Source organism: Schistocerca cancellata, chromosome 9, assembly GCF_023864275.1.
Source record: "Schistocerca cancellata isolate TAMUIC-IGC-003103 chromosome 9, iqSchCanc2.1, whole genome shotgun sequence".
Classification (NCBI taxonomy): Eukaryota; Metazoa; Arthropoda; class Insecta; order Orthoptera; family Acrididae; genus Schistocerca; species Schistocerca cancellata.
The window spans coordinates 10,338,315-10,458,992 of record NC_064634.1 but is presented as its reverse complement, the minus strand read 5'-3'; the positions used below and the strand labels follow the sequence as shown (position 1 = coordinate 10,458,992).

Genomic DNA, 120,678 nt, shown 5'->3' with positions numbered 1-120,678 from the left:
TGCCCCCCCCCCCCCCCCCCCCCCCCGCCCCCCTCCTTTTTTTCACTCGGTATGGCAAAATCTAGTTAAATTGTTCTACTGAATGTGTGACTGTAGAGCTTGGAGAACCAGTTCAGAAAGTGGTGCAATCATTTCTGTGTAAAGTATGAAACACCCTCTCATTGGTCTACATCCAAATGCTTTGTGTAGTAAGTTATTTCCACAACAATTTCCTAAAAAGCAAACACATTATAACCAGAACAGCACCGTCCTTTCACACCTATTAATTCTCCATGTTTCTTCTATGCTTTTTCCTTTTTTAAGGTAGATTCTTATGAAAGAGAGGTACCAAATAATTATGAATGCCATTGAGACAAAAGCTATCATGGAAAAATATTGTGACATATAATTCAACTGAACTGTAAATGAATAATCAAAATATCCACGGGTATGCTGCCGGTCTATAGTGTGCCCGTTGGACACTATAGACCGGCAGCATACCCGTGGATATTTTGATTATCAAATACGCTGGGAGAAACTCAAGAATCACTGTAAATGAATACTTTTTTAATTACTTTCAATCAAAATATAAGATGCCTCATGGTGAATAATAGTATAAAAAAGTAAAAAGAAAACTTATCTTTAGATGTTTCATGCTTACTATGTCATCCCTTAGAAAGTCACGGGAATGGGGTGAATATGCCTTGAGTGTTACAAACTGATGTCTTGTTGTTGTGTACCTAGTGAAAGGGAAGAATAAGTGCTTATATACACATAAAGAATGTAATTCTTAATGAGTAATATAATATATCTTTTGCACTGAAACATCAGTGGCTTTGAGAAAACAGTATTCCTAACTGCCACCAGAAAAAGTGTTTACAAGCTACTTTAATATGATGGTGAACATAATTAAATGCTACAGCCTACATTAGATTTCATATGGGTAGTAAGAAAATCAGAATTGAAAGAACACATGGCAAGGCAGTTCTATATCAGTAGAGCTATTCTCAGCAATCTTATAGGAAGTTTTCTGGTAAAACGAAGAAGGAATAAGCGTTAATCAAATATACCTAAACCGCCTTTTATATGCTGGGGATGTACTGCTTGTCTCTAGTGCTGATAAACATCATCAACAAATGGAGGAGACTCGAGTTTGAAAGTAGGACTGAAAATCAATTACAAAAGACTAAAATAATGTACAATGAAAATATGGAAAAACAAACTGTACAATAAATCAGGCAGACATAGAACCAGAGGATGTGCTTTTATGTTTTGTGGTAGCCAGAGACCATTGTGGAAAGAAAAGAAATAAACAGAAGAGTAAAAATGGTGTTGAGTGCTTTTGATAAACTGAGTAGTTTTTCAAAACCAAACTTCTGACATGCCTGAAAAGGAGTCTTCAGAACAGAGGTGTTCAGCCCAAAGCAAGTATTAATGCAAAAAAATTCCTTTTATGTAGAGTTATGAAAACTGAATATTTTCAGTTTGAAACTCTGCCAAATGATGCTATTTTCTCATTGGTTCAAGCTGTTCCCCTCCCTCAGCAGCAGTTAGTGCTAAGCATATTCTATGGGTTAGTTATGAAAGCCACTGACTTCACATAAATGATTACAAGCTACTTTAAGTAAGTAAATGCTACAACCTTCATTAGATTTCATAAGGGTAGCAAGAAAACACGCTTTCGTTGGTCTACATCCTAACATGAATGTACAAGTATGGAAACTGTAGTGGTGATAAGTGTGTATATTCTAATTTCCATGGCCCCCATGGTGATCGAATCTCATTAATTTGCAGTGCGGTTTTGTGTTCAGCCACATCATATTTTTTTTCAGATTTGGTGTATTATCTGCTGCTAGAATTTGGTGTTACACTGAATGATTAAAATTTACTTTCCCATAGAATTACTTCACAATATACAAACAATATGAACCAAGGAACCTTGCCGAAGTAGGGTGGCTTACTTGCTTCGATGATACATATAGATGTACCATAGGTGCAAGCAGTACAGAGAGGTGTCTGTAGTTAGGCCATATTAATCCGTGGTTCCTCAAGAGAGGCAGCAGCCTTTCCAGTAGTTGCAGGGGAACAGTCTGGATGATGGCTGGTCTGTCCTTGTAACATTAGTCAACATGGCCTTGCTTGTGCTGGTACTGTGAATAGATGAAGGCAAGGGGAAACAGCCATTATTTATTCCCCCAAGGGCATGCAGCTCTAAGTATGGTTTAATGATGATGGCATCCTCTTGAGTAAAATATTCCGGAAGTAAAATAATCCCCTATTTGGATCTCTGGACGGAGACTGCTCACAAAGATGATAAGACTGGTGTTCTACAAATCTGATCATGGTATTTTATATCCCTTAATCGAGTAGCTACATTAGATAATTTAAAAATTGAAGTGGATACGTTGAAGCTAGACATAGTGGGAATTAATTATGTGCGGTGGCAGGAAGAATAGGACTTTTGGTCAGTTGAGCACAGGATTATCAACACAAAATCAAACAGGAGCAGTGCAAGAGTTTGCCTAATAATGAATAAGAGAATAGGGATGACGGTAAGCTATTATGAGCAACAAATTGAGTGCATGATCATTGACAAGGTAGACATAAAGCCAACACTGACCAAAGCATCAAAAATTTCTGTGCCTACTAGTTCCACAGATGGTGAAGAGATTCAAAGAATGCATGATGAGATAAAGGAAATTATTCAGACAGTTAAGGAAAAAGAAAATTTAATTGTGGCGCATGACGAGAGTTCAATACGTGGACTGGGGGGAAAGGAATGAAAGATGAAGCTGTGTGGTAGAATTTTGGAAACAGCATTTAATTTAATGATCACTAATATTTGGTTTAAGAATCCTGTAAGAAGGCTGTGTACATGGAACAGATCTGGGGACACTGGAAGCATCCAGATTTATTATGTAATGGCAAGACAGATTTCAGAACCAAGTTTTAAACTATAAGACATTTCCAGGAGCAGATCTGGAACCTGACCATAATTTATTAATTGTGAACTGCTGATTAAAACTGAAAAGTAGGAAATTAAGGAGACAGGGCCTGAATAAGTTGAAAGAACGAGAGGTTGATGAGAGTTTCAGAGGATGCATTAGGAAACGTTGGACTGAAGCAGTGAAAGGAACAGAATAGAAGATGAAAGGGTAGCTTGAGACAAATAGTGAAGGTAGTAGTGGGTAACATAGGAAAAAAGCGAAGGACAAGTAGAAATCTTTGGATAAAGCAGAAGGTACTGAATCTAATTGAGGAAAAGATAAAATATAAAAATGAAGCAAGTGCAAGGGAATACAGATACAGACATCTTAAAAATGAGATTGACAGAAAATCCAAAATGGCTAAGTGACAAATGCTTGTGACTAGGGGAAAAACAGATGCCACACATAGAAAAATTAGAGAGACCACTACAGAAAAAAGAAGTAGTTGTATGGCTATCAAAGCTCAGAAGGCAAGCAGAGAAGAGAAAGCTGAAATGTGGAAGGAATATATACAGTTCAATATAAGGGAAGCAAACTAGAGGCCAATATTATATAAAATGAAGAGCAAGTAGATGACAATTACATGGGAGATATGATACTGCAAGAAGAATCTGATGGAGCATTGAAAGGCTTAAGCGGAAATTTCTTCAGAATTATTGATATTCTTTGGAGAGACACAGCCATGACAAAACTATTTCACTTGGTGTGCAAGACATATGAGGCAGATGAAATACTCTCAGACTTAAAGAAGAATGTCATAATTCCAATTAGCAAGAATGTAGGTACCAATGTGTGAGAGTACTACCGAATAAACAGTTTAATAAGTCATGGTTGCAAAATCTTTGATTGAACCAATTACAGAAGAATGGAAAAAAAGTCATAGGTGACCTCGAGAAACATCTGTTTGAGCTCTGGAGAAATGTAGGAAAATGTGAGGAGGCAATATGGACTCTTATGTTTTATCTTAGAAATTAAGTTAAAGAAAGGCAAACCTACAATTATAGTGTCTGTAGATACAGAGAAAGCTTTTGAAAATGTTGACTGGCCTACAATTTTTGAAATTTTGAAGGTAGCGTGGACAGAACACAGGGAGCAAAAGGTTATTTATAGCTTGTACAGAAACAAGACTACAATTAAATGTCGAAGGACGTGAAAAGGAAACAGTAGTTCAGAAGGCAGTGAGAAAGGTTTGAAGTGTATCCACTACATAATTCTGTTTTCACTCTGAGCAAGCAGTACAGGAAACCATGGAGGAATTTGAAAACAGAATTAAAGTTCAGGTACAAGAAATTAAAAACACCTTTTAGATCAAAGACAGCAAAAGACTTGGAAGAGCAATTGAACAGAATGGATAGACACTTGAAATTATTTGCAGTAAAAACTTTTCAATATAACATGTTTTTGGAATGGGCTAAAAAACATAAAATAATTTCTCCAAGCCCCATGTTGTTGTTGTGGTCTTCAGTCCAGAGACTGGTTTAATGCAGCTCTCCATGCTACTCTATCCTCCACGCTGCCCCCCAATACTAAATTGGTGGTCCCTTGATACCTCAGAATATGCCCTACCAACCGATCCCTTCTTCTAGTCAAGTTGTGCCTCGTATTTCTCTTCTCTCCAATTCTATTCAATACCTCCTCATTAGTTATGTGATCTACCCATCTAATCCTCAGCATTCTTCTGCTACATTTCGAAAGCTTCTATCCTCTTCTTGTCTAAACTATTTATCGTCCATGTTTCACTTCCATACATGGCTACACTCCATACAAATACTTTCAGAAACAACTTCCTGACACTTAAATCTATACTCGATGTTAACAAATTTCTCTTCTTCAGAAACGTTTTCCTTGCCATTGCCAGTCTGCATTACATATCCTCTCTACTTCGACCATCATCAGTTATTTTGCTCCCCAAATAGCAAAACTCCTTTACTACTTTAAGTGTCTCATTTCCTAATCTAATTCCCTCGGCATCACCCGACTTAATTCGACTACATTCCATTATCCTCGTTTTGCTTTTGTTGATGTTCATCTTATATCCTCGTTTCAAGACACTGTCCATTCCGTTCAACTGTTCTTCCAAGTCCTTTGCCGTCTCTGACAGAATTACAATGTCATTGGTGAACCCCAAAGTTTTTATTTCTTCTCCGTAGATTTTAATTCCTACTCTGAATTTTTCTTTTGTTTCCTTTACTGCTTGCTCAATATACAGATTGAATAACATCGGGGAGAGGCTACAACCCTGTCTCTCTCACTTCCCCACCACTGCTTCCCTTTCATACCCCTCGACTCTTATGACTGCCATCTGGTTTCTGTACATATTGTAAATAGCCTTTCACGCCCTGTATTTTACACCTGCCACCTTCAGAATTTGAAAGACAGTATTCCAGTCGACATTGTCAAAAGCTTTCTCTAAGTCTACAAATGCTAGAAACGTAGGTTTGCCTTTCCTTAATCTATTTTCTAAGATAAGTCGTAGGGTCAGTATTGCCTCATGTGTTCCAACATTTCTATGGAATCCAAACTGATCTTCCCTGAGGTCGGCTTCTACCAGTTTTTCCATTCACCTGTAAAGAATTCGTGTTAGTATTTTGCAGCCGTGGCTTATTAAACGGAAAGTTCGGTAAGTTTCACATCTGTCAACACCTGCTTTCTTTGGGATTGGAATTATTATATTCTTATTGAAGTCTGAGGTTATTTTGCCTGTCTCATACATCTTACTAGATGGTAGAGTTTTGTTAGGCGTCGCTCTCCCAAGGCTGTCAGTAGTTCTAATGGAATGTTGTCTACTCCTGGGGCCTTGTTTTGACTCAGATCTTTCAGTGCTCTGTCAAACTCTTCACACAGTATCATATCTCCTATTTTATCTTTATCTACATTCTATTCTATTTCTATAATATTATCCTCAACAACATCGCCCTTGCATAGACCCTCTATATACTCCTTCCACATTTCTGCTTTCTCTTCTTTGCTTAGAACTGGGTTTCCATCTGAGCTCTTGATATTCATGCAAGTGGTTCTCTTTTCTCCAAAGGTCTCTTTAAGTTTCCTGTAGGCAGTATCTATCTTACCCCTAGTGATATGCGCCTCTACATCCTTACATTTGTCCTCTAGGCATCCCTGCTTAGCCATTTTGCACTTCCTGTCGATCTAATTTTTGAGACATTTGTATTCCTTTTTGCCTGCTTCATTTACTGCATTTTTATATTTTCTCCTTTCATCAATTAAATTCAATAGCTCTCTTGTTACCCAAGGATTTCTACTAGCCCTCGTCTTTTTACCTACTTGATCCTCTGCTGGCTTCACTACTTCATCCCTCAGAACTACCCATTCTTCTTCTACTGTATTTCTTTTCCCTATTCTTGTTAATCGTGCCCTAATGCTCTCCCTGAAGCTCTGTACAAACTCTGGTTCTTTCAGTTTATCCAGGTCCTATCTTCTCAAATTCCCACCTTTTTGCAGTTTCTTCAGTTTTAATCTACAGTTCATAACCAATAGATTGTGGTCAGAGTCCACATCTGCCCCTGGAAATGTCTTACAATTTAAAACCTGGTTCCTGAATCTGTGTCTTACCATTATATAATCTATCTGATACCTTTGAGTATCTCCAGGCTTCTTCCATGTGTACAACCTTCTTTCATGACTCTTGAACCAAGTGTTAGCTATGATTAAGTTATGCTCTGTGCAAAATTCTACCAGGCGGCTTCGTCTTTCATTCCTTACTCCCATTCCATATTCAACTACTATGTTTCCTTCTCTTTCTTTTACTACTATCAAGTTCCAGTCACTCATGATTATTAAATTTTAATCTCCCTTCTCTATCTGAATAATTTCTTTTATCTCATCATACATTTTATCAATCTCTTCATCATCTGTGTAGTTAGTTGGCATATAAACTTGTACTACTGTGGTAGGCGTGGGCTTCGTATCTATCTTGGCCACAATAATGCATTCACTATGCTGTTTGTAGTAGCTTACCCGCATTCCTATTTTCCTATTCATTATTAAACCTACTCCTGCATTACCCCTATTTGATTTTGTATTTATAACCCTGACCAGAAGTCTTGTTCCTCCTGCCACCGAACTTCACTAATTCTCACTATATCTAACTTTAACCTAATCATTTCCCTTTTGAAATTTTCTAATCTACCAGCCCAATTAAGGGATCTGACATTCTACCCTCCAATCTGTAGAACGCCAATTTTCTTTCTCCTGATGACAAGCCCCATACAGATTCCTAATCCCATATAGATAGATCGGAAAATTTGTGCTGGTGAATTTTTAATAGCTATGAAAATATTTGTAGATTTTACAATAAAAAATGTGGGGCATGTAATAGATAATAGTACACAGGTGAACTATTCCTGTATCAATATTGGATGTGCCCCATGTTTTTCATTTTAAATACTACATGTATTTTCATGGCTATTAAAAATCCGCGAACACAAAGTTTCAGGACTATCTAGAAGGGGATAGGAATCGATGTGAGACTAGAAGAAATTATTTCATAATTTTTAGTCCATTTTAAGACATGTTGTATTAAAAAAAACATTTAAATTGTTATTTTCTGCTTTTTAGTCTAGTGTGTATCAAATTCTTCAACTGATTTCAAACATTTTGATGGATTACATTAGACACACGCAGTAAATTTCAGGATTATTTCAGTTCTTCATTGCCCGAGTCAATACATCGCTTCCTCCTAAGGTTATCTCACAAAAATAACTAAAAAATAAAAATTAGAGAGAATATAGCTCACACTGGGACTTACCAGCAGCCATTCTTACCATAAAATATTCACAAGTGGAACAGGAAAAGGGGGAAATAGTAATTGTACATGAAGTACACCCCCAACACGTACACATACACATGAAAGCGGTTTAATATTGCATTATCATCGAGTTCTGAGTTATGTTGAAAGTTTCAAGTCTCTAGCTCAGCTACCTTTGACACAAGAGAGCAACCTAATAAAAACATATTAATAATGAGTTTAAGATGAACAACAAACATAAAACAAGGGTATTGTAATGGAGGAAGTCAAATTAAATCAGGTGATGCTGAAGGCATTAGATTAGGAAATGAGACACTAAAAGTAGTGGATGACTAACTATTTGGGCAGCAAAATAAATGATGATGGCCAAAGTAAAGATGGTTTAAAAAATGCAGAAGAGAAATTTTGTAATATCGAATATTGATTTCAGTGTTAGGAATTCTTTTCTGAAGATATTTGTCTGCAGCATAGCCTTGTATAGAAGTAACATGGATGATAAGCAGCAAGAAGGTAATAGAAACTTTTAAAATGGGGCACTGTGGAAGAATGATGAAGATTAGACAGGTAGATCGATTTAAACGTACTAAATCGAATTGAGGAGAAAAGAAATTTATGGCACACCTGGACTAAAAGAAGGGATCAGTTGATAGCACTTGTCCTGGGGCATCAAGGAATTGTCAGTTTGGTAAAGGACAGAAGTGTTGGGAGTAAATGTGGAGTGAGACATAGCCATGAGCACAATAAGTAGGTTGAAGTGGATATAGGTTGCAACTGTTATTCAGATACGGAGAGGCTTCCACACTATACTAGTATGGAGAGCTGCTTTGAACCAGTCTTCTGGCTGAAGACAACAACAACAACAGCATAAATCTATGGAACTCTTTAAGGCCATGATTACTGCCCACAGTGTGCATAACAATTGCAAAATTTGAGGTAATTCATTAAAGTTACAGGTGCCCCAAATACAGATCATTCCAAATAGCAAGACTCTCTGGGATGTCTACCATCCCTGGCTGGTTACAAGTTTGGCACATTGGTGCTCCTGAACTCCTGAGCTGGGGACTGGTCAACACTGCGAGTCCTCTAGTACCATAACTTCCGGGTATGCTTCAGTGACCACTGTTTGACACAATGGTGGAGCATATCAGTTTGCCACTTGGCACACCTACATACTCCCTGTCCTCTCGTATTTATCTCAAGATACACTGTGAGTGGTTGGTTGCTAAGGCATTATTTGGAATCTGCTTGATCATCTGCCACCCCCCCCCCCCTCCCAATCCTTACATCTAAGTTTACATCTATACTCTGCAAACTACTCTGAGGTGGATGGCAGAATGTACATCCCATAGTACCAGTTAATAGGGTTTCTTCTTGTTCCATTCATGTATGAAGCACGGGAAGAATGATTGTTTGAATGCCTCCATGGGTGCAGTAATTACTCTAATTTTATCCTCATGATCCCTGTGTGAGTGATATGTAGGGGGTTGTAGTATATCCCTAGAGTAGTCATTTAAAGCTGGTTCTTGAAACTTTGGTAACAGACTTTCTCGGGATAGTTTACGTCTGTCTTCAAGAGTGCTGTTTCAGTTCCTTCAGTATCTCTGTGACATTTCAGTTCCTTCAATATCTCTGTGACATTCTCCCCTGGATTAAACAAACCTGTGACCATTTGTGCTGCCATTCTCTACATACGTTGAATGTCCCCTGTTAGTCCTGTCTGTTGTGGGTCCTACACCCTTGAGCAATATTCAAGGGTGGGTGGCATGAGTGATTTGTAAGCAATCTGATTTCAGTTCCCAAGTGTTCTACCAATAAACCGAAATGTACCACCTGCTTTACTCCCGACTGAACCTATGTGATTATTGCATTTCATATACCTATAAAGTGTTACACCCAGGTATTTGTCTGAGTTGGCCGATTCCAACAGTGACTTGTTGATAGTATAGTCATAGGATACTATGTTTTTTGTTTTGTTTTGTGAAGTGCACAATTTTACATTTCTGAACAAGTTCCCAATCTCTGCACCATATTGAAATTTTATCAACATCTGACTGAATCTTTATGCAGCTTCTTTCAGGTAGTACTTCATTATAGACAACTGTATCCTCTGCAAAAAGCCTGATTTTACTGTTAATATTGTCTGCAAGGCCATTAACATGCAACATAAACAGCAAGGGTCCTAACATGCTTCCCTGGGGCACACCCAAAGTTATTACTACATATGATGATGACTCTCCATCCAAGATAATATGCTGTGTCCTCCCAACCAAAAAGTCCTCAATCCAGTCACAAATTTCACTTGATACCCCATATGATTGTACCTTTGACAGTAAGTGTAGGTGTGGTACTGAGTCAGATGCTTTTTGGAAACACAAGATACACTGCATCTATCTGGTTGCCTTGATCCAAAGCTTTCAGTATGTCATTTGAGAAAAGTGCGAGTTGGGTTTCACATGATTGATGTTTTCCAAATCCGTGCTGGTTTGCATTGAGGAGATCATTCTGTCCAAGATACCTGATTATGTTTGAGCTCAGAATATGCTATATGATTCTACAACAAATTGATGTCAAGGATACTGGATGATAGTTTGGTGAATCACTTGTACTACTCTTCTTGTAGACATGTGTGACTTATGTCTTTTTCAAGAACTGGCCATGTTTATTTGTTCGAGGCATCCATGATAGATTATAGTGAGAAGAGGGGCTAACTCAGCTGCAGATTCAGTATAGACTCTGACAGGGATAACATTGGGCTCTGGAGCTTTGTTCAATTTTAAAGATTTCAGATGTCTCTCAGTGCCACTGACACTAATATTTAATTTGGTCCTGTTCTCAGTGGTACAAGGACTAAATTGGGGCAATTCTCCTACGTTTTCCTTTGTAAAGGAACATTTGAAAACAGATTTAAGACTTTTCAGATTTTGCTTAGCTACCCTCAATTTCAGTTCCTGTCTCATTCGCTAGACACTGAACACTAACTTTGGAGCCACAAACAGCCCTTACATATGATCAGAATTTCTTTGGATTTTGTGAAAGATCATTTGACAATATTCTGCTATGGTAGTCAATGAAGGCACCACACATTGCTCTCTTGACAGCCAAACATGTTTCATTCAGCATCTCTCTATCTATAGTCCTACGCTTTGTTTTATAACTATTACGCAGCAATCTCTGTTTCTTCAGAAATTTTGTTACAGTGACTGTACACCATGGAGGTTCCATCCGACTTTGAACTGTTCTACTGGGTACCTATATATCCAGTGCATGATCGACTATTCTTTTAAACTTGAGCCAGAGTTCTTTAGTTGTATTAGTTGCTTGGTTAGTTTGTTACATACGCTATTGATCATTTGAGCAATTATTTATCAAAATGGGATGAAACAATGTTGAGAGTTATCGCCAAGTATTAACTCCCACCCAGTTGTCTTGATCAATATTGATTGAAAAAAATCTTCGTTACTGAGCTATATGAACCAACAATTTCTTATTGATGATAAACACAAACCCACACATCACAATGAACTGCCTGAATCAGCTCATGTACTGTGCTGCCTAGACAGCACCAATGCAAGTCCAAAATAAAAAATATCAGGAATGAGTTGTTTGAAAGTGCATAGAATAAGAATGCAAATAAGGTCTATAAGTGCAGTCCACATAAAGTTGACATACTCATCACTATCACCCGATTTAGGTTTTTAATACTACACAAACTGGTCAGGAGCGCAAGTTGTCCTGGAGCGCAAGTTGTCCTCATGGTATACTGCCGTTTTAAGCAAGTGACTCCACACATTGTGTACATGCCTTTTCAAGGGTCGATCCTAATGTAGTAGATAACAATGGAGGCCAAATGAAGATAGTGGTACAAGAGTTTCTGTATTAAATTAAACATACCCTCAGTTTCATTGAAGTATAGCACATCTTTCGGAGGATTTCCAGTACCTTAGGAGGGTCACAAGAAACTACTATGATCACTGACTCCTGACACTTTCTGAAGACCGTACTGAGGTAGTAGTAAAGCATTAAACTAAATACTGTTACTGCCACAAGAAGCTAGGGCACAACTTTTTGTTATCACACAGGAGGCTTTTCATTTCCAAAAATGAAGAATATCAGTCTCTTCTCCTTGTGGAAGTGGGAGTCAGCCTTATTAGTAACTGTACACACGTCCTCTGCCGACAACCAAGCTATGCATCTTATTTAATAAAATATGTCAGATGGAAGAATATCCAGATTTGTGGAGGGAGGAAACTTTAATTTTAGTCCTTATATTATTGAAAGACTATACTTCTCCCAGTACCTATACATTGCTTAGTTACCATCTTCCATGCCACTGCTCATCCTAAACGGGAATGACTTTTTGAGTTCTCTGTGATCGTTGAGGATATTTAGGTAGCAATAAAACCCATGAATTAGTGGCACTGGGTGTGGATAAAATGCCTGCTCTAGAGTTGAACCATACATCAACTTGGTTGTTGAGGAGACCCGGACTTGGGGAGATTTACGAGAGCATGGAAACAAATAAACACCAGAATATGCTTTCCAATCTCTCTCTACCCAGTTTTAAATGAGAACTGTAATATGTTGCTATATACACTGATGACTCTAAAGAAGGGATTCCATTGCCTGTTCTACAATATTTCCAGAATGTGGACTTAAAATTCTATTATTATTATTATTAGTGGAACTACTTATTCCAGAATAAGACATCTCTTATAGCTGAATCAACTCTGTTCTTTACACCATAATCATTTTTGTTTTGATTTTGCAGTTTTTTGGCTCAACCAAAGTTATTATGTTAATCACCTTAAAATATGATCACATTACAAATGGCATGTTTGGCAAGAGGAAGCACACATCATCGCTACAATTTGAATGTTTAATTAAATAAAAAGCTACAAATCATGTCTTAAATTAAAAATATTTTTTTTTCAAACTAAGTTGTCTCATTTACTTCAGTTAGCAGTGCTCTTGCTGGCCTCCATTTCCATCATGACCAACCAGTCAGTATGTTGATATATGAAGTGGCTCATTGAACTGCAGCTGCATGTAATGTGTACGTTGGTCCTGGGGTCTCTGTCTATTGGATGTGCAATAAAACAAGTTGCTGAAGCCACGACAAGAAGTAGAATGATACATACCACTGATCTGCTGCACAGTTAGTCACAATGGCAGTTTATTCCTGTAATTAGAGGTACAGTAAGACCTCTCTACCATCTCTGGAGTAATGGCCTTAGTTGTCGTCACTTAAACGTACAATACTACAAAAACTTAAGTGTCCACATAATTAAAATGGAAGAAACAGGAAATAATGATGAACCATAGACAATGGGAATAATTATGGAAACCACTGACATTTGAGTGGAATAAATCTAAGTCTGGCAGAGTAGAATCTGATGTTGGAAAACTTTTTGCACCACAAAATGTGTATAGCATTCAAACTGTAATTATTATTATTATTCTGGATTTACAATGTGAGTACATTTTTCCAGCACCTATTCTAGATTACAGTAAGTCACTAATTATTGTTCTCCACTCTTCTCTATTTGTCCATAAATCTTCAGGAATGTTGTTCTTCCTCATTGCTGACTGAACTCCCTGTTTCCATGTATCAGGTGGTCGTCCCCTTTTTCTTCTTCCAATTGATACCCAGTCGATTATGCATTTTGGTAGCCTTTCCTGTTCCATTCGTCTGATGTGTCCATACCATTTAAGTTGTTTGTGCTCGATGAAATCAATAATTGAATTTTTACATTTCATCTTGTCTCTGATTACTTCATTTCTTATTCTTTCTCGTCTTGATATTCTTGCTGAACGTCTCCAGAAATCCATTTCTGTGGCTAATAATTTTGATTTCAGTTGCCATTTTGTTGTCCACACTTCTGAACCATATGTAATAATGCTCCTAACTATTGTTTTAAAAATCCTTATTTTGTTATCAGTTGTTATGTGTTTGTCCCAGAGAATTCCATTTAATAAAGAGATTGTCGTCTTTCCAGAATTTATTCTTGATCTAATTTCTTTGTCCTGTTTCCCATCATTTGTAATTTTCACATCTAAATATTTATATTCCTCAGTAGCTGTTATTGTTCCCATCCCTTCTTCTAATATTAAGTCTCCATTCACTCCACCAATTACCATGTACTTTGTTTTATTCATGTTTACATTTAGACCTGATTTTTTATATTCTTGATCAATTTTCTGGTCATATACTCTATGTCCTCATAGTCTTGGGCTATAATCAGTTGGTCATCTGCAAATTGTAACGAGTATATCAATTCAAACTGTAACATTTTATTAATTTTTGTAATATACTTTAATTTTGTAATCAGATTCTGAAGCAAAAATTTTATTCTGAAAAGAAGACTGTTGTGCATCAGAAGTGACTGACAATTCCATGTACTATATCCACATTAGATGCAGCATATAAAGTAGTAAGAATGGTTAGACGTTAAACTCCAAAGCTTTGGTTTACTGATCTAACATGTAAACAGAACCCCACACATAAGACCGTGTATTTACAATCGTATCAGTGTATTTCAGTTGCTAACATCAGGTCTTCAGAAAAAGTGCTCATAAATGTGATTTTCACTGCGTATAATATAACGAGCAAAACTAAGGTGCCTCTTGTTTTTATGGTAAGCTCACCACTAGGACCAACAAATTTTATTTTATTTTTTGTTGCATTTAAGGTCCTTTTGTGTTAGTTAGATGGATAAAAATACAAAATGGTTAATTAGAGAAACAACACTGGGCTTTCAAACAAGGAAAACAGTGCATTTTTTAAAAAGTTATATATTTAAAATATTTTTTTATATTTTAAAGTTTGTAAATGTTTGCATTTTACTGACACAAATCTTTAAAAACTAGAACTCCCATTTCATTGTCAGGTTTTATCTTATTTTTTTCAAACAAAAATTGTTTTGACACTATTAATAATTAGTTATGTGATTCATCATGACTCATTTTCTCACAGAAAATTAATTTATACAGATTTATTCCAGTTTTTTTTTAGTGTACACTGAAAAATACTTGCACCTACCATTGGGTTTCTCTTCCTCAGTTTTCCCAATTGTCAGTAATATCTACAAATTCACCTTTTTGACTTAAGTGTATGATATATTCAACACAGCATGGGATTACTTGTAGTCATTTAAGATTTTTTTCCAGCTTAAAACTAGAGAGGTTACAGATGGGGCTTCATATAGTTTCTATTACATATTAATTATAACACACTTATTGTGTTATCTTTTGATTGTATCTCTTTACCACTGCTGCTTTCAACTGTCATTGAAATTAATTTAATTTCTTTCCATTTGATTAGGACGGACACAGGCAAGGATGGACACACTTACATTTTCTCTCTCTCTCACCCAATTTTGATAACATCAATGCAGTGAGGAACCGAAGCATCTTACTGAAGATTATGGTGAATGTTTCGGCTTGTTTGTCTTTACATTCATTTGGGCCTAGAGCTCTTTATAATGCTGTTTTGTGGCACAAAACAAATATCCTCCCCCTAATTTTTAACCCCACAACCTATAGTTGAGTCAGCATAAGCTGCTTCCTGGCAGCTGCAGTTGGCTGGGTGCAGTAGGCTCATGCACCTGCCTCTGCCAATCACATAATGTGATTATATAGACGTCTCTATGGCAATGCCTTCGTAGTTGAAAGTTGGCAACAGTGCTGCCATCTATCTGGGATCTACTAACACTGACTCTACTACAGTTTGTATCTCCTCTGATGAAGTTTAATGTTGACATCATTAATGTCAACACGTGGAATTTCTTAAATATTTTTATACCATTTCTATTTCCTGCTTTCATCACCATAGCTGGAAATCCAAGCACAATGTGTGCAGTTAGATATTCCACAAATTTTTGACCAACTTACAAAAGACTTCCTAAATTATTAGAAAATAGTCTTGCAATTATTTTACAGTACTTTAAGGTGTACACATAAATGAGGCCATGTTTACATCTGTTTGAACATATCCTCAGAACATTGAACCACACAATAGTATATAAGTAGTAGTCAGCACAAAACACAGCAGCAGTAAGTACATGTGTTGTCCATCCACTTATTTGTTTCTTTTAATGGCTGATTCACAGAGGTCTGAAATACGCTACATATGGATAGCCGTTATTTAATTCACTTTCTTATATGTCATCGCTAAACATGAGAAACTGAAGTTGTACTGCTACAAGGCTACACACTGGCAACTTCAGTCAGTGGCTAGGACAAGCACTATGTGCTTTAAAATGATAATTGTCATGCTGGCGTAAGTTTCATTTTTATTCCATATTTGGCCAGTTCATACTCCTTGCTGTAACACTCTGCAACGTAAAGTAATCCAATGTATGATTATATGGCTTTCCAGTGAAATGCAGCAGCAGGAATCACCAAACAGAAAACCAGAGGTTCAAAGGTTACACAAAAAGTCTGTGGTTATTATAAAAAAAATTAGAACCTCTGTCAGTTCACAGCTCTAGCACCTGTGTAACTCTTCATATTCCAGTCATTTACAAAAATGGAAAGTGAGCTCAAAAGAAATCTGATGCCCGTGCCCGTTTAGGCAGGCACAGCAAGTTATCTGTGAGATTCCGGTCCGGTGTCGGATGCCTGCGAATCCCTGCTGAGACAGCAGCTCGCGTTGACCCTGGCGCTGCAGACCGAGGTGTGCCTGGAGTAACGGGGGTGGGGGTGTTGCCATTGCTTGTTCCACTTGTGCAGCGTCTGGGGCTGGGGCTGTAGGATGCCTGCAGAGCACGGTCAGATGTTCGTAGCTGAGCTGTTGCAAGTCGCCTTGCAGCAGGTGACATTGAACTGAGGCGTTCTAAAGTTCCAGAACCAGGTCTTGGGGATGGCCTGTAAACAAACATAAGTATTGCTTTCAAGAGCTAAGTACATTAAGAAAATAAATCTTTTTTTTTTTGCTTGATTTGTCAAGAGAAGTGATCATGAGGTTGCAGTGCATCTGCACTTGTATTGTGCAAATGACAGTGAAGAGGGTGGCAGAGGGTACTTTGTACTGTACCGTATGACAAGGTTTCTTTTGAGTGGTATTCAAGTATCCCGCCTACAAGTGTTTTGTAAGTAATTTCTTTTGTAGCCAAGCTGCAGTTTGTCAGTATCAGTGAATCATAGCGTGCTAATTGCTTTACAGTAGTAGCAGAGACATCAATTGAGAGATAAAAGGAACAGAAATCACATTTAAATAGAATATGACACACATAAATGCTGAGAAGTAACAATATAAGTAAACTGAAAAATAAGACAGATGGGGGAAAATGTTAGTAAACTGCTTATTGTTTCAGTAGTAGTCACCATAACTGTTATCACATTTATCCCATTGTGAGGCAAGATGGTTAATACCCTCTCGGAAAAAAGTTTTGGTTGCCTACAGAGTTTCATCTGAAGCAAATTGACACCCACTAATGCCTTTTTGCAGGGCTCCAAAAATATGGAAATCACATGATGAGATATTCAGGACTGTATGGATTACATGTAAGAGCTCCCCACTGAAACTTCCACAGCATACTTGAAACAACATCTTGTCGAAGTTGTTTTGAGTACACTGCATTGGGAAGCCTTTACACATCCTCCGTACAGTCCTGTTCTCTCCCCATGTGATTTCCATTTTTGAACCCTGTCGATTTGCTATGGACAAAGAAATGCTTGTCTGGGTACATTTGTGATCAGGTAGGCAAACGTAAACATTTTTTCATAAGGAATTCATCGTCTTGTCTCACAGTGGGACAAATGTACTAACAGTTACGGCGATTACTATTGAAATAATAAAAGTCTACTTATTTTTCTCCCCATCTGTCTCATTTCTATTTGACTGTCCCTTATAATAATATGGTGTAGCTAAGACACCAAAACTGAATAAATTGCAAAAAATGTGTATATTTGAAAATAATCAGTTTGAACCACAGTTTAAAGCAAATTTATGGTGGTTGGGGCCTTGAGCCTTCTGGAATACTGTTGGCTAAAACTGAGCCAAACTAAATAAAGATTTTTGAAAATAATTTCTCTCACACTACTGCATTGCTTTTAGATTATCATACGTGGCATTATGCGTGTGTGCCATCATGAGTCAAGATGACCACAAATGCAGAAGAGTGTAATTATTCTAATATGAGAAAAAGTTAGTTCTTTGACTAAAAAAGGAGTCAGAGAGAACTGTAACAGTAAATTAATAAAGTTAAGAGAATGATTTTCAATCTTGCAATTCACAGTCAGTATATTAAGAAGTGACACTGATGTACTGAAAAGTGAAAACTGTGAACTGTGATCAAAGCAAAAATCAAGTGAAGTGATGCAAGAAATAAGTGATGAATTGTCCCAGTGGAAGGAAGTGACACACAAAAATAGCACTTAGCCCCTACAGGACAACAAACCTTGCAAAAGCAAGTACATTTACAGATAAAAACAAATATGATGTTTTGAAATTAAATGACAGTGTTCAGGACAGTGCAAAATGATCAAAACCTGTGAAAAAAATTATCTGAAAGTGAATAGTCATTTCTTAAGAGGAAAAAAAGGATAGTCAACAGGTATCCTCAATTAAAAAGTGTGTAGTGTTCTTTTCCTAACAGAGAGACGCAGCAGAAAACTGGCATATTCCAAGAGAGAAATCGAGGCATAGCACTGACTAGCACGGTGAATCCTGGTGTGGGAACTAAACGTGTTGCAGTTGCAGACATTCAAATGAAAACAACACAAGAAAATGACTATCATTTGTTCAAATGGCTCTGAGCACTAGACTATCATTTGTATAATGGGCACCAATGACATTGCAAAAAATTAAGCTGGTGTTCGCATGAGAGCTCTGGAGAATTTTTTTTTAGAAAAGGATAAATCAAGAAATACAGTAGTTGCCACATAGACACAATCTCATTTATAGGTTGTCTGTAAATAAATAAATTCGAAGAATAAACATTAAAATAAAGAAACTTGTCTGAATACACAAATTGAACTGTAGTGGATATAAGTAAGCTTCACCATAACCTACACACCAAGCATAGTGTGCACAAAAACTATGGAACATGTTGTGAAATAACATTAAGGAAAAACTCAAATGGATTGGTTGGTTGGTTTAAAAGAGGGGGTAGGGACCAAGCTGCTAGGCTATCAATCCCTCATTCCGATTAAAATAATTCCACAAGGGTGGGAATAAAATACTCAGGACATACAAAACATAGCTGGAATAAAGGAGAAAACCACAAGAATGACAGAAGGGCAACAAACACTAAAATAGAAAAAATTGGACAAGAAAATGACAGACACACAAGAAACATGTAGAAGAGATCAAAACAAGAGAGCAGATTACCATGGCTGGCTGACCATGAGAATAAAAAGAAGAAGCCAGTCACTCTGCAACAATTAAAACCTCCACCCTAAAAGCATGAGGGTGGAGGACACACAGGGACAAAGGACATGTACTAAAAGTTAGATAAAATGATAAAACCCACCCTTACGAATAAGACATAAAATTAAAGCTTTGTTGAGGCACTGTTGCCCAACACTGAAGGTAGGGTGCTGGGAAAGTTAAAAGTCCACTGCAGAGCAGCTAAAAGTGGGCCGTCCAGCAAGAGGTGGACAACCATCATTTGTGAGCCACAGTGACAGCGAGGTGGGTCCTTGTGACGCAGGAGGTAACCATGCGTTAGCCATGTACGGCCAATGCAGTGAAGGCAGAGGATAACCAATTCCCTGCGAGAGGACTGCGTGGAAGACTTCCACACATTTGTAGTCTCCTTAAGGCCACGCAGTTTATTGTGTGTACTGTTATATCATTCCATCTCCCAAAGCCAAAAAACCCTGTGGCATAAGACAGGACGCAGGTCAGTTTCGGAGATGCCCATCTCCAAAAGCAGTTTCTGCGTAGCCAGTTTGGACAGCCTGTCAGCAAGTTTGTTGCCTGGGATTCTGACTTGTCCTGGGGTCCACACAAACACCACTGAATGACAGGACCGTTCCAGGGCATAGATGTACTCTTGAATGGACGCTACCAAAGGATTGTGAGGGTAACACTGGTAGATAGCTTGTAGGCTGCTCAAGAAGTCAGTACACAGGGCATGAACAGATGTGCTCAAGAGCACAAGATATGGCCGCCAACTCTGCAGTGAAAACACTGCAGCCCTCAGGTAAGGAGTGCTGCTCAATATGTCCTCCATGAACATACACAAAGCCTACGTGACCATCAGCCATTGAGACATCGGTGTACACCACTCCATGGCCCCTATACATGTCGGGAATCGAGAGGAAATGATAGCAGAGAGTCACAGGGTTAACAAAGTTTTTAGGGCCATGCAAAAGGTCCAGAAAAAACTGCGGCCTAGTTAGTTGTATACCATGAAGGTGTACACGAATGGACCTCGAGGAGAGGTGGTAGCGGGAAGGACTCCACTTCAGACAGAAGGGACTGGACGCGAACTGCAATCATAAGCCTTGGCCTGGGCTGCCAATCCAGAAGATGAACTGCTGTGGTTAGGAAAAAGAGACAGTAATTTGGATGTGCAGGAGCACGTGCGCAACACAACTAGCAAGGAGTTGTGCATGCCTAACCTTCGATGAAGGGACTCTGACCTCCACTAGGACACTGGTCACCTCCTCGTTCTAAAAGCTCCCGTCACTAGGCAAATGCCACAATGTTGGACTGGGTCAATTAAACGCAATGATGAGGGCACTGCCGAACCATAAACCAGAGTCCCATAGTCAAGGCAGGATTGAACAAGGGCTCTTCAAAGCTGGAGCAGCGTGGAGCAATCTGCACCCCAGTTAATGTTGCTCAGGCAGCAGAGGGCATTGAGGTGCTGCCAGCACTTTCACTGAAGCTGACGAAGTTGAGGTAGCCAAGTAAATCGGGCATCGAAAACCAGTCCTAAGAATTGATATGTCTCCACTCCAGTGAATAGATCATCATTAAGGTAAAGTTCTGGTTCTGGATGAACAGTGCGACACCGACAAATGCATGACACACGACTTTGCGGCTGAAAACTGGAAGCCGTGGGCTAGAGCCCATGATTGCGCCTTGTGAATGGCTCCCTGTAGGCGCCACTCAGCAACACCAGTACTGGAGGAGCAATACGAAATGCAGAAGTCATCCGCATACCGAGAAGGTGTAGGACTGACAGCCCTATAGTTGCTGCTAGGCCATTAATGGCCACTAAAAATAGTACACTCAATATGGAGCCCTGCGGAATGCTGTTATCCTGAATACGGGGGAAACTATGGGAGGCACCAACTTGGACACGGAAAGTACAGAGCGACAGGAACTTTTGGATAAAAGTCGGGAGTGGTCCCCGGAGATCCAACATATACAATGTGGCAAGGATATGATGTCTCCAGGTAATGCCATATGATTTACATAAGTCAAAAAAGATGGCAAGAATGTGCTGGCATCTGGAAAAAGCTGTTCAGATGACAGACTCGAGGGACAAAAGATTTTCAGTGGTAGAGCGACCCTGGTGGAAGCTGCCCTGACATGGAGCCAGTGGACCATTTGACTCCAGGACCCAACCCAACCGCCGACACACCATACGTTCCAGCAGCTAACAGAGAACATTGGTGAGGCTGATGGGCCGATAGCTATCCACATCAAGCAGATTTTTGCCGTGCTTTCGCACCGGAATGATGGTGCTCTCCCGCCATTGCGATGGAAAAACGCCATCGCACCAGATGCGGTTGAAGATGACGAGGAGATATCGCTTGTAGTCAGACGAAAGATGTTTAATCATCTGAGTGTAGATCCGATCTGACCCAGGAGCTGTGTCGGGGAAATGTGCAAGGGCACTGAGGAGCTTCCACTCTGTATAGGTTCACTGTGGCATGTAGTGAATGAGAGGAGTTTCCTTTCCATCTGCTGTTTGAGGGTGTGAAAGGCTGGGGGTAGTTCTCCCACGCAGAGGCTTGAGCACAGTGCTCAGCAAAGTGCTCGGCAATCGTATTTGTGTCAGTAGATAACACACCATTGATGTTAATGCCAGTGACACCTGTTGGAGGGGTCTGGTACCCAAAAAGATGTCTGATTTTCGTCCAGACTTGGGAAGGTGATGTATGACACCCAATGGTAGAGACATACCTATCCCGACATTCCTGTTTCTGTCATTTTATGAGCTGGCAAACGTGGGCACGGAGCCACGTAAAAGCACCCTAAAGAATGAGGGATCGCATTTTCTGCCGCAGAAACAATCGTTGTAGTGACCTACTCAATGACAACATCGATGGCACCACGTGGGGGAGATTCAGCGGTCACAGCACAGGGGAAGGCTTCCCAGTCTGCCTTGTTTAAAGCCCACCTGGATAAGCGTTCTTGGGCATGATGCCGGGGGAGTGACAGGAAGATGGGGAAGTGGTCACTACCACACAGGTCATCATGTGCTCTCCAGTGGATAGACGGGAGAAGGCCAGGACTGCAAACTGAGAGATCAATGGCTGAATATGTGCCATGTGCCACACTGAAATGTGTGTGTGTGTGTTCTACTGAGTTCAGGACATAGACGCAAACTCTACCTGACACACTATTACAGTCTCTACGGTTCCTGTAATATCACTTTTAGCTGCGGAGGGCAGGGGGTCCGCATTTCCGGAAACCAGGTTTCCTGGAGGTCAATGCAGAAAGCAGGTGCAAAGCTTAACAGTTGCTGTAGCCCAGCCAGGTGGTGGAAAAAACCGCTGCAATTCCACTGGTGGATTACGTGATTGTGAGACTGGAAAGGCATGAAAAACTCAATGAGGCAGTTTACACCTCAGGGCCATCTGCTGCCACCAGAAGAGTACCTGTGCGATTGACATCCAGTGTGTCTGAGGGCCCAGTGAGATCTAAGTCCTCAGCAGATGCCAGAATCTCCACCTCATCCTCAGACACAGAGCTTGTAGGTAGTGGTGGTGTGGGTACCACCGCAGTGCCTCGGTTCTTGGGGTCTTTTTCTTTTTGGGTTTATCTCACTGTTTCTTAGTTTTGTCGGGCTAGGAAAGGCTTCACTGATTCAGTATCAGGGACTGAGGAGGACCGTGAAGCCCTATGACCAGCTACCTGTGGTTGCTTCAGCCACTGGCAGGTGTCAGCTTTGACCCAAGGGATTCCTTCCTGGCAAGAGGAGCCGAAGAAGACTTTCGGTTCTCCAGCTGAGAAGTGAGGACTGAGGTCCCTGATGGTTGGGGGGTGTTGCTCCTGAAGTAGGTTGTGCAGGAGCAAGAGGGAGGGAAGTGCCCCCCACCATCAAGGGTGCAGCTGGAGTCTGATGGCTCTGAGAGCCAACTGTACGCGGCAGAACAGAAGATGGTAGAACCGTTGTCATAGTGGCGGTGTAGGTTGACGTCATATGCACAGGATGTAGCCTCAGTCAGTCAGTCAGTCCAGGGTCTTGTATTTGATTACTTTTCTTTCTTTCTGGAGAATCCTGCAGTCCCGATAGGTGATGTTGGAAGTATAGCAGGAAGACATATGGCCGAACTTCCAGCATTTAAAGCAGCGCATCAGGGGACGGATATATGGCTTTACGTCATAGCGGTAGACCGTCGCCTTGACCTTCTCAGGTAATGTGTCTCCCTCGAAGGCCAAGACGAAGGCACCAGTGGCAACCTGACTATCCCTCGGACTCTGGTAGACGCGCTGGACGAAATGGACACCACGCCACTCTAAATTGGTACGCAGCTCAATGTCAGACTGGAAAAGAAGGTACCAGTGAAATATGATACCCTGGATCATATTTAAGCTCTTATGGGGCATGATGGAAACGGAAACATCCTCCAGCTTGTCACAGGCGAGTAGTGCCCGTGACTGGGCAGAGGATGCTGTTTTGATCAAGACCGACCCTGGCCACATTTTGGACAAGCCCTCCACCTCCCCAAACTTGTCCTCTAAATGCTCCACAAAAAACTGCGGTTTCATTGACAAGAAAGATTCCCCATCAACTCCCGTACATACGAGGTACTGGGGTGAATAAGGTTCGCTGTCATCCTTAGCCTGATGTTCCTCCCGTGGTGTGGCCGGGAGGGGTGGGGGCGACGATTTGGGGTCGTATTTCTTAACATTGAAGTTAGACCTTGACCGCTTAGAGACTGCTGGTCACCAGCAGGAGATGACGTACTATGCTTCATGGCACATCATCCGCCCTGATGCCACCCACTCCGACCAGAGGACCTCCCCTCAGGCACCACCCAGCCGCAGCAAAGGCCACCTGGCAGGATGGCCATTTCTGGGAGTCGCGATGGCCCAGGGTGACAGGCATCTACTCCTTGGCATACGTGGGGAGTTAACAGCGCAGGCATCACCAATACCAACAGGGTACATGGCAGCCCCCACCACAACGGACTGGCTACCATGCTGGATATCAGGTGAAAACGAGCTAAGAAGTCCATTATCGTAGACAGTGCAGAAAGTGATACTGCACGGAGGATGGAGGAAAACGCACCCGGGAGGGTGACCTCGCCCAACAGCTGGAGAATGAGTGGAAGTGCAGATCCATATTGACGAAGGATACGAGAGGTCTCAGTGCATGATGGACAGTAGGCACCATTCCCCAGTTGGCTCACTCTTCGGCAAAACTTTGAAAAATGGAGGTCAAACCCTACTGGGGACCATTACATACAGGCCGAAGCATGTGAGACTCCTTTTAGTCGCCTCTTACGACAGGCAGGAATACCTCGGGCCTATTCTAACCCCCGGACCTGCAGGGCGGGGGGAACTCAAATGGAATAAAACTATCTATGAAAGTAGTGGCTTGAATAATAACAGGACTGTGTGCCTTTTTTAGGCTAAAAGTCAGTGACTTGACACAGGTAATAAATCTCTTGCATTTGGGCATAACGCTAAAAGCTACACTTGAAAGGAAGAGTGTTTACAAACAATAAGTATAAATCTGTTACTGTGCACTAATGAACATTCACTGCATTAGGAACACAATATTAGAATTAGAACATTTTTCCAATGCTGAAAATGTTGAAGATGTATGTGTGTCAGAACACTGAATGATAGAAGATAAGGTAGAATATTTTGTTCCTCAGGGTTATTATATTGAGAACATTATACACATAAGTGGAAAGATGAATGGAGATGTTGCAATATTTGTTATAGACACTGTAATGTTTTCTAAGATGGATTGTTAGCATTTATTGTGCTGAACTGGATGGAGAATTAAGCTGTATCAGACAGGATGCAGAGAGTACCACTACTGTTAAATTATATAGATGACCTGGTGCAGATGTAAATACATTTTTCAAAAAATCTGACCTGCGTGTGAGGAAAGTATTAAAATCTCAAACAAAAGTAATTATCTGTGGCGATTACAGCATTGAAATGGCTAATACTGATAAACATGTCACAAGGACATTTCTTAATACCTTAAGATCACAAAATTTGCACCGTACAAACTACAGCTCCACACAGAATAATGCTTGGTTAGATACAATTATAGTTAATTTTTAAGAGGTAGGTATGATGTCCACTTACTAGTGAAGCTCTAGCAGTCCAAGAACCACTAATTTTAACATTTTGATGTTAACAATTGTGTAAGTCAGACACATCAATCAACAGTGTGTCTAGTATTACATGAATGAGGGGGCAGAAAAAAATTATTTTTGTTTATTGACTGATTAACTGAAGTTAGGTGGGACTTTGTAAAGAATACACAACCTGGGAAGGGTGCTGTTGAAATAGGTTTTGGTAATTTCCTGAAAAAACTGCCTGAGTTATTAATTGATCAAAAATAGCCTTAAGCATAAAAAGAAAGTGTTAAAATAGTATATAGATGAACTGACTCACATTAGGCAGGAGGTGCTCAGACTGTAAAGAATATAGAGAAATTCTTACAAACAAGGGCCCAAAGCTGGATGACACTACTTGTAGAGCTTATTATTATTATTATTATTATTCAATATTTATATGCTAACAAATCAGTCCCAAAGCTACAGACCAGTTTTTATTGTCCCAGTTTTCTCCAACGTTTTTTAGTATCTAATGTACAATGAACCATGGACCTTGCCGTTGGTGGGGAGGCTTGCGTGCCTCAGCGATACAGACAGCCGTACCGTAGGTGCAACCACAACAGAAGGGCATCTGTTGAGAGGCCAGACAAACGTGTGGTTCCCGAAGAGGGGCAGCAGCCTTTTCAGTAGTTGCAGGGGCAACAGTCTGGATGATTGACTGACCTGGGCTTGCAATGTTAACCGAAAAGGTCTTGCTGTGCTGGTACTGCAAACGGCTGAAAGCAAGGGGAAACTACAGCCGTAATTTTTCCCGAGGGCATACAGCTTTGCTGTATGGATATATGATGATGGCATCCTCTTGGGTAAAATATTCCAGAGGTAAAATAGTCCCCCATTTGGATCTCCGGGCGGGGACTACTCAAGAGGACGTTGTTATCAGGAAAAAGAAAACTGGTGTTCTACGGATCGGAGCGTGGAATGTCAGATCCCTTCACCGGGCAGGTAGATTAGAAAATTTAAAAAGGGAAATGGATAGGTTAGAGTTAGATATAGTGGGAATTAGTGAAGTTCAGTGGCAGGAGGAACAAGACTTTTGGTCAGGTGAGTACAGGGTTATAAACACAAAATCAAATAGGGGTAATGTAGGAGTATGTTTAATAATGAATAAAAAAATAGGAGTGCGGGTAAGCTACTACAAACAGCATAGTGAACGCATTATTGTGGCCAAGATAGACACGAAGTCCACGCCTACTATAGTAGTACAAGTTTATATGCCAACTAGCTCTGCAGATGATGAAGAAATTGATGAAATGTATGATGAGATAAAAGAAATTATTCAGGTAGTGAAGGGAGACGAAAATTTGATAGTCATGGGTGACTGGAATTCGAGTGTAGGAAAAGGGAGAGAAGGAAACGTAGTAGGTGAATGTGGATTGGGGCTAAGAAATGAAAGAGGAAGCCGCCTGGTAGAGTTTTGCACAGACCATAACTTAATCATAGCTAACACTTGGTTCAAGAATCATGAAAGAAGGTTGTATACATGGAAGAATCCTGGAGGTACTAGAAGGTATCAGATTGATTATATAATGGTAAGACAGAGATTTAGGAACCAGGTTTTAAATTGTAAGACATTTCCAGGGGCAGATGTGGACTCTGACCACAATCTATTGGTTATGAACTGTAGATTAAAACTGAAGAAACTGCAAAAAGGTGGGAATTTAAGGAGATGGGACCTGGATAAACTGAAAGAACCAGAGGTTGTACAGAGTTTCAGGGAGAGCATAAGGGAACAATTGACAGGAATGGGGGAAAGAAGTACAGTAGAAGAACAATGAGTAGCTCTGAGGGATGAAGTAGTGAAGGCAGCAGAGGATCAAGTAGGTAAAAAGATGAGGGCTAGTAGAACTCCTTGGGTAACAGAAGAAATACTGAACTTAATTGATGAAAGGAGAAAATATACAAATGCAGTAAATGAAGCAGGCAAAAAGGAATACAGACGTCTCAAAAATGAGATCGACAGGAAGTGCAAAATGGCTAAGCAGGGATGGCTAGAGGACAAATGTAATGATGTAGAGGCTTATCTCATTGGGGTAAGATAGATACTGCCTACAGGAAACTTAAAGAGACCTTTGGAGAAAAGAGAACCACTTGTATGAATATCAAGAGCTCAGATGGAAACCCAGTTCTAAGCAAAGAAGGGAAAGCAGAAAGGTGGAAGGAGTATATAGAGGGACTATACAAGGGCGATGTACTTGAGGACTATATTACGGAAATGGAAGAGGATGTAGATGAAGATGAAATGGGAGATACGATACTGCGTGAAGAGTTTGACAGAGCACTGAAAGACCTGACTCGAAACAAGGCCCCGGGAGTAGACAACATTCCATTAGAACTACTGATGGCCTTGGGAGAGCCAGTCCTGACAAAAGTCTACCATCTGGTGAGCAAGATGTATGAGACAGGCGAAATACCCTCAGACTTCAAGAAGAATATAATAATTCCAATCCCAAAGAAAGCAGGTGTTGACAGATGTGAAAATTACCGAACTGTGAGTTTAATAAGTCACAGCTGCAAAATACTAACGTGAATTCTTTACAGACGAATGGAAAAACTGGTAGAAGCCGACCTCGGGGAAGATCAGTTTGGATTTCGTAGAAATATTGGAACACGTGAGGCAGTACTGACCCTACGACTTATCTTAGAAGAAAGATTAAGGAAAGGCAAACCTACATTTCTAGCATTTGTAGACTTAGAGAAAGCTTTTGACAATGTTGACTGGAATATTCTCTTTCAAATTCTAAAGGTGGCAGGGGTAAAATGTAGGGTGCGAAAGGCTATTTACAATTTGTACAGAAACCAGATGGCAGTTATAAGAGTCGAGGGGCATGAAAGGGAAGCAGTGGTTGGGAAGGGAGTGAGACAGGGTTGTAGCCTCTCCCCGTGTTATTCAATCTGTATATTGAGCAAGCAGTAAAGGAAACAAAAGAAAAATTTGGAGTAGGTACTACAATTCATGGAGAAGAAATAAAAACTTTGAGGTTCGCCAATGACATTGTAATTCTATCAGAGACAGCAAAGGACTTGGAAGAGCAGTTGAACAGAATGGACAGTGTCTTGAAAGGAGGATATATGATGAACATCAACAAAAGCAAAACGAGGATAATGGAATGTAGTCGAATTAAGTCGGGTGATGCTGTGGGAATTAGATTAGGAAAGGAGACACTTAAAGTAGTAAAGGAGTTTTGCTATTTGGGGAGCAAAATAACTGATGATGGTCGAAGTAGAGAAGATATAAAATGTAGACTGGCAATGGCAAGGAAAGCGTTTCTGAAGAAAAGAAATTTGTTAACATCGAGTATAGATTTGAGTGTCAGGAAGTCGTTTTTGAAAGTATTTGTATGGAGTGTAGCCATGTATGGAAGTGAAACATGGATGATAAATAGTTTGGACAAGAAGAGAATAGAAGCTTTCGAAATGAGGTGCTACAGAAGAATGTTGAAGATTAGATGGGTAGATCACATAACTAATGAGGAGGTACTGAATAGAATTGGGGAGAAAAGGAGTATGTGGCACAACTTGACTAGAAGAAAGGACCGGTTAGTAGGACATGTTCTGAGGCATCAAGGGATCACAAATTTAGCATTGGAGGGCAGCGTGGATGGTAAAAATTGTAGAGAGAGACCAAGAGATGAAAACACTAAGCAGATTCAGAAAGATGTGGGTTGCAGTAAGTACTGGGAGATGAAGAAGCTTGCACAGGATAGGGTAGCATGGAGAGCTGCATCAAACCAGTCTCAGGACTGAAGACCACAACAACAACAACAACAACAACAACAACATGTACAATGTAGTGTAACAAGATATTCTTATGAATATCAGTTCCACTATGAGCCTTCATGACAGTTCAAGACAATTTGACATTTAATAAGTTATTAGACAGTATGTACATGAGAAGTATTGACTGTGTGTGAAGATGGTATGTGAGTAGTAACAGCAGAGGGTAGCAGCAAGCTGTGACATGAGGCAGGAGGAGTCACTAGCTGTATGGTCTCATTACTGAGATAACGAATTAAGAAACATAAGCATTTTTATGGAAGAATCGAATTCACTTAGTAGCGCAGAACAGCTAATACTTTCTTACAGTGGCAACATACAGCCAGGATACAAACTCCATAAGAAGTAGTTTGTACACGGTTGGGGAGCAATCAAGAGACACAACTGTATATTTGCAAGATTTATTAAAAGTAACGTTCATTGAAAGAGTGACAGACCCAGTGCACCTATGTCGTATCACACATACCTATACAAGGTGTGTTACATTGTAACAACCAGCTAAATAACAATTTCGAAAAGTGTGAGATCCTGTCCAACAGACAGTTTGGATTCCAACATGCTAAAAATACTATGACTTCTGTTGATGAGGTGTTAAACTGCATTTGCAAGTGAGGATCTGGTATCAGTTGTAGTTTGTGATGTCAGAAAAGCTTTTGAATGCATACCTTTTAACACCTTACTTGCAAAACTGAAAATTTATGGCATATACAGCCCACCTTTAGCGCTAAGAAAGTCATATTTCACCATGAGGAGACAGTTTGTGTGAGTTAAAAATATATGCTCCTCATGGACAGAAGTGTGGACTGGAGTGTCGAAGGGCTCTGTACTTGTTCCATTTCTATTCATCATTGCAGATAATCCTTTAACTTTCCATGAAAGACCAAATTTAATGGTATGTCATGCAGATGATACAACACTGCTAAATGCACCATGACACCACAGGATTGCTTCAACACAGAAAAATTTACGACTAGCAATGAATGGCCTCCTTTGTAATCCTGGTACAATGCAAGACCTAATTCTGGGGTTAACTAAAGCTGTGGAAAGTAAATCAGTAAAATTGTTAAGCTTTCACATTGATTCCAAATTAAACTGGGAGGAACATACTAATCACGTCTGCAAGAGAATAGCTACAGTATGTTATCTTACATGGAAACTAACAGATGTAGTCACTAATGAATATCTGAAGACAACATATTTTGCCCTATTTCAATCACACATTTGCTATGGTACAGTGATAAAGAGGACATTCCTGCTCTGTCAGTGAAATTCTGGAAAAAAAGGAAGAAAAGAAAAACAAAAAGTAATCAGAATAACGAGTAAAGTGAAATGTAAAGAACACTGCCAATTGAGCTCAATATATTGACTCCTATTAACCTACGCATTTGCACAAAATTGCTTTATGTCAAAACCAACTTAAATGAGTTTGACACCAGAGAGATTATACAGGGTGTTTCAAAAATACTTATACAAAGTTAGGAGACAGACTCCTTACACCAAAACAAGAAACATATCGATGAAAATCCTTTGTTCTTGAGTTATTAAAGAAAGCTGAGTTTCAACAGTTTTCCAGGAACAACTCAACAACCCATTGTATCCTAGATGGCATTGGGTTGCCAGGGAGACTTGTCTACATTAGTCATTGATGTCTTTAACGAGTCTCTCGCATATGGGTACCGCAAGTATTGAGTTTAATGAAAGTGCTCTGTTCAAACATGGTAGGATATTCATTTCATGAGCATGCAAACACACACACACAAACACACACACACACACACACACACACACACACACACACACACAGAAGGCGGGGGAGGGGGGGGGGGGTTCAGGTATCAGTGCAAGATAAGACAAGTAACCCTGGCATGTGGTACATTTCCAAGTTCAGAATGGAAAATACTTCACAACCAACTCTGGTATCGGTATCATCTTCAACGTGTGCAGAGGCTTACACCTGCCGATCACTTACCAAAGGAGAGCTTTTGCTGAGGGTCTGTTGCACAAACTGCCAGTCTATTGTTTCTCTCTTAAGTTTTGCTTACTGGCGAAGCAATATTCAGAAGAGATGGAATAAAAAATTTTCACAACCAACACATATGGGCTGATTGCAGTCTTCTTGCTACAGTACAGGCTAGACATTCAGCATTAGTTTTAAGATTAATGTGTGGGCTGGAATTGTGGATGACACTCTGGTAGGGCTATATGTTCTCTCAGCATGCTTTTCAGGTGCTGTCCCAGGGACTTTATTCATAACATGCTCCAAGACCTACTTGAAGATGAATCCCAGTAAATAAGAAGAAACATGTTTCAGTCTCAGTGTTTGAGATGCACTGGCTGGTGTCTACCATGACATGTGGATAGGCAGAAGAGGACCAGTTCCATGGTCAGCACGTTTTCCCGACCTCAATGACCATTAGGATTAATATCTCCGAGGGCAGCTTAAACAACTAGTCTATGCAGCAAACCACCCAGATGCAGAAACTCTTCATCGACATGCCATGGAATGCTGCAAATGGTGCAACGTCTATGATTCGATGAGTCCATGCACTTTTCGAAGCGAGAAGAGGACATTTTGAGCATTTATTATGAGCTTGTGTGTTGATGTGCTCCAATCACCGAAATTGTAAACTTTCATTAGTAATTCGAAAACTCAGGATTTTTAGGCATATGTTTATATGAACATTTTTCCTTGTTTTGTGGTAAGGAACATATCCCCACGGTTTGTAAAGGTATTTTTAAAACAACCTGTACACCTCCACAACACTAGATGCAAACTGGACTTTGATATACTGAAAAACAGAGTGACAAAGTCTTCAAACTCATATAAAACAACATGCTTAAAATTTTTAATAAGCTTCTACTATCTGCTAAGTCCTTGCCAATAATATTTTCAAAGTTAGTTATTTCACAAGAACCACTTGAAATAAAAGTTACTGACATTGGTTTTTAAGAATATTTCCAAATGAACTGGAATTAAATTGTAAGATCTTCTCCATAAAAATTGTGTTCTTGTATATTTAATATCTGAACCTATTCTGTTGTAAGTAGTAAATCGTGAGTAAAGTGAAACAAAACCGAAAATGTTCTTCAAGCAAGAGCACACAATGCCACTGGGTTATTTGCTTTATACTCCTGATTTTAACTACCATCCAATAACACACAACAAATAGTTGAAATATTCTACTTTTTCTGGTAAGTTTAATGACAAATACCAGAGTTGCGAGTTACAATGATGAGTATTTATTAGCAAAAGACGAGTTTCACAAAAAGTTTAAGCCATGTTATCATATGGTGCACATTTTATTTTTTCTACAGGACTGTCACCATTGCCCATTGCCCAAACACCTTCTGTATTGGTGCTAACTTTTCATCTTATTACACTGTGGAACTACTGTCCTGCAAATTGTTCCATTCAATAGAGAACTGTGTGAAAGTCACTGGGTACAAGGTTGCGGCTATATGGTGAATGGTCCTAAACTTGTCACTGGATGAGTGTGGGCAACTCTTTTCTGACATTTACTTCACAATCACAAGTGTTGTTGTGAATCAGAATGACTACTTGTCAATATCCCTCCCTACCTGTGATGAGGGACCCCCTTTGTGGTCATAGTGTGCAGTTGTGTCGTGAGTGAAGCTGTTGTGCGTTCATGCACTAACTTTATGAGGGCCAATATGTATACATTTTCTTGTAGCCTGAAGTGGTAGCGACAGTAACATCACGCAGCACCACAGATACACATGGAATGATTGCATACAATTCATGTGTACCATGATTTCAATTTGCGCTATTGTGATTCCATATAGACCAATAACAGCACACTTGTCCTGTCTTGAACAAATAAACTGATTCTTTCTCCCACAAATTAATGGCACCACACATCATTTGCTTGTGAATAATGTCTAGGAGATCAAATTCTGAAGAGAGAAAAATTATGATGCTTTGCATGTTACATTTGATAGAATCCAAGTAGTGTCATTATTTTTAAAGTCTCATCAAATTTTGACAGATCTATTATCATCATCTATTACACCTCTCTCCACAACATGTTTTCAAGGCTTTCATTTTTTTCACTTGTTTTATCTGCTATTTCTCACAATCTGAGTTTCATTTTTGTTGAACCAGAATTATACTACACTCCTGGAAATTGAAATAAGAACACCGTGAATTCATTGTCCCAGGAAGGGGAAACTTTATTGACACATTCCTGGGGTCAGATACATCACATGATCACACTGACAGAACCACAGGCACATAGACACAGGCAACAGAGCATGCACAATGTCGGCACTAGTACAGTGTATATCCACCTTTCGCAGCAATGCAGGCTGCTATTCTCCCATGGAGACGATCGTAGAGATGCTGGATGTAGTCCTGTGGAACGGCTTGCCATGCCATTTCCACCTGGCGCCTCAGTTGGACCAGCGTTCGTGCTGGACGTGCAGACCGCGTGAGACGACGCTTCATCCAGTCCCAAACATGCTCAATGGGGGACAGATCCAGAGATCTTGCTGGCCAGGGTAGTTGACTTACACCTTCTAGAGCACGTTGGGTGGCACGGGATACATGCGGACGTGCATTGTCCTGTTGGAACACCAAGTTCCCTTGCTGGTCTAGGAATGGTAGAACGATGGGTTCGATGACGGTTTGGATGTACCGTGCACTATTCAGTGTCCCCTCGATGATCACCAGTGATGTGCGGCCAGTGTAGGAGATCGCTCCCCACACCATGATGCCGGGTGTTGGCCCTGTGTGCCTCGGTCGTATGCAGTCCTGATTGTGGCGCTCAACTGCACGGCGCCAAACACGCATACGACCATCATTGGCACCAAGGCAGAAGCGACTCTCATCGCTGAAGACGACACGTCTCCATTCGTCCCTCCATTCACGCCTGTCGCGACACCACTGGAGGTGGGCTGCACGATGTTGGGGCGTGAGCGGAAGACGGCCTAACGGTGTGCGGGACCGTAGCCCAGCTTCATGGAGACGGTTGCGAATGGTCCTCGCCGATACCCCACGAGCAACAGTGTCCCTAATTTGCTGGGAAGAGGCTGCGTAGGATCCTACGGTCTTGGCGTGCATCCGTGCGTCGCTGCGGTCCGGTCCCAGGTCGACGGGCACGTGCACCTTCCGCCAACCACTGGCGACAACATCGATGTACTGTGGAGACCTCACGCCCCACGTGTTGAGCAATTCGGCGGTACGTCCACCCGGCCTCCCGCATGCCCACTATACGCCCTCGCTCAAAGTCCGTCAACTGCACATACGGTTCACGTCCACGCTGTCGCGGCATGCTACCAGTGTTAAAGACTACGATGGAGCTCCGTATGCCACGGCAAACTGGCTGACACTGACGGCGGCGGTGCACAAATGCTGCGCAGCTAGCGCCATTCGACGGCCAACACCGCGGTTCCTGGTGTGTCCGCTGTGCCGTGCGTGTGATCATTGCTTGTACAGCCCTCTCGCAGTGTCCGGAGCAAGTATGGTGGGTCTGACACACCGGTGTCAATGTGTTCTTTTTTCCATTTCCAGGAGTGTATTTTGGAATGGTTATTCCACATCAAGTGACCTATGGCATCTCAGCTGAACAATCCTAAATATTGTTGAAATTTGCACAGGATGTACCTAAGGGACATCTATAAATCTCTGGGAAGTATGCCTCCATTGGTAGCTTTGTGTACTGGAGCCATTTTCACAAAGGCTGCTTTCTTTAAAATGAAATGTGTGGGAAAGCATTATGTTTGTCAACCCATTGTTTCTTACCTAATGCTGCAACTAACCATCCTGAGAACTAGTTGTACAGAAATAACAAAAATTGAGGTGAGAAAGCAATGTTCATGACACAATATCTCTTCAGAATAGTGAAGTGTATCATATAAAAATATGTTTTATTTTTTATTATTTTTATGAAGAAATTCTGTATCACATAATGTATATGTGATATCAATGATAGGAAGAGCAGATGTTAATAATAACTCACATTCAGTATGCATCAGGCGTAATAACTAACCTCTGTATTACATTTATTTTCTTGAGACACAAATGATGTATTAAGAAGCTGAGACTTCCTCTTCTGGCTCCGATTTTGATGTGTTACAAGGTGTGAGTTGTTAGCTCTAAGTCATATCTGATTTATCAAATAATAATTGTTTCATCTATAATTACTGGTGTCTGAAGTTATTGTAGAACCCTTTGTTATTACCTTTATTAATTTCATTTAATGATCTCTTATGTTTCAAACAATGGAAACCCACGTTGGAATACCATCAATGCCAGGAAAAGAATAAAGATGACATGCTGAGTTGCAGGCACACATAGGTTATACATTTAGCTTTAGGCCAAAGCCTTCTTCAGAAAAGATGACACACACACACACACACACACACACACACACACACACACACACACACACACACACTCATGAGATTGTAGCTCAGACCATAATGAAACTGTCACGTTGAGCCCCACTCCAGACTGCCACTCAATGTGACACTTGCAGTCCAGTCTGAGCTGCTGGAGATGGCTGTCAGGGTGTGTGTGTGTGTGTGTGTGTGTGTGTGTGTGTGTGTGTGTGTGTGTGTCCTTTTCTAAAGAGGGCTTTGGCTGAAAACTAAATGTACAACAATCTTTTCTCAGTTGGGCCTGGTGATCTGGTGGTAAAACACTTGACTGGAAGCCAAGAGGTCACGGGAACAAATCCTTGTCAGGCATTGGATTTTTCAGTCTGCATTTTAACCCAGCCTTCATTACTTGGTTAGTTTGGGGTATAGAGAGACCAAACTACAGGGTCATCAGTCCCTCCTGATGGTAGCAAGGCTCAAGGTACAAAAACACCCAAAGTACGTTTGAGGAAGTAAAAGGGGGAAAAGGAATGTGGAACCACACGTAAAAAGAAAACAAATGGAACAAACAAAAAATGGGGAAGACATACACCACAATGAAGAGCAGGAGAAGGTATTAAAACCATAGAGCAAATGGTCTGGGCTGGCTGATCACAATAATAAGAGATGACGAGCCAGCCACTCTGCAACACATTAAAATGTCCACCCCAAAAAAACAAGGCGAGACGAACACATGTAGGGAAAAGACAACCACCAAGACAAATAAATGCAAAGAAAGTGTGACACAGTTAAAATGGAGGGAGAGTGGCGGCCTTGGAGAGAAGGCTAAATGCTCACCCTTAGATGGTACGATAAAAACCCCCTTTAGGAATAAAACGTAAAACTAAATCTGCTGTTGAGGCATTGTCGTCCAACACTGAAGGTAAGGTGCTGGGAAGGTTAAAAGTCAGCCGAGGAAGGGCTAAATGTGCTCACTCCAGCAAGATGTGGATGACAGTCATATGTGAGCCATAGTGACCCCAAGGTGGGTCCTAACAACGGAGGAGGTAGACATTTGTTGCCAATGTGGAACCGGCAGAGAACCACAGAGTCCCTGCGAGAGGCCCGCATGGAGGACTTACCCACATTCGTAGTCTCTTTAATGGCACGCAGTTTGTTGCGCGTACTGAGATTATGTCATTCTGTCTCCCAAAGCTGAATAACCTTGTGGCATAATAATGATTGCAGGGATGCCAATCTCTAGAAGTATTTTCCGTGTAGCCTGTTTGGCCAGCCTGCCGGCAAGTTCATTTCCGCATTCCGATGTGGCCTGGGGTCCACACAAACACCACAGAATGACTGGACAGTTCCGAGCACAGATGGGCTCCTGGATGGTCATTTCCAAAGGATGGCAGGGGTAGCACTGGTCGATAGCTTGTAGGCTTCTCAAGGAGACATTACAGAGAAGAAACGACTCACCACGGCACGAGCGGATGCGCTCAAGAGCACGGGCAGTGGCCGCAAGCTCTGCAGTGAAAACACTGCAGCCACCTGGCAAGGAATGCTGTTCAGTACGTCCTCCACGAACATACACAAAGGCAACGTGACCATCAGCCATCAAACTGTCGGTGTAAACCAGTTCATGGTCACAGTACATGTCAAGAATGGAGAGGACGTGACAGTGGAGAGCCACGGGGTTAGCTGAGTCCTTATGACCAAGTGAAAGGTCCAGGCAAAGCTTTGGCCTAGGTGTACACCATGGAGGCGTATGTGAATGGACCTCGAGTCTAGGTCGTAAAGGCAAGGACTCCACTTCAGACAGAAGAGATCGGACGCAAACCGCAGTCGTAAGCCCTGACCTGGGCCTCCGATGCAAGAGATGAACTGCCGTGGGTGGGAAAAGGAGACGCTAATTCGGATACTCGAGAGAACTACGAATGTGTGCAACATAACTGGCAAGCAGTTTGCATATGCCTAACCTTCATTGGAGGGACTCCGGCCTCCAACAGGACGCTGGCCACTGGACTAGTCCTAGACGCTCCCATTGCCAGTCTAACTCCACAGTGGTGCACTGGGTTGAGTAGATGCAATGTTGAGGGTGCCGCCGAACCATAAACCAAACTCCCATAGTCAAGGCAGGATAGAACAAAGGCTCTGTAGAGCTGCAGGAGGATAGAGCGATCTGCACCCCAATTGGTGTTGCTCAGGCAGCGGAGGGCATTGAGGTGCTGCCAGCACTTCCACTTAAGCTGATGACAGCGAGGAAGCGCAAGTCAGTCGGGCATCGGAAACCAGTACTAAGAATCGATATGTCTCCACTACAGTGAGTAGACCATCATTAAGGTAAAGTTCTGGTGCCGGATGAACAGTACGACGCCGTCAGAAGTGCATGACACAAAACTGGAAGCCGTGGGCTAGAGCCCATGACTGCGCCTTGTGGATGGCTCCCTGCAGGCGCTGCTCAGCAACACCAGTACTGGAGGAGCAGTATGAAATGCAGAAGTTGTCTGCATACAGAGAAGGTGAGATGGACAGTCCAACAGCTGCTGCTAGACCATTATTGGCCACTAAAAATAGAGATAACACTTAATGCAGAGCCCTGCGGGACCCCATTCTCCTGGATATGGGGGGAATTATGGGAGGTACCAACTTGGACACAGAAAGTACGGAACGATAGGAAATTTTGGATAAAAGTCAGGAGCGGGCCCTGTAGACCCCACTCATATAATGTGGCAAGGGTATGATGTCGCCGGGTTGCTTTTTGTAAATAAAAAAAGACGACAACCAGGTGTTGGCGTCTGAAAAAGGCTGTTCGGATGGCAGACTTGTGGGAAACTAGATTATCAGTGGTGGAGTGACCCTGGCATGGAGCCAGTAGGCCACGTGACTCCACGACCCAACACAACCATTGACTTACAATACATTCTAACAGCTTACAAAGAATGTTGATGAGGCTGATAGGCCAATAGCTATCCACATCAAGTGGATATTTGCCGGGTTTGAACACTGGAATGATGGTGCTCTCTCGCCATTGTGGTGGAAAGATGCGATTGCACCAAATCAGGTTGAATGTGACGAGGAGATGTCGCTTGCAGTCGGACAAGAGGTGTTTGATCATCTGATCTGGCCCAGGGGCTGTGTCAGGGCAATGTGCAAGGATGCTGAAGGGCTCCCACTCTGTAAATGGAGCATTATATGGTTCACTGTGATGTTCAGTGAATGAGGGCTGTCCTTTCCACCCGCTGTTTGAAGGTGCAAAATGCTGGGGGATAATTCTCCAATGCAAAGGCTCGAGCATAGTGCTCAGCAAACTGCTCGGCAATTGGGTTTGCATCAGCAGATATTGTGCCATTGATGCTAATGCCCGTGACACCTGTCAAGGTCTGGTACCCATAAACACGTCTGATCGTCATCCAGACTTGGGTAGCTGACAAATGGCACCCGATGGTTGAGACGTACCTCTACCAACATTCCTGTTTCCGTCTTTTGATAAGCTGGTGAATGCGCGGCATTGGAGCCATTTAAAAACTATAAGGCGCTCTAGGGAAGAGTGCCGCTTATGTCACTGTAGAGCTCGCCGATGATCTTTAATGGCCTCAGCGATTTCCGGAGACCACCGAGGTACTGACTTACGCCAGGGGCATCTTAAAGAACAAGAGATCATGTTTTCTGCTGCAGTAACGATCATTCTAGTGATCCACTCAAGTACCACATCGATGATACCATGTGTGGGAGATTCAACGGTGACAGCAGAGGTGAAAGCTTCCCTGATTGCCTTGTTTAAAGCCCATCTTTGTAGACATCTGGGGGAATGGCGGTGGGGGAGTGACAGGAAGATGGGAAAGTGGTCACTACCACACAAGTCATCGTGGGCTCTCCAGTGGACAGATGGGAGAAGTCCTGGGCTGCAGAGGGATAAATCAATGACCGAGTAAGTGCCAAGAGACACACTGAAATGTGTGGGGGCCCCAGTATTTAAGAGGCAGAGGTCGAGTTGAGACAGGGTAGTTTTAACATCTCTACCTTGGTCAGTAAGCACGGTGCCACCCAGAAGGGGTTATGGGCATTAAAATCTCCCAAAAGTAGGAAAAGTTTAGGGAGTTGATCAATCAGTACAGCCAGTGTGTTCAGGGGTACTGCACCATCTGGAGGAAGATATACGTTGTAGACAGTTACTTCCTGCATTGTCCTAATCCTGACAGCCACAGCTTCAAGAGGGGTTCACTGCATACCGAGTTCAGGACACAGACACAAACTCCACTCAACACTCTATTATAGTCGCTACAATTCTTGTAATATCCCCTATAGCCGCGGGGAGCAGGAGTCCGCATTGCTGGGAACCAGGTTTCCTGGAGGGCAATGCAGAAAGCAAGTGTAAAGCTTAACAGCTGCTGTAGCTCAGCCAGGTGATGGAAAAATCCACAGCAGTTCCACTGGAGGATGACATTATCGTGAAGCTGGGAAGGCATGAAGCATGCAAGGAGGCAGGTTACGCCTCAGGGTCACCTGCTGCCACAGACTGAGTATCTGTATCCATTCCTATTGTTGATGAGGCATCACTGAGATCCACATCCTCAGGGGATGCTAAGATCTCCACCTCATCCTCAGGTGCAGAATTGGTAGGTGGAAGTGGTGGTGTTGGGGCCACCGGAGGGTTCTTTTTCTTAGCAGACTTCTTCATTTGCTTGCCCTCTCACTTCTCTTTCGGGGATTGCTGGGAGAACTTCTCTCAAGTAGCTTCAGGCATGGAGGAAGACCCGTGAAGCTCTTTGTCCAGCAGCTTTTGGCCCCTTTAGCCACAGGTGAGTGTCCCCTGTGACATTAGTAGAGACCTTGGGAGAGAGGGTCCCAAGGGACCCCTTCTCCAAGGGAGGAATGGGAGTAGGCTGTTGTTTCTCTGGCTGGGGGAAGGGGTCCAATATCACCTGCATTTGTGGGGGCTTTACTCCTGAAGTAGGTATTTTGGGAGGAACGGAAGGAGATTTTCCCCCCATCACCAAGGTCATAGCATAGTGTGTGGTATGACTGGTACTTGTGATGGCGATGGTAATGTAGTTGCAGCATATGTGGATGTCAACTGAACAGGTTGTAGTCATTCAAATTTACATTTAGCCTCTTGGTAAGTCAACCGTCAAGGTCTTGTACTCCATGATTTTCCGCTCCTTTTGGAGTACTGTGCAGTCTGGTGAACAGGGGGAATGCTGCTCTCCACAGCTGATGCAAGTGGGAGGAGGTGCACATGGAGTATCTGGGTGCAGTGGACGTTCGCACTCTTGACATGTGGCACTGGAAGTACAGCAGGAAGACATGTGCCCGAATCTCCAGCACTTAAAGCACCGCATAGGGGGAGGGACGTATGGTTAATGTCACAGTGGTAAACCATCACCTTGACCTTCTCAGGCAATGAATCACCCTCAAAGGCCAAGATGGAGGCACCGGTAGCAACCCTGTTGTCTTTGGGTCCCCTGTAAATGTGCCGGACGAAATGAACACCCCGCCATTCTAGATTGGCTCTCGTCAGACTGCAAGAGGAGGTCGCAATGGAAAATAATCCCCTGGGCCATGTTGAGGCTTTTATGGCGAGTGATGGAAACAGGAATATCACCCAGCCGGTTACAAGTGAATAACATCCAGGATTGGGCTGGGGATGCTGTCTGAATCAAGACTGCACCGCTTTTCATCTTGGACAGTGCTGTCACTTCCCCAAACTTATCCTCAAGACGTTCAACAAAAAACTGAGGCTTCATGGGTAGAAAGGAGTCCCTATCCATTCTGCTATAGACTAAATACCGAGGCGAATATGGCTCTGTTCTTTCCGTAGCCCTAAGTTCCTCCCATGGTGTAGCGAAGGAGGGAAATAATTTAGGGTCATATCTGTCAGCATTGTACTCGATCTTGCCCTCCTTAGAGATTGCTGGTGCCGCATGGTCACCAGCAAGAGATGACTTAGTCCGCTTCATTGCAGGTCAACCGCCCTGATGCCACCCACCTCGATCAGGGGCTCTCCCCACAGGTGCCACCCAGCCACAGCAAAGGCCACCTAGCATGATGCCCCAGGAAGACAGGCATCTACTCACTGGCATATGTGGAGAGTTTACAGCGTGATCCCTGTGTTTTTAGGTGGCTACCACCAAATGGGTACATGACGGCCCCACCACAACAGACAGGCTACCGTGCTGGATACTGGGCACAGAGAAATCCAATATTATCATGGGGCAAAAGAGGACAGCAGACAATGGTAGAAAATGACATTACCCCGGAAGGTGTCCTCGCCCAAATAGTGGAATTGCAGGTGGAGATGAAAAGCCATGACAAGAGGTTCAGGAGATCAAATCTAAGGGCACTATGGATAACTCATGCACCACATAAGGCATCCTTCACCCTATGGCCCGCACTTCTGTATAATTTGGAAAGTGGCAGGTCAAACCATAAAATGGGACCTGAACTTACAGGGCAGAAAAATGTGAGACTCCTTTTAGTCACCTCTTATGACAGGCAGGGATACCTCGGGCCTGTTCTAACCCCCGAACTTGCGGGGGGCCAGCCTTTACCTCTCAATGATGTGACAAGTCATCAGAAATGAAATGTGGTTTGGATTCCACATTAAACAGCAAGTCCCCTTTCCCCAGCTGGATATCGAGGTAGCTTAGGGACACAAGATGATGAAGTGGCATCCAGCTGAAAGACTTCCACCACAGCAGTGAGCCACACAAAATTATTATTATTAATATATTATTAGTATAGTCTTTTCACATATGTTTCAGGTAGATGTAACAGGAAACTGTGCACACATTTTTTGAAAACAGAGCAACCTATTGCTTACTGCATTGTTTAAGCATTGTATTCTCCACAAAGTGTGAAATAATATTTATTACCACTTTTTACACAAAAGTCAGTTTAGTATTTTTACAGTCAAAGTGTCTTCTAACAATGATAGTGTTCAGACAGTAGTTCAGTATGGTAGAAAAGGTGATTGTATCTCGATGTGTGTAAATGTTACTACTAATCACATTGTACCATTGCATTTGTGGTGTGCCTTTCCTGAGGCAAACCTTTATTCACGTACTACTATATTTTGATCATACATTTAAATATTTTTATCAAAAACTTAATTTTTTTTTCACTTTTATCTGACAGAAAGGAAATATACATGACACGAGATGAAAATTTTTTAACTGGAAACATTATCATTTATCAGTGTATAGTCAGTCTGACTGACTGAAAATTTCCTACTAATGTATCCACTATGTTATCAGCTCATAAAGTTGCCAAAAAATTCCAATTGTACAAAATTCTGCCTATATTTGACACCAACCTTAAATACGACTCCTGTGATTTTATAATTGTTTACACCACATTTCATTCTTTCGGAAACACCTATTTTCATTTTGATGTAATTTCAGTTTAGGTGCTAAAGTTTGGCTTCAATTTTCGTGTTTTATCAGTATATTTAAATACTGTTTGTTAATTAAGCAGCCAATAAAATTTCTGTTCATCTTCAAAATGAGTTTTAAGTATTGTTGCCTTCGTAAAAGTACAGCTGTCATCGATGTGAATACTGGTTTGAACTCCACAGTGCTTTACTAGATATGGTCCCATTGGATGAGGCATGTCGTTGCCATCCTCTAATCTTTGAACTGATTTACCCAGCCAGTTACAGGGGGAGCAACAGTTTAATTTGGACTCAGAACCACAACGCAGCCTGGCATTTTTTACAAAGACAAACAATGCCAGAGGTGACAGCAGTGGTAAATATAATTCCTAGGACTGACCAGGATTCAAACCTGAGATCTTTGGATTTGTAGTCTGGCACTTTACCACTGAGCCACCAAGCCACACATTGTTGCCTTATAGGCTCATTATTGAATTACATGAAACAATGATTAAACATGGCTGTTTCCACTAATGGCTGTAAAATAATTTATTTTTTGTATTTGCTGTGATTGCAATTTTGAGTGTACTCCTCACCTACAGGCAGAAATGTCAAATATGAATATCCACATAGGTATTCACACAACTGTCCAAACATCAAGCGAGTATGAATGGTGTCCAAGTCCTAAAGCACATAAATAATCACAAAACCAGATGAAAACACAACGGTAATCTATTTCTTAAGTTCATATTATTAATGTTGTGATTTTTAACAGTTTTTGTCATTATTCACCTTTCCTATGACTTTGACAGCATTCATAGTTGCTTGATGTTTGAACTAGTGGCTGTATTTATACCTGTGTGGACATTTTTAAGATTATGGGTAATAATCTAAACTGCAATCACTATAAATAAAAACTCAATATTTAACAGCTATAAGCTGTTGGGCTCCAGCTCTTGGCTGATATATGAGTACAACTACAGAGTGGTAAGTTAAGTGTTCGTCTTTTTCTGTGTTTTCCTCGTAGTATATTTATTAAATTTCGTGCATGTTTTTCTATTTAAGAGGTTTAATTTTGCGTTTTTGTAAGTGCAAATTCATTCAGTCTGTAGCACGAAAGTTACTCACTGAACAGCCATGTACATAGCTCATTAACACATCAGCGTCCATTAGTGACCCGTGAGGAGGGTAGCAAGTTGCATATCTAGAATTCTGTCTGCTTTTATAGTTTACTTCTTCAGTTAGTCTTGCAAGGATGGCTAAGATGCGTGCATGCTGTGTGCGGATGCAGGAGGAGCTGGCCCCAGTTTGTGGACAGCTGAATGTGCTTTTGGCTACGGTCAGTCATCTTCAGGCTGCTGCCTCCGTGTGTAGCAGTGGAAGAGAATCTGGCACATCACAAGGGACACCTCAGGTGTCACTCGTTTTGCCCACAGGCTCTGCTTTTGAGGCACTTCTTAGTGCACCTGATGCATTGGGTCTGCCCTCATAGCAGGACGAGTGGCGTGTGCTAATGCCTTCACACTGCTCAAGGCAGAGGGCCAATGTGGAGACGGGCCACCTGGTCTCGGCCATTCAGCCTGTGAGTGGACAGGTGGCCGCTACTTCAGCAGGGTCTGAGCAGGCAAACAAGGGGAGGGATTTACTAGTTACTGGGTGCTCCAATGTTAGGCACGTTATGGAGCCTCTTAGGCAGGTAGCATTCAGTGCTGGAAAAAAACCCAATGTGCACTCACTATGTCTGCCACGGGGGCCTCATCCGAGATGTGGAGGCAGCCTCGCCTGTGGCTATCGAGCGTGCAGTGTGCAGTCATCTGCAAGCTGTGGCTCACATCGGCAGCAACGACACCTTTTGCATGGGTTCTGTGGTGATACACAGTTCCCACAGGCAGCTGGCGGAGATGGTGAAGACTGCTGGCCTCACGAGTGGGGTGTAAGCAGAGCTAGAAATATACACCATTATTCACTGAGTCGATTGGTTCCTGTGGTTTGCAGCTGAGTGGAGGCTCCCAACCAAAGGCTTCGTCTACTCTGTGATGGTCTTGGATGCAGATTTCTATATCTGCATTATCGTGTGGGGATTTGTAGGACTCTCCCTGGTATGTTAGGGGTGCACTACGCAAAGGAAGCAGCTACTTGGAGAGTAGAGTACTTGTGGAGCGCACATATGGGTTTTTTAGACTAGGCCATAGTTTGAGGTGCTCCAATGAACAGTTGCCAGTCAATATACAGCATGGGAAGTCAAATGGCATTTGGAATAAAGACATTCTGACAGTTGCAACTTTATCAGTAAACTGTTGAAGTGTTCTTAAAAAAGTTCCCAAATTTACTGCCCTCCAGGAAAGTTCTCGTGCTCAAATTATTCTTGGGACAGACAGCTGGCTGAAACCAAAATGGAAAGCTGTGAGACATTTAGCAAGTCATGGAATGTATATCGCAAAGACAGGTTAGAGACCATAGGAGGACGAGTTTCATTGCAGTTGACAAAAATATTGTCTCTGTTGAGGTTGAAGTTGAGTGTGACAGTCATCTGTTTACACTAAACAGGTGTAGGTGAAACCAAGTTAATTGTTGGATGTTTTTACCAGCCACCCATTTCTGCAGTGACAGTTCTAGAGCCATTCAAAGAAAGTCTATGGTCAATAGCGTGTAAATACCGACATCAAGCAATACAGCTGGACGCGACTTTAACTTACCGAGTATAGACTGGGATGTGTATATCTTTACTGTGGGAGGGAGAGGAGGGGGAGGGGGGGGGTGTACAGACAGACAGTCATGCATACTTTTGAACATATTTTCTGAAAATTGTCTCGAACAGCTAGCTCGGCAGCCCACACACTGGGCCCTATCAATAATGTCAATATAGAAATGGGGATTAGCAATGACTATGTCATTATAGCAAATATGATTATGAAAGTTAATAAATAAGTCAAGAAGGCTACAAGAGTGTTTCTGTTAAATAGAGCAGACAAGCAGTTACTAGTATCTCATTTAGACAGTGAACTGACACAACTTAGTTGTAGTAAGATGGACGTAGAGGAATTATGGGCAAAGTTTAAGCAGATTGTAAATTGTGGTCTGAAGAGTTATGTGCCAATAAGTGGGTAAAGGATGGAAAAGACCCATCACGATTTAATAATGAAATTTGGAGGATGCTGAGGATGCTGTGTCTGCTGCACTCTTGGTTCAAAAGGGAATGCACAAATAAAGCAAAGGTCAGTAGAGATTCATTCATCTGCGAATAGGTCTATTCACGAAGCATATGACAATTACCACCATCACACCCTAGCAAAAGATTTGACTGAGAACCTGAAAAAATTCTGGTCTTATGTATAATCACTAAGTGGGTCTAAGGCTTACATTCAGTCCCTCGGTAACCAGTCTGGTGTGGCAGTTGAAGATAGCAAAATGAAAGCTCACGTTCAAGAAACCGTTCACACAGGAGAACCATACAAACATACAGTCATTTGACCATCGGACAGAATCCCACGTGGATGACATGTAACGCGGATCCCTGGTGTAAAGGAACAACTGAAATATCTGAAAGCAAATTAATCACCAGGTCTGGATGGAATCCCACTTTGATTTTACAAAGAGTACTCTATGGTACTGGCCCCTTATGTTGCATTTATCACAAATCCCTTGCCCAGCACAAAGTCCCAAGCAACCGCAAAAAAGTGCAGGTGCCTCCAGTATATAAAAAGGGTAAAAGAATGACCCGCAAGATTATAGACCAAAATCCCTAACTTTTGTTTGCTGCAGAAGCCTTGAACATATTCTCAGTTCAAATATAGTTAACTTTCTTGAGACTGAGAAGCTTGTGTCCACCAATTAGCATGGCTTTAGAAAGCATCACTCATGTGGAACTCAGTTGCACTTTTTGCACACGATACACTGCAAACTGCATTTGACACAGTGCCCCACTGCACAGGCTGTTAATGGAGATATGAGCACATGGAATAAGTTCACAGATAGCTGAGTAGCTCAAAGAGTTCTCAAATAATAGAACCCAGTAAATCGTCCTCGACAGTGAGTGTTCGTCGGAGACGAGGGTACTGTCAGGAGTGTCCTATGTAAATGTGATAGAACCGCTGCTGTTCTCTATATACACAAATGATTTGGCAGACAGAGTGGGCAGTAATCTGCAGGTGTTTGCTGATGATGCTGTGGCGTGTGGCCTGGTGTCAAAGTTGAGTGACTGGCAAGATAACTTAGACAAAATTTCCAGTTGGCGTGATGAATGGCACCTGATTCTAAATGTGGAAAAATGTAAGTTAATGCAGATATGTAGAAAGGTCAAACCTATAATGTTTGGATACAGTATTACTAATATCCTACTTGACACACGTAAGTCATTTAAATATCTGGGCGAAGCATTGCAAAGCAATACGAGATGGAACGAGCGTGTGAGAACTGTCATAGGAAAGGTGAATGGTCGACTTTGGTTTATTGGGAGAATTTTAAGAAAGAGTGGTTCACTTGTAAAGGAGTGCTGGTGCAACCAATTCTTGAGTCTGCTCAAGTGTTTAGGATCTGTACCAGCTCAGATGAGAGGAAGACACAGAAGCAATTCAGAGGCGGGCTGCTATTTTTGTTATCGGTATGTTTGAACAACACGTAAGTGTTATGGAAATGCTTTGGGAACTCAAATGGGAATCCCTGGAGCGAAGGCAATGTTCTTTTCAAGAAACATTATTAAGGAAATTTAGAGAACCGGCATTTCAACTGACTGCCAAATGATTCTCCTGCCGCCAACAGCCATTGTGGATAAGGACCAAAAAAATAAGGTACGAGAAATTAGTAAGGACGAATATGGGCAGTCATTTTTCCCCTCACTCTTTTTGTGTGTGGAACAGGAAAGGATACGCTAGTAGTGGTACAGGGTACCCTCCACCAGGCACCGTATGGTGGCTTGCAGAATACCAGTGTAGATGTAGATGTAACAATATAATGAAAAGGAAAGTTGCTACTCACCATAGCGGAGATGCTGAGTCACAGATATGCGCAACAAACAGACTGTCACAAATAAAGCTTTCGGCCAGTAAGGCCTCCGTCAAAAATAGACGAAACACACACACACACACACACACACACACACACACACACACACACACACACACACTCTCTCTCTCTCATGCAAGTGCAACTCACACACACATGTGTGTTTTCTATTTTTCATGAAGGCCTTACTGGCCGAAAGCTTTATTTGTGACAGTCTTTGTGACTCAGCATCTCCGCTATATGGTGAGTAGCAACTTTTCTTTTCATTACATTGTTATATTCCATCCTGAATTTTCCACTGTTAGATGTAGATGTAGATAACTGGAAAAACTTTGTTAAATAATCACAGACCCATCCCAGATTAGATTACCAAACAATGAGTTTGGGATTCCAAGAGATGTCAATGCACTGTGTTGCAGTGACAGAAAACTTTGTCATAATTATTTCAGCAGTGAATTTGTGATAGTCAGGCTCCAGCACCCAGAAATAGTGGCTCTGTGTGTGTGTGTGTGTGTGGGGGGGGGGGGGGGGGGGAGGGAGGGGGGGGGGGGGCCACGAGCTTGTGCATGTTCAGAAGAAGGACTTTATCTAAAAGCTTAATACTTTGGCAGTCTTTTTCAATGTGTCTGTCTATGACTCAATGCCTCCTACATGTGGTGAGTAGTGATCCATCCTTGCCGTATTGTTGCTACTTTATCCAAGTCTTTCCACTGTTTAACAATTCTGTGTAGTCTACAAAATCTGCACATGACTAAAATATGCAAAAATATTTTATTTAGAAGAACAGAAAAGTGCTCAATCGACAGAGCAGTTTATTCACGGATGAAGCTGCTCCGGCATTATTTCATCATAAAACATTGTTCTTACACAGATTTGAATTTTTGCAAAATTGCTGTTACCTTTTGGTACACAGCATCATATAATATGAAAATGTCTGCACATAACTGATCTGAAAATGGGTGATCAGCTAAAATGTATGACAAATTGTGATGTAAGATCAGGTTAAAAATGTAACTATTATGAAGAAAAGATTTTTCCAGAAAGAAAGCTCCACAGATGTTACTTTAATCCCAATCACATGAAGCTGATAAGTCTAACATTTCTAAAAAATTGAATACAAGCTAATCAACTATTGGGTTATCACCACTGAAACGTAAACAAATTGATTCAAGTGCAATAATAGCTTTGTAAAGTGAAAGATGCATCAGGTTGAAAATGCAATTACTCACAAAACTGCAGCAGTTGGTAGGGTTGATCATAGTAAATTGGAGAATCTTTGTGTAAGCAAACCACGTCTTATTAGCATGTTTAGATGACAACCAGATGGCCAAAACAACAAAGGAAAGTTTCATTATAGCAAACGAAAAATTAGTATTTCGACCTCAGAGATGGTCCATTAAAAAGACTATGGAAGGATTTCATTTTTCAGGACAAAAATAACAAGAACAGCAAGGAAGTTTAAAATCCAAATCATCAAAAAATCAAGCTTCGAAAGCAGCTTCCAGAAAACACAAAGAAAAAGTTAATGGGACTTTTTAAAGATCAAGAACAGTTAAATTTGGCTAGGGAAAACGGTTTATTTTCATTCAAGTAAATGGACAAAAGGCTCAGAAGCAAACATACTTGCTACTGAGCAGTTTGAAAAAAATGACTGTTGATAATCAAAACAGAAATGTACCTGATAGCAGATTTTCAAATTTTCAAATTTTGTGAATTACAGACGAAGTGGTATGTGGCTGTAGTTACAGAAGGTTGTCACTCAGTTTGTGAGTGTGTCACACACACCAGTAAAAGATTATAACGTGCTGCTCAGCGAAACTGTCTGCTGTTTGGAATCAAAAGACTGTATGCTTCAAAGCTGTGCAGTATGTTCAGAAACAATGGTCCTGAAACAAAAATTATGGGATCTGTCTTTGAACTTGAAAATATTGATCCTGAAGATAAATTCAATGTAAGTGATTGATTATCACTGACTAGGAGAGACCTGAAACCAAACGACTGACAATGGAAGAACTGAAGACCTAGTAACAAAAATTTTGTCTCTTTCTCTCACTACATTGCTAAGCATTTGCAGGCAACTACAGGAAGTCTAAAACTGGACGAGTTGATTCTATTGATGAACTTTGTTGAAAACTACTCCTTTGTTGCTCGAGATGCAATTTAACGATTTCACTGGGAAAATAGCTACACAACACTGCACCCATTAGTCATTTCCTACAAGGAAAATGAAACACAGCAAGTATCACCAACTAAGTAATCAGTGATTACCTACAATATGATATTTTTAGAGTGTACACCTGTTTGTGTAACTGATTATGTTACTTAAATGCACAACCACAGAAATGAAGCAAATCCACTATTTTAACTCCCGGTCTGCTAGAAGAGATGCTCATATCCAGATTTTGGAACCTGTACTGAATGTACCCACTCATGGTTGATCTTGCTTGGCTTTCGTGTGTGGGCCCTTGGCAACAGGGTTAACAGTCATTGACACATACACCATGTACCAACCCAGCGATAATAACAACAATTAACTAATTTGTTTAGGTTTTTGTTTTAAACATAAATTTAATTTTTGCACTTTAACTGAAATGTCACCAAATGCACGTAAGTGTTTTTGATGGACTGAAATGCACTTTCTTCAGTGGTACAACAACTGCAAATCAGATGTGTTAGTTGTAAGATACATCGTAACATAGGCAAAAGCTATGCAGCTGATATTTTTGGTAACTTCAGAGGCTAATGACATAGTGAATACAGTTGTACTCACTTATCTTCTGACATGCTGGCAGGCAATGCATGCTGTCAAATGATCATGTTGCCAGTGCCTTTTACTCACTACCTATTCCTTGCTAAAATTTGTGGAAAATGGTCAGATTGCTTAAACAAAAATTGGGCTGCAGGTGTTTTTTTTTATTCTTCATTTACATCATATCTGTTTTCTACATAAAAAATTGTGCCGGGATGGCAAATTACAAGATCTATCTCTTAGGTCAAGAGTAACGGTCCATCAAATTTGAGAAGTTTTCTATATGTAACCAATTCTGAAGGAATTGTCTCTTGCGAAAAAATCTCTAGTACCTACATCAAGTTAAAGACATTACTGACAAACTTGGCAGAATTGCATGGAGGTCCCTTAGATACAGTCTGTAAAAATTTCATCAAAATGAAATATTAGCAGTGTGGGAACATTTTCCAGATTGCGTCACTTGACAGGAAGGATCCAGTATATTCTTCCTCAGGCTATTATTTTCTTAAGAGCGCTTCCTTCAAATTTTACTACTACAACAGCAGCAGATGAAAAAACTTCAATTTTTGTGTCCTCTAGGATCAATAAGTCATTTGTTTGTTCCACTTTCTTCGGTTTAGCAGAGGTCAGTGAATATTACTAAGTGATAAATATGTCATCCAATTCTATTATGTAGTCAGTTGTGAACCTTACCGGATAACTGAAGACATGAAAGTCTTTGGGAAACTCTGACTGCTGTTAATACAATAAGGCAAAAAAAGCACACTGTAGTTGTTTTGATCAACGTATTAACTTTTTCATTTGCTATTATTCTTTCTTCCAATTTTTCTGTTTCCAATTAGGCTCTTTGTGCATGTGATTTTAATTATTTTTATTTATTTATCGCAATATTTAAACATTTGAAAATGCTGATGTATCAGTTAAAAAATGTAAGACAAAATAATTTATTTATACTGGCTGTGCACTGCTGTTAAAAATTTATTTTTCGTTGCATACAAGATGTATATTTCTTCAATGGCAATCGTCATTCAAACACTTAAAACAGACAAAATAATGCAGATGAAGACTTGGAGGGAGGGAGGGAGGGAGGGAGGGAGGGAGGGATTAAAATGATGTGACAAAGGTTTAGAAATATTTTAAAAAATTCCATTTAAACCAATTAATTGTAAAAAAAGTAATGGTCAGAGTCATTTCAATAACTGTTTGAAAATAAGAAATTGTGAAGCACCTGACAAGATTTGTTTTGAACCCTCAAACTTCTGCACGCCAACCTCATATGCTAACCACTATGCTTCACTACCAATAATGCATAACTGTCAATTTTAACACTCTAGAACATCACAAAAAATTAAAAAAAAAAATTTTTTTTCATTGGTTACTGGCAAATGAGGTTCCACCAGGGTGAATGTCTGCTGGTGAGATACCTGGGACCCTAAGCCACATCACAATATAGATGGTTCCAAAAAAAAGTTCCCTCCCCTGGGGACCTCTCCTTGTAAGTTAAACATGTTTACACTACTTAGTACTCACGTGGACAACTGTTGATATGCAGTAGCAATAGCACGGGTTTTGCGGTCACGCAGCCTCTCACCCGCACGCTCTGCCAGGGCGAGAGCAAGTTTTTCTCTTTTTGGTGGTTCTGGCATGCGGAAACTTGGGCCTGTGTTTGGTCTAACCGGAGTGTCCCCACCATCCAGGCGAAATGGTGTTCCCTCAATCTCACCCCATGTCATCAGTGGAGACTCATTCACACCTGTGAGACGTATCAAGTTTTTAGTAAAAATAAACACTGTACATATAAACAAAATATACACAGAAACTAATATTTTCTCTGTCACTTGAATCACTCCAAAAAAATTCGCTGATTTTTCAGATGACAATACAGCAGTTTTCAGTAAAACCAAGTCAAAATTTGTACCACTAATTGAGTGTATGGAATTTGAATGCTTCCAAACATATTTATGAGTGTTAACTGTACAGCCTTCCTCAATACATCTTGATGGAAAGTACAGCAATGACCTGCCAGCTCATTTGTAACTGGGATCTTACAAAATAATAGTAACAGAAGTCAAGACAATTACATTCTATTTCACTGAAATTCCTTTTTAAATTCCGTAACCTGAGGTACATCACTTGGTCTCAGGTTAGTGGAAAGAATACAAAGCTTAAGTACCAACAGTCAGCTACACAAGGAGAGCAAGAATGTATGTATGACCAGCCATGGAGGTAATATATGTGGATGGTAAAATGTATACACCCAGTCATAATAAGGGGATTACATTCACATGATGTATCTAATTTTAATGACATGAACAAACATAACTGATGGCAAGACTAATTCCGTGACAAAGTAATCCGCGAATGAGGCCAGGGAAGAGAATAACAAAAAGGCAAAATGTAAGGTATGTTATGGTCAAATGTCTCATTGATGTTGAGGTTGTCTGAGACTGGGCAAAAGTTGGATTCCTTAAGGATGGGGAAGGAAATATCCTGCAGTAGGTGCTGCAAAGAGAAGCAATAAGCTAACAGAAGTGTATAGGATTATTTATTCCAATATTTCATAGCTTATAGCATAATATTGAAACAATGTGTATGCGGATGAGTACTGTAGCACAGCTTCAGATTTCTGGATAACAGAGGAATCTGTTAAAGTCAGATTATCAATCAACTTGGCAAGCAGGGTACAGACATTCAGTTTAAGCAATGCTTGCGATCCAGTTCATCATTTGTCAAGATATTCCCAACCACAGATTCATCATAACTTCAACATGATGAGGACATGAAGGTATCATATATTTACACAGGGGAACAAATGGGTGACAAGATAACACTGGAAATCAAATTGTAACAACCACTCACATTCTATTTGAAGCCCATACAGCATGCATATCTAATATAGTATTAACCCTGATGATCTTATGCCAATGACATCTGGAAAACCAAAGATATCATAAATAGGGACTATCTGATTTTCTAGGACAATAATGCAATGGCCTATAGTGCAAACAGAGATGTAAGCAATACTGTGGTTTTCGTACATCCGAGATCTCTCTCCCAGCAAAACAAACTAATGTGAATATACAATTAAGACATCTCCTTTCAAAATGAAACAAGCACACTAATAAATCATCAGCATGCAGGTTCATGCAACTGATATTTGCCAGTATGAGAACTATTTGCAAGTCACAAAGATAGAGTGTACTGAAAACAGACCACACGTGTGTAAGAGGAACAACAACTTTACTGACTGCTTTGCATTCTATCTTGGGGATGAAAAATGAACAAGGCAGACGATGCCACTGCTAGCTAATTCTGTAAAGCATACTAACGACTAATTATAACAAGTGCTAATCTACTGGCATTACTTTTAGATTTATTGCTGATGATACAAGCATCATTATTAATCCAGTAGAAGAAACTCCAATTGAAAATGATACAAATAAGGTCTTTGGAAAAGTCATTAATTGGTTTTCTGCAAATGGGCTTGCTCTAAACTTTGAAACAACACAGTACATCCAATTTTCTGCTGCAAAAAGTACAATTCCTTCAATAAATATAACACATCAACAGAAGTCAGTAGACAGGGTAGAGCATACTAAGTTTTTGGGTATACATATAGATGAGAATCTTAATTGGAAAAGTCATATTTTGGATCTTCTAAAGCGAATAGGTTCAGCAACATCTGCAATCAGAATAATTGCCAATTTTGAGGATATAGAAATTAGTAAGCTGACCTACTTTGCATATGTTCACTCTCTGATGCCATATGGAATAATATTTTGGGGTAACTCAACACTTAGACAAAAAGTATTCACTGCTCAAAAGAAAGTGGTTAGAATAATGTGTGGGGTACATAGTCGCACATCTTGTAGGCATCATTTTAAAAGATTTGGAATTCTTACAACAGTCTCACAGTACATTTACTCACTAATGAAATTTGTTCTCAACAGCATGGACCAGTTTAAAAACAACAGTGACATTCATGATTCTCATGCCAGAAAAAAGAAAGACTTACCCTATCCTTTACTCAATCTATCTACGGCACAGAAAGGGGTTAAATATGCTGCTATAAAATTTTTTGACAAATTACCAGATGAAATAAAATGTCGGAGAGACAGCAGTATAGCTTCAAAAATAAATTGAAATCATATCTCCTTGACAACTCCTTCTATACCACAGACGAATTCTTGAACATGAATAAATAAATCTATTAATATAGTACATGCATGTTTTGCCATTTAAGGGAATGGGGTAAATAATAGAAATATTAATCTTTAACACTGTACTGTAATATATATATATTAAAAAACCTTGTTTCATATGTGCATTTCTTGTGCACTTGACACGTTCCACATCATAACGGCTACTGTACAGTGCGACTGATCAATGAAACACGCAACCAACTAACTAACCAATCAACTATACATCAGAAAACATCTATTATATAAAAATACACTGCTGTCCTCCTTACATTTCTTAAGTGCTATCTGTACATTCTGATAAAATCATTTAATAAAGTCATTGCATTCAGGGTTAGTATTAACATTGGCAGGTGTCAGGCTTAAGCACATAAATTACGTTTATGTTACACGACATTTTTGTCAAAAGTATGCAGGATGAATTAAAAGTTATGCAATACACATTTCACACTTGTGTGCAGACACACGCACAGGTGCGCACGCAAGCACACACATACAAAAACCATCGCATGAAGTTTTCATTTTTTTTTTTGTGTGTGAAGACTTAACACTTCTACCATTTGGTAAGTAGTTACCTTCACTCCTAAATTATTTTCATTCTGTCAGAACTTTCCATGCCATATGAAAATCATGTTTTATTTCTTTGTGTTGAACAAAATGTATGAAAATGGTGCCTATAATGGGGCTGTTTTTTAACCTCATAAAGTACGATGATGAGCCAGAATATTATGACCACCAACCTAACAGGCAGTATGTCCACCTTTGGCTTGGATAACAGCGGTGAAGCATCATGGCACGGAAGCAATGAAGCCTTGGTAGTGCACTGGAGTGAGGGCACCACATCGTAAATTCTGGGGAGGGGGAGGGGGGGGGGAGGGCAATGAGCTCTGACGCCACATCAGTCACATTCCAGATGTGTTTGATCGGGTACAGATCTGGTGAGTTGGGGAGGCCAGCACATCAATTGGAACTTGTTACTGTGTTCCTAAAACCACTCCATCACACTCCTGGCCTTCTGACATGGTGCATTATCTTGTTGAAAAATGTCACTGCCATTGGAAAACATGATCATCATGAAGGGGTGTAAATGGTCTTCAAACCGGAATACAATACTCCCTGGCTGTCAAGATGCCTTGCAAGAGCTCCACTGGACCAATGGATGTCCAAGAGCTCCACTGGACCAATGGATGTCCAACTGAATGCTCCCCACAGCATAATGGAGCCACCTGCAGCTTATCTCCATCCCACATATAGGTGTCAAGGAGCTGTTCCCCAGTAAGACGATGGATTCGCACCCTGCCATCGACACGATGGAGGGTGCATCAACATCCTGTGCTGACAGTCATGTGCCCATTTCAGTCACAGTTGCCAATGTCGTGGTGATAGCAGTGGCACTTGCATGGGTTGACGGTGGCAGAGGCCCGTTGTTAGTGCACTGTGTGTTCAGACACACTTGTACTCTGCCCAGCATTAAAGCGTGATTTTAGTTCCACCACAGTTCATCACCTGTCCAGCCTACGATGTCCGACATCTATAATAAGCGGTGGCTGCCCAACCCCACGATGTCTGGATGTGATTTCACCTCGGTTTTGCCACGTGTTGCAGACACTCACCACAGCACTCCTCGAACACCTGACAAGACGTTCAGTTTCTGAAATGCTCATGCCAAGCCTCTGGGCCATCACAATCTGCCCTCGGTCAAACTCAGGTAGATTATACGCCTTCCCCATCCTACACGCAGATAGCATATGCGCTGATACTACACGCACTGTGGGTGTGTCTGACTAGCAGTCATTCCTCGCCAGGTGACACTGCTATCACCTGGACTGGTTTATATGGATATATTACTATTCTGATGAGTTGTTATCTACCCATTTATTCCTATTATTTTGTTTTTAACTTTGTCATTCATTTCTGTATGTCAGCTGCTAAGATTGAAGCCACTAAATCAGATGTGAAAGACATCAATTCATGTTAACTAGTTTGAGTTTCAGAATTCTACATATAGTGAGAAAGATGACGGTACACAATTTCTAATAAGCAGATTATGTGCCAGCATCTTGTGTTGCATTCTAAACATTCTCTATCTTATAGTGTGAGGGCTGGTACTGACATTAAAATTCCTCCTTGCTTTGTGAAAAAGTATAATAAATGCCAACAGATTATGACACTGTCCATTTCTTTTGTGTCATGACTCATCCACTACAGCACTGCACTGCACTGATCACATCAATCACACTAACTGCCACCTGTTCTGTTCAACACTACGTATATACAATTGAGAAAATCAATGATGAGCAACCTCTGCCTGTATAATGAATATGGAACTACATTTCAATTTGTTTTGTTACCCAACTGATTCAATTTCTCTCTTGGTTTTTTCCTCCAACTCAATGAAATGGTCCTCTGCCTGCATATCCTGTCAAGTGCTCACTGTCTCATAGCTTGATGTCTCAGTAAAAAAGCTGAAAACTGGCTTCTATGATCATACAAATGATATACACTACACAGGTGTTACTGTTGTGGTTCTTTCCACATTTATGAGCACTGTAATTGATGCAATGACCAGGTACAGTTTCAAATTGACACGTCTTATACAGGTGGAGGCCTCCACACTTCCATTTCCAGACATAAACTTAGTAACACCATCTCAGTGAAGTGGGACAGTAATCAATACGCACAGTAATGACACGACATAATGGTAACACGTTGAAAAGAACAGTGCACACATAATGTTTTCGGTAAAGTCAGTGAAACAATCAACTGATGCCCAATCACTGTAAAAATCCAGATGTTGAATGGTGGATAATCAGGTGTGTGCTTTGACGAAAATGTGGTATTGTCACACGGATATTATACGTACTTGTTACACAGATATTACATCAATGCTTGCCGATTGGAAACTTTCTCCGTAATAAATGTCACTTGATTATGACTGCAGATTTTTATGAAAAGCTGTGCACGTGTTACATGTTTAGTTCCTGATTGCAGACTTTCACATGCACCTATTGCAAAAATATGTTGGCAATTTAACAGCTAGGTGCAGTCTCTCAACATAGGTGTTACTTGTGAACTTTCAGACTGCGGACTCATTAGATGTGAATGACATAATTATTACTTGTGTGACGTTGAGGTGCAAACTTAAAGCAGACTCTTACATAGATGTTAGCACGTTCACACTCAGGCACTGGCTGGCTATTTTGTGTGACCTTCAATTATTTAAGGACAACTATGAGTACAAAGGTTAATAAATCAGTCAAGAAGGCTAGGGGAGAGTCTCTGCTACATAGAGCAGATAAGCAGTTATTAACATCTCACTTAGATAGTGAACTGGCAACACTTAGTTCCAGTAAGATGGATGTAGAGGAATTACGGGCAAAGTTTAAGCAGACTGTAAATAGTGGTCTGGAGAGTAATGTGCCTAGTAAGCGGATAAAGGGTGGAAAAGACCCACCACGATTTAATAACGAAATTCAGCGGATGCTGAGAAAGCAGAGGATGTTGCACTCTGGGATCAAAAGGGGATGTACAAATGACACGCGAAGGTCGCATCTGTTAAAAGATCTAAGGGCGAAGCATGCAACTACCACTGACACACCTTCGCAAAAGATTTGGCAGAGTCCCCAAGAAAATTCTGGTCTATGTAAAATTGCTAAGACTTCCACTCAGTCCCTTGTTGGCCAGTCTGGTATGGCAGTTCAAGATAGCAAAATGAAAGCTGAAGTTTTAAATTTCATGTTCAAAAAATTGTTCACTTAGGAGAACCATACAAACATACCGTCATTTGACCATCGGGCAGACTCCCACATGGAAGACATAGAAATAGGCATACCTAGGGTAGAGAAACAACTGAAAGATTTGAAAACAAATAAACCACCAGGTCTGGGTGGAACCCCAGTTTGATTTTACAAAGAATACTCTACAGTATTGGCCCCTTACCTGGGATGCATTTACTGTGAATCTCTTGCCCAGCACAAGCGACAGCAATAAAGCGCAGATGACTCTAGTGTATAAGAAAGGTAGAAGAGTGGACCCGCAAAATTATGGACCCTATCCCTAACTTCAGTTTGCTGCGGAATCCTTGAACATATTCTCAGTTCGAATATAATAAACTTTCTTGAGACTAAGAAGCTTATGTCCATGAATCAACATGGTTTTAGAAAGCATCATTCATGCAAAACTTAGTTTACCCTTTTCTCTCATGATAGACTGAGAACTATGGATGAAGGCCAACAGGCAGATTTTACATTTTTGGATTTCCGGAAAACATTTGCCATGGTGCCCCATTTCAGGCTGTTAATGAAGGTACAAGCATATGAAATAAGTTCACAAATGTGTGAGTGCCTTGAAGACTTCTTAAATACCAGAACCCAGTATGTTGTCCCGATGGCAAGAGTTCATCAGAGACAAGGGTACTGTCAGGAGTGCCAGGGAAGTGTCACAGGACCACTGCTTTCTCTATATACGTAACTGATTTGGCAGACAGGGTAGGCAGCAATCTGTGTTTGTTTGCTGATGATGGCATGGTGTAAGGTAAGGTATCAAAGTTGAGTGACTGTAGGAAGATACAATATGACTCAGACAAAATGTCCAGTTGGTGTTTAAGTTTCTGAGAATGAGTAGGAAGAACAAACCCGCTTGACACAGTCATGCAGTTTAAATATCTGAGCATAATGTTGCAAAGTGTTATGAGGCAGAATGAGCATGTGAATGGTAGGGAAGGCAAATGGTCAACTTCGGTTTATTGGGAGAATTTTAGAAAAGAGTGGTTCACCTGGAAAGGAGACTGCATACAGGGTGCTGGGGCAACCTATTCTTGAGTTCTGCTTGAGTGTTTGGGATCTGTACCAGCTTGGATTAAAGGAAGACATTGAAGCAATTCAGAGGTGGGCTGCTACATTCGTTACCGATAGTTTCAAACAACGTGCAAGCTTTACAGAGGTACTTCGGGAACTCAAATGGGAATCCCTGGAGAGAAGTCAACATTCTTTTTGTGGAAAGCTATTGAGAAAATGTAAGGAACTGACATTTGAAGCTGACTGCAGCATGATTCTACTACCACCAACCCTCAAGGGATTCCGAGTTAAGTTCATGTAGCAGCTCTGTAACTCTCACACGTTTATCGAATCTGCCAGTAACAAATCCAGCAGCTCTCCTTTGAACTGCTTCGATGTCTTCCCTTAACCTAACCTGGTGGGGACCACAAATGCTCTAGCAGTACCCAAGAATGGGACACACTAATGTTTCATATGTGGTCTCATTTACAGGTGATCACACTTTCCTAAAATTCTCCCAATGAACCAAAGTTGACCGTTTGCCTTCCCTACTACCATAGTTATGTGCTCGTTCCATTTCAAAATCACTTTGCAACGTTACAGACAGACATTTATGTGATGTGACTGTGTCAAGCAGTATACTACTAAAGCTGCATTCAAACAGTATAGGATTGTTTTTCCTTCTTATTTGCTTTAACTTACATTTTTTCTACATTTAGAGCAAGCTGCAATTCATCACAGCAACTAGAAATTTTGTCTAACTCATCTTGTATTGTCCAACAGTCACTCAACGATGACAACTTTCCATACACCACAGCATCAACAGCAAACAGCCACAGGTTACTGCTAAACCTGATGGTTAGATCGTAGAGGAATTGGTTAGATCATTTGTGTATATAAAGAATAAGAGCAGTCCTATCACACTTCCCTGGAGCACTCCTGATCACACCCTTGTCTCTGATGAACGTCCAACGCCGAGGACAATGTATTGGGTTATGTTAAACATCTGCAGTGAGGCATTGTGTCAAATGCTCTCTGGAAACCTAGTAATATGGAATTTCAGAATGAGATTTTCACTCTGCAGCAGAGTGTGCGCTGATATGAAACTTCCTGGCAGATTAAAACTGTGTACCGGACCGAGACTCGAACTCGGGACCTTTGCCTTTCGTGGGCAAGTGCTCTACCATCTGAGCTACCGAAGCACGACTCACGCCCGGTGCTCACAGCTTTACTTCTGCCAGTATCTCGTCTCCTACCTTCCAAACTTTACAGAAGCTCTCCTGCGAACCTTGCAGAACTAGCACTCCTGAAAGAAAGGATATTGCAAGACATGGCTTAGCCACAGTCTGGGGGATGTTTCCAGAATGAGATTTTCACTCTGCAGCAGTGTGTGCGCTGATATGAAACTTCCTGGCAAATTAAAACTGTGTGCCCGACCGAGACTCGAACTCGGGACCTTTGCCTTTCGCGGGCAAGTGCTCTAGCATCTGAGCTACCGAAGCACGACTCACGCCTGGTACTCACAGCTTTATATTGGTAGAGCACTTGCCCGCGAAAGGCAAAGGTCCCGAGTTCGAGTCTCGGTTGGGCACACAGTTTTAATCTGCCAGGAAGTTTAATATGGAATTTGCCTGTTGCCCATCATCCATGATTCACAGGATATGTGAGCAAAGGGCAAGCTGAGTTTCCCCACTAGCAGTGCTGTCTAAATCCATGCTGATTTGTGGACAGAGGCTCTTCCGCCCCAAGGAAACGTATTATATTTGGACTTAGAATATATTCAATAGTTTTGAAGCAAACTGATGTTAAAGATACTGGTCTGCAATTTTGCAGGTCAATTCGTTCACCCTTCTTATGTACTGCAGTCACTTGTGCTTTTTTACCATAACTTGTGACTTTGTGCTGGGTGAGAGATTCGAAATATATGCAAGCTAAATAAGGGGACAGTGCCATACAGTACTCTCTGGGATTCCATCCAGACCTGGTGACTTATTTCTTCTCAGCTATTTCAGTTGCTTTTTCTCCAACAATGGTGCCTATTACTATGTGCTCCATATGGGAGGTTTGTACGACAGTCAAACAATGATATTTTTGTACAATCCTCCTGAGTGAATGGTCTCTTAAACGCAACATTTTTCTGTCTTCTATTACCAGATGAGACTGGTCAACAAGTGACTCAAGTGACTAGATAGAAGCCTTTGACCCGTTTAGCTATTTTACTTAGGATCAAAATTTTGTTGTGTCCTTGGCAAAACTATTACTAAGATATGACATTTGTAGTTGTATGCTTTGTGCAACAACCTTTTTACAGACACACGAATGTCTACTAACTTTTGCCCGTCATCATTTGCGTGTTCATTTTTGAACTGAGAGTGCAACAGTCTTTGCTTCCTTAGCAGTTTCAGAATCTAGTTATTAAATCGCAGTGGGTCTCTTCCATCCTTAATCCACTTACTCAGCACAAACTTCTCCAGGGCACAATTTACGGAGCATTTAAATTTTGCCCATAATTCCTCTATGTCCAGCACACTGGAACTTAATGATATTCATTCATTTTCTAAGTGGCATGCTAATAACTGCTTATCTGCTCTTTCTAGCAAAAATACTCTCTTAGCCTTCTTGATGCATTTATTAATTAGAGTAACCATCATTGATATGATGACATTATGGTCACTAATCCCTGTCTCTAGACTGACACTGCAGGAATGGTCAACCCTGTTTGTAGCTACAAGGTCTAAAATATTTCCATTGCGTGTGGGCTGCCGAACTAGCCGCTCGTGGCAACTTTTGGAAAACGTTTTCAAAAATACTTCACAACACTGCCCATCAGTGCCACCTGCAATAAATCCATGGATGTCTCAGTCTATACTCGGCAGGTTAAAATCACCTCCAACTGATATTGCATGATCTAGGCATTTCTGCACTACTAAGTGTAGACTTTCTTGGAACAATTCTAAAATTTTCACAGCAGAATCAGCTGACCAGTAAAAATATCTGATATTTAACTTGAGTTCACCAAGACCTGTTACACACATTCAGATAACTTCAAACTCAGACTAAATTTTGACCTTGATAGACACAATTTTTTTGTCGACTGCCGTGAACTCTCCCCCTCTTATCTGTCTTTTTTATGTATGTTCCATACCCCACCAAATATTTCAGAGCTTTCTACTACGGATTTCAGACAGCTGTCAGTTCCAAGAATAATTTGTGTGCAACAACTTTCCTGGAGGGCAGTAAATTCAGAAGCTTTGTTACAAACATTTCCACAATTTACTGTTAAAATTTTGACAGCCAAAGTGTAATTCCTTTATATATAACCTGATTTTGCTACTGTGTGTCATCTGAGAGTGGTCATCAGAACACCTAGCAGCAATCTGTACCACTTCTGTATGAACTGAGGATGGCCTCAGAAACTGAGCGACAGATGTTACTTATGCCACCATGAGCCAACTTGCACACGACTGAGCCCTGTACACTCAATAGCTGCAGGCAGAGCTCCTTCCACCACATCTCGGTTGAGACCCTTCGGAAGCCATACTGGGTGCACATTGTATTTCTTTCTGGCTCCTGATGCTACCCCAAGAGAATCCCTAACACGCCTAGCATTGGAGCTCCTGATGGCAGTGTGAAGAATTGAACCATACAACATTTTTGTGCAATTAGAACATTGACACCTGATATCAGCTTGTTAGATGATCTTTTTTTCTACAAAAACATGTTCCAAGATTACTTTTGATCTCTGTTTAATTATTACTTTGTTATCAGTAATGGCTATCACTCAACTAAAAAAAAAAAAAAAAAACTATTACTCTGGACAATTTTCAACTCTAATAAAAAGCATTAACGTTTACTCCAGACAATTTTTATCTGGGCCATCCATTCCAACAATAGTACTTCACAAATTTTAAAGAAATTCTGGTCCTTATGAGATTTGCTCTCATTTCACTCCCAGGTGACTTCATCTCAAATCATAGAGGTCACAAGTGAATGTGTCACATCACTACTTCAAAGTTTGCTGAAAAACATATATGTTGAAGTTTCACATGATACCTCTCCAAAAATACAATATTTAGATTTTCTGATGATTTGTTAAAACACTACAGACCTCTCTAAATGAGAGTACATGTGAAAATGGTGTAACGAAAGGCAAAATTGAAAAATTGTAATAAAGAAACCAACAGCGATAGACACTTGACTTTATTTTCAATAAATACGTTATTCCCAATACTAAGAGACATGATTTATACATACAAACTTCTGAGCTTTTTTCATTTTTTTGGAAAAATAAACTTTGAAAATTTGTAACTTTTTGTGAATTTCAATATTATGTTTTGAAAATATGAATAGTCACAGGATGTTAACTGTTTTGAGAAATGATAAAGTGGAAGAACAGCTAACTGTCAGCTATGACATTAATGATGAAATTCTTAAACTGTCAAAATATTTGCAAATAAAGATGAAAGAATCTGAAATGTTTTGGTTGTTTAGAAATTATTTTCTCCAAAACCCCCATACTAAATGTTCTAAAAATTTTGTGGTACATTAGTTGGTCATTGTACTTGGGGAATATACAATCAGAGTGGGCAATACTTGTCTACTATCAAGATAAAAAAATCATGGACACTTAAATATTCAAATTGACTGCTGATTTTAGGTAAATGTCATGCAAAACCGGTATTTATGAATCTAAATAATTACTCTACAACATTATAAGTGAGTGGGAAGCAATTCATTCTTTTGTTCGAAAGCATTTCATAACAAAACTGAGAAACAGAATATTTAAATGATTAATGGAAAATCTCATATAAAGATGTGAAACAAAAACTAACAAAGATATAGAGGGGCTGGCCAGTACTTAGCTCAGCTCAGAACAGCCGATAGATACACAAAACACAACAGAAAATTTATGTTCCTAGCTTTCGGAACTTAGTTCCCTCATCAGGGAGGAAAGAGGGGAAAGAAAGGGAAGAAGGGAAAGTGGATTCAGTTACTCACAACCGAGGTTATGAAGCAACAGGGAAAGGAAAACAGGGAGGGTAGCAAGGATGGACGCATGGTTGTCCATTATACCCATTTTTCTTTTTATGATATTATTCACAAATTATTATTGTCTTCTGTCATGATTTTACTTCTCCAAAAGAGTTGATTTGTTTTTTTCATAAGTTTCTCATTGAATCTGTATAGTCGAGCTGAGCTTGCACACTGACAAGGATGATCCAACAAGAGCAGTACTTGGGAAATGGGAACTGCACACTGATCTTTTGATGATGGCCACTTAAAAGCATTAGCAGGACAATGAGGTGTCATAAAGGAGATGGTTATATCTTGCAGCTCATGAGAGATACTTATTATCTTTCCCACCCACCACTGATAGTCATACATAGATGAAATGAAGTAGCTCACTACAAAGTCTTCTAATGTATACTGTGGTCTCTGCATTTCACACACAGTAACAGGCTGCATTTCATGGAGAACCATTTTTGCAATATATGTGCCACTCTGGGTGGCAACCTAGCTGTGACTCGATTAAATGTCTACTACAGGTTTCATAGCAGACCACTCTTCTCTCTTTTTAAAATGGAGTTCCCTTAATGTACTTTCATTTAGAAAGAAGAGATTCATGCTTGTTACTAATGTTGATATGGTGTGTAAAAATCCAGTAGCACCTCTTATAGCATCAACAGCTTCATGCTGGAGATCAAATCTTATTGCAAGATGTTTACAAAGACCTCTTACCCTATCACATGTACTTTTTCCATGACCTATTGGTGGAAATATCCATTTTTTCCCTTAATTCCTGTACTACAGTGTTGACCAAGCTCATAAAGCTGAAAGCAGTTTTTAAAATTAGATGCTGCACCATCACTCACGTACACATGTTTAGGAAATGCATGGCCTCTAGATGCTATGTCATCAGTTATCATGCTGACAGTACACATGCAAGACAGCATAGCATACATGTGCAAATGCATGAATGAGATCATCAATGACAATAGCAAAGCAGTGTGATTTCCAAGGAAGTGAGCACCACATGTGAATATTGATGCCTATGTGATGTGTGCCAGTGGTAACTTCAAATTTCGTTCTGCAAAGCAACAGATCTGTTTTCAGCAAAGTTGAAATGAAGAACTAATGTGTCAGTATTCTGAGATGTGGCTGATTTTACTTATGCTATCGCCTCTCTCTGAATCCTCCAGATATGATGGTGAGCTACTCTTCTCATGACCAAATGCCTAACTTCTGTAATAAACTTCTCTAGTTCTATTGTCTTCTTCACCACTCTCCTCCCTCCCACAACGCATATGTTATGTCTTTGTCAATGTCTTGAAGATGTAATGCTTCAACAGTCATCATGTCAGCACGAGGATACATTGCACACTGCTGCAACCAACATTTATCTTGTGGCTCTTGACATAATACAAAAAAAAACATCAGGTCCTGCTCTGTGTAGTTCTTCCCCATGACACTGCTTGTGGTGAAACAAACAAGTTTCAAGTTAGTGCAGTAAATACATGTGCATACTTACTTCCTTCATTGGCTGGCATTTTACCAATTTTTTCGTAACGATTAGAATTTTGGGAGACCAATTTTTAAATTTGGGTTCTCCTTTTTCATTAGGAGATATGCTTCTCTTATTGATCTTGTCATACATCTTTTTACTTTTTTTATTTTTTTTATGATTTTCACTAACAGAGATAACATCAGCCTGGTTAGGACTCTGCCTGCTGCAATCTTTGTCATCACTTAGGCAATATTCCAGAGCAACAGTAAGCATATCATCTTGCAATGGTTGCCCACTGTAAGAATCAGGGCATGCCCAAATACCTTCCTCTTTCTTTATTTTATGAGCTTTTGAAGTCAAATAATGTGAGGAAGTGGGTATGTATTTCTATATCTGCTGCTTAGAGTTACCTCGTATCAGTGGCAGTAACTGTACCTTCTCAGTAAAGGGGCTGCAGAGATAGTGGTATTTAGGTTCTGAAACCACATATCACATTTTGTGCATGTATCACTACCTTCAGGTTCTGCCCCAAGTGCATCTACATTACACACTTCACAAAGGTTTTAAGATGTTGCTTGTGTAAAACTTGTTTCAATTTCTTCCACTTTTCTTTTTATATACTGTTTTCTTCTAGGGCTTCTTACCTTTCCTGGACGGCTACAGCAGAAATGCTAACATTCAACACATCATCAACAACTTCACACCCTGGAATATAAACGTCTGCACTGTCTTCTACAGTTTCACATTCAGCTGATGGTGAGCGTTCAGGTGGGTTGTCACTAAATTTCTTCTTGTAATGAGTGTAGCAATTTCTGTACAATGGAGGTGATGCTAATACCATTAATTGAGAACCAAGATATTTCTGCAATATCTCTGACAGATTTCCAACAACTGTGGAGTGTTTTTCACTTTCCTTAAACACCACTTCTTGTGTCTTTTTTCATAGTTCACACACCTCCCTTGTTTATACTGTATTTCCTCACTGACATTGTATCTAACAAAAAGTTGAAACCAAACACAAAACTCAATGCAGAATGGTTTATGTTCAAGTTCTCACTCATTTGTTATAAACAGAAGAACACTGGAAAAAGTGTTTCCAACATGCATATTTTACACTAGGAATTCAGTGATGTGAAATATGCAGAATGTTGAAAAATTTCTAACACTTTACACAGAAAAATATTGCCCACTGTTTTTGCACTGACTACTAGCACATTAACCAAACAATATTTTGTGTAATTCTCAAAAAGTTTTTGGATGGGGGTTTTCGAGTAAATAATTCGTAAAAATGCAATTTTTTTTACATTTTTAGTAATAAATATTTACATAATACAGGATGCTGGAGCAGAGAAGATACTGTTTATATGGCTCTGAGCACTATGGGACTTAACATCTGAGGTCATCAGTCCCCTACTGTTTATAATTACATCAGTAGTATCTGGTAACATGACAGAGAAGGTAGTGTTCTGTGACTTTCCAAGTAAGAAAAAAAAGGAAAAAATTAAGTGGAAAAATTAACTTAAATTTAGTATTTCTGTCTTAGATTTGTAAGTTAAAGAAAGCCCATAAGTGGTGAGTGTCAACTAAATTTCAACACTCTGAGAGGGAGCTTTAACACAAAACATCTGTCAGGTCTCCAGTACTTTTGGTTTATTAAATTTTTTTGTTCTCTGCTGTTTTAAGAGTTATTTATGAAATATACATTTTTCAAAGGGCTGTACCATTTACAAAAATTAATATAAAATGAAAATACTTTATATCTTAACACTTATGATATGGAGGTCTAATACATATTTTTCCAGAGAAATTCATGACCACCAGTTGGCATGACCTCATGATTTGAGATGAAATCGCTCTCCCGAGGCCCCACTACATTCATTCTGTATGTCATCATACATCCGTTCAGCAACTTTTCTTCCTAAATTCAAGCTCCACATGTTTGCTCCTTAAGACAAGCTTCAGTATTCACTTTTGGAAGCTGCTGCCGTTATCCTTGGCATTATGGTTTTGTTGCTTACTTGTATTTACCTGTAAACATCTCTGATGTTTAAAATATGTCATTATTTTAACCCTTCTGTGTTCCAGATGCACTACTGAAAAGTGTGTAAATTGCTAAAATGCAGGGTATGCAAAGGAGAGTTTGTGTTAAAAATTAACACATATTCTGTTAACATCTCATAATACGGAAAAAATAACTTAACTCACCAGGGGCTGGAGAAGGAGTTTTCACAAAGGAGAAGCCTCGTATTGTGGGTGTGGCATTGGTCTGTGTGAGTTCTTTGCCATCCACACCAATCTTGCCCTCCAATGCTTGGGCCTGGCTCTGAGCCAGTTGGTGGATAACTTCTTTGCTGTGTTGCTCATCAAATGGGTTCTTGGCAAGGCGAGTGTTCTGGTGTACCACCTCCTGCTTCCTCCGAGCTCGTTCCACCTCCTCCTCTGGTGTCAGAGCCACCCCTGTAAAACAACATTGCATTTAGTTATAAAATTTAGATATACTCACAGACACAAGTCGCAAAATGTGAAAACATCCATACAAGAAGTATGTCCATGAACAGATAATGAATTTTCACAGCCTTATAGATATAGGAAGAGAACAGAAAATATACAGATGTGACAGATGTGGTATAGGTAAAAATTGCATATGGAGAAAGTCTACATTTTTTAAATTTTTTTTAATACAAATAGCAGAACTCAACAACTACTTTAAGTGTCTCATTTCCTTATCTAATTCCCTCAGCATCACCTGATTTAATTCAACTACATTCCATTATCCTCGTTTTGCTTTTGTTGATGTTCACCTTATATCCTGCTTTCAAGACAATGTCTGCTCCATCATTCCATTCAACTGTTCTTCCAACTTAATTCCTATTCCAAATTTTTCATTGGTTTTCTTTACTGCTTGGTCAACATGTAGACTGAACAACATCAGGGATAGGCTACAATGCTGTCTCACTACCTTCCCAACTATTGCTTCCCTTTCATGTCCCTCAACTCTTTATAACTGCCATCTGGTTTCTGTATAAGATATAAATGGCCTTTCACTCACTATATTTTACTCTTACTACCTTCAGAATCCACAGAGCAATCTAGTCAACATTGTCAAAAGCTTTCTCTAAGCCTTCAAATGCTATAAATGTTGCTTTGCCTTTCCTTACCCTACCTTCTAAAAAAAGTTGTAGGATTAGTATTGCCTTGTGAGTTCCTATATTTCTTCAGAATCCAAACTGATCTTCTCCGAGGTTAGCTTCTACCAGTGCTTCCATTTTTCTATAAAGAATTAGCAGCGTTATCATTTTGCAACCATGACTTATTACACTGATAGTTCGGTAATATTCACACTTGTCAACACCTGCTTTCTTTGGAATTGGAATTATTACACCCTATTTGAAATCTGATGGTATTCCACCTGTCTCCTACATCTTGGACACCAGATGACATAGTTTTATCATAGCTGGCTCTTCCAAACTATCAGTAGTTCTGATGGAATTTTGATCCACTCCAGGGACTTTTTTCGAGTTGGCTCTTACAGTGTTATGTCAAGCTCTTCTTGCAGGATCATATCTCCCATCTCACCTTCATCTTCACCCTCTCCCCTTTCTATTATATTGCCTTCAAGTGCACCTCCCTTGTATAGCACTTCTACATACTCCTTCCACCTTTCCTTTCTTTGCTTAGTACTGGTTTTCCTTCAGAGCTCTCGATATTCATGCAGCTGTTTCTCTTTTCTCCAAAGGCCTCTTTAATTTCCCTATATGCGGTATCTACCTTTCTCCCTAGTTCTATATGCTTCTACATCCTTACATTTGTCCTTCAATCATTTCAGCTTAACGATTTTGCACTTCGTGTCAATCTCATTTTTTAGATGTTCATATTCCCTTTTGCCTGCTTCATTTTTATATTTTCACCTTTCATCAATTAAATTCAGTATCTCCTGTGATATCCAAGGATTTCTACTACACCTTATCTTTTAGCTATTTGATCGTCTGCTAGCTTTACTATTTCATCTCCCAAGGTTACCCGTCTTCTACTGTATTCCTTTCTCAAGTTCTAGTCAATTGTTCCAGAGGCCCTACCTCTCATTCTTTCAACTTATCCAGGTCCCATCTCCTTAATTTCCTACCATTATGTAATTTATTCAGTTTTAATCAACAAATCATAACCAATAAATTGAGGTCATAGTCCACATATGTCCATGAATATGTTTTTTTATAATTTGAAATCTGGTTCCGAAATCTCTGTCTTACCATTATATAATCAATCTGAAACCTTCTTGTGTCTCCAAGCCTATTTCATGTATACAATCTTCTTTCATGATTCTTAAACCCAAGTATGGTGATTAAAATATGCTCTGTGCAAATTTCTACCAGACAATTTCCTCATTCATTCCCACAGACCAAATTCACCCACTATTTATCCTTCTCTTCCTTCTCCTACTATCAAATTCCAGTCCCCATCACAAATACTTGTCTCTCTTAACTACCTGAAAATTTCTTTTATTTCATCAGGCATTTATTCAATCTCATCATCTGCCGGGCTACTTGGCATATAAACTTGTACTTATGTGGTGGTTGTGGGCTTCGTATGGTATCTATCTTGGCTACAATAATAGATTCACTAAGATGTTCTTAGTGGCTTACCTGCATTCCTCTTTTTTATATTCATTATTAAACCTACTCCCATATTACCCTTATCTGATAGTGTATTCATAATCCTGTATTCACCTGATCAGAAGTCTTATCCCCACAACACCAAACTTCAACTTATCCATTTCCTGTTTCAAATTTTCTAATCTATCTGCTCAATTAGGGATCAAACAATCCACACTTTGACCCACAGAACAGAAATTTTGTTTTTCCTGACTATGACACCCTCGTCAACAGCCCCTGCCCGGAGGTCTGAATGGGGACTATTTTTTCCCAAGAGGATGCCATCATCATTTAACCATACAGTAGAGCTGCAAGTCCCCAGGAAAAGTTACTGCAGTAGTGTCCCTTTGCTTTCAGTTGTTCACAGTATCAGCATAGCAAGGCCATTTTGGTTGATGTTTTAAGGCCAGATCAGCCAATCATCCAGACTGCTGCCCCTGCAACTACATTTGTCTAGTGTCTCAACAGACACCTCTCTATTGTGGTTGCCCCTGCAGTACAGATATTTGTATCCCAGAAGCACGCAAGCCGCCCAACCAAAGGCTAGGAGAGGGGGTTGTAATTGTAAGAGATCATGTTTGTTGCTACCCTGGCTGAATGATGCAATTCTCCACGTGTTCATCTGAGATGTGCTGCCACAGTTGTTACACACAACCGCAGCAGAAACTGAAGAGAAACTGATGGGCAGAATCTTAGCTGCTTGACACACTGTAAAACAGACAATATGGATATTTGAAAAAGTTTGGTTTAATGTTTTGGTGCTGTTATAATGCATGCATTGAGACTGGCAGTTGTCTTTCTGAACACTTGCCATGAGCTTCAATGGTTACTATAACATGTGAGTCTTTTGTGTCAATAAAAACTAAATGCTAATTTCTAGCCATTAGCTCATTAAGATATAAAGTACTGGCATCAGAGAAAAGTTTCAGATATTTCAGACATTACAGATTAACTGCTCTGTAAAGAGAAGTACTTATTTAATGCAAAAAGGAAGATAATAATCCCAAATGAAGTGAATAAGAAAAATTCAGAAGTAAGCTAAGTTTATTACAAAATTTGTATCCAAAAATCACTCTGCTCAGCAGTGAAAACTACACACATTGTTGATGTCATAGTTCTTTTTGACAGATAACTGCGGAACTATTCCTGCATGCTGCCAAGTTGTATTTATAGTAAAATTTTAGTAACATCTTGCTGTCATACACTAATCAGTAAATGTAAAAGAATAAAGAATGCTTAGTGGAGGAGCCAGTTTGTAAACTCTCATACTGTATGAAGGCTATAATACACTGAATAACACTGAAGCATAAGTAGTTAGGGTATTGTTCAAGAGTGTATTTTTCTGATACCTTCTACACTAATGCAGATTTTTTTCTAGATTAAATTAAGTCTTTTGCCCACTCTAATGAAATAGGATTAAACTACAAGGGTTGCCCAGACAGTAACACATCACATTTTTTCTCTTCAACAAGTATTTATTGAACACACTGAAATGCACACAAAAGAAAGAATGATGTTTCTTCTACAGTCCCTATTTTACCATGTAGTCTCCTTGCTGTTCTATGGCCTTCCTCCAGTGAGACACAATGGTGTTTATGCCCTGACAGTACCCCTCCTTGTTCTAGTCATGAAGCAATTTCTTCACTGTGTGAATTACGTCTTCATCAGCCTCAAATGTCTTCCTCAAATGACATCCTTTAACGGCTTAAACAAGAGAAATTCTGAGAGAGCTAGGTCAGGGCTGTCAGGTGAATGGAGTAATACTGTCCAACCCTGTTTAGTGATGTGTTCTGAAGTCGATGCACTGAGTGAGGCTGAGCATTCCATATTCGTTAATGTGTTCACATATACTTCAGAATTATGGTGCTGCCTCCTTTTGTCATCATCATGAATGAGCACATTAGCATGTTACATCTTGTCAGGTGTGACAATCATGGAAGACCTCCGCAAATGTTGCAAATCTTGGAGCTTTGATGAATTACCTTCTCATAATGGCCTAACCCTCCGAATATCTGTTGACTGCAGATGTCTCATAAACTATGCATAAATGTTTGTAAATGTTCCCAACAATTTCTTTCTCTGCAGTGATAAATCCAATGACAACACGCTGCTGGTAGCTACTAAGTGCATCACTTACAAATGCTATTTTGAAACATTGCTGCAGCTATGCTATCAGTCGGAGGAAATGGAAAACTTCCTGCACACTCTGGAAACTTCAAATAATGTATACATGCGGTTTCACATTCATGCCATTGTGATGGCTGAGAAAAAAGTGGTGCACTACTCTTTGGGCGACCCTCATATAAAGATGAAATTTGTTTGTGCAATTAAGAATCCCTGAACTGTTGTTCAAACAAATTTCGGGCTTGCAGCCGGTCGTCGTTTGAACGACGACCGGCTGCAAGCCCGAAATTTGTTTGAATAGTCAATTCGCTGGGAAAATTTTAAAATCCCTGAACTGTTATTTTACCAACTGAATGTATCAAGATTCAAAGACACAGTACACAACCAAACAAAAGCAACATGCCGACAATTACGCTGTTTAACTGTTTCTTACATTTTGTAAATTACCTAATGACGATTTATCTGTGAGAGTGCAGTGGAATATCTGTGGCTTTTGTAACTACTAATTACATCACATACTAATACCATCTTAAAACACTGCTGCAGCTGTGCTATCAGTTGGAGGAAATGGAAAACTTACTGTACACTTGTGTATCTCCGTTATCAGCAAAGAAGTGACTAAAGGAATGCTATGAGTTTATTGTGTGCATTGTTATATTATAATCTTTTGGGTTGGGTTGTTTTGGGGGAGGAGACCAGACAGCTAGGTCATCAGTCTTATCAGATTAAGGAACGATGGGAAAGGAAGTCAGCCGTGCCCTTTCAAGGGTACCATCCCAGCATTTGCCTGGAGCACTTTAGGGAAATCACGGAAAACCTAAATCAGGATGGCCGGAAGCGGGATTGAACCATCTTCCTCCTGAATGCGAGTTCAGTGTGCTAACCACTGCACCACCTCTATAATCTTTTTGTATCTAGGCTTGAGAAAAGAGGGATGTATGTTTTTGGAGGATCCTGCCTATTGTTAAGGCAGCCATTGATGGCTTCAGATGTGAAGAACAGCAGTTATTGTCATGTAAAAGTAATTGTACAAATACAGTCAATACATGTGATGAAGTGAATAGATAATGAACTTTTTATTTACAGTGATCTGGGTTTCATAAGACAGTGACAAACTTAGGGGTTTCGGAAAACAAATATTGGATGTTTCCTGGCATTCTTGCAACTATGATCACTGTGTTGGGAAGAATAATAGCCCATGAGTATTTCCTTGATACCAACTGGACATCCACGCTCTTTTTCAGGAACTGCACTCAAGCAGGCCCTGAGGGTTCTAACAGTAAAATTACACCACATTTTAAGATTTCAGGTGACTGTATATCTCTTCTACATGCTATGCAGCTGAACAACAAGAACATCCAGACCAACAATGCAGCCTTTATTCATTTTCAAATTTTATATCACATTACTTGGTGAATAATAGCTAAATAACATCATCACTCATACCAACTGAATTGGTGATATATAAAAGCAAACTTAACTCAAAACAAAAGACTTTCAATAAGAGATAAATCCAGCCTCTAATAATTGCAATTTGTGTCATCTGGCATTTTAATATTTCAACTAAATAACTCAGTATAACAAAGAAAGCCAAATCAGCAGTATGGTAGGGTAGTCACCAGTTTGCAAATGGTGGACATCAAATCAACCAGGTTTCGGGAAGATGACTGACTGACTGACTGGGGAAAAAAGTTTAATGTCTTGATAATGATGAAATCACTTGAGACAGAGCATGTGGTTAGATTGGCAAAGGAAACCTACATAACTGTATCCATTTCAAAGTAAATGCCCAACATTTACCTTACGTGATTTAGAGAAACTGCACAAAATCTAAATCTGGGTGTCCAAGACACAGATTTGAGCTGCTATCCACATGAATGTCTTCCCTTTGCACCACTTCACTCAGTGGAATGATTTTGTAATTAAAATTCCTGGACTCTGTGATGTTGGGAAATAGAGGTGTTTCAACAATATTCATGGTTTCAGCAGAGACAGCGAAGCACCTCAAGCAAATCTGGCAGAAATGTCCTTCACTTCAGAAAGTGGGGGAGGGAGTACTAGGCAGAAGGAGCTTGGTAGCTGGCAACATGTGCTCTGGTTGTGGTGAAGCACACAACTCTTTAAACTAAATCTACTGCAATCAATTGATCTATACGTTTTGTTTTCAAAACGCCATTGTCTTATTGTCATTATCAGTTGGGCAGCTCTTACCATGTTTAGATGAGTGCATCTAACTTTATTACTCAATCAGTGTCCTCAGGAAAATGTCCCTTGCTGCTGCACTATGAGAGAAATGTTTATTCCAACAGTACCACATTTTGTGATATAAGGATGACTTGAACAAAGTGGAAAGCTAATGTTTTTGCTATTTATGTGGAGTTAACTAATGAAAAAAACAGATATGCTGTAATAATAGTGTGTTTAATCCTCCTTTGGCAGTCCACATTTTGGTGCACAACATGCTGAACCTCAAAGACTAACAGTATACATTCGCTTTGATTTCAAATACTGACCATTGTCTTTAGCCAACACGATCACTTATTTGTATGTTGACATCCTTGAGCTATTTTGCGACCAAAATACTGATTAATTGTGCACAGGGTGTTTTTTAGCATATAACTATTACTGTCTTAAATATAAAATGGTAGCCGGGATGGAGATACTATCCAGTAATATGGAACATAGTAAAACAACATGTAACTATTAGTGGGACATAATACTTACCATCTGGAACATACATTATGTAATTCTTGTTAGTGTAGCCCCAAGTGTCAATCATAAGTGGCCTTTCTGTGCCAGCTGCTTGTTGTTCTATTGATGGTAGTGCAAGCCTTTTGTTCTTATCCTTATCAGAATTGTCTTCTTTTGCGTATAACCACGAATACTGGAAATAAAAATGAGAAACATATGTCACACGTTTAGTAAGGATGCAAAAAAATGTAGCAAGGTTTTATATCAAAATGAATATTGCTACTTATGAAAAATTTGCACAAAACATGCGAAGCGTGCAGTGCAGTTCATATAGCTGTTGCACAGTTTACTGTCTACCATTAATTTCCTGTGCATGCAGAAAAAATGAACACCTATATCTTTCTGTGGGAGCTCTGATTTTCCTATTTTATTATGATGATTGTTTCTCCATACGTAGTTTGGCATCAACAAAATATTTTTGCATTTGGAGGAGAAAGTTGGTGACTGAAATTTTGTGAGAATATCCCTCCAAAACGAGAAATGCCTTTGTTTTAACGATGTGCACCCCAAATCCTGTATCACAGCTGTCACTCTCTCTCTCTCTCTCTCTCTCTCTCTCTCTCTCTCTCTCTCTCTCCTTTTTCTCGATCATACAAAACTGTCTGCCCTTCGTCGAACTTCCTCAGTATACTCCATTAATCCTATCTGGCAAGCATCCCACACTGCACACTGGTGTCCCACAAGAGGACAGACTAGCATAGTGTAGGCAGTCTCTTCTGTTGCAGCTTCTAAGTGTTCTGCCAATAAAAATGCAGTCTTTGGATTGCCTTCTCCACAACATTTTCTATGTGTTCATTCCAATTTAAGTTATTTGTAACTATAATTCTTAAGTATTTAGTTGAATTTATGACCTTTGGATTTGACTGATTTATTGTGTAAGCAAAGTTTAATGGATTCCTTTTAGCACTCATGTGGATGACCTCACTTACTTACTTACTCCTCGGCTGTACAGCCCCTGAAGGGCCTTGACCTGCATCACAATATCCTGCCATTCTATCCGATCCATGGCTTTCCGTCTCCATCCTCTGACACCCAGTTTTTTCATGTCTTCTTCAACTCCATCCACCCATCTCTTTCTGGGGCGACCCCTGCACCGTCTGCCTCCAGCCTTGCCATCAAAAAGCCTCCTACATGCTCTGTCTTCTTCCATTCTGACCACGTGCCCTGCCCACCGCAGTCTTCTTATTTTAATGGTAGTAACAATGTCAGGTTCTTCAAAAAGGTGTTGTAGTTCTGCATTCGTACAAATGCGCCAACCTTCTTGATCATATATTGGGCCTTATATTTTACGTAGCACCTTTCTCTTGTTAAGCATCTTTTCCTCATTTACAGTCGTGGTCCACATTTCGGCACCATACATAACAACTGGTCTTATAATTGTTTTGTAAATGAGGATTTTCGTGATAGAAGTGAACACCTATGCATGGGTAATGCGGCAAAGTAGCATCTGTTAACTGCTGCTATTCTGGCTTTCACCTCACTGCCAATGTCATTTGTCTCAGTGATAGTCAACCCAAGGTACTTGAAGTCTCTCATCCTTTCAAACTCCCTGTCGCCTATCCTGAGATTTGGTAGGTTTTGTTGGTTGGTCACTGCCATATACTTGGTCTTTTCGACACTGACTGTCAGGCCAAGTTCCCTTGCACCTTTCTCCAGTTGTTGATAGGCTTCGCCTAGCACGGCAGTGTTTCGTGCGAGTAATGCCGCTTCGTCAGCGTAGGCTAGGTACTGTAGTGAACGATTTAAGAAGGTTCCTCCTTTATTTAACTCTATCTGACTTATGACTTTTTCTAGGCAAAGGTTGAATAGCAATGAGGAGATATTGTCACCCGGAGATTTCGCCCTGTATTTTTACTTTACAGTTGGTTTCGCTGAGGGTCATCATAGAAAGTTTAATGAGCTTCTTAGGTACTCCAGCCTCTTCCATTACATTCCACAATGCCACTCTTGAGATGCTATCACAGGCTTGTTTAAAGTTGATATAAAGCTGGTGTATGTTAATTTGATGTTCGTAACATTTTTCAAGTAGGATGCGCAGTGTGAATATCTGGTCAGTTGTTGATCTATTTCTTCTAAAGCCACTATGATAGTCTTCAACTCTCTCTTCCACATATGGAGTAAGCCTGCTGGTTAGAATCTTGGAGAAAACTTTATACGTAGTATTTAGTAGGGAGATTCGTCGATAGTTCTGGCAGTTTAATTTATCTCCTTTTTTATGTATGGGGGGCACATTATAGCTGTTTTCCACACCTTTGGCATGCGCTTCTCTTGCCAGATATTGAGTATTATTTTATGAATTGTTTTCCACAGCGTTTCCCCACCATATTTGAGAAGTTCGGCCCAGATCTGATCTTCTCCAGGCGCCTTATTGTTTTTTAAGGTCTTAATGGCTTGCATCACTTCCCCCTGTGTAGGTTCTGGTGTTAAAACCTCTGGTCCATAGTAAGTTAGTTCCACCAGTTCCTCTCATTCTAACCCTTCTACTTCTTGGCTCAGTAACTCTTGGAAGTAATGTGCCCACCTGTCAAGTATTTTATTACTCTCCCCCATCAAATCCCCTTCTTTGGTGCTACACATATTTGTTCTGGCTTGGAACCTGGTCTTTCCTTACACTTTTCATTATTTAGGGTCAACAGCCAATTTTTGTAGCTTACAGTTATCTTATCTAAATAATTTTGCAATTGGTTTTGATATCCTGATGTCTTTACTAGGTGATAAATGACAGCATCATCTGTAAACAATCTAAGATGGCTTCTCAGATTGTCTTCTAAACTGTTTATATAGATAAGGAACAAAAGAGGGCCTATAATACTAATCTGGGCAACACCAGAAATCACTTGTGTTTTACGCAAGGACATTCCATCAATTACTATGAACTGTGACTACTCTGACAGGAAATCATGAATCCAGTCACATTGCTGATATTCTATACACATGCAATTCGCTTACTAGTCTCTTGTGAGGTACAGTGGTGTCAAAAGCCGTGAGCCTTCTGGAAATCTAGAAGTACAGAGTCAATTTGAAATCTCTTGTAAGTAGCACTCAACACTTTGTGTGAGTACACAGCTAGTTGTGTTTCACAAGAAAGATGTTTTCTACATCCATGTTGACTGTGTAAATAGACCGTTCTTACTGTGTCTATAGACCATTCTCTTCGAGGTAATTCATAATGTTTGAACTCAATATAAGTTCCAATATCCTGCTGGATATCGACATTAATGATATGGGCCTGTAATTTAGTGGATTACTCCTATTGCCTTTCTTCAATATTGGCATGCCCTGTGCAACTTTCTGGTCTTTGGGTACAGATCTTTCGTCGAGCGAGCGGTTGCATATGATTGTTAAGTATGGAGCTATTGCATCAGCATACTCTGAACGGAACCTAATTGGTATACAATCTGCGCTGAAAAACTTGTTTTTATTAAGTGATTTAACTTGCCTCACTACTCTAAGGATATCTACGTCTCAGTTACTCATGTTGATAGCTGTTCTTGGTGCGAATTCTGGAATAATATTTATATCATCTTCTTTGGTGAAGGAATTTCAGAAGGCTGTGCTTAGTAACTCTGTTTTAGCAGCACTGTCATCGACTGTATTTCCACTGCTATTGCGCAGAGAAACCATTGATTGTGTCTTGCCACTAGCATACTTTACATATGACCAGAAGCTCTTTGGATTTTCTGCCAGGTTTCAAGACAAAGTTTTGTTGTGGAAACTATTATAAGCATCTCGCAATGCTAAATTTTGAGTGTCTGTAAAAGATCACCAATCTTGGGGATTTTGCTTTCATTTAAATTTGGCACGCTTTTTTCATTGTTTCTGCAACAGAGTTCTGACCTGTTTTGTGTACCACATGGGATCAGCTCCGTAGTTAGTTAATTTATATGGGATAAATCTTTCAATTGCTGTCAATACTATTTCTCTGAATTCATGCCACATCTGGTCTACACTGGCATTGTTCATTTGGAAGGAGTGGGGATTGTCTCTCAGGAAGGCATCAAGTGAATTTTATCTGCTCTTTTGAAAAGATACATTTTTTGCTTATTTTTGGAGGATTTGGGGGGTTACAATATTCAGTCTCGCTAAGACAACTCTGTGTTCACTAATCCCTGCATCCGTTTTGATGCTCGTTATTAGTTCAGGATTATTTACTGCTAAGAAGCCACGTGTGTTATCACAATCGTTTACTATTTGAGTGGGCTCATGAACTTACTGCTCAAAATATTTACCAGAGAATGTGTTTAGCACAATTCTGGATAAAGTTTTATGCGTACCTCCAGTTTTAAACATGAATTTTCACCAGTGTATCAGGGATAAATTGAAGTCAACACCAATTATAACAGTATGAGTCGGGTATGTGGTTGAAATCAGACTCAAGTTTTCTTTGTGCCTTTCAGCAACAGTATCACATGAGTTGGGAGGTCAGTATAAGTATCCAATTATTATATTATTTCAGTTGCCACACGAATGGCCTCTACCCGTACTAACTCACAGGAACTATCTACTTCCATTTTATTACAAGATATACTACTTCTAACGGGAACAAACATGCCAACTGTATTTAACCTATGCTTTCTGAGCACTGTTAGGTCCTTCGCAAAAATTTTGGCTGAACTTATCTCCAGTTTTAGCCAGCTTTCAGTGCCTATTACAATTTGAGCATCACTATTTTCTATTAGTGCTTCAAGCTCTGGTACTTTCCCAACTCAGCTATGACAATTTACAACATTATACCCATGGTTCCTACATCTACGTCCTTCCTGTGTAAGACCTGCACCCTTTGAGACTGAAGCCCTTTTTTCCCCAAGGCCCTCCAACCTATAAAACCACCCTGTCCATACCACACAGCCCCCGGTACCCGTGTAGCCACCTCCTGCATGTAAAGGACTCCTGGTCTATTTAGCAGAACCCATTTGGTGCAAGTTGAGGCATCTGCAGCCTACATAGTCGCAGAACTCCCTGAGCCTCTGATTCAGACCCTCTGGCTCTGTATCAGAGGTCCACAATGGATCCTGTTGATTATGCTACGAATGGTGAGCTCTGCCTTCACCTTGCGAGCATGACTGGCAGCTTTTACATCTCTGATAGCCACTCAAAACCAGAGAGAATCTCTTCTGATCCAAAGCAACACGTATCATTGGTGCTGAGATGAGCCACCAGCTGCAGTTGGCTGCATTCTGTGCTCTTTATGGCATCTGGAAGAACCTGTCCTCCATCTGGAGTGACTCCACCTGGTATGCACAATGAGGGCACATTGGCTTTCTTCCTCTCCTTGGTAGCCATGTCCCGAAGGGGCTCCATAATGCGCGTAACACTGGAGCTCCCAGCTACCAATAATTCCACCCTCTGTGCAGGCTGAGAGGTTTCCTCTGAAGCAGGACAAGCAACAGAGGCATTGTCAGCCACAGATAGCACCTGGAACCTGTCTGTCAGACTAGCTGAGGGGGCCTCACGTTCGGCCCACCAGGAAGTCTTTCACAACCTGCCATGCCCCAAGGTGACTTCCATCTAGACCACATATGAGGGGTCAATCTCAATGTGAGCAGCAACTGGGCTGGCCACCAGTGTAGACCAATTGGCAGGCTCAAGGGTAATGCTGGACATCTGTTGGATCCCCACTGGCAGTCCACAACAGTGATGCCCCACAACTGCAGCCTAAAGCTATGTAACTGAAGCCAACACAGCCTGAAGATAAGAGCGAAGTGTCACCAACTCAGCTTGCATCTGCAGACAGCAATCACAATCCCCATTCATACTAAAGACAGTGGAAAACTACGCTACATAGACAAACAAATGACTGTCAACGTGTGCTATGAAACTCTATTGTAGACACTGACAAAAATGCAAGAATTGTGTGTAATAAATTTGATTAACATGCAGATTCATAAACTAATTAACATGCAGAGATTCAAAAACTAAACCACCAAAGCACACAGATGAAATTATATAATTTGCTCCTGGTTAGGAACTCGTAAAATGTCACAAAATCGGTTACTTCCCTGTTACTGCTGTGTCTCAGCCAGCGGCTGCTGCCTGACTGACTCAATACTGCCAATGAGCAATCACTAACTTTCAAAACAAACAAACGAATGACTATCGACATGCGCTATGAAACCCTACCATACACTGACAAAAACACAAGAACTGTGTCTAATAAAACAGATTACCACACAGAGATTTGACCATCTGAACACTGCAGACTGCATTTTCCAATGTGCTGCCACACAGCTATGTGGTGTGTATATTCAAGTTGCCCACAAAGTGTAACATAGTAATTATAAAGTCCATGAAACTTAAAAAAAAAATTCCGTATGGATAAATGCCAAGAATAACATAACAAATGATAGAGTATATGAAAAATAAACTGCGAAAGATTTTTACAATGTTAACAAATATTCTGTGGGGCCACCATTCATCACATGGCAGGCGTCTAATCGGTAGCCCAATCCAGACCATACCCGACCCAGCATATCAGAAGTGACCCTAAGAACAACTGCAGTGATGCAGTGTTGCGAGCCTCTGGCGTTCTGTGGTAGAGGTAAAACGTGCTATCCTTGATGTAATCCCACAAGAAAAATTCACAAGGCATCAAGTAAGACAATCAGGGTAGCACACACAAAGTGCCAGGGCAGCTGCTGCAACACAACCCACCAAGCGATGTAGTATCATCTTATCCAGGTAATCAATTGTTGAAATGTGGAAGGGCGCCATTTTGTTGAGAGGTGAAATTCCTGCTGTCAGCTTCAAGTTGCAGCATGAGCCACAATTACAACATATTGAGATACATGAAACCATTGACAATTGTCTCAGTGAAGAAGAAGGGTCCACAGACTGTCTTGTTCTACACACCATAGAACATATTAACTTTCTCAGAATCTCGCACATGTTTGACACTTGCATGTGGATTCTCCCCAACGTGGTCTGCCATATGTTCTGACAAGCCCAGTTGGCCTGAACATTTTGCGTAGCACAAACAAACACCCTCCTTGAATTTCTTGTACACTTCACTATGCTGTTGTAAACTACTTATGTCTTGTGAAACTTGCCACAGAAAGCTCTTTGCACACTTACCACTGACTGGAAACAGGAAAATCATAACATTGAAAATGCTTTCTCTGCCCGTTTCACCATCATTTTCAGCAACTATGCTTAGTGTTATCCTTGCCATCAGTTTTCTAAACTAACTAGGCCGCACCATATAAAACAATTGTATCATTTGTAATGTTTTGGTCTTACCTACACTGATTTTTTAAAAAGTTTCGTGTGCTTTACAATTACTCTGTAATTCTTACTAAATTATTTTGAGGAAACTGGTTGAATTTCACATCTTATAGTCTAACATTGCTACTTGACAATGGACTAGCTATCTTTTCATTATTGGTCACAGTTAATCTGAATTTGAGTAATTAACTCATGAAGTCTGCAATGAAAAATGTAATCGCCAGGTACATCACTTCTGGTGTAGCTTAGGTCATACATTGCTTCATCATCAATGGGGCTAACATATTGAAGTTACTTTTAAAGCTCAAACCAGAGTCATATCTGTTTGCAATCTAGACCAAGTAGCTGTTAAATAGAGGAGATATGCCACACTGAGCTGAGCTTGAGGCTGCTGTCACAGACTATCATATGTCCTGTGTTAAGTGTAAATACACAGCAGGTATTCCTCCTTGCCATCTTTAGAAAGCTTTATTCACAAAACAAAATCTAGTAACAGTTACTGGAAGAAATATATTAGCAGCAGTTTAAAGAAAGAATGAGTACAGACAAGTTAAATGATGTTCAAAATACATGCACTGTCTAATCTGAAAGGCAAGAGTGATGTTAATTAAAAGATAGAAACATGTAAGGCAGTTTGTGTCTTGTATTGGCATCATTTTTTAGCCTCAGTTCAGCTTTTGACTAACAAGGGAATGGCTCAATCAGACATGTCAGAACCTACACCGAATTCTTCCACACAGGAAGAATACACCAAAAGAAATGCACAGCAAGTAATTTGTTTTTTAAAAAAACTGTAAAGCTACTCACTTTTGCTACATGGATATCCACTTATAACAGCTGTTTGTACAGCCCTTCCTGCCTAGTGCACGAATCGGCAAATATGCAAACGCAGCCGTGACAATAGTATGTAATACTGCCTAGTCCAAGTACAAAGTGTGCACTCATGAATTTTAAGCACTTAAACCATACTTTTTTTTTAATAACTTGCAATTCATATTGTCAACTAAACTGTTGCAATTTTGGAAATTTGCGGTAAGTTTCTATCGGACCAAACTGCTGAGGTCATTGGTCCCTAGGCTTACACATTACTTAATCCAACTTCAGCTAACTTGCGCTAAGGACAAAACACACCCATGCCCAGGAGGACTCGAACCTCCGATGGGGAGGGGGGCGGGGACGGCCGTGTGAACGGTGGGGCAAGGTGCCTCAAACCACATGGCTACCCTATATGGCAAAACTGTTGCAAATGTAACTGTTACACAAGTTACTAGCAGAGGAAAGAATATCAAGGAAGTGAGCATAGCATTTCAAAAGATTGGAAAAGGGCACATGTCTTCCCGTTTTCAAGATGGGACGTCGAACAGATGTTCAGAACTCTACACCTACATCTCTAACGTCGATCAGTTGTAGAATTTTGAAACACGTATTATGTTCGAGTATAATGACTTTTCTGGAGACTAGTAATCTACTCTGTAGGAATCAGCATGGGTTTCAAAAAAGATGATCGTGTGAAACCCAGCTCGCGCTATTTGTCCACAAGACTCAGAGGGCCATAGATACAGATTCCCCGATAGATGCCATGTTTCTTGACTTCCACAAGGCATTTGATACAGTAACCCACAGTCGTTTAATGAACGAAGTAAGAGCATATGGACTATCAGACCAATTGTGTGATTGGATTGAAGAGTTCCTAGATAACAGAACGCAGCATGTCATTCTCAATGGAGACAAGTCTTCCAAAGTAAGAGCGATTTCAGGTGTGCCACAGGGGAGTGTCATAGGAACGTTGCTATTCACAATATACATAAATGACCTTGTGCATTACATCGGAAGTTCACTGACGCTTTTTGCGGATGATGCTGTGGTATATCGAGAGGTTGTAACAATGGAAAATTGTACTGAAATGCAGGAGGACCTGCAGCGAATTGATGCATGGTGCAGGGAATGGCAATTGAATCTCAATATAGACAAGTGTAATGTGCTGCGAATACAAAGAAAGAAAGATCCCGTATCATTTAGCTACAATATAGCAGGTCAGCAACTGGAAGCAGTTAATTCCATAAATTATGTGGGAGTAGGCATTAGGTGTGATTTAAAATGGAATGACCATATAAAATTAAACGTCGGTAAAGCAGATGCCAAACTGAGATTCATTGGAAGAATCCTAAGGAAAAGCAGTCCGAAGATGAAGGAAGTAGGTTACAGTACACTTGTTCGTCCACTGCTTGAATACTGCTCACCGGTGTGGGATCCGTACCAGATAGGGTTGATAGAAGAGAGAGGGAAGATCCAACGGAGAGCACCGTGCTTCATTACAGTGTGTGTGTGTGTGTGTGTGTGTGTGTGTGTGTGTGTGTGTGTGTGTGTTTAAGGTTTACGGGCGCTAAACAGCATGGTCATCAGCGTCCAAACGCATAAAAACAGGAACAGAGGTAGTGAAGGGACTAAGACGGACAGCAAACAAGGAGAACGGCTAAAAGACACAGACCTGACGCAGTGCCACATCCTCACAGACAGAAGCAAAACAAGAGGAGAAGAAACGCACTAAAAAAGGAAAGGAAACACAAGGAAAAGAGAACAGAAACCGAAGGGAAAGAAGGAGGTAATAGTGACTGGCGGACTTCTTACCTAAAATCTGGGTGAGCCAGTCACCCAGCAGCACATTAAAACCCTCTCCCTAAAATCCGAGGCAACAAATTGGACAGGACACAAAACCGTAAGACCTTAACCACAGTCGTTGCTTCGTCTTGCAAAATAGAGGGCAAATCCGGTGGCAAGGAAACCACCGCCCTCTGGTCAGAGAATAAAAGACAGTCAAGTAAAACGTGACGGACAGTAATCTGGATGCCACAAGCACTGTAGATTGGGGGGTCCTCCCACCGGAGTAAAAAACCATGTGTTAAGGGACTGTGTCCAATGCGGAGGTGAGTGAGGAGAACCTCATCCTGCCTGCATGACTGGCAGGACGTACGCCATGGCCGCGTGGTGGCCTTGACCAGACGCAGCTTATTGTCACCGACTGCCAGCCACTCCTCTTCCCATTGACGCATAACACAAAAACGCAAAAGGGAGGTAACAGCATGGAGGGGGACGGCACATTCAACATCGTGAGGGAGTGAACATGCATCTTTGGCAGCCACATCCGCCAGTTCGTTTCCCCTAATACCCACGTGCCCCGGCACCCAGCAGAAAGAAACCTCCTTCCCCTGCCGTTGCAGGTGGAGTAGGACATCATGGATGTTCTGGACGACCGTATCTGCTGGGTACAAGTGTTGCATGGTCTGAAGGACACTCAGGGAGTCAGAACAGATGAGGAACTTAAGACTGGGAACACATCTCATCTGCTCCAATGCCCGCAAGATCGCAAACAATTCAGCATCAAAGATGGTAAACGCCGCAGGAAGTCTTAACTTGACAACTCGATCAGGGAAAACAACAGCACAACCAACAGAGTCCCCCTGTTTAGAGCCGTCTGTAAATACTGGTACATGGTCGGGATGCTGGTGTAAAATATCGGAAAATAAGGAGGTAAAAACAAACGCAGGAGTGCAGCTCCTCCGGTACTCTGACAAGTCTAAAAGGACGCTGGGCCTCTGGAGCAACCAGGGAGGCAGGCGGGTAAAACCTTGTCGTTGGGGGGCCACATGCTCCACACCAAGGGACTCCAGCAAATGCTTGGAACGAATCCCAAATGGTCTTGTTGCCCTGGGACGACTGGAAAAAGAAACATTCCATAGGCGGTCGGGCAACGGTAGGGTACGCAGGGGAGGTAGGACAGCCAAGAAATTGACACACCCGTCGCACCATGAGGAGTTTCCGCCGGATGGCGAGCGGCGGTTCCCCTGCCTCAGCACACAGGCTGGGGATGGGACTGGTACGGAAGGCACCAGTGGCCAGCCTGATACCCTCATGGTGTACTGCGTCAAGAATCTTCAGATACGAAGGCCTTGCTGACCCATACACGGTGCAACCATAGTCAAGACACGATCGGACGAAAGCCCTATAAAATTGCAGCAGACGCGCCCGATCTGCTCCCCAGGACCGATGGCTCAGACACTTCAAAATATTCAGTGCCTTCAGGGCCCGCACCTTGAGGTCTTTAAGGTGAGGCAACCACGACAACTTGGAATCAAAAGTGAGGCCCAGGAACCACACAGTGTCTCTAAAAGGAAGAATGGTGTCCCTCAAATGCAATTCAGGGGAGGTAAAAAGACGTCGAGAACGATTAAAATGAACACACACACATTTGTCTGCAGGAAAGGTAAAACCTGTCTGCGCAGTCCATGCCTCTAACCGCTTTATCGTAAGCTGCAACTGCCGACTAGCAGTGACAAGACTAGAGGAAGAACAGAAAACAGCAAAATCGTCGACAAACAAGGAGCACTGGGCAGGACTCCGGATAGTGGACGTGATACTGTTAATGGCGACGGCAAAGAGGGTGACACTTAAAACGCTTCCCTGAGGAACACCATTCTCCTGCACGTACAAATCAGACAACACATTACCGACCCGATATCGAAAGAGGCGGTGGGAAAGAAAGGACCGAATGAAGATGGGGAGACGGCCACTAAAGCCACACTGATGGAGTTGATTGAGGATAAGGCGGCGCCAAGTAGTGTCATACGCCTTATTAATATCAAAGAATACACCTAGAAAATGCTGGCTACGTAGGCAGGCCTGCTGGATGGCCGCCTCAAGGAGGTCAAGTTGTCTATAGTGGAACGACATCTCCGAAAGCCACACAGAGTGGCTAAGGAGCTGCCTGGTCTCGAGCAGCCAAACCAGGTGACGGTTGACCATGTGTTCCAATGTCTTCCCGACACAGCTCGTCAAAGCAATAGTCTGATAACTACTGGGATGCATTCGGTCCTTCCCCGTTTTGAGGAGGGGAATCAAAATCGCCTCCCTCCACGAGTCAGGGTACCTGCCGGATAACCATATCATATTAAAACAATTCAGGAGAACTTCCTTGGAAGGCAGTAACAAGTGCTGCAGCATGCTGTACCGGATTTGATCATGACCAGGCGCAGTATCATGAGCCACAGACAGCGCCGAATCCAGTTCCCACATTGTGAAGGGGCAATTGTAGGGTTCAGAATTTGGAGACCGGAAGTCGAAGTGACCCCTCTCGATGGCAGTGCGGTAGCGGCTGAAATCTGGATCACAGTTAATAGTGGCGGTAGATGCCACAAAATGCATGGCCAGTGTCTGGGCAATGTCTCTCGGCGCCGTGAGAAGACTTCCCTGATGCAGCAATGCCGTGACAGGTAGCTGGCCGAGTTTCCCGGAAATCCTCCTGATGGCTTCCCATACTTTCGTAGAACTAGTGGAGTGGGAGATGGAGTTCAAGAACGATTGCCATGACCGTCGTTTGCTCTCTTTAATCACTCGCCACGCTTTGGCCCTTGCCACCTGAAAGGCCGCAAGATTGTCAGCTGAGGGATGGCACTTGAAGCAGCGCAGAGCTGCACGGCGGGCTCAGATGGCCGAGCGCCACTCAGTGGTCCACCAAGGGACAGGACGCCTCTTGGGATGACCGGATGACCGTGGGATTGACAATTCAGCAGCATGGGAGATCATGGCTGTAACATGGTCTACCCATTCGCGGACGCTGCCACGGTGTTCCAAAACAGCCAGTTGGCTGAAAAGTGTCCTGTCAGCTCTGCAGAGGTGCCACCGGGGCGGCACTGGTAATGCCATAGCCTCATCCAGGAGGCGAATCCAAAGGGGGAAGTGGTCACCAGAATGGAGGTCAGCAGCAACCTCCCACAGAAGAGAATCCGCGAGTGCTGGAGAGCAAAAGGAAAGGTCAATAGCTGATGACGACCCAGAAGCAGTACAGAAATGAGTGGGTGCACCAGAGTTGAGGATGCACAGTTCTTCAGACATCATGAGGCTTTCCAGAATGCGACCCCTGGGGCAAGTAGTCGAAGAACCCCATAAGACATTATGAGCATTGAAGTCCCCCAGAAGAAGAAATGGGCGGGGGAGTTGGCTAATAAGGTCTGTGAGAGCCTCAGAGTCTATTGCATCCTGAGGTGGTAAGTAAAGTGAACAGACTGTGAGTCTCCGACCCACAAGAAGGTCAACTGCAACTGCTTGCAAGTCTGTAACGAGAGGGAGCTCAGATGAGGGGTGCATGTCACAGACAAAAACTGCAACACCACCCTTTGCCCTTTCCCCCATCAGATCATCGTTCCGATATACGGTATAGCCCCGTAAAGAAGGAGCATCAGTGACCCGAAAATGTGTCTCTTGGAGACATAAGCACAAAGGGCACTCTCGTACAAGGAGTTGTAATTCGGCCACATGCGTCCTGAACCCATTCAGGTTCCACTGTAATATGGGAGTCAGTGATCAGGGTGGCTGAACTTTCACCCTGCCTCTGTATTTTGGAGGAGAGCCCGTACTGGCCGGAGATTTATTCCTGGGGCGAGAAGATCGCCCCTGGTTGACATCAATTTCCATCAGCTCCGATGACGACCCACGGGAGATGTCAGACAGTACGACGGCCTCGTCATCGGACCGACCCTGATTAGTCTCCTCAGGTGGCAAAACCTTCACCTTCAGCGTCTTTGTCTTGGGGGGCTTAGAATGCAGAGCCTTGTCAACAGTTAGAGCTTTACTCGCCTGGGCAGAAGGCGCCATATGGGAAGAGGCAGGAAGTACCCCAATGTCAGCAACCACGGCCTTGTCCGACGGTGCGGTGAGAGCCATAGATTTCGAAACAACCGCAGCAGCACAAGTGCACTGGCAAACACAGGTATTAGTGCTAACACTAGCAACCTCCGTTTGCGTAGCAATAGTGGCCATGTGTACCGGTTTTTTCAGAGCGGAAGCGGGAGGTTGCATGGCCTTAAAGAGCTTCTTGGCCTCACCATAGGGGATGCGCTTAGATGTTTTGATCTCCTGTATCTTCCGTTCTTTGAGATAGATGGGGCAGACCCGGCTCCAGACAGGGTGACTCCCAGAGCAATTCACGCACTCCACAGGCGATGAACAATCAGCTCCTTCATGGGCAGGCTGACCACATTTACCGCAAGTGGCTATCCCATTGCACCCCAACATAGTATGCCCAAAGCGCTGAAATTTAAAACAGTGCATTGGGTTGGGGAAATATGGTCGTACTGGCAAACGTAAGAGCCCCGCTTTAACATGCTCTGGGAGTCTCGGGCAACTGAACGTGAGAATAAACGCGTCGGATTTGACTAGGTCCCCATCGACTCGTTTCATAATATGCTGCACGTCAACAATACCTTCGTCAGCCCACTCAGATTTTAACTCGTCTGTGGAGATATCCACCAAGTCCCTACATGTTACAACACCCTTACTATAATTCAAAGTGGAGTGGAGCTCGGTCTCAATAGCGTACTCTCCGAGACAGGTTGCTTTCTGAAGAGAAGCGACTTGACGGGAACTAGAAGTCTCAACTAACAGAGTCCCATTGCGCAGTCGCTTCACAGATTTCAGTGTTCCTGCAATTCCCTCAAGACCCTTGTGGATGTGAAAGGGAGAAATGCTCTCAAAGCTACCCTCCTTCCGTTTAATAATCAAAAACACATTCTGATTGTCAGCATGCGCTCTGTTACGACAGTCAGATAAATCTCTAGCAACACCAGGAGCTGGAGGACTCGCAGCATGAAGTCGCTTTTTCGATGGGGTGTGTTTTCCTACCAGTGGCCCACCCAATCCACTGGTAGGGGGAAATGTAGAGGTCGAAGGGTCCATTGCGGTCCCACGAGCAGCTAGGGAACTAAAGGTCCGCTCAGACAGAGCCCCGCATGTCTGAGTAAGCCTTATACAACTGGGGTGCGGCAGGTGCCCCAGAGGTTGCCCGCTTGCGACTGTTCCACCCCAACAGCCATGCATCTCAAAGGCGCGGAGCACACCGTAAGATTGAGGGGTTTGTATAGAGGTTGGCCTTCCTCGCAATCCAGGCAGTCAAGCCAAGATTACCATTCCCCGCAGCACACAACATTCCACCGCCGCGCCAAACGGTGGTCGCTGAAGCATGTCCGGGGGTTACGGTGACAGGAGACTGGCGGCGCAGACCAGTCCCCAGCTCAGGACCCCGGGGTCGCCAAGCCCGTACTCAGCAAATGAATGTTGTGCCCCTGGGGGGCTCCATTACAGGATCATTTAGTAATCGCAAAAGCGTTACGGAGATGATAGATAAACTCCAGTGGAAGATTCTGCAAGAGAGACGCTCAGTAGCTCGGTACCTGCTTTTGTTGAAGTTTCAAGAACATACCTTCACTGAGGAGTCAAGCAGTATATTGCTCCCTCCTATGTATATCTCGCGAAGAGACCATGAGGATAAAATCAGAGAGATTAGAGCCCACCCAGAGGCATACTGACAGTCTTCTTTCCATGAACAATACGAGACTGGAATAGAAGGGAGAACCAATAGAGGTACTCAAGGTACCCTCTGCCACACAACGTCAGGTGGCTTACTGAGTATGCATGTAGATGGATTGTGTTAAATTATAGACAATTTTCTTCACTCAGGATTTGAATTTTTTGACATTAACTGTTTCATAACAATTCCTGTAGTGCAGTTCTTATGACAATTTGGGAAAAATGTATATTTTCCAAATATAAAATAGTTCGTTGTTTATTCTCCGTAATTGTCACAAAAAATGTGAAATATCCATTGGATGATGAAAACACCAAGGCACACCAGATAAAAGAAAAATTAATACATTCAGGCACTTCACAATAATTACGTTTTATTTACACACAACTGGACTGGCTTAGGAAATGGTCTGGCCACTGCTCTGCATATTGAACTGCATACCAGGCATATCTGATCAAATTCATCAAATGTGGGGTTGCAAACTGACAATGCAAAAATAACTGAAGTTTAACAATCCTGTTCTGCTGATAAACCTGAAATGAGAAAGAGCCAACAGAAGCTGTATCCTGTCTGACAATTTTCTGAAAAATACTTTACACGGCTGAAAATTTTTTTTTATCGAGAGGCTCACTATTATTTTCGGGTGGAATCTGAATTATATTAAATCTTTTCATCATCATCCTAAAGACAGCGATGAAGAATCTAAGATTCTAAGAGATAGAGAATCTAACAAAAGCAATGAATTATTTTCTGCAAATGGTAAGACGATATTTCGATGTAACACTGAAAATTATTCTTTCCCATTTTTTCAGACATATTACAGGTGTTTGCAAGTAAAGTGTCCTTTATTAAAAAATTTTAGCAGTTACTGTTACGTATACTATTGTTGGCCCCAAAAATACTCATCTTCTTCCAATGTGGCCACAGTTAGCTTAAAGGTTGGACACGCCTGATTTATACTGTTCATGTTCAGAATTTATGAAATGAAATTGACTCTGCACGCTGCTTAAGTTTAAGCGTTTACTCCCTCCTTCATTTAACCAAAAAATTCAAAGTCTTCCTTTTGGCACTGAAAGCAATTATTGCACACATTTTCTTTGGGTTTGGTTTGTACTCTATTTTTCTTCTGGACTTTTATTAGCACAACAGCCATAATCCAAATCAACTGTTTCTTCTAATGTTTCCACAATTTATAATGAAATGTCAACATCATTTGAATGAATGTCCTGGAAATCAACTCATAATTAAAACATACATAGGTCTTACGGAGAAGCAGGTGGTTTAGATGGCATACATTCTTCATATTTTGTCTTTGCAAGGTTGAGAGCATTAACTGAATCCCACACTATTGTAAAACTCTGGAACTTGTACAAGGACATGCTACTAACAACTCCTGCTAATTATTATGGACATTTAATGAGTTGCAAATTTGAATGAGTAGTAACTGTAAACAACTATGCCAGAGAAACTATCAACCGAAGCTGGAATTTGCTTTGCAATTATGATCATGTTGTGCCACGTCATCCGTTTATCAAGGATATGTGCTCACCATGCTGTGCTTGCATCACCTGCTACAGCTAAGACAAGGGTGTACATTTCTCTAGGTGGCTGGTGAGCTACGCATTTGGCAATTTCAACTCTCTCTCTTTATAATACTTGCAATGTGTCTTAACAGCGAAAATTTTGACACTGTGTTTCTTTCGGTATATTGTTCCAGTATAAAAGATTTCAGGGCAGGTTGGATTAGACTGTTCCCTCGTAAGTGATGGTATTGAAATTTAAGGTTGAAAGCGATTTTTTGGAGGCAACTGATTTACAATGATTTGTATTTCAATTTCACTGTTGTTCTAAATTTGAAACACAATAATCACAGGTCATTCTAAAGTAAATATAAAACCATTCCTCATCTACACAAACCTGTCGAATCAACACAATTTTTACTACTAGTATAATTCAAAATTTATGCTATGCACAGATCAACTTGTTTTCTGAAAGTCTTCAGCAGTAACTGAGAACCTATAATGTCTGCTACTGCCTTTTCTGACCTTAAGCCAAAACATCTCCCATATAAATGAGTCTATCCATCTTCCTATCATTTTCTAGCACAGTTAATAATATTAATTATTCTGTTCATACATAGTAGTGGAATTTTTGAAATACTATATCCATCTTCACTCACAGTCAAAGTCTTAGGAGTCATCGGTATTAGTCATTATTCACTCTGATGAACAGGCCTTACACCATATGGGGAACTTATATAATGCACATTTTCTTTTTGTTTTTTGGTTTTGAGCTGATTGCGACTATTGTTGTGAGATAAAACTAATGATCTGTTGGGTTCTCGCCAAATCATGAGAACAGCAAAGAATGGCCGACACAATACCTTTAACCAGCTCGTCATTAGTGTAGTATGTGTGAAACAGCGTACGCCAAGCGCCAGTCTTGCACCCAAAATGAAGCCAGTAGCACTTCTTTGCATGAAGATTAAATTATTGCCCAAAAGTTAACTATCTGCACGTATACAAGACATATGAGCATTACCAATCAGGAATGTTGCTAAACATTGTTTTGGAAATGGATTTCCTAACTGAGAGGCATGTATTAGAATTCCAGGTACAATATGTGACAGATTTTCATAAGTTACATCTGCCCCATCAAAAAAACAAACAGATGACAATGTGTCACAAGAAAACTGAGCTATTTAAAAAGAAACTGAGTTCATTTTTGAATAAAGGATCCACAATTGTGATACAAAGAAATAATTCATTTCTTTGAAACAAAAATGCTATTTACCAGTGTAGCAGGGGAGTCTAATCTTTGAAAACAACACATGATTACAACCTATTGCAGAACAAATTTCACTATGGTGTTTAAAGGACTTCAAGCTCTAGTGTTGCCACAGGAAATGCTGCTGCTGTGTGGGACACCTGGCAAAATAGGAGTTTGTTCATTCTGCTGCTGCCGAGGCAAATTTCACCCACCAAGAAACTGCAGGTCATTCATACACAACATGAACAGCAAGGGTTCCAACATGCTTCTCATGGAATGCCTGAAGTCCCCTTTACATCTGCTGATGACTCTCTGCCCAAGATAACATGTTGTGTTTTCCCAATCAAGAAATCACCAATCCAGTCACAAATTTAATTTTATACTACACATGACCATACTTTCATTAATATGCTAGTGTAGCATTAAGTCAAATGATGTTTGGAAGTCGAGAAATATTGCATCTACCCCACTGCCTTGATCTAGGGCTTTCAGGATGTCATGCAAAAACGTTCAAGTTGTGTTTTGAATGAATAATGTGTACAGAATCTGTACTGGTTGGCATGAACAAGGTCTTTCTGTTCAAAATACTTCATTATCACTGACCTTAGAGTGTGCCCCCCCCCCTTTTTTTGGGGTGGGGGGTGGGGGGCTGAAGGGGGTGTCATAAGTCTTCTGACTGGTTTGATGCGGCAGGCCATGAATTCCTCTCCTGTGCCAACCTCTCCATCTTAGAGTAGCACTTGCAACCTATGTACTCAATTATTTGCTGGATGTATTCAACTCTCTGTCTTCCTCTACAGTTTTTGTCCTCTACAGCTCCCTCTAGTACCTTGGAAGTCATTCCCTGATGTCTTAACAGATGTCCTATCATCCTGTCCCTTCTCCTTGTCAGTGTTTTCCATATATTCCTTCGCTCTCCGATTCTGCGCAGAACCTCCACATTCCTTACCTTATCAGTCCACCTAATTTTCAACATTCGCTTGTAGCACCACATCTCAAATGCTTCAGTTCTCTTCTGTTCCGGTTTTCGCACAGTCCATGTTTCACTACCATACAATGCTGTTCTCCACACAAACATTCTCAAAAATTTCTTCCTCAAATTAATGCCTATGTTTGATACTAGTAGACTTCTCTTGGCCAGGAACACCCTTTTTGCCTGTGCCAGTCTGCTTTTGATGTCCTCCTTGCTCTGTCTGTCATTGGTTATTTTGCAGCATACTGTATTTACTCAAATCTAAGCCACACTTTTTCCCTTGTTTTTGTAATCCAAAAAACCACCTGTGGCTTAGAATCGAGTGCAGAGTAAACGGAAGTTCTGAAAAATGTTGGTAGGTGCCACCACAACTACCTTCTGCTGTCGAATATATGTAGCGCTACACAGGCATGCTTTGCAGGCACAAAGATAAATACTGGCGCCAAAACCTCTGCTTCAGTAAATAAATTAAAAGAAAAGGTAGAAGAATGTAAACATTATGCCATGTATTCTTTCGTGTTTGCTGTTATCTCATTTAAATCCAGTCTGCCTAATAAACTACGAAACTAGAGTGAGACAACAGCAAATGCGGAAGAATATACGTATCATGTCATGTTTATATTCGTATTATTCTTATGCTGTATAGTGATACAGTCAGAAATGAAGCACGGCAACTGACTAGATTTTTAAATCTAAGATGACTCTAATTTCTGTGCAGAATGTAATGTACTAAAGAGGCATCGGCAAAGATTTTCAAATGGAGAAAAATTTTCGCTAAACTCTCGTTCAGAACATCTTCTATCATATGGAGTCTATTATTTGGCTCTTGTTGATCATTATCAAAGAAAGCAGCAGTGTAAGTAACAACAAATAGCAGTCTCTTGCCATTGTTTCACTTATGAGACAATTCCTCTCTTTTTTTAATTGTAAGTGGCGGTAGCGCGCACGAAACCAAGCCATGCCGCGAGAGGTGACAGGTCGTAAACACTCATTATCAGAATGCGACAAACAATGCATGACACAGTACAATAATGCATTTTCAGCTTAGGGTGACGTAAACACCTATAACAAAGAGAACGGCACTCATCAAATCAAAGCAAAATAAGCAATTGATTCAAACCAGATGAAGCACATGAAAAAGGAAGGGTACCCGTATAAATACGGACAGAGCGTCTGACACACAGCAATAGCAATGGCTACTTGGTAAAGCTTAAATTTTAAGCTTACGACTCAAACCAAACTACTGTAACTGTATCTTCATCCATTCGACCTAAATTGTGTCTCATGTTACAATGGACCAACTTTGTTTTGATTTGGAGGTGCGGTCTAAAACTTTTCTCTCCCCTTAAATTTCTAGTCTCAAATTTCAGGTGTGGCTTAGATTCACAAATTTTTTTCCCTTGCTTTCGAGTCTCATTTTTCAGGTGTGGCTTAGGTTTGACTGAAACTTGACTATAGACTGGTACAGACTAATGTAGACTGGTACAGACAGGTGCAGATAAATGCAGACTGACTAATCTCCACACTCGTTATAATACCTCACGCGTTCAGGTATCACTGCGCGAGTGTGATCCGCGAGGAGAACACGTTCTACGTTAGCAGCAATCTCATTGGTTGCGTTACATATTAATACACAGATTGGCGGAAGCAGAATTTGGTCCATCTCTAAGGCAGTGCCATCTCGTAGTGCGGAGACGGACGAGCGCTGCACCTGTGCTGATGTGCTTAGCGGAGCGCGCTCTAGTGGGAAAGTTGTGTATGCGCTGACTACGCAGAACTATGTACACAAAAGGTAGTTAGTGTGGTGATGTGAGTTGTGGAAGTGTTTTCAGAGGATTACTAAGGCTTTTTTTTTGTTTACATTTTTGGCATTTTTGTTAGGTCTGATTAGTTTGGTGTTTGTTGTGTGGAAAGAAGTCTAATTTTTTAGTGTTTTAATGCATGTAGTGAATATGAGATATTTGGGTTTTTGAGTGTTGTGGTTTTTGTTCTCCTTTCCGGAGTTGTAAGTGTTGGTTTTTCCATATCAATCGCTGTGGTTGAGCTATACAGGCGGAAATTTTCGATTCCACTTTTCAGACTTAAAAGGTGTCGGTTTTTTGGTATCAGTAGTGACAGTTGAGCTATATAGGTCAAGAGAAATGTCTCGTTCCTATGGTTTTGTTGGTGTAACACAATGTTGTAATTTAAATTTCTTGGATATAATTTGTTTTAGGATGGTGTGGTGTTTCTTTATTCTTGTATATTTAGTTTGAATCCGCCCTTAACCGCCAATTTTCTGTGGTTGTTCTGTTAGTTTCATTGTATTTATGGAGTGAAATGTTATAGTAATTTTTATTTTTGCTCGCGTTTGTTGGCGTGTACATGCAGAGATGTCATTATCGCCCTATTGTATTCACTGGAACTAGCCGTTTCTGCCATATTTATGATGTCATGGGTCAAAGTAGATGGGTGGAATCGGACGCTACTGTAATGCCAATGGCGGAATCTATATCCTATAATGACTGATCCTTTTTAAGATGTCACTTGTGACAGTGTTGTGACCAAAATGTGACCATAAAATGGCTCCATCAGTTCCAAACCCTCTGTACTGCGACTGAGCGAAAATATGATTTTCTAAACTCCACCAGAATGGATAATTAGCTTGGGTAACTCAACACACCCTCAGAGAACATAATCAAAACTTTATCTTTGGTAACCAACAACTGTTGTAAACATATTTTGTTTTGATCATAGAAAGACAACTTCTTGTCAAAGTTTTGACTTGACTAGGGCCTACACATTACAAACACTGAATCTACAATGAGATGTTACAGAACTGCGAGGGGGGCTTCTTCTTTTTTAAAAAAAAAAAAAAAAGGGATGCTATCATGAAGACTTCTTTGATCCATGAAAGTACATGTTGGCACGCAATTTCTTTTGCAGTCCAATCAATGTGACGTTTTAGTATATCTTTCAAGCAGTTCAGATTTTGCAACAAGTGAGTCACTTACCTTCCAAGTTAGAGAAATATCTGTGTTGCTTAAAAAACCAAATTACTATTACTATGGCCTTGGAAAGTAAAAGTTTGAACCTAAGTTACAAAGATATATGGGCAATGGTTGGGATTATAGGAGAAAGTTACTTAGTCTAAGCTGTAAATATAGAAGTTAAAACCAAGATTTTGTACTCCCAGGGGTATTTTCCATATCTTGTATCTTCAGTTCCTGGCTAACGCCAATATTACACTCAGTGCTATGCCAGATGTACGAAATTCTTTGATATAATAGTTGATCTTGACCTTCATTCTTCGAAGTACACTGCTATCACTGAATATTGCAACAACAAAAAAAGCTGTGTGGTGGCATAATTTATCCCACTTGTACTGCAGATATTTTAATGACTAAGGAAACGAAATGCATGGCTAAAGTGCACTTACGGCATAGGTGGCTCTTTCATTGTCTACTGATGTTGGCAATTCATTGATGTTGGTCCCAACCAATCCCGTGATAGTATACAGCAGCCAGTGAGAATTGCTGACTCTAATAATTTCTTGCAGCAGATGATTACATTTGTTTTTGAAATGGAGAGCATCAGAATGGCGTTTAGTGATTTGGTTATTTTAATGTTGCTAAATGATTTTCATATTTCTTAGGGGGCGCAAAAATTGTACATGGACTGGCAGACTGACCCATAATGCAATCTGAGGCCTATGTTAGGTTGGAATGTGACACTCTGCTTTTAAGTTAGCAAAGAATTGGATCTCAACACAAATACACAGCTGCCATAATAGATTGATGTGGAGTGTGGTCCAAGATATGCATTTGTCATTGCAATAACCTAGTTGTACATCTCATTTCCAATGTTGCTGAAAACTTCAATGATATGGTCAAATTCAAACCTAAAAGAACAGGCTACTAGCTAATTTTATTTCCAAGCTATAGGAAATTATAAACAATAAACTCACTGGCCACCTACATCTGACTCATGACTCATTGCGATGACTTTCCAGGTTTCACTGTGCGAACCATTACCAACAGCAGCACCCAATGGAAAAGCAACCAGCACCGTAAGTGCACTTTCACTGCAAAGCACAATAAATTTGACCGTAAATGTTTCTTACTCTTAAGCAAGGGTGCCTGGAAAGTAACGATAAATTCTAACCTTTTGTCTATGCTTTACTTCTGCTGCTTCCATGATCTCCTGAAAACTCTGGTTGTCCTCACTGGTGTGAGAGTTCAGGTACTGATCTAAGCTCAGTTTTACAGAGCCCCCATCTTCTTCTCCAAGGCTTTTTGTTTCTGGGTCACTGTTCCTGCCATCGGATGCACTCTCTGTCACCTCAGAGGCCCTATCATTGCCGTGGATATCTTTTGCTGTTTGTTTAGGCGTGGCAGAACCTGCAGGGTCATCCTCCCTTCGAACGTCAAGAGGAGTTTCAAACGTAGCAGGGCTAGCATCTGCAACATTCGTACACAATTATTTAACTGATACTTAGTATTACACTGAAGAAAGAGATGTTGTGTGTTGGATATTTCATAGTTTTCTATTTGCTTAGATGCAAACAGAATAGCAATGATGCTAGTGAAATAAATTACAGTGGCAGTATCAGCCAGCCTGCTTTTCCTTGCAGCAAGGCTGTTTCGCATAGCGAATGGGGAAGATAGATTTAAGTAACCAGTGACAGGAATCATATTTCAAGTGCTGAAATTGAAAGAATTTTATGTTCTTCCCGGGCATGTTGGTACTTGAAAGATTATGATAACTGCTACCACCTCAGCTTCCACATATTTATCTACAGCATTTTGGAACAAAGCTTTTAGTGACAGAATCAACTGTAGTATAGCCCTGGTTGTAGGTTAGGCTGGATGGTGCCAGTTTAGTTAAGTTGGTAAAGCCACAGTATATGACATGAAAAGATGCTGCTTTTTGGAATGGAGGTTGTGATGGCAGACTGACCTGCAGTGCAGCCCTCGGCATTGGTTAGACAAAGGCAAACCTATGGTTCTCCTCAGTAGGTGAAGCCAACAAATGCAATACCATGAGAAAAACATTAGTAGCAGGTACCGATGCTGTGAGAAAAAGTTCAGCTACAGTCATTGACAGTTAATGAAGGTTCAAATGGTGATCACAGCTGTATCAAGTAGCTCAAAATTGTTTTTACCGTGTGGTGAGCATCTTGCAAATATTTACCATTATGACCCTCGTTTCTCTCAATACAGTGAACGTCCTGTGGTTGTATTCACATTAGGAAGGAGCTTAAGGGCAATTAACAGCAAGGTTATCAGCATATATTCACATTAGGATTTCTTAAAATTACTTAAACTATGAAACATGTTTAAGACTCTTAACAGTGTTTACAGTGTATCACTTTAAAAATTTAATCACCACTGTTATGAAGTTACAGTCATTTTTACTAGCACATAGGCCTATACTAATTTATATATGGACTGTATATAACAGAACAGGCTGAAATTACTGGTTTCTGCAAAATAAAATGCAGCTATTTCTTCCATTGTCTCACTAATTGTATTGTTAGTAGCCTACATCTCTTCTGTGTTTCTAGCAAGCGATAGAAAACAAAAGTAATGTCATTTCATTCTGATAACCGATTCATTATGAGACAGGATACAAATGCTCTTTGTACATGTAGATTTAGTTTTTGTCCCATAGACCCACAATGATTCTCTTTGGTGGGGAACAAGTCAGAAGGTAAAAATAAAGCATTTGAATATAATACTCACTTCCCCGATCATTTGGCAGGAGATTGTTAAAATATGTGAATACATTACAGTAAATTCAGAGTTAATACACTGTGAGAATTAAACACGGTTATGCACTTTTAATAGATTTATCATACACAAAATAGATAATGTTGACTGTTGTGACAAAGTGCTGTCAAAACTAAAAAATCTAACAGACATTTTTACTTAAGCTGGTCTAACAGACTCTGTTAAGATATTCATCTATTAAAGTAGAAAGAGTTGCCTATCAAAAAGTCTTTCAGACTATGTTTAAACTATACTTTATCTGAAACCAAGTTTTTAATGGTTGCTTGCAATTTATTGAAAATGTGTGTTTCCGAATACTTGACCCCTTTTCAGACCAAGGTAAGTGAGTTTAGATCTTTAAGTAGATCATTCTTATTCCTAGTATTGGAGCTATGTATTGAGATATTGGTTAGAAATAGAGACATATTACTTCCAACAAATTTCATTTAAGGAACAACTACACTGAGACGCAATGGTTAGAATATCCAGTTCCTTGGCCAGGTTTCTATGTGATCTTCTTAAATTTACACCTTAAATGAGTCTTATTACACGCTTTTGCACTCTAACTTCTGTTCGGTTTGTCGAATTACACCAGAATATAAACCCACATAACATAACATAACAGAATCAAAGTAAGAAGTATTTTTTTCATATTTACACTTTCTACATCTGACATCATTGGCACTGCAAATACAGACTTGCATTTACTCTCAACCACTTGCATTATAACTGGCTGTAAACTAAATGTTTATGGAAAACAGCATTCACACCAAGAATTTATAAAAAAATGGAAATTATATACTTACATCTCTCTGTTGGTGGGCGTTTTCCACTACTATACTTTGAATAAAGCTCCCGTAACTTCTCAATGTCATTTTTCTCCACAGCATCTAGATACTCATTCTGGGCTTTTAGTTTTTCCAGATCTGGGAAAAAGTCTCGCTGGATTATTTTGCCCATCTCCTATAATGAAGAGTGTAATTTTACATATTTGTGTCGATATCAAAAACTGTAATCTTAAACAGTCTACATTTACGAGAGTTTATCCCAGGCGTTCGGTTGAAACACATTGCGACTTGATCCATAAATTACTAACAGCTTACCAAACAAAATGGGGAAATCAATAGAAGAAGTGTCACACACTGTATTACCATAGCATAAACTTAATTCTTAAACAAGAGATTATGTTCAAAGGTGTCATTAACATACAAACCTGTATATATGAATCTTCATCCAACACTTTTTTCGCCTTCCGTTTTATTTTTGGTGTGTCTGGCGTTTTAAAAATTGCAACATCTTCCACAAACTTCATAACTGCCAACGCTCTCTCGCCAGGTTTCGGCGTTTGCCCCGATTCTTCACGCATTTTCACAAATAAATAGGCTTATATTTCAGTCACACACGGAATAAACATCGTCCATCACTGGTGTCACAAAAGGGCGAAATTGCAGCTGTCACATTTAAAACTCACCGAGGAGGTAACTGTATTAAACCACACACGGTTTTATGTATCATAAAGGACAACATTGTTTTCAAAATTTGTTTATAACATACACATACAGTCAAAACTATCAGCTGGATTCAATGTAAACATCAGAAGTCAGAAAACCCACACATATCTTTGGAAAGGTATGAGAAATTTAGCGTTTGCATTGTGAAATTATCGACTTCCACAGATATAGCAGTAGCTTGGCATGCAGTAGTTTACGGGTGCCTAAACAGGCGTCCGTGAGTGATAGCAAGTCGGAAAGGACATGTAAAAACTACGTTAAAGATTTTGACGCTTGTTTTCTCACGATAAGTTTGAAAGCTGTATGCATGAATCGTAACTTGAAGTGTTGATACTGTGTAATGTTTAGACCGTTTCATTCTTCACAGAACAGAACGGAACATCACGTCAAAACATTCACAATGCATTTCAAATAGCGGCATTCACGCAGGCTGTCAACGGTATGTAACGAAACTGGAATTCACTGTCAAGTTTTCTAGGGAAGAAAAGTAACTTTATTTTCGCGACGCTCCCTCATGTTATAGTAGTGTGTTTGTGCTTTTGCTTCTTCTTAGCCTCTATTTTGTTGTATTCCTTTACTTTTATACGAAATTGTAAATGTCCCATGACGATTTGGATATTTTTTCCCATTGAGTGCTCTTCTGTAGGAGCAGTAAGATACCTGAAAGCGAAAATTGACTTTTGTTTTACAATAACTGAACAAAGGTGGCACCTACATTGTGTATAAGCAAGAACATAAATTGATGAACCAATATTCATTAGACAACCTTTTACTAACGAAAAAGGCAGCTCTATTGGAGTAGAAAATGCAGGTGTTTTTGTCATTATTTGATATGTAGGGAAAAAACCATAATGGATAAAATAAATATGCTCTCTGTGTTCCCTTATAAATATTGTTTTATGTGTTTGTATGTATATATTTTCGCCAGCAAATAAATTCCAGTGTTTTGAAATGCTGTTCCACTTGTCAGAAATTTAACATTCAAAATTAACTTCCTTCATAAAATTTACTTTGGCCATTAATAAACTTCATCATTACTAGTTTACTTGATTTAAATACTATGCTCACAGTCTCACTTTCACCGTTTGGTACTGGGCTAAGCAAACTGGCATCGTGTTGACATTTCATCTAACGTGAAATCTTCACCATCTTATGGTGATATCGCCTGACGTTTTATTCTGTCCCATTGACATCTAGTGTGAATCAGGCTTTTCGGGCACACATGAAAATTATGGCAGTAAGTGTGCATGTACATTATATTTTACTGAAAGTACAATCTTTGGAGTACAACACTTCATAATAGTCACACGGCTGATGTTTGCAATTCAGGATTTAATGAATAGTAGTATTATTGTCAAAGGGGACGATTACGTCCTTTAAAAAGTTTTATGTGGCAGTGTGCCCCAGGCAGGAAATTGATTTTCCATTGGTCGAAATTTTCTTTAAGAACATCAGCACTGTCTACTGTATCTATAAATAATATCTTTTATTGGATTGAGAGGTTTAAGAAGTTAAAATAATTGGTAAAGCTGACCATAAAAATGTGGATGACAGAGATATGCGCAAAATGGTAGATGGAAATATTTCTTATATATAGTTGACACTTCATCTGTTATCAGTAATATTTTCACAGAGAACATAAAAAAGCGAGCTTCCATAAATATGAACAATGGAACCAATCAATTAAGTGAATATAATCTTTTTATAAAACTTAACAAATCCACATGCATGCAAACAGAACTCATAACTTGAGCAACACTGCTGTGAAGCTTAAAGACTTGGATATAAATGAGGTAGAAGGTTATAAACTCCTAGGTGTGATGGTGGTTCTTGACATGGGAGAATCATATTAATATCACCTATTGTAAAATAAATTCAACCATATTTCTGAAGATGGAAATGTTGAGGACAATAACCACACATACACAATTAACAATGTTCTGTGGGCTAGCTCGTGCATGACTATCATATGGTATCCTAGTTTGGAGAAATGCTATTCATGGAGCTAAACGTATTAAAAGTATCATCACTAAATATATATGGAAAAATATAGGATTGGTGCATGGTTAAAAAGTGATATCTATGATTGCTTACTTAGAAAAATTACTTAGTAAAATTTTCTTACTTACAAAAATTAATTAGAAAAATTTTCTTCCTTAGAAAAATTATAAAAATCAATAAACGCGTATCTTATGTCAGAAATCAGTTAGTCTCCCAACAGATTTAAGTCTGTATGGAATGTCGTGAAACAAGAAAGACGACAACATACTACAGAACAAGATAACATTACTACTGATTTAAATAGAATGGTTACAAATGACTGGTCACAGGTATAAGGTATGTTTAATGATCATGTCATAAATGTATTAGAAAATATAGGAACAAACAGTTCAAGAGCAAAATCGAAGCAGTATGTTGAAAAGTAAGTCACATAAAATTCAGTCATATACATGTCAATCGTATAGATGTTTCATCCAGTCCTGCCTCTGAAATTAAGAAAATTATGTATTCTGTGCACATCTGCATTTGATGGTGTTCTCAGCAGGAGTACTTAAAACTCTTATGAAATATATATTGCAACACAAACTCAGGGCATTTTTCCAGAGAGATTGAGATGTGCCATTGGTCAATCCCTCTATTAGAAAGGTGATAGGGCAGATGACAATAACTGCCAACATGTTTTTACCAGTAACATGATTTTACAAGATTTTTGAGGTGATGCATTCCAGTATAGTTTCCCACCTGAGCAACCACCACAGCCTGAGTAAACCACAGTTTGGATATCAGAAGAGATGCCCAACTGAGAATACTGTTCGAACGTTCACTCACCAAATTTTACAAGCATTAAATAACAAAATAGCACTGTCTGTTTGTTTCTGTGACCTATGTACAGCATCTGACTGTCTGAATCACAGTATTCATCTCGATAAACTGAGGTTTTATGGAATCGATGGTATAGCCTAACAATAGTTAATGTTGCATCTAACCAAAAGAATGCAGAAAGTTGTACTTACTCATTCAATCAATGTAAGTAGGGAAGATTATTCTGACTGGAGAGAAATCACTTACAGGTTCTACAAGTCTCAGTCCTAGGTCCATTATTGTTTCTCATGTATGCAAACAACCTTCCATCTAACATACATCTAGAATCAGTTCTTTTTCTGGGTGAGACTAATATTGTAATCAATGCAACTATACATACAGTGACACAAGACCTGGAAAATAATATTCTTACAAGTATTATTGAGATGTTTTCTAGAAATGAACTCAAATCTCAATTTAAAGAATACACAACATATTCAGTTCTGGTACTTCACCAATTATAAGTGTAACACATGTTGAGGAAATAATAACTAGCATAGAAGCTTCAAAATTTTGAGATGTCTCTGTTGGTGAAAATTTGAATTGGAAAAAACAGGGTTGTGGGATTCCTAAAACAACTTAGTTGATACCTTTTTGCACCTAGAATCACCACAATTCTTGGAGAGAGACAAATCAGCAAATTGACTCATTTTGTATACTTTCATTCCATTATGGAATAATGTTCTAGGGTAATTCATCTATAAGAAATAAAGTCTTCATTGCTGAAAAACACATTGTAAGAATAATATGCAGTTCTTATCCAACAGCAATTTGTAGACATCTGTTTAAGGAGTTTGAGATTTTGATTACTGGTTCACAGTAAACTAATTTCCTGGCGAAATTTGTTATAAATAATCCGCTACATTTCAAAAGGAATAATGAGGTGCATAATTAAAAACCAGAAGAAAAATGATGTTAGTTAGGTCAAATTAAGGCTTTCTTTAGCACAAAAAGAGGTACATAACGCTGCCACCAAGTTTTGTGACCCCTTAGCCGTTGAAATAAAATGTCGGACAGGCAGTACAGGTAGATTTGAAAATGAACTGAAAAAGAATGTTGTCGATAACTCCTTCTGTTTCATAAAAGAATTTCTATTTTTGTAATGTGTAGAAGGTTGTGGGGAGGAATTACTAACTCACTTGTGTATTAAAAAAGTCTTTTAAGTGGTCAGCATGTAGCTGAATTTACATACGGACGTGTAACATGAATGTAAAATCAAATAAACGAATACTAATAAAACTAATATTTAACTCTTACCTTATTTGCAAACTAATAATAATAATGATTTTGTATGGCTGAATGTCCTATTGGAAATCTTTCAATTGGACCCCACCTCGGCGACTTGTCTGTCCATAAACTAGCCCTGTTCTCCAACTGAGAACCATGTGTCATTTCTGACTAATTTCCATATCATTGAGAGGAGACTATTAGATTGCAAGGCAGACTAAAAATGCATGGTCCAACAGTGATTCGATCCCATGACATTTTGGTTTCCAGGCACACACTTTTCCTCTAGACTGCCAAGCCAAAATTCTTTTCAAGTCGTATTTGACACTGTTACAATCTCTACAGACAACATGTGCATTATGTCGTCTTTATGACTGTTATTGTAAAGGCATTACAATATTTTTCCCAGCAGGCAACAATATGGTGGAATATTAACGACTTTTTAAGGCTTCAAACAATATATAAAAGTCATAAAAGTAAAGCAGCTCTTAGACCACATTGAACAATCTTGCTTCGTTACTTCTCTGGATTTTTGCTCAGTTCTTGGCCGCCATATTGCATCTGGCGTAATACAGTTCTTATTGTAAGGAAACTAATGGGTAAGTGAAGAGGCTGCAAACTCTGCCATGTCTAATTGTGACCTCCTTTTTCCTCCCCACTCCTCTACTCCCCTCCCCTCTGTGCTTGGTGCACTAGACAGAAATGCTGTCAGAGTGCTCACATCAACAGAGCCCAGTTTGAAGAGGCATGCAATAGTGGGGACTATTCATAGATATAACAAAAATGTGGTAATTTGACAATTCAGTCTGGCATATTTCTTTTTAATGATATTTGTGTCTAACAGTAAAAATTAATTTCACATGAACCAAGTTATAAGGTACTCAGAGTAGATATATACAGTATGACTTTTGATGTGTGTGCTACTAGTTTTATGTAGCTCACAAATGACAAGTTGGAAGAACATAAAACTAATTTGTACATGAAATGATCTAGTATAAAATTTTGTGGAGTTGTTTAATCTAAACAAAACACTTTGGTCCCAAGAAGCACCAACACTTTTGTTAGTGAACCAAGAGAAAGGACGGCATAACTTGGGAAATACTCTACTACCACTGGGCCTGGAAAGAAGTGGTTCTTGGTGAATGTATCGAGGGAATGTGGCATAGTTTCCATTGTATGTATCTGACATCTATTGTAAATACAATTCATGAAGTCTTCTGCCTGGCTCCTTGTTCTGACATTACTTCCACTGTCTTTATTTTAGGTCGTTCTGGTAAACAGAAGTTTTGATTTTAATTACCAACCAAATCGTTAGCCAAATAAATAAATGAAAGATGAATTTCCATGTACATATTATATGTACCTTCTGCAGGTGACATTTCTATATCTATCAAAAAAACTCTGTATAACCATGTGCAAACAGGCAACATGTATAACGCAGGAAATATAGTCATAGAGATATTAAAAGCCACATTAGGGTGTATGCATTAATAGTTGCTGCTGTTACTGAGTTTAAGTTACAGATAACTGAAAATCGTTATCAATAATATATACAATGAGCTATGTAGCAAAATAATGATATTTTTATAAACAAAATGTACCTAATGAGTTGTGTAAAATGAGTCAGATAGTAGGTGGTCCAATACATACATATTAAACAGGGACCGCTTACAGGAAACGTGGATGTGGCTCAGGGGATTGAGGTAGGAGAACATAATTTTTAAAATTGCAACAGTCTAATCTACTTATTTTTCACAACAAATAGAAACATAGCTATCCCTTGCACAACTAACACAACTGCTGCTTCATACTATATTACAAACATTAAGGTCTCACTCTGTGAGTGTCTCTGAAAGAAAAACATTACTTCAAGTGGTCATACTCAAAAATAAAGTAAAATTTGGGGTAACTGCTCAAAATGGCCAACACTAATCTCAGTAGATGTATTACACCATGGTAACAGAAATGTCCCATTGTCTCAAATGTGAAAGGGTCTGATGTACAAGAAAACAGATATGTAGGGCTGTAATATGCAAACACACTTCAGTATCAACAGACATTCAGTCAAAAGCATCTTGATGTACCCCTATGGAAGAAACTGGAGAGCAGTTAAATCCGTCAGTTACATGTACACTAAGCTCTGAATCATATTGTTATATCAATCAAGAGTTATGGTAGGAGCCTCACAAGAAGTGTCAGTGTTTTACTTTGAGATGGGCAGACATCTTACTATGTTACAAGCACATCATCTAGTTAATGACTACAGTCACATATTCTAACAATTAGAGCAGCACATTGTGAAGGTAGATACAATTATCAATTCAAGTATGGCACAAGATGTAAGACTGGCTCCCTTGTATGTTTTGTATGTACACAACATTTTTAAGAAGATACTATGTGATGAGACTGTGAGATGATGCTTAGTGAAGTTATGTAATGAACAAATTAAATTTAAATGAAGCAGAAATAACATGAAAAGATGTTTATAATTAAAATTGACGTCCATTTCCCAAAGTATAGTGAAAAACTCACAGTGGAGTAATTTTTGGAATGAGAGATTTCTTTTGAATCAAGAGACGTTTTTGAGGCAATCAGTCCGCTATCCCTATATAATTCCCGACGAATTCGACAGTGCAAGAGTAAATAAACAAGTTGTTTATTCTAACAAAGGACAAGTGATTACCCTTGAGAGAAATAAGATTATTTAATTTGAGTTAGGACAAATGATGTATATGGACGTTAATTAGAGTCAGTAGTAAACACAAAGGATCCACTAATGAAGTGAAGACAGTGGACAGCACAGTTCCTGAATTAGGGCATATCTGCATAGCTGATGTGAAAGAGCTATCACTTAGTAAATGAAACAGTGTGGTTATTGTATATTTAAAGTGAAGTGTTGAACACTCCATTTCCAGGTTCTCTTCTACACAAACCATAGCAGAGTTCCAGGTGTACTCCAGGTGGATTGCAATAGACTGGAGCTCAGTGCATTGACATGTCACTGTCCAGCAAGTGCAGTCAACAGTGGACATGCTCCTGCTTGCTGCATGCCAGCTTTATAATATGAAGGGATGTGGCCTAGTTATTACCTGATGTGGCTTATTGATAAGCCTTCTCTATAGTGTCGATTAAGGTGTGAACAGGAATATCTTTTTTTTAGCTTCCTTTGGCAATGTGTTATCACTGGCTGATGTGTTCTTGCTATATGCGCCATAACCTTGGAGACTCGTGTTTTCCATATCTCCTGTTTCCATGACGTTATGCTTGGAGAAAAAATAACACTCTCCCTTCACAGAACATGGCTCTTATGGCTGGGACTACATTCGACGCTGTCAACAGCTGTGGTGTCCAGACAGGGTTGAGGAGAGATGTCTTCGCTGACTCAATCCATGAGGCTTCACTCTCGCCCATTAGGGTTATAGGCTTGTCGAGGAAGACCACTGGAGATAGACTCGGCTCTGAGAGCTTGGCGGAAGGGAGATCCATTTCTTCGTCGTTAGATGATGGCAGCACGAATTTCTTCAAGTCGAGAGGGAGCTGCAGACAGGCATCAGCGAGATCAGTCATTCAATAATGAGCTCCCACCATTGACTTCAAAGTCAAATCCTCGCGGCGAGGGTTTGAAAATAAGTCAACAAGAATCTGTGGATTGACAGTGGCCTCAAAATCGGCTCAAATGCTAATACCCTCTTCAGGTTTGCGGACCGCTACAATAGACGCAGCCCAAGTGCTGCTAGGAATAGGTTTCAGAATGTCCAATAACACTAATGAGGAGAACATGGTATCTGCCATCACCTGCTTTCCCAGGAACGTCGCTAAGCGAACATGTCTTTCGGCTTTTCTATAGATACTCGACCATTTCTGAAAACGAAGTACCTTGTATGCTTTTACCGTGCAATATTCTCAGATGACTTGTTGGCTCAGTGATCAGTGTTGCAGCTTCTTAATATTGCGCCATGTGTTCGAAACTCATCTACCCAAGCCCATAGAATGTTACTACACGAATGTTTCTTATCAAATTAGGGAATCTTACTCAGAAAAGAAATGCCGTTAACATTGGAGATGATTTCGCGCGTTGGCAATAATTTTGCTGCAAACAATGCACAATGGGTCACTTTTCCGAAAACTGGGGCTTACAACTGAATATGAATCAATATACAGTACAGGAATGTCATCGAAAACTACTTCTAATAATTTTCTCATTCTTTTTTAGTTCATTCGTCTGACACATAATTAGTAGACAAATGAGGGCAACGTTATATCAACATACACTAGAAAACATTTTTGTAGTAATCTTCTATAGATGTAAGTATAAAAATGAAAAAAAAAACTAAAAGTAAAATCGGGTGTCGAAGATGGTGCGCAAAATTAAGAAACCGCGACGTTAATCACTGTGCCACCATTTCGTTTGAGGCTGTCGTCCTGTAAAAGGCACATAACGTACCTCGAAACTATCTCGAAAACTTTGAACGTCGCTTTTTCAGAAACGATCGAGTGTGCCAAGACAAGTGTTCGCTTATTTTGACCCCTCTCCCATTGAACGGAGTTTCTCGGAAATCATGTTATGGTACTTGCTGTGTTCTCCTCATAAGCAATCCAGTTCAGACTTCATGGAGTCACACAATGCTTATGGCACTTCATGATCCTGCACAAACTTAGACGAGTGTCCAATTCCAGTGTAATGTGTGCTTCAGAATTAGTAGGAATAGCAAGTGAGTTAGAAAAAAATATTCTTGAATTTCGAACAAAGTGAGTTGACTTATTCAGATGATCGATGTGTAGCAATGAAGTTGATTAAGTCATTACCAGAGAATTCAAAGGCGCGAAAGGAACCTAGCCCAAAAGATTTTGCACTTCTTTGCTGTTGATGATTGAGGTAATTAAAGGTTAATTGAATCTCCCTGTAAACAGCAGTGATGACGAAACGACCTTTGATTGGTATCTTACACTTATTGTAGCTAACTAGTTTCTTTTTCGAATGTGTTAGCTTTGGAACGCCCAGTTGCCTGTAGGTGGACTGGTTAACTAGTGTGACAGCTCAACATGTGCCTTTGATTATGCGTTTATCTGTCAGGTTTGGGGTAAACGAAATACTGTGCTATTCATCCACATTGTGTTGTACAGCAAGTTGTTGGGCTGTTGTCAGTACTGAGTCAATTTCAATATTATCCTCTGGGAACACAGTGTTTGTGTAGGTGAGGTTTGCAGCATCAATGAACTGCTTCTTTATCCATAGCTTCCAAGTCAGTAAATTCAATGAGCCGACTTTTACAGGTAGTTTCATAGGCTTGGACAACTCTATTAACATCATGCAATGTTGGGCGATACAGTTAAAAATCTCCTGCCACAATGTTGAGTCAGAAATGTTGTGAGCAGCAATGTCTCTAATCATCTGAGAATCAGATCGTGCTTTACAAGTAGGACAACAAAAATCGCATTGCTTTGCCAGGCCTTGAAGTGACTACTCTTGTTGTTTTATCTTCCAAAAATAAAAAAAGAAAGAATCTGGAAGCAGTGATGAGTTAGGACTTGAGTTATTTGCTCCACTTTTTCTACCAAAGCTGAGTTAGTAGCCTGTGGCTTTGAGGTTAGCATTTCTAACTCTTGAGCACGGGGCCTCAGGTTCGATTCCTGACTGGGTATGAGATTTTCTCTCCTCGGGGCTGGGTGTGGGTATTTTGTCCTCATCATAATTTCTTCATCACCGACATGCATGTCACTGAAGTGCAATCAAATACAAAGACTTGTACTTGGCGGCCCCGGCCGAAACATCCCAGATGGCGTCTCATGGCTAATAGGTAATTCGCACAACAGTAATCAACAGTATGGACTTGACACATTGGCTGTTGGGAAAGTCTATCGTCCTTTCGCGACGAATTAAAAAATTCAAGAATAAATAAAGAAACTATTTATTCGAACAAAGTACAGATGAGAAATAAGTCTCTTTAACATGAGCTATAATAATTTGGATACTTGATTATCTGGACAGTAACTAGAGTCACTAGAATAACTAGTAAACACAAAGGATTCACTAATGCAGTGAAGACAGTGCACAGCACAGTTTCTGATTTGGGACATGTCAGCATGGCTGAAGTGAAAAAGCTATCACTTGGTACTGTCTTCCAATGAGTCTTGTCTAATAATCATAACTACATTGTATTTAATATGATTTATTTCGTTTGTTAGACATTCAATTCCCAATTAATTTTCTTCTATGTTTCAGCTGAATATTATAATATTGTTTTAAATTTAATTAAAAATTGGCAACGTTTTACACATTATTCTTACATCTGAACAAAGATCAAAATGTTCATTTGCATCTCACTTGCAAAGTATTATAGTCTCTAATAACCAACATTGTATTATGTTCAGAGTCGAGTAATGTTTTTGGAGGAACTGGTTTCGCCTTAGACTGCTAGCTTTACACAAAAAATTACAACGAATGTTTATGTGAGGTATCCATAAATACTGTATGAAAATTCTTATTGTAAATTAGTTCAGCTACAACAGGAATTTGTATTGTGGTAATATCTATTACTGTGTCCGTCTTTGTTTCACAAAACTCAAATTCCAAGCAGAGCTATAACATGTACATTTGGTATATTTTCAGTTTCTCATGATCACTTTCTCTGGTACCACATAAGTTAAATGTTACATGATTGTTGAGCAGCACTTGATACTGCATCGAGCTCTATGGTGTGCTGAGGAAACTGATGCTCCTTCAGACCTCAGCAATTGTTTGCCCAGCCCTAGTATAATGGATCATGTTATTTACTTTTTCAACAACATTAAAACTCCAGGCAATTTTGATATCAAAAATGTGTTAAACTAAAACTGTGATATGTACTTACAAACTAAAAAATCGAAAACCGAATTTTCAATATTGCAGTACTGCAGTGACTTATTTAGTAAACATAGCATTTGATATCAAAATATACTGAGTAGTTCTAGAAACTCGTTTTGAACTAATTCTTACCCATATTAATTTTCATGTTCCTTGTCGTCAAGGAAGTACACCAATGTGATTGTGTTGTATCAATGACATTTTGTAGGTGTACCTATATTTCTATGTTATCATTGCCTTTTATGTGTTGTATATCTAAAGTTTATTTTGTTGTGTATGCTATGATCTGTTTATGCTAAAAATGTATGTTTCAATTTGTACTGTGTATTATTGTGCCCAGTCCAGCAAAAATTCTTTTTATTTTAAACTGAAGTTGATATTTATTGAAAAATATAGTTTTGTATGTTACATGATTCTGTATCATAATTATAACTCTACTATGTAAGTATTATTTAGCAATTCAGAACGTTTCCACATGACAATATGAAATTCCCACAGTTATGCCGATAAGTAACTTGTACAATATTATAATGAATGATTTTACGCTCATTTATACCCTCTACTTTATTATAAGAACATCTGTGCAAAAAAAATTTCTGTTGTGCTACTGATATTGCGATATCCAAACTAGGCTGAAAGACACCATGCTGATACACAGTCACCACATTCATTATGTCACAGGTTGAATAAGACATCCTGTATTACATCTCCAACTGACTCAGTTTTGTTGTGAATCATCATGGTGCAGCATATTCAGAGATATTCAAAATAAAATGATGCTTATACCTGATGCATTAACATTGGTTTCCACTAGCAGTCCAGATAAATGCTGGAATGATAGTGTGAGCAATTTCCAGTCCCATTCTCAATGAATCCAAGTGTGTTCTTTATCTCTACGAAAAGATATTAAAAATCAACAATCGTGACATTATTCAGCTAGTTATCTTAAAAGTAATTCACCAGACATGAGTGTTAGTGACTTCAGAAGATGTATCATGCTGTATTACTTGGAGGCAAGCCACTATATTGGGGGAGGGTGGCCAAGCGATTTTGCTCATCTTATGGAGATAGGCTGTGTATAGGAACATATTTATGAGACTGGCATAGAGACAGCCAACTGCATGTCAGTTGGTAGTGTATATTTTCCATCGTGTTCCTCAAGGAGCACATTTCGAGAAGCAGGTTTTTCTTGTGAAAATTTTGGGAGAATTCGTTTGGGAATGCTGATCAAGAGAATTGGTCTGAGGATGGAGTCGAGAGAGGATCGAAATAGCAGCAGGCACCTAGGATGTAATAATAGTAGCAGAGTCCATTGTTCGAATCCATCTAGGGTGTACTGGGCACACACTTGCAGATTTTTGGAGGCGAGTATGGAGTTACACACAAGAAGCAGATGTGTATCTTTGCAACCTGGCATGCTAGGAATTTTCCAGATATTCTATCACTCTCTGTAGTGTGTGTTTCTTTTTTCATTTGCAGCTGTTTAGTTAATGCATGTAGTGTACTCTTACATTTAATGGTTCACACTCACTGATACTCAGTACAGAAAGAACCAGATAGTACTAATATTGATACTCAAAAAAGGGACAGCATCATGCACAGAGTTCTACCCCTTCATGGAAACTTTGGGTTGGGTTGTTTGGGGGAGGAGACCTGACAGCGAGGTCATCAGTCTATGGAAACTTTACTAACCTCCTTAGTGCTCCTTAGTGCTTACCCGATTTTTGATATAGCGATATCGATATGTGTTTTTGCTTCTGTGTTTGAAGTCAAATTAAATCCACTATTTATTCAATAAATCCATTGCCATGACAAATGACCTTTCATTTCGTATAAACTAGTATACCTTGATCAATTAACAGATTTTTTTCTATGGGATATTAAATGTTATTTATTGCTTTATCACAAGCATACCAACTTAGGATTCAATACTAGGGCCACACACTTTATTAATTCTCATTCATGTAGTTCGTTGAGCAGAGATTACAGTTGTGTTTCATAAGGATGATTCTATGTCAAGGGTCATTCTGGGGCAGCACAGTTACAAATGTATCACAACTCATCTGTCCCACTTGTGACTGTCTCTTTGCGCAAATGGATAAATAGCAAAATTCTTACCAAAAATTTTTTCAGGCGGCTGTCAACAGCATTGATATACCAGAGAAATGCATGATACCATACAATATATTTATTTATTCATAACCATTTCCGATCATGGATCATCTTCATAGTGCTCGCACATGAATGAAAAGAAAGTGAATACTGTGAATATCAACATAAATTTTATTTTCATGAGAACTATTGGTCAGAAGAATTACGTGCTTGCTTAAACCGGTATTATGGCGTTGAGTATCTTTTCCTGACGTCGGCTATGGCATATACATCTCTAATAAGCGTATACGACATGTGAAGTCGTCATAATACTGTAGATATTTTGTAAGTGCGCTTAATTTTTCTGACTATTGACGCTCATGAAAATGTAATTTATATTGATATTCACAGTGTTCACTTTGTTTCCATTTTTGTGCCAGCGCCGTGAAGATGATCGATGATCAGAAATGATTGTGAATAAATATACTTTAAGACAGCACAGTGTGCATCACGAATTTCTCCGAGAAAATTCTTAGCCTCAGTGACCGTGCCTAGTCGTCCCACTTTCAGAAGTAGCTTCTGCAAGTATTTGCTTTGGTGTTTATAGCAGAATGAAAGCTTATTCACATTTATTTCTTCAGGTCGCTTGGGCAAGATAATTTCAGCAATTTGCTGCAAGTACTTGCAGAAGTCTTTTCACAGTAGTCGCTTCGTGAGATGGAAAGCTTACAATGGCATGCTTAAAAACCACAGCAGCCACCAACATTGTTGCAATTATCATTACTATTCAAAAACAATGAAGAAAAACAAAAAGTTCAGAAAAAATAAAAGTTTGGGTAATGAAATGCATACAGAGGCATATACATGTTTAACTTTTCAAGAAGCACTATTGAATTAATTAAAACCAGGGGACTTTAGTCAGATTAAAAACTCTCTGAAAAGGAACCCCTTGAGTGTGAAGCCGCCAAAGGCCAATAATGTTTACAGCATTTGCTGTCCCACACATTGTCTGCCACGCAACCACAATGTTGGCTGCTAATGGCAACAGTGGCTTAACTGGAGGTATCCAATGGTGAATATAGCATGAGGATACGCAACCTACTTCAGCTGCTTAGTCGACGTGTAACTCACAATAGCGCTACAGAACTAGTGATGTTGATACAAAGCAGAGCAATGGAAATGGTGAACAAAGAAAACACTACATAAAATCTACAACAACAGCTGTCAAGCTGAAGTTTCGTTAGAAAGAAACCCAATGACGTTTTCAGATTGAAAAAGAAGTGGCAGATGAAACATTAGCGTTTCTGCAAGATGAGTCAGTGGAATGTGTGGTGTCGTATATGCTCGATTGTGCGAGCAATGTATATGAGGAGTACAGTGGTGACGATACATGCTTAACAAGTGAAAGTGATGTTGAAACAGGTGTGAAGTCACGTAGTTCATCATTTTTATCGGATACGGAGCCACAAATCCCGACTCCAGTGAAATGTAGTCAAGGCCAATCGTTGTTCAAGGAGTAGGTACTAAATTACATACACGGAAGATAGTCCACAGCATAGTAAAAAAAAACAACTATGAACAAATTTCAATAAGCCCACAGCAATATGAGCGATAGTACATCAAAAAACCTACAGATATTCAAGTGAGGACATGGTGCACTTGTTACAAAAACCGCGCTCTCCGCGTTTCAAGGATGCTTGATACAATTTACAGGAAGTCCACAATAGTGACCTACTACATTATGGACATCAAACTGCGCACAACATAGATTACAGTGATTCCAAGGGAAGCAGAGTCAATGCATAATTTCAGACAGTGCTACAGAATTGGAAGACATAAGATAACGAAATTTCAAACAAAGAGTCAACTTGATACAGCACAAGGAACTGTGGAATTGGCCCGAAAATTCATAGATGAGATAAACAAACTTAAGCTATCGTTCAGTAAGGAATTTGCTTTCAATTCCGACCAATCTGGATTTGAAGAAGAAATACATATGAAAAGAACCCTGGAGATTAGAGGTACCAAGAGAGTTGTATCAAGATCAGCTAACATCAATGCCTCACGCATTCAGGTACCATTATGCCGACTGTTAATTTGGATAGTAAATTGGCCGGAAAGCTATTTACTGTGATGCAAGAAGTTGAAGGTCCTCTGCCCTTTACGTTTCTTTCTAGTGTGCGTGATTTTGCAAGGGCAGTGCCGCATATTTACGCCATAGCAAGCAAGAGTGGGGAAATGAACGTCAGAGAACTATAACTATGACATGAGCAGTGCTTTTGGCAGACAGCTGGTCAAAATAACTTGCTCTTGGTTGATTCCTGGTTTGCATATAAAAATCATACTCCTTTAGAGGAAACTGTCTGTCCTGAAAAGTGTGTGACACTGCAGTTCATACCACCTGAAACCACTGGACAAATTCAGCCTCTGGATGTCTGTTTTTTTTCAGATTCTATCAAACATATCGTTGCATTATCTGCAGCTACACCTTAAAGGATAGCCAATTTCACAATAGACTTACGGCAGACTGTTTTGCATTTGGTTGGATGCCATCACATTCCATTAGTTCTCATCACCCCGTTACATTTATATGATTCTATATGCATGGTTTAAGAGTGGATACCTAGCTGAACATCCTGCACAGTTTGTAACTCTCATGGAGTTCGCCTTCTATCTTTATGCTGCAAAGCTTTGCGATCACTATGAGGCGCCATTTTTTATTTGGTGTTCATGGTGCAAGATAATGGTTTGTTTTGTACTTTCTTGAATGTCGACAATTTCCATTTTTTGAAGTGTAATACATACATCCCATAGAAGGTTGACCTCTACACCTACCTGACACTCATTTTCTGCCACCCTCCTGATGTTCATGCTGAGTCATTAGCAGCTAATATTTATCCTGTCATGATAGGCAACACAATGCTTTCAAGTGAGCCTTATTGAAGATTGAACTTACAAACTCGCACCAAAGGGGTTTCTTATGAGAATCTCATATGTACATTTGAACAAATCTATTGCAGAATCAAATATTCCAAAACAGCATAGAAAAATACGGCAAGCTGCATCACCAAGAAATCATTTTTTACTTCTTTTTGATTTTTAGTCACAAGTGAGAGAATAAGACAGTTATATTTCAGATAAAAGAAATATTTATTATACATAGTTGTGGGGCTGAGACAGTTCTGGACCAATCTGCGTTGTTGTTATTATAACACTCCTAACTGCTACTGCTATACCATAACCTTAAAGTAGGAGTCAGTTTGCAAAACAGAACTATTTTGCTATAGCAATTATGGTACAAAGCAACAGATCTGTGTTACCCTCTGAGAGGAATTTTGTTATGTTGACCGTGTTGTTCCTAATGGAGGTGGCTTATCGGAAATGAAAGTCAGAATTACGTTAATATTTGAACAGTAACAAACGAAATTTTGTTTATCTGCACTGTTTAATTGATAAAGAAAACGGTCGCCAGCCTAACTAGGCAAGAGAATGATTAACATTCTCGTTCAAGAAAATAGGTATAAGTAACTATAACGGACAAAACACAACCTAGACTTGGCCACACGCGAGTGCAATGAACGCCGACACACATATGTTTTAAGGTTGAAGCTAACAACTGGAGCAGCACAAAAACTATTTGCAAAATTATAACACGTACAGAAAAACACTATCACTTTCAGGGTTTACACAAACTGAGTGGTCTTTATACTGTTAATATGCACACAAGAGAGATAAACACTTAGTGATCATGAACATATAATTTCCTACTATGCAGTTTTCTACTTTTACTACCGTGAAACATAAAATTAACATTAATGGAAGATACTGACCCACTTTCTGATATTAACAACAGGCAGTAGTGTGATTATTTACTAAGCAAAACTCTATAAGCCACTGTCTTGAGAAATTTTAATTTGAAGTTGGCAATAACACTTTAATAAGCAGTCTTACTAGGAAAATTATTTCAGCAAGCATCATTAACTTTAACTTTCTCTTTACTATGTTCAAAGGGCATCAATTAGAAAACTGGGTTTCAATGTACTTTCAGTAAGGACACTCGGTAATCACTTTACTTCAAACGGAGAGGACCCTGAGAGGTGGTGTTATGATGAGGAGTAAAATCAAGGTAGGTACATAAATTCAGATATGAATTACCTTATATTTCAGCACACTAACACATCCATTAGGCTGATCCTTCACTGTACATCAATGCAGTATTCCGATACAATGATTGCGCAATGTGGTGGCCACTGCATGTCGGTAGGTGGAATTGCAGGTAGAATTGCTGGACTCTGTCAGTTCTTGGTGGCGATGATAAATACAAATTCCAGAATAGTTCCAGCTATTTATCCACCCATCCGAGGCATTGGAAAGTAGCAGAAAAAAGCCTCCCTCGGAATCATCACAATATGCATCTGTTACTTGGCAGTGCACGGACTTGTAGCTCGTCTCCGACTGCTGGCTCATCCCCGACTGCTGGCTCGTCTCCGACTGACTATCAGTTCCACCTTTTCTACGTAGCCAACCACAATTTGCGTGCGCTACAAAGTTCCATTCCCGAGGGGAACCACAACAACTTTTACATACAAATTAACTAACAACCCTAAGTGAGGATCAGCAATTTACATAACAGCAAACAAATACATTAAATAAAACAAAACATTTACACATATTGACATCTCTACAAAAAAATTATTCACACAAAATTACAATCATATACAGTAAGTTTTGTTCCCTCCAAATGGGACAAAGAATATAAATTGCAGTTACACTACTTTGCATAGAATCAAATCACGACATCAAAGGTTTGACAAAGAAAAGAGTATACAATTTTGTGTTATCTATTCAATCAAAAACATTTACAGGTTCTTAACGATGTAATATTAAATGGAACAAAATTAAAATAACTCCATACAGCATAAGAGTTGTGGTGTTACATTATATTTCCCCACTCCCCATCATTAACAACATCACGCATTCTTGCCATATTTTTCCAATCCCCAATAGCCTAATTGTGATAGAGGTTTTTCATCCACTCCCATAATGTCACTGAGGAAGTAGAATATTTGCCCTATATTTAAATTTGGGGGAAATTAAAATATCCAAGACAGATAATTATCCTATTAAGAAACATATTTAGAAAATGTAAATTTGAATGTATTAACAGCCATTTGGTTTACTAGTCACATATGAAAATTTGTGCTGAGCTGGGACTAGATCCCAGATTTCCCGACTTAGGTGAGCAGTCTCTTAACTGCTTCAGCTATCCAAAAACATGACACAGTCAGCCTCAAGCATCCATATTTCCTAGTGTCAACATCCCACAGTGCTCACACACCAATCATGTGATTCTCGCACAGGGAGGGACATTGTTTTACTTGTCAGATTGCCTTGGTGTGGCATGAAATACAGTACGGTGGTGTCTCTATTTTACAGTGTCTGTGTAGTTCGATATAATGCACCTTTGAACATGTGTATATGTCCAAAGGAACATGAAATCAAACTATAACCCATAACACTATTATACAGCCACAGAAGCCTTACTCTTGAATTCTTCTTTTATTTGCACAGGAATCATACCAAATGATACTTGGCAGCAGTAAAAGGACTGGCTGATCGGGCACACACCGCTC

At 40.2% G+C, this 120,678-nt stretch overlaps 1 protein-coding gene across 2 annotated transcripts; it reads right to left on the bottom strand.

The window, feature by feature from the left end:
- Window positions 1-14,537: 14,537 nt before the first annotated feature.
- On the bottom strand, window positions 14,538-102,118 carry LOC126100595 (splicing factor ESS-2 homolog). Of its 2 annotated transcripts, XM_049911222.1 has the most exons (8): window positions 101,982-102,117; window positions 101,724-101,866; window positions 101,317-101,473; window positions 98,904-99,199; window positions 75,415-75,574; window positions 68,123-68,374; window positions 51,969-52,191; window positions 14,538-16,596 (listed from the first exon to the last, which is right to left on the bottom strand). In XM_049911222.1, the coding sequence occupies exons 2-8, from the start codon at window positions 101,820-101,822 to the stop codon at window positions 16,272-16,274; spliced, it is 1,512 nt and encodes a 503-aa protein (XP_049767179.1). In that variant the 5' UTR covers window positions 101,823-101,866; window positions 101,982-102,117; the 3' UTR covers window positions 14,538-16,271. The 2 variants fall into 2 exon arrangements, with proteins under 2 accessions (XP_049767179.1, XP_049767178.1); XM_049911221.1 differs by having other exon boundaries at window positions 101,724-102,118.
- Window positions 102,119-120,678: the final 18,560 nt, after the last annotated feature.

Bases quoted from the DNA above. Each gene is read 5' to 3' on its own strand.
- LOC126100595 (XM_049911221.1), bottom strand. From the start codon at position 101,876: ATGCGTGAAGAATCGGGGCAAACGCCGAAACCTGGCGAGAGAGCGTTG. The intron at 75,575-98,903 runs GTTAGAATTTAT...TTTTATTTCCAG, and splicing joins AAGTAAAGCATAGACAAAAG to TATTCGTGGTTATACGCAAA. The intron at 68,375-75,414 runs GTAAGTATTATG...GTTGTTTTACAG, and splicing joins CATAATGTATGTTCCAGATG to GGGTGGCTCTGACACCAGAG.